Below are 101995 nucleotides of genomic sequence, written 5' to 3'. Positions count from 1 at the left end.
TCTGTACATCTCTGTGCAGATGGTCTCCTCACAAAACAGCTATTTCAGTACATTACCAGCTGTGGACAAATCTTGAGTAGAGATGTGAAATGAAAAAGAGGTCTCCTGTTACATCAGAAGCAGACCACAGATCCTTTCTTTTCCATCATGGGTTTGGGTCAGACCACATCTGCCACACCAACAACAAAGAATTGAATTCAGTCTTCAGCTGAATTTAAACTTTAGAGAAATTCACTCTCCACTGGGAAAAAATATATTGAAATTCTGAGATTGTAAAGGAATGTAACAATGAAAATGAAGGTGTTTAACAGTGTACTGAAAGGACCTGCCAGTTTGAAGAGATTATAATAAGTTGCCAAATAGACTGGGCAAGTGTAATGTGTTCAGCCTCAAAAACCATTACAGCAAGGCTAAAAAAAGGACGTTTATATCCTAATTAAGAGGAGCTTCTTGCGTGTGGTAACTCATATAATATCTGCACTGTTAAAACAAGGTTAATGCCTTGACAGAACTTCAAGGTACATTATTTATGGGTTTCTATAGTACCCATAAATATGCCCATTGTAGCATCTAACAAACATGAAAGAGCTTAACTTTACGTCATCACTGTAGGGCACAGCATGTTTATTAACCCTATTATACAAATGAGGAAAGAGGAAGGGTAGGTAACTTCCAGGCACTCATGCAGGAAGGTTTTCACAGCCTCCTGGCTTCCCATCCAGCAGTGGAAGCAAGGCAACAGTCCTTCTGCTCCACCCTCTTCCCCCTGTGCATGAAGGTGGTGGAGACCGGGGTCTTGTTGGACTTTTAATCTTTGTGGGAGTGATGCTGTGACCTGGTTGCATGGTGAAACTCTTTCATACCCACCTTTGCTGCCTGATAGTAGGAGGGACAGTGCCAACATCTCAGCTCTATCCTGAGACACTCCACTGCCTGCCCAGTCTCTTCCAGCGGCCTCATGGGCATCATGAGATCCTCTTCTATCAGGTCTCGCAGCACTGACCTACTTACTCTAGAGGAAACATGTCCCTATGACATCATTGCCCCATTTTCTCTGTGGGTAAATAGGGGAGTTGTGGTAAGGAGCCCCAGCACTGGAGCACTAACCATGACTATTTAAAGCAGGTAGCAGAAAGGAAGGTATCAACCACTGTGGGAAGCGATGTGACTGCATCTGCATAGGGGTGGCTTCCAAAGTGTGGCAAACTCACATCAGCCAGGCAAGCTATCCCCAAGACTGTTACAAACTTGGAGATTCTCAGCAGGCTTTGAACACTTTGCTTGGTGCCATTGATGAAACAGAAGGGTGTTGTGTGTGGTGAAGGAGCTAACACAAGTTAAACCACTGTCCAGATAACTTCTGTCCAGTTTCTCTGCCTGAAAAGGAGAAAGTGGGGAAAATGTCATGACCTTGGAGAAGGCTGGATGATTGCCCAGAGTGAAATGATGTGATTTATGGGATCTTTAAATGACTGTCAACATTTTTAGTGTCTTTCATCTGTGTCTATGAAGGTTTGCAATAAAGATCAGCCCTACTGCTCTTCAGTGACTCTGTTGCTTCCTATCTGAAGAAGCCTATCTTCCAGCCAGAACACCATACCTAGGTTGGAAACCTTTCGGGTCTGGTATTAAAAAGGAAAATAATTTCTGCAGAATTAGAAATTCCAGAGTCTATGGAAAAACCCACCTTCTCTCCCTTCCATCAACCCAGTTATCACCTTTAAGAGCTTGCTGTGGTCTTCCAAAACACCATTTGCCTTTCTTCTATCACTCTGAGTTAATACTGAACCTTATCATTATGAGGACCTCTTCTGTCCTCTGCCCAGCTCTCACCCAGTCTCTCATGTCCTCTGCTGGGCACAATCCTGGGAGGTGCTGAGCACCCTTGGTTTGACAGAGACAGGAAGGAGACAAGATAACTGTGGTTTGAGACCCGAGATTTGGGTCAGGGCTCTTGCTACCTTTCTTTGTACATAAGGGTTTGTGAACACCATGGCAGGGTTGCAGCCTGGTGAGCCCGCACCATGCACACAAGGCTAAGCACATTTGCCAATTCAGAAGCAGATCCCTCCTCAAAAGGGTTATGCTGTGAAAGGCAGCATCATGCAACTATGGCTGCACCACCCAAGATGGAGAGTTTCTGTTGGAGTCTAGTTACGCTTCTGAAGTCAGAACTCACTCAGATTCACTCTGGCTTTTCCTGCTCATGTGTGATGCCAGCATGGTGTCAGGAGAGCTCCCTCCCTTCCCAGGCCACATTAGTAGTTTGAATGGGAAATTTCATGAATCACGGAGCCTGATGTGCTTCCTCTGGCTCCTGCTGGACTTGGGGCAGATCGCACAGGTCCACAGTCTGTATGCTTTGCAAATAAAAAGTGGACACCAGAACACACCTTTGGGCACCAAAGCAAACAGCCTGAGCCTCAGAAATGCTGAGCAACCTCCCTCAGTGGAGAAGGCATGGTTTCAGCTGACTAACTGTAAGCACTCAGTTAGCCTTCGCTTCTCCTCATGTGTGCTCATCTTCGAAGTAGGGATCATTATATCTGACTCCCTCTCCAGGTATTTGGAAGTTAATTTAATTAATGCTTGTCAAGCACTTTAAGGTCTCCAGATGAAAGGAGCCGCAGATAGGCAAAGCATTGCTATTACTATTAATTATTTCCATTGTGCAAGTAGACATGAAAGCAGCAAGGGTGATGATTACTCACTTCCTTTACAAGTGGCAAGGCACAGTGCAAATACACAGACAGGGACCCTCCCTGCCCTGCAGTGCTCCTAATCTCACCAGCCAGATAAACCAAAGAGCGAGGAAAGGAACACAAACCCAGAGAAAAGAAGTACATGTAGTGATTTACCACACACAGGGCTTGTTTTTAATAACATCTGCCTTTTAAAAGAGCCCTGTTAGCCAAAACGAACAATATAGCTGTTCTGGGATACTTAAAAATCACAGGTCAGGCTCTCAAAAGGAAAAGGTTTGAGAAAAGATAGTAAATGTTAATTGTCCTTATTTGGCCTCTGATTTTGGGGCAGTTTTGAAGTTTTTTCCTGCAACCATCAGGACTGAAAACATTACAGTCACTTTAAAACAATAATTCTCAAAGAGCAGGTTGAGGCATTTGGATATGCAAGACAAATTCCTGCTGGTAGCATGTTGCTGTCAATCAGCTGCTTAGCAGGAAGGAGGTGAGTGTGGGCTTGGTTGCAGCTCATCCTTTGTTCCTCCCAGGCACCCGGTGAGTCTCTCAATTAGTTTTCATTTTACCAAGGTGCTAGGGGGTGGGTGTACATCACAGAGGACTTCACATGCAGTGATGAGATGCTCCACAGTAATTTTTTCCTTTATCTAACACCTGACTAGACAGACAGAGGATCAAAATAGGCAAGTGGATCCCAGCCAGATGCTGACACCTCTCACGTGTGGCTGCAAAAGGGCTGGTGCTGGCTCAGCGGAGGAATTGGGGAGCATGACCAAAGCCAGAGGTGTAGCAGGACTGGGATGCTCTGGGGTGTGATGCACTAATCTGAGCCATCCTACCCATCCATCAGGGTGTGAAGTTTGTGGAGGCTGATCCTGACCAGCGAGTATCAAGCTAGCCCAGCAGTGGGGCATCTGTACCCCTCAGCTCCTTCAAGGACAGTTCCAGCCCACCAGTGGAAGAAGGTTGTATTTGGAATGAATCCAAATGTTTTTCTTGTTTTATTTAATGTCAGCTGGTGAACAGGCTTGGGGCAGCAGCAGCTGCATTTCTTTGGTGAGCTTATTGTGGGATCAGGATGCCTGATGCAAGCTACCACCAGACACGTGCTGTTATAAAACTACTCTTAAAAGAATGCCAGCCTCTTTCAAAAGGTAATTCTTGCAAGGAAGGGTCAGCAGCGTTTCCTGCAGGTGATAGAGAAGCACATCCTTGTAATAGCCATATACAATATTGCTGACATCTTAAGGATATCAAAAATAAGTTTAAATCACTGAACCAGCTGTGCCCCAGGCACTGGTTCAGCTTTCGATGCTTCCCTGTGCTGCCTGTGGGGCAAGACACAGGCACAAAGTCCTGGCATTGCACAGGGTGAGATATGCCTACCAGAGAAGGCCCTCCAGGTTTTTATTTTTCTAATGTGGGTTCATCTCTCACCTAGCTCTTTTATGACCCTGCCTCCACCCACTGTCTTCCCTCTGAACACTTCTCTGGGTTCTTGTCTTTCTCCCCAGCTCCTGGACACCTGCCATCATCACAGAATTAATGCACATTCTGCCCTAGCCCAATTTAGGCCCACACCTTAATATAAAGAATGGATTACACCACCAAGGAATGACAGCAGCATATGCTGGACAGTTTTTTCATCTTTTTAAGTCTAGCTTTTTGATTTCCTCACACAGGCTGTGGACAAGCTGCAGACTCAAGCCAGCTCTGCTACAGGGATCAGGAACTAAACCCTGTGGAAGCACAGTGGCACTGCTGGTAACAAGACCATGGTGCTCACTGCAAAGGGCAGTGCAGCTCCCTGACCCACACCAGTGCTGCGCTGTTATCCCTCCCTGAGGTATCTCAGCCCTTCACACAGCCACATACTCACAGAGCAGCAGAGGCTGGCATGGACCTCTGGAGGTTATCTGGTCCAACCCTCCTGCTCAGGCAAGGCCACCTGGGGTAGTCTGACCAGGACCATGACCAGATGGGCTGTGAATATTTGATAACATATTTCTAAGTAGGGAGAGGTATATGGGTAAACAAAGACAGGCAGTTCACATGTTTTGAGAAAGAATCTTTAATTATGTCTCCTTCTGGTATCTATTTTCAGACAACAATAAACAATTCATATAGTGCACGTTCCTCAACATCCCGTGCCCTCAAAAAAGCCTTGAAACTGCCTTCCAGTGCACATAGGGCCAGGGAAGTATAAATAGTTTGAAAATGGAGATTGCTTCGTTTCTTGCAAAATTTCAAGATACGGTTCTGTGTGCAAGGAATCACTTCCAGAAACCCAGGCAGTGCTAAGAAATGTTGAAAGGCACTTCCCACTTTGGGAAAGGGCCACAGGCCATTCTGCTACAGGAGATGTGTGAAGATTTAAAATACTGTTCTGCCCTACAGTAGGGTCAGTAAAAGGATGGATTGTCCTTTCTTCAACTGGCCATCACCAGCTGTTAAAAAACAGACAGACCTCAGGATATGAGGACCAGCTGTATTTCCAGAGGCTTATCCAGTTTCCCCACATGTCTCAGTTTCTTCAATATACGCAAAGTAAGCAGTAAGTACTGCTTATTGACCTGGCAGTCAGCTGTAGTCCCTGGTGACTGGAAGAGAGGAAACATCATGGCCATTTTTAAAAAGGGTGGGAAGGAGGACCCTGGGAACTACTGCTCTGTCAGCCTCACCTCTGTGCCTGGAAAGATCATGGAATAGAACCTCCTAGAAGCTGTGCTGAGGCACAGGGAGGACAGGGAGGTGACTTGAGACAGACAGCATGGATTTACTAGGGGCAAGTCCTGCCTGACCAATCTAGTGGCTTTCTACAATGGAGTGACTGCATCAGTAGACAGGGGAAGAGCTGCGGATGTCATCTGTCTGGATTTCTGCAAGGCCTTTGACATGGTTCCCCACAACATCCTTCTCTCTAAGTTGGAGAGATACGGATTTGATGGGTGGACTGTTCAATAGATAAGGAATTGGCTAGATGGTCACATCCAGAGGGTGGTGGTCAATGGCTCCAAGTCCAGATGGGAGATGGTGAAGAACGATGTTCTTCAAGGTTCTGTATTGGGACCAGTGTTGTTGAATATTTTTCTTAATAATATTGACAGTGGGATTGAGTGCATCCTCAGCCAGTTTGCTGATGACACCAAGGTAACGTGCCTTGGTACCAAGGTACTGTTATCCATACAGGTTAGGAGATGACATGCTTGAAAGCAGCCCTGAAGAAAAGGATTTGGGACTACTCATGGATGAGAAGCTGGACATGAGCTACCAATGTGCATCTGCAGCCTAGAAGGTCAACCACATCCTGGGCTGCATCAAAAGAAGTGTGGCCAGCAGATAGAGAGGGGATTCTGCCCCTCTGCCTGCTCTGATGAGACCTCACCTGGAGTACTGTGTCCAGCTTTGGAGCCCGCAACACAAGAAGGACATGGACCTGTTGTAGTGTGTCCAGAGGAGGGCCACAAAAACACTCAAAGGGCTGGAGCACCTCTGCTATCAAGTCAGGCTGAGAGAGTTGGGGTTGCTCAGCCTGGAGAAGAGAAGGCTCCAGGAGGAGCGGCCTTCCAGTACTGGAAAGGTGCCTGTAAGAAAGCTGGGAAAGAACTGTTCATGAGAGCATGGAGCAGTAGGACAAGGAGTAATGGTTTTAAACTAGAAAAGGGAAGATTTAGGTTGGATATTAGGAAAAAGTTCTTCACTATGAGGGTCGTGGATCACTGGAACACCAGAGAACAGTTTGCTCAGAGACATAGTGGGGGCCCCATTGCTGAAGATATTCAAGGTCAGGCTTGATGGGGTGCTGAGCGACCTGATCTAGTGAAGATGTCCCTGCTTACTGCAGGGGGGTCGGACTAGATGACCATTAAAGCTCCCTTCCAACCTTACACATTCTCTGATTCTGTACGTACCTTTGCCAGCAACCATTACTTCTGGCCACAAACCTGGGCTTGCTTACATGTTTGAAACATTGCAGCTACTTTCATGCAACTACTATTGATTTGGTTTGGGTTTTTTGGGTTTTGTGTTGTTTATTTTTTTGGCACAAACCGGCCAGGTTAGTGACGGGGTGTTTCCCATGACACAAGAAATCACTTAACGATGGCTCCTAACCCCTCGGCTGTTGCCCTCCTCTCTCATTCTGGTTGGAGTTGCTGTTCCAGGTGCCTCAGCCTCACTGGGGAGTTTTTAATCTCACTCAGGTTACCCAGCTGAGCCACGAGTCTTTCAGTCTGACCAGGAACACCACCCTGGGCTGCAGAAACCTTCCCTCCTGACAAGGTCAAATGGCCCTAAAAAAATACAACGGATGGGTTTTTTTTTCCTAACAAACCCTGTATTTCTTCAGTATGTTCCCAATATTTACCTTTCATTACTGAAGACTTCCTGGGCAGTCCAGGGCAAGTTAGGAAGGGAAGAGAAGGATCATCAGAAGTTACATTTCTCCTTTTGGTCAGGAAAACAGGGGCATTTTCCAGTAGGTACAGCTTTTAGCTCCTAATGCACCTGCACCCTGAGCACATACTTGGACAAACCCCAGTGTCAAAACAGAGGGATGAGAAATGCCTTTCAGCCAAAACCAGAAATAAGTGTTGCACGAAACCAGCAAAATGAAAGCACAAACCTCTAATTATTTTAATATTGGATAGTGACAGTGTTGTTCTGTGTTAGGAGCACAAACAACCCTTGGCCACAGGTCATGGTTCATTGCCATTTTAGAAAACAGTGGGGCTGGCACAATGCTGTCCCTGGACAAAACACTCATGTAATTAAAAAAAAAAAAAAGAGCTTTGGGATAAATCAGCTGAACATGCATATACACAAGCAAGCAGTGGATAACACTTTACTGCGTGGGCAGAGCTCTGTAGATGTCATTTTGGCACCATGCCCCCCACACTGCAGAAGTGCTTTTTCAGAGCACTGGCTGTGCTAACCTGGGCTTCCCCAGGCTGACAGTGTCACTGATAACCATGGGGTTTATCCTAAAGGACTGTCTCTGGTGACACTAGTGTCTCCAGAATCAATGGTGTGTACAGCATCATCATCAGGAAAAAAGTGCTCAGCAAAGACTGGATGTCACCTCAGGGAGGAGAAAGAGCCTAAGTGTGTAGGAGATGGAGGTGTCCATACAAGGGAAAAGGAAGAAGGAAAAAAATCCCCAAAATAGGTAAAATAGAAGATAAGATCCGTTCATGTGATGTTTCAGCTCTCGTCCCTGTGAAGTGCACATCCAGAACAAGCAGTGTGTTAGGAACACACATGTGTGACAGCAGCGTGCAGTGAATATTCTCCCACAGCGTGCGGAGAGCCTGTTTCAGACTTGGTCCAGAACAATTTCCATTCCACCTTTCCAGACTCATACATATTCCATGTATAAGCCCTGTAACCTGCACCACTCAATTATTTGATATTATTTATTGTGGCTACCTCTGACCTAACTCAAGACTTGAGCTTTTTTGCACTGCCCTCTCCCTCATCTTGCTCAGTGCTCTTGCCATGCAATCAGCTCTTTATCTGCTGGCTCTATGTGAGCCTGGGATACTCGAGACAAAGGCAAATGTGAACAATGCCAGTGCTGTTTCTATCTTACCAGGTCACCCACACGCTCCTGGGTATAGGCAGGCACGCTGACTTGGGTACATGCTGCAAGAGCAGCAGAGACAGCTGTCTGGGACCCTGGGGCAAGTAATCTGCAATGCCCAAGCTCATGGACTTTCTCAGACCCAGCTCATCTTAGAAAAAGCCTCTTAACTGCAGTTTGCTTCTTGATACTTCTTTGGGAAAATCAAGCTCCCTTGCCCTCAGTTGAAGGAAACATTAACAACAAAGCATCACAGGAACCAGCAGCAAGACGTAATTTGCATCGTGGTGCCAATGTGGAGTGTCACTGTCCATCTGGAATAAAGCTTTGACTTCAGAGGAACCTCTTAAGATTTGTACTAGAAGAAATGAGAGCACGGCTGCCTGGCTCCTTTTTGCACAGGGTATCAACAGCAAAAAGGGCATTTTCTCGTTAGCACACTGCAGCTGCACTCCAAATGGGATAGATCTATTAATAGAGTAAGTGGCAGTCAGATATGCCCTTCAAAAACCTCCACAGGGCTGGAATTACTCGGTTTCTAGCTCACACATTGCAGCACTCAGGGAAATTGTAGGGCTGGAATTGTTTTCATTGCTGGTGTGATGAACAGGATTTTCACATCTTTACATTTCCTCTCGATACCCGTGCGACTACATGTAACTTAATAAAGCGTTTATGGCTAAAAGGATAGAAATAAAAGGAGGGCCAGAACTGATGTACAGTAAGTCAATATAATCAGGAAACATTGATCAGTGGAACACTAAATGCTTTCATTGCCTTCAAAGTCAATATTGTAGGGGGAAAAATAGATGTACAGAATCATATATGCTCAGCTCAATCACTAAACACAGACAAAACCCATTTTTTCTAAGTGTTTTAGAACTTGTTTTTTTAATTTCTTTAGGATGAGTCTATCACTTCAGCAAACCAGATAGGAGTCAGGCTCTCAGACGTTAATAGAGACTTTTATTATCCTCTTCTTTTTGGCTTTCCTTCTGAACCTCAAAATAAGCAGCATTTAGTTCAACTCTCATCAAAGACAGAATATAAATCCTACTCAGGAATAAGCAAATATAAAGATATTATTGAAGCAGTAAGAGAATCATGTTTAATATAGCTTTCCAGTATTTTTATTGTTGTGTAATGGGTAGAAGCACTAGGCTTCAGTTAAGCCCCCGAGCACAAAGTATTGTACAAATATGGATGAAAACACTGAACCTGTCCCTAAAAGTTTAAAATCTGTGTAGCAAAACCAAAGAAAACAGATTGCTGGAGGCAAACAGAAAAGCACAAAACTAATCCAAGATTGGTTCTGCTCATCGTGCGCTTGATTTAAAAACTAGGCATTCAGTGGAGAGTGGCACTGAGAGGCATTTGAAATTAACAGGCACAATCAAGTCTAGACACTAAGTGGTGATGAAGTGATAAATGACAAGATGAAGAATGATAGGATGGGATAGGCTCTGGAAGGTGAAGACCAGAAACTTAAAAAGGTTAGTAAAGGGATGTACAGCTCTGGAGACACAGAACAGATGAGATGCTATGGAAGTCAGTTTTGCACATCATCCTGGAGGGCTAAGCCAGGCAAAATCACAGAAAACCAGAATCAAAATCAAGGATGCTGAGCCCAAACAATCACTCTATGGGCATTGTTGAAGATTTTCAATAGCTGTCAATCAGTGATGAAGATGATCTTTCCTGTGTACTCTGATGCTGGTGGTGGTAAATACGCTACCTGCGGACTGAAGTCCCAGGCTTTGCCCCTGTGCTTTTGCAGCGGCCCTGGTAGTCCTCATGGATGGGGTTCATCTGATCACAGATGCCAATGCTTAGGTCTGAACAAGTGTTGAGATGCATTCACCATTAATTAATGAGTTATTGTAACCCTACAGTAGCTCCTTAAATAGATCTGGTGATTTTTTTATTTGAAAGTGTTTCTCTCACTAGGAATAAAGGTGGTGGAGGGTGACACCACCTCATGGGCACCTAAAGTCATGTGAGATTAATTTGACACTATACAACTAGTCTTTCATAGGGAGAATTTTTTTCCAGAGATAAGAATGAAAGACGAGAGACAGAAAGGTGGAGAGTGGAGTATTTTGTATCTTTGCTTTCTCTCATATGCCTCTTTCATTCATGTTTTTTGTGATCAAGTCATCCTTCCTTCTGGATGTTGAGAACAAGGTAATGGCAGGTGCCTGACAGCAGGGACATGTTTTCAGTCAGAGACAACTGAGCATATTCCCATCATGATGGGACAAGCCTAACCTACCAAGTAACATATGTATTTATGGCTACATCTCTCTTTCCCTAGTATGAGTCTTCTCCCAGTTTAATTTTAATATTTCTTCATATGTCTTGATGTGGTTTTCATTTCTTGGCCCATCCACGAACTGTGATTCTGTGAATCCCTACTGCCTCTTCTACCTTCCTCTTCTTTGCCAAAGTGCATCTTCAGTTTCCCTTCCATATTCCCACTCTCTCCTCCTTGGAACTGTGGTTTTCTTTCCTTGCTTAATCACTTGGTCATACATTTCCCTTCCCTCCAGCCTTTCTGCCCTTCTCCCTCTTTTTTTTCCCCTGTCTTATTGACAATTTTATTTCCTTTCCTTCACGTCCCCACTCTTCTCTACCAGCTTTTGCAGCAGCATGCTTTGGTGCATAAGATCATAGAATCACAGAATTGTAGGGATTGGAAGGGACCTCCAGAGATCATTGGGTTCTACCCCCCCCCCTCCCCCCCGCCAAAGCAGGTTCCTTTGGACAGGTTGCACATGTAGGTGTTCAGATGGGTCTTCAATATCTCCAGAGAAGAAGACTCCACAACCCCTTGGGCAGCCTCTCCCAGGGCTCTGTCACCCTCACTGTGAAAAAGTTCTTCTATATATTGGTGTGGAAATTCCTGTGCTCCGACTTGCAGCCATTGCCCCTTGTCCTGTCCCCACAGACAACTGAAAAGGGGATGGACATTTCCCCCTGTGTCCCACACTTCAGATATTTATAAACATTGATCAGATCCCCTCTCAGTCTTCTTTTCGTGAGGCTGAACAGCCCCAGTTCATTCAGCCTGTCCCCATAGACAGGCTGCTCCAGGCCCTTAATCATCTTTGCAGCCCTCCACTGGACTCTGCACCGATGGCCATCCTTTGCTCTGCCACCACCTCATGTTTCAATCACATTTTCTGCCACGCACCCTTTGCTTCTCTTCATGTGCTTGTGCTCCTGCCATCTTCTGCAAAACTCTGGACAGCCAAAACAGTTGTGGCAGTAAAAAGGTCTCTGCTGCTCCAATCTACATGTCCTGGGGAGCTGAGGCATTGACCACTGGAACACTGCCTTAAAATAATCAATAATGACGGGTGGCAGGCCAACCTCACACTAGCCAACCAGGGATAACTTGGGGTATTTCCTCATTCTCTGGAGAGAAACAGCTATTTGTTTAATAGAGGCCATTGCCCGAAAACATCGCTGTGCCTCCCTCAGACCGCCACGCTCCAGGAGAGAGGAGACGAAGAGCCCAAAGCCTGCTGCAGGGAACTCTGGAGCCTGGAGGCCATCTTAGCCTTGTGTAGAAGGTAAGCAGAGGTATTTACCTGCTTCCCTCAGCATTAAAAAGCCAAACTTTCTAAAACCCTAGTTAAAAATTAGAAGCTTGCTGTAGCTGCCTTGCTTAACAAAGCTGTAGAAAGTGCTTTTGTTGGCTGAATTAATAAGGTGTTTTGAGCGCTTCTGGCAATCTAGTGTTTTCTTAAGCTGTAATAACATGGTCAGATCCCTCTGATGTACACAGGTAGCAAAGCGGCATTGATTCTGGTGGTAGAGACTCTCGCCAGGTCTGGTGATTGATGTTTAGGTAAGTCGTCCTTGCAGTTTGAAGTGGTATTGAGATAGGTCAGAGAGAATGGGCTGTAAACCCCTGTTCTTCCAGCCAAAGCAGCGTCATGTTCTTTGACACTGGGAGAGAAATGGCCCCTCCAGCTATGTGTGAAAGATGCAGAAGAAAATTTATAACTTGCATACAAGACTTGGCTTTTATAGGAGGAGGCCAGGCTATGCCTGTGCTTGTTCTCTCTGGGAGCAGAGAAGAAGTGAGGTTGGGCAAAGGCATAGAAAATCAAAAGATGGAATAAGATGGGAAATCAAAAGTCAGTGTGAAAAGCCAGAAAATGCATTGGGCATTGAGAGAAAGATGGGTGAAATATCCAATATTCTTTCCATTTACCTTCACTCCCTCCCCACTTCATCTTTCATTTGCACATTGTCAGCCTGCTTAGATTTTTATCCCTTTGAGCTGGGGCTTTTTTCCAGAGGACTGAAAAATGCTCTTCCCAATGTTGAGAACTATGTAAGCAATAGATAATGACTGTAAATCAAGAAGTATCTCTGTTAATAATGTTTCCTTCTGGAATAGTTTAATGCCAGTTAACTTGTTTTAAAGATGGATTAAAAAGCATAATATGATTGCGAAGCTCTCAGAAGATCAGGGGTATAAGCATAGTGCTCTTAATAATCTTGTAGCAGCAGACAACAATGAAAAATTTTTGCTATAGAAATGCAAACTCAGAAGTCTCTGGCAGTCTCAGCAATATATAGCACCCCATAAAGTCTTTCTGTTACCCCTCTCAGTCACAGAGGTCTGAGGACATGGGTCTTTGTGCCTTACCTCACCTCCTTGCTGTCTTCATTCTGCCAATTAAGCCATTTTCAGCCTGTCTCTGGCTTTCTTAAATATCTTCATACTGTCTTACAGCTGGTCATTTTGCTTGGGAACCCAATCTTGACTGATTTTTGTACTCCTGGTCTGTTTAATACCTGGTCAACACCGACTTCTGTCACAAAACTTTCAGGATTAGCCAACACACATGACTACATTGAGGGACATTTCACCATTTACTGTCTCAATTACTGCAAAAGCTATTTGCACGTAGCAAGCATGGATGTGTGTGTGCATGTGTAACACAGGCGTGTGCACTGAAATGGGGTGTGTCCACATCCTGCTTTCAGCAGGGATAGAGTTGGTTTTCTTCCTAGCAGTTGGTGTAGTGTTGTGTTTGGGATTTAGGAGGAGACCAAATTGACAACACACTGATGTTTTAGTTGTTGCCAAGCAGTCAAGGACTTTCCAGCTTCTCAGACTGTCCTGCTAATGAGAAGGCTGGGGGCACCCCGGGCAGGTGACCCAAACCAGCCAAAGCTGGTATTCCATGCCAATGACATCATGTTCCGTTTCTAACTGAGGGCAGGCTGGGGGTCTGGTGAGGCAGCTGGGGGTCTTGCACAGCATTGTCTTCAGTGTGATGGCTGAACACCTGCCTGCTGATGGGAAGTGAGTGAGTGGCTGAGTGGTGCTTAATTGTTTGGCTGGGGCTAAACCATGACAGCCTGCATCACCTTTCTTTTCTTACATTTTGTAACTTGCTTGCAGGACAGCAAAGACATTTTTGTCATAAACTGTCAGCTCTCTCTGAGGACAGAAACCCACAGATGGATATTTTGTCTTGTTTTGCATTTGTAAGCCCTGAAATGGATGAAGCTGTGATTAAACATCATGAAGTTGTGATCAGTTTTTGCCATAAAGTTAACAACAGCCTGAAAGTTCCATAATTTCTGACCCCATAGTCTGAGATTACCAACCCAAAAAAGACAAATACTTTTGGATCCATTTTTGTTCTGATCAGCCCTCTCTCTTTGGCTGTAGATCACAGCATGGGTGTAGTAGGAGCTAGGGTTGTCCACTGTGGTGAAGAGGAATTTGATAGAAGCCTACAGCAAAGTTTGAAGGGAGAGACAGAGATGATGGAGTGGTAGAAGAGGGTATAATGAGGAGCAACAGCTTGGGAGATTCAGGTTGGACACGAGGAAGGACTGTTCACCATGAGGCAGGGGCAGCCTTGCAACATGTCACCCAGAGAGATGGTGGTAAATCCATCCTTGGGGGTTTTCAAAGCTCAGCTACACAAAGCCATGTCTGACACAGCAACCTTGTGTTGGTGGTAGACCTGCTTTCAGAGACCTGCAGAGATCCCTCTCAACCAGTGCTTCATTTGATGATTTTTTTACTTTAAAAGCACCTGACTGCTGGGAAATATCAGGCTGTTGGTTTACACATTATGGTAGATCTCTGAAAATGGTGTGGGATGGCTTTGTGACTTGCCCTTAGCAAATAGCATGGGATTAGATGTACTTCCATTTTTATATATATCTATATGTATTTTAGAGTGGGTGCCAAACAGCCCCATAGCCCACATTTATCTGTTATCTGCAGAATAAGCACATCACAGGAAACAGTAAGGAAAGTTCCTACAGTTCTTGCTGACAGCCTATTTTTGACTGCAATAGAGAAATGCAGTTGGTACGGGACCTAATGAGGCTCCCTCAGCTACTCCAGTGCCAAGGCAAGGTTGAAGGTTTCTGTGGCATTCCTGGAAGTCATTCCCTGCTATTCTACACATTCAGTGCAGGACATTTCAAATCAGCTTCCCAAGACAATGGTCCCAGACAACCGAGTGCAATCACCTTTCCTTCCACTGAAACCTTCCAGCCAGGGTAACCATTTGTGCTGCTACAGTTTTGTTACTGATGTTCCCAGTGGACCAACAATTTTCCACTGGTAATTAAAATTAAACTCTTCATTCATTTCACAGAAACACCTTTAGTCCTGGAAATTTTGAATAAATCCAATTAAACATTCCAGGTTTTAATAATTGCTTCTTAAATAAAGAAGAACAGGCTCTGCAGAAGTCTGTGTAAGTCTTAACTGCAACATTCCTTCCTGCAAATCTGATTCTTCTTTCATTAAAGAAGAAAACCGCTGAAGCCCCATGGTCCCTGCACTGCAATAACCCAAACCCCCCTGTGTCTTTCCTCAGCAGAGAGCTACCATGTGCTCCAGGAAGTGTTCTAAGTGCATTGGGATCACCCTGTTCCCACTGGCAGCATGTGCCATAGTCTCAAACATCCTCCTGTACTTCCCCAACGGACGAGTTTTGCAGCTCAGTGAGATAACCGATCTGGTCTGGTTTTTCCATGGCATTTTCGGAGCTGGGATACTGGTAAGAGAGAATTGTTGCTACTGTTTCTCATGGGTTTTGGTTTGTTTGAAATTCAAGGCTAAGAGAACCTCTTTTAACAAAAAAATGTTTGTTACAGAAATGCCTTTTGCATAAACATGTGAGGAGCTTAACTGGGCAGTTGGGTACTGGACCAAGAAAGTGCATTCAGGAATTGAAAAGTTCCTAATTACAGAAATACAAGGTATTCCTGAAATAGCTATCAAGGCTGCAAGTCAGAAGGAAGCTTAAATCCCAAATGCCCCCTGTGCTCCTACACACCCACCTACCTCCTTCTGGGTTTGATCTCATTTCTAGATGTGCTCTTCAATAACCAGGTCTCAGTTCCACACTGAGGAAAGATGGCTTTTATGTGAATGTCTGTAACTGTAAGGGAACATGTTTGAGAGTACTGATCTTTCCAGTTCATTGGAAAGCCTGCTCCCTTTACACTCTTCCAATTACCCACCTGAGTGCAGATAAAAACCCAAGTAAGTAACTTGCCTATGACAACTACTGGACATTGTGCAGCTTGGGCAGATGGTAAACTATCACAGAGCTGCTTACCTGTGCATCAGAATAAAGAATGTTCAAGAATAATTAACTTAGGAAAAAAGCAAATCTCATTCACAGTCAGGCTATGATGCAGCTACCACTTAATTCTGTGGAAAAGCTACAATGGATGTGGTTCAGACTCATATTTCCCAAAGCAGGAACATGGTGTAAGATCATTCAGTTAATTGTTCTCCACCAGCAGCTTGCCAGCTTCTTCTTCCAGCCACCACTTGGGCCTGTTACTCATGCTGAGCTTGAACGTAAGTATGAGTTTGTGGAAGGAAGCCTGAAGGAAGAAGTGGAACTACATGAGAGACCTGTGGAAAATTCGTATCACTGCAAGCCCAGGAGTCATTGGCGTTCAATGAAAGGAAAGGCAGATGTTAGGCATGAGAGCGTCACAGGCACAGTGAAAACGTGCCTTCTTTTAAGGCTTCCACAGAGGCTTGCCTGTGGCCAGCACCACCTACATCAAAAATGAGAACGGCAAGGCAGAGGGGAGGAAATTTGCATTGACCTTCAAAACGCAGCATTAGAAGCAATTATTGATCCACAAACAGTGCTGTTGAGTGTACATGTCTTCTAAAAAACAGCATGACAAATGCCCACAGGTGAGGAGAAGGAGAAAGAAAGCATTATCATCAGCTCCGTTTTCCAGGTGCTGGAAGCATGGAAAAGTGGAGACTGGCTTCTGGCCCTCCTAGGGAACTAAGCAAGGGGCAAGAGTGCCCCATGAACCATACCTGACTCCACAGTGAGGACAGAGCAGGCTGCACTGGTGTTCCCAGGTGGGTGCAACCAGCTTCTCCCCAAAGGAAACTCAGGAAAGTCACACCGACAGGTTGCCCAACTTTGGAGAATCTCCCTGTAACTATGACACAGCCCCCAGAGCCTGCAGGAAATAGCCTGGCCTGGCTCTGTGAGCCAGAAAACCTGACTCTACTTTGTAACTTCATCCACAGACTGATACCTAGGTCATCAGCACGCACTTTGGCTGAGCCCCACCCCTTCCTCCTCCTCTGCTGCTTCTCTAATGGAAATTTGTATGACGTGAAAACCTCTCCATTTCCTTATTTCAAAAGTTTAAGGCGTAAAGAGAGGGAGGCTGGCTTCATGTGTCATAGTAATGCTTTTCCTAATGGAAAACCTACGTGCAACGCTGGGAAATGCCCAATGGAGTTGTGGCTCACTCCCGGGCTTCATTTTACTGACAACAGCCAAATCTTGCAAATTCCTGGGTCAAAAGGCAGCTGTTTATAATCAGGCCCTGGGAATAAGAAAGCTGCCAAGCAAACCCTTCATCCTGAGCCAGGCTAATAAGGGACACAAAAGTGCTTGCAGCTTAGATGGGAAGCGTCCAAAGAAGAAAGACAGCCCCGGAGGAGTGCTGGTTTGATGGGCAGAGGTATTTGCTCTCCTTCTGAGCACCAGACAGCAGCACGCTGGGTTGAGACTGCCTTGGGGACCTCCTGTGAATATTTAAGAGATGACTTCCTTCCAGGAAGAGGAATGTCTTTTTAACCTTGATGATTTACATCCGCAGGCCTCCACAGCTGTTGGCCCAGTGACCACTGGAAGCACTGAGGTTACCTCTGGGCTGTGCATAAAAGGCAAATCCATTGGAAAATATTTAGGGGCCTGCAAATCTAAGCAGGTTTCATAACACTGTCTGACACAGGAACATTCACATTCCAGACATAAATTCCCCAGGCTTCATTGACCATAGACATTCTGCTCTCCCTTCCCTACATGGGACACCTCTCCAAAAATTAGTCAGGCTGTTTTTACAACTTTTACATTTTTTTATTTCTCTGGGGAGGGTGTGTGTCTCCTTCTTTCATAAACTTTACAGTGAGCATTTTCTACCTTGTCAAATGCTTCTTTTCATGTGTTGCCCTGTAAGATGCCTACACAAGCAGTGATGGGCAGAGGCAAGGCTGCACAGCTAGACCTGCAAGAGCTTTTTTGCCCTCTAGCTACGAAACTAAGCGCAGCTTTTCCTATCTCCAGACTGCCTTGATAAGGTGACATTATATCCTGAGACACAGATAGTTGCTGACTCCATTGTACCAACCCAGCTCCATCAGATTACCACTTAGAAAGCTGAGGGGAACTGGGAGTTCCCTGTTGAGTGAAGTCTATTTTATAGGTTTTCCAGAAGCTTAGTACAAAGAATAAAGCCAGATGTTTCAGGAGGTTTAGGACTGATTTCCCAACCCAGAGCAGGATGCTCAGAAGGTTTAAACTGACAGAATTCTTACTCCAGCAATCCATCTTTCCTGAGCAGAAGTTCTGTTTTCTCAAAAGTGACGTTTGTTCCTGAAAAAATACCCAACAAAGCCCTTCTGAAAAGATGCAGTACAGCTTCAGCAGCCAGAATTACTGTACCAGAAACTTGCCTGCCAGGCCTAGCTATAATCCCACACTTCTTCCTGAATTACTCCTTAGCAAGCCCCAATATCTAAGCAGGTGTAACTCACAGAGAAGAGGCAGATGGAGGTTTGCATTTGAGGAACGGGATGCCCCAGCTCCTATACTGCAGAAGGACTGCACACCAATACAGCTTGTGCTTTTCTCACAGGTTATTTTGCCAGCATTCATGATGCTGGGAGGAGGAGGAGCAGGATGTTGCGCTAACAGATGTGGGGTAAGTGGATATTTATGTGTTGAAATGGCACTATAGAGTTTGCACAATAGCTCTTAAATGGCTGCTCAGCAGGTGAAAATGTTCAGTGACAAACCATCACACTACCATCAACAGCCATGTCAGGGAAATGCAGAAGAGGAGCTTGATCTACAGCGTCCCTGGGCTGGGCTTGAGAGCTCAGTTAGCCAACAAGAATATTACAATATTGCAGCCACTGATATGAGGGGAATCTTATGCAGCCAGGGCAGGTGTTGGAGCACTTATGTACATCACTGAGGGCAGAAGAGTACAAAGCTGCTTTACTTCAACCCACATAGGGTAAAGCATGGCTCCCGCTTCCTCTTGCTCGAGGCAATGCTGAAGATTGAGAGAGCTGCCTGTTCCTTCCTGCTTTCACCTGGTCCTGTTTCCTCCAGACCCTTCCATGGCAATTTGCTTTTCCACAGGTTCATCCCTGCTTAGCAGGGGCAGACAGTTCCCCAACCTTTGCATGACCACACTAAAAACCTGAGATGTTATGGCTGACAATGAAGACCCAGCACTGCTTCCTGATGGAGGATCCCCATGGGAGGCTTTGATTTGTAGCACACATTTGTCCAAGCATTATGCACCCGAAAGACACAAATGCAATTTGGGCTCTCCCTCATCCTGAGAAAGGCCAGAGAGACTTTTTTCCCTTGATAATTAAGATTATTATAAAGCAACATGTTATACAGGCATCTCCATAAATCCTCAAGCCCTGGGCATGGACTTCTATATGGCTATCATTATTAACAAGAATAAACTGACTTAAAATGTATTTTCAGGCTGCATCCTTACCAGAAGTGGCCTGGAATGAGACTCCATACAATGAAGCATGTCTCTTCTGTACACTTCAACTAATTTTTAGTTTGAGCCATGAGAAGACCTTTACCTCTTCAGAATGTTTTACTTCATTATTCATTATTCATAATGCCAGGATAACATTTTTCGTTAGAATGTCAGCAAGTACATCCCGAGGGACGTGTCATTCCATTGATTTTCCCAACTGTCATGTGCACAGCAAGGAGGATTTGCTAATAATGGCCCAGTATGCCACTTGTGTGTGAGCCTAGACAACCTGAACTGAGTGCTTCTTCTGGTTTTGAGTGCTATAGAAAGCAGTGGTGAAAAACTGGGGATGTTCCCATACTCTGCTACACCTTCTTGTCCCAAATCTGGGGTTTGCTTACCCGCTGTGCAGTACACCAATATACACACACAGAGGCATTTTATTGCATATCTGGTCAGACACCTGTCCCCAGACAGCACCCCAGAGCTCCAAAGGAGTGGCTTAATATACACTTAATAATAACATAATCTTGTTTCTACTACATATGCATTATTTATCATTATATGATTGGTTAAAAAACCTTCATCTCCTATGTAAATCAGTGAGCATGCCTAATCGTTCTCTTGAGTCGGTGGTGTAATCAGGATGGGCAGTCCATGAGTCAGTGGTCATGATTTCCGTTGTTGGAAATGCCTTTCACCTAGTTTCCTTCTTCTTTGGCAGTCTTCAGCAGTTCTTCAAGGTTTGTTGGTCAGACTAACAATATTTCAGTTATGCTTCTACCTTTTTGACAGTCACATACATTGTTGAGATAAGCATTCATGGAACAGATCCTCCTGGATGACATGCTAGAGCACAAGAAGTATGAGCACTTGATCTGGGACAGCCAGCACGGCTTCACCAAGGGAAGGTCGTGCCTCACCAATCTGGTGACCTTCTGTGATGGAGTGACAGCATCGGTAGATAAAGGGAAGGCAACTGATGTCATCTACTTGGACTTGTGCAAGGCCTTTGACACAGTCCCCCATCACGTCCTTACCTCTAAATTGGAGACATGTGGATGTGATGGGTGGACCACCCAGTGGATAAGAAACTAGTTTAAAGGACACAAAGGGTGGTGGTCAATGGGTCTATGTCCAGGTGGAGGCCGGTGATAAGTGGTGTCCCCCAGGGGTCTGTCTTGGGACCGGTGCTCTTTAACATCTTTATCAATGACATCGATGATAGAATTGAGTGCACCCTCAGCAAACTGATTGGTGTGGTTGACACAATAGAAGGAAAGGAAGCCATCCAGAGGGATCTTGACAGGCTTGAAAGGTGGGCCTGGGTGAACCTAATGAGGTTCAACACAGCAAAGTGTAAGGTGTTGCACTTGGGCTGGAGGAATCTCAGGCATACGTACAGACTGGGAGAAGAGCTCCTTGAGAGTAGCCCTGCTGAGAAGGACCTGGGGGTGTCATGGTGGATGAGAAACTTAACATGAGCCAGCAGTGTGCTCTTGCAGCTCAGAAGGCCAATGGTATCCTGGGCTCCATCAGAAGAGGGATGGCCAGCAGGGACAGGGAGGTGATTGTCCCTCTCTACTTTGCCCTTGTGAGGCCCCAGCTGGAGTCCTGTGTCCAGATCTGGGGCCCGCAATACAAGAAGGATGTGGAACTGTTGGAGAGGGTTCAGAGGAGGCCACAAAGATGATTAGAGGGCTGGAGCACCTCCCCTACAAAGAGAAGCTGAGGGAGCTGGGCTTGTTCAGCCTAGAGAAGAGAAGGCTGCGGGGGGACCTCATTGCAGCCTTCCAGTACCTGAAGGGAACATACAAACAGGAGGGGAATCAACTTTTTAAAAGGGTAGATAATGGCTGGACAAGGGGGAATGGATTGAAGCTAAAGGAGGGAAGGTTTAGATTAGATATTAGGGGGAAGTTTTTTACAGAGAGAGTAGTGAGATGCTGGAATGGACTGCCCAGAGAGGTGGTCGATGCCCCGACCCTGTAAGTGTTCAAGGCCAGGTTGGATGGGGCCCTGGGCAACCTTGTATAGATCCAGGCCTGGAGGTTGGTGTCCCTGCCTGTGGCAGGGGGGTTAGAACCTTGGGGTCCCTTCCAACCCAGACCATTCTACAATTCCATGATTAACCAGCACAGGGGTAGGGCGCCTGTAGCAGCAATACTCTTTGTGTAAATTACGTGCTACATCTGATTTTGCTGTAGCAATGTGGTAAGTCACAAGGGCAAATCCAGCTGAACTGGGCTCAGTTCACATGGCATCTCAGGTCTCCCTTGTCCATCCTTCACTGCAGAAATAAATATTACAGATCCAAGAGTGAAATTTCCCCAGACTGGCTGGATTCACTCCCCAGCCCACAGATCCAAGTGGCAGCCCAGTGTCATCTGGCAGCTCATATCTGCAGGCCCCCTCCTCAACCCTTTCACTGTCTGAACCATTCCTAGCAGCGACACATGGATGGCAGGCATCCTCTCTGCACTTTCCCATTACTGATTGGTTACCTCCGAACTGTTCCTTCTGTTCCTCATTTGCTGTTATAGAGGAATACAACTGGCATTGTTGAGAAAGCAGTTTGAGTATGTGCTGTTTGATGATGGTCTGATGGACAGGTGACAAAGCTACTCAAACCAAAGTAGAGAAAAGGCTCAGTGAGAACAGTGTATCTTCAAGAATGTTGTTCCCTGGCACTGTGGGAATTGCCTGCCTCTTTGAGGTGAAAAAGAATGAAGCTCCACAAGTCTCTCTATGGTTTAAGCGTAGTGTGGCTAATGTAGAGATGAGATGGGGACATGAGCAAAGAGTGAGTGGCTATGAGTGGCAGTAAAATCAATTGTTTCTCCTGGAACAGCTCCTGGGGAAGAGTGATTTCCAAGCATGCAAAAGCAGGTATATGTGAAGGACAATGATGAATGGTGTGCTTCTTCAGGAGAAATGTCAGGGAAACTTTGCTTTGGGGATAGTGGGAGGAAATGCAAACACCCACAGCAGGGTTGCTCAGATGCCCTGACTGTATTCTTTGCATACCCAAGGCAGGGTATGGTGTGAATCACCAGGTACTGGAGAACAGAGGAGCCCTGTTACTGGTTCAAACATGTATAATGGCAATGACTTCCCAAGGTGCCGCTCTCCTTGCAAGGTGGGTCTGGGTGGACCTGGTGCAGGGTCCCCAGGTTTTGGTGGCTTGTCCCCTAACTTCTACCATAGATAGAGAAATAACCCCCACCAGAGCTACTTGGGAGCCTTGGTAGTCCAAAGGTTAGTTTGGCCACCTTTCTGCTTTGGTGATTTTAGGTATAAAATTATAATTTACTCTAAATACTCATCATTGCTTTTCATAGGGAAAAAAAAAAAAAGGAAGGCTAAAGAACTAAAACTGATCAAAATTATTATTCAACCATAACATAACCAATATCCTCAGGGTAGGGACTCTATCCCATTGTATTTCGTGCAGTCCCTGGTTTAATAGCTTCAGAGTTCACCACACTACTTCGTCACTTTACACACTGCTGAAGTATCAACAACAGTAATAATAACTTTCTCATCCTTTCATTCACCTTATTGAGTTCTCCAGTTGAATTCTCAAGTTCATGGTGATTATGTGCTGCATTGAGTAAGTTTTTTCATTAACCCACTTTAAATTCTTGCCTGCAAACATACCTAAATGACTTCTTGTCCTTGCTTTATGGAGTAATGATTTTGGAAAGTAGCTTCCGTGTCTTGCAGCTTAGTGTAGGCACATCTGAAAGCATTCACTGCACTGACACAATAAGGAAAAAAGACCCCCAAAATACATTTATGTCATTGTATCAGCAGACATACTCCAGTATTTCTCTCTAAGCCTTCCTTAACAATCATTAGTAGAACAAGAATAGCTATAACAACTTTCCAAACAAAGCTAGATAAGCAAAGATATCTGGATAACCAGACAGGATATTAATTCCACAAACACCTCCAGAGAAAGAAACAGAGAGGAAAGAAACATGCATGAAACAAGAACCAAGGTGATAAAGAGCAGCACAAGCTGGGACAGGAGGAACATGGTACCTTCACCAAAGCAGCTGATCCAAATGCTCACAGAACAAATGCTAACAGTCTCATCAGCTCAACTGAGACAATCCATGTGCTTGAAGGATAAAGCAGGGGAAACACTAAAAGAAAATCAGCAAAAAAATTATCAGCTAAACCTTTGCAAGAGGTAGAAAACAGGCCAAATGCCCTGGGAAACTAATTTCAACAAACTTACTCAAGCATGCCAGCTTAGACCTCATGTTGCAGCTGAAGGTGCAAATGAATAATTTGTTTTAAAGGGATAAATGAGGACAGTACAGATAGGGAAAATGCTGAGAGGTTGAGATGATGCAGCAGTTAATAGAACTGTTAGATTTCTATACAATACGGGACAAACCTCCAGAAAAGACTCCAGGAGAGTACACTAATGGAGAGGTACCACTGTGTGTCTAGAAAATGCCCAGGAGAATAAATTTAACAGCTGCAGCAACTTCAGGCTACCTTTTCAGAGACAAGTAGTCTTTGTCTATGTATACATGCACACAGTAAAGGAAATAGGTGAGATGAAGCTAGCCATGCAGCCAACAGATTTCAAATGAGAAAGTCATGTGTCAAAGCAGAGTCATCAAAGCAAGTGCTGAGTACTACTATGACTAATATTAGTTACTCTCATAAAACATAGAAGTGGCAAAAGATCATTTGACTTTTTCTATCGTATTTGTCTTTGGGACATCCATACAGTTGTGCTGCACTAAAACTGTTAGTATAATTAAAATCCTTCAACCAAGGCAGAGAATGCACAGTTGAAGTAAATGAGAAAATAGGTGGGGAGAAGTGGTTCAGCATTGCTAGGAGTTCCAGAGTACCAGTCTCTCACCTTCACTGGGAGGTGTGAATGGCTGGTGTTCTTATAATAAGAGACAGTGCATCAGCTACAACCTCACACTGCTTTGGTCTGGGACTACATACTAAATTGCTTACGTTTTGCTGATGGTGAAGCTCTGCTAAGAGGTAACTCAGCCAATGCGCAGATAAAGACAAAAAGGGTGTCCAGCTTTGCACAAAAAGACAGTTAGTAATCAGTTATGATGAAATAAATCTCATGAGAAATCCCAGCAACTTCTAACTCAAGGATTGCTTTAGAGGCAAAGGGACGCACAAAATGAGTCAATTCACATACTGGTAGCATGTGAGGTTGTACAGAAAGAGGTAATGTCATCATCTGGCAAGTTGGAAGCTGCATTCACCAGCTTGAACATGTTTGGATAGTGAATACTTTTCAAGAGTATGTCACAAATCTGCAACGTGGATGGTGGATATTTCCATCTGACTCTGCAACACAGTGCTCTGGAGCAGCTGGCATTAGGAGAAGGTTTCTACCTTCCTTGTGGGCTATTAGATGAAGGTATTTGCTGGCAACAGGGAAATGTTGCCAGAGGTATTTGGCTTCAAACCCAAGTCAGACAGGAGTGTTTGCCATGTGTCCCTCTGCCCCGGCCCTGAGGCAGTCTTTCTGCCTTCCCTCTAGTCCAAGGTCTTCCTCTAGTTCTGTTAGTCTGCTCCAGAGTTTCCTTTTCTCTTCTCCTTCTTGGCACAGTTGTGAACAACCACAGGCAGAAACTCAACAAGACTAGTGGAAGCCTGTCTCAGATACACCACTCAAGCTTCTTGTTTCTGTATACAAAGAGCAGCCAGGTACATTGCATCCATTAATAGAAAACTACCCCAAAACAGAGCAAAGGTAATATTTCTGTGGGAGTGGCCAATGTAAAGCGTACAGGTGCATTACATATAATTCAAAGTCACCACTGGTTCATTGCCACAACCAGATTTCTCAACATGAGCAGTGGTAACCACGTCATGCTGTTGCAAAACGAAGGAAAGGAGCAATAAGGAAGGCTCTTTTGCTTTCCTTGTAAATTAACACAAATAATTAATGCATCTTCTGCTGCTTTCATACCTGTTTTGGCAGTTGCTTGCTAGTTTCTGCTCGTACAAGGGCTGAGGGAAGTGTTCTTGGTGAAAAGATGGAAATGCCAAGGCACATGATGTGGAGCACATCAAGCCAGTACTGGTTTCATATTGGGTTTTTGAAAGAAGACCACCAGATTTTTGATGATTGGTCAAGTATGAAACTCTTAATAACAAAAGCTCTGGACTTATCCACTTTTAAAAGAAAAACAAATACCACCTGAAATCCTTTCCCATCTAGGCTAGCTGCACTCATCAGGAAAAGTCAAATATTTTTATTCCCACAAATATGCTATTATTATGAGTTTCAGCATATAGTAAGAAACAGATCAAGAAAGTTTCCTTTCCATTCAGTGTCAGCATCCCATGCTAATGACTCTGTGCATGAGATACTGAAGGTCTTTTCCCTTTCAGATGTTGCTGTCAGTAGTTCTGGCTCTGCTGGGATTCGCTGGAGGAGTGTATTGTGCGGTCATCTCCTCACTTGGGCTGATCGGGGGCCCTCTGTGTGACACAGGTGATGGAGAATACTTCTATCCTTTTAGGAATGGCACTCTGGAGTGAGTATGACTTACAGGCTCATCTAACTTTGCTTTCCCTAATACACCCACGTACATCTTTTTATACCAAATTTGAAATTTTCCACAGTGAACCGATGGTCCACCCAGTCTACACACAAATTCACATTTCTCTGAGCCAGCGTGTTCCAACTGGCCACCTCTTTGACCAGGGCAAACTGCCTTGTTGCCAGCCTGAGTTCATTCTGTTGTGCTCATCAGCAGTCCCTTCTGCAGGTTGCACTGCACTTTCACAAGGCAGCTGAGCTGTGACTCCCACTGGAGTCGGAAGGAAACGTTTGATAACTATGCCACAATAATCTGTTACGTCATCATGAATTGAGTCTACTCTACCTACTGAGCTTTTGAAAAGCAAATCAAAAATCTTCTCTGCATCTTTAAAGTTAACTGTGGCAACCATGCTCTTCAGGCCAGAGCTGGGTAGACTGGACCGAGATACCACAGCAGGAATAGAGAATATGGAAAGACATTTTTAAACCATCAGGGATATTTCCCTTCAATTATTAGCACTGCCATAGAACAAAAGGGAGTTTCTTGTGCATGCAGTAAAATACATATGTGGCACTCTAGCCATCAATTGCACCTCTGCAAATGCATTTCTGAAGACAATCACCAGGTTTTACCAACTGTAGTGGAATTTGAAACATGCATTACATTGTGCAAACTAGTTCAAAAAAGCAGAAAGCACTCCCAAATTGCTATTGTCTAGTATGTTGCAAATTATTTTTCTCTATCACAGAGACAATTATTTATTCAACCAGACAACATGGAGCATTTGCAAAGAGCCTGAAAACATCATCCTTTGGAATGTTGTCCTTTTCTCTATTCTCCTGGCCATTGGTGTGATCGAAGCTATTCTTTGTTTTATTCAAGTCATCAGTGGACTTACTGGTTTGATATGTGGCTCCTGTATGAGGAAAAGAAAGGTCGGTATGCAGTAAGGTATCAGAGTTCCCTATGTTCTTACCACTTTTATTTTGCAGGCTCTAGTAATGGTATATGACCAGAGAGATCTGCACAGCCCCAGATGAGATCCTCTGGGCAGCTGAGGCAGTAAAGAAGCATTTTCATGCTGTCTGTCTCCATCACATTGTAGTGAGGAAGAACTCCTTCCTCAGGTATTTCAAAACAGTGGAGCAATGTGATGTATTGACATACTCAGTTGCATGGTCGTGTTCCCATACAAGAAGCCTTTTTGATAAAGTAATGACCCCCCAGCATCTGTAAATGAGAGAAATTAGAAATGGTTTTAATTGGTGAACAGTAATGAAAAATGTCATTTTACAAAATGGAAGAAAACCTCTTTCAAATTTCATTTATCACCACTGCTTCCCATTCATCATTCATTTTCATTGTACAAGATGCTTGCCTTAAGTCTGATATCTCTCTGGAATATTAATTAATCAACTTTCATTCATTGCCTTTCAGGCAAATATTTCCGGAATGTGAATGACCTACAGGGGATGCCAAGACAAGCCCTGAACTGCCAACTCACACACTACAAGCATAGTGCACTGTGCTGTATTTATGGGGGCATGACAAAGAGAACCCAAAATGTTTAGGAGTTTCATGGGGCAAAAATATTTTTTATAAGGAAGTCATCATGGAGAAGGGCTGGATCATTTAGATCTGAGACTCCAGACCTCCATTTCTCTGAATAGTCCTGCTAAATCTCAGGTACTGGCAAAACCACTGATTTGTCTGGTCCTGACTGCTGTAGTTGTGCATAAAACACAAGGGACCCCAGATAAAAGCTCCCCACTCTCCCTCTTGTGTACATGGGAAACTGAACCACTGTTAATGCATACATTTATCTGCTGCAGGAAGCAGGAGCTCTGTCTGGATGTAAACACCTTCCTGTCACCTCCAAACCCCACCTTGAGCTCACCTGTTGGTTCCTATTAATTTGCTAACGGGGCACTTCCAGGTTTAAATTAGCATGTGCAGCGAATGCATTTGCAACACCACAGAGGCAATTGAAACGTGGTTTTCAGCCTCCCTGGAGTCAAATCCCCTTGTGCTCACTTGGTAGCTTGCTGTCATGCTTGACAAAGTCCAGTACACTTCTAACTCAGTTCTTCAGGAGTGTCTAAGGGACGTGGTAGCCCTTGAGGGGCTTTTGTGTCCATATAGACTGTAGAGTTTGGAGCATGAGCTTAGTAATGTCCAGTTTAACAAATAGGAGGAGAAACTCAGCATTGGAGTCTCACCAATTTCAACACAGGTCTGTAAGGCTGTGCTAGACTAGACAACATGGACAAAGAAACTAACCGCTAAAGATAAACATTAAATCAATAAACATAGTAATTATGTGCATCTTAGTATCAAATAAGAGATAGAATCTGAAAGGTAACAAATTGCATCAGTCTTCATGTTACAGCACCAGTAATCTCAACCAGGAACTGCGCAATTCCCCATCATCACTCAGGATCAAGCCCTTCATGCAAAGTCCATGACCAGCAAATTTCATAAAGCCTGTTGTTTCCATGACTTCCTCAAAGGCTAGTTCTTGGACATGCCACTGACTTCCCTGAGCCAGACACACTGTAAAACAATCTTTATCCATCCTGAAGAGATGCACACAGTTACGAAAAATCTGAATATATTTAAAGCACTTGGATTCCGTTTTTCAAAGAGAAGCATTTATGTCTTCTCAGTCAAAACCTGTTCATATTTCTTCATTGTAGCTTGGGAGCAACTTATTTGCATGAGCACAGTTATTTCAGGCACATGGCTGTTTGTGTTGTCCTCTAATACAACACACAAACTCCTTTACACAAAAACAGGGAAGAAAATGTCAGGTGTGCCAAGACTGGGAGCACATGAACATTCCCCTTCACCCTGAGAAGCAGGAAAGCTGCCCCAGAAAACCTACAGTACTTCTGTAAACAAAAAAAAAAGACTTGTTAAAGTTCACAGCCATGACTAGGTGCATTCAAACTTGACAGGTAGCTTAAAAAATCATGTTCATTGTCAGCAATGAAGCCTGGACAGTGCTACCACATAAAAGCAGGCATCAAAAAAAAGTCATGGCAGCAGCTAGAAGTAAGGATATTCAACATGTAGGCAGACAGTGTGAGACTCCTTCGTCAGCAGAGGGGCTCTATGAGCTCTGCATGGTCCCTAAATATGCACCATGACCTCATCCTTTAGTTTTGCCTCCCTGGCTCTAATTTCTATCATAAAGATGATTTGGGCTGTGCCAGCACTGGGAGAGGGAGAGTACCCACTGGCACACACCAGCTCCAGCACAGGAAAGTAACTGTACTGTACTGCTGCCACCTGCTTGTTCCAAGTTGTCCCACCCTGGGGACGTTTAGTGTCATGTCTGTGTGCTTACAGGGACACTCTGTCCTGCCAGCTGTGAGATTATTGGCCTCACCGATACATGTAAACATTAAATATTGTTATTCTGAAGTTATTCTCTGGATTAATTTGTGTGACCTAAAGGACTTGCAACTTCAAACTAGCTGTGGTAGGAAGAATCACAGAATCACTAGGTTGGAAAAGACCTTTGAGATCATCGAGTCTGACCATGCCTGTCCTCTGCTAACCCATATCCCTGAGCACCTCACCTACCCGTCTTTTAAATACATCTAGGATTGGTGACTCAACCCCCTCCCTGGGTAGCCTGTTCCAGGCCCTGACAGCCCTTGTGGTGAAGAACTTTTTCCTAATGTCTAATCTGAACCTGCCCTTGTGCAGCTTGAGTCCATAAGACACATAGAGTAAGACAGAGGGTGGGGTTAAATTCTTGTTTAACTTGAACAACCAAAACCAAGTCCTTTCTGGAGTAGGCATCAAGCCACATGGTCCATGGAGAGACACAGTGTTACCCCAGGCCATACTGAAAGAGATGTCTAAAGCAGGAAGAAGGAATCAGGCAATATTCAGTTGTCTACCCTAGAGAGGAGCATCTGGTGTAATTTAAGTACAGAAAAGCATCCTGCTCAGCCTTCAGATGTCACTGGAGGTGGCAGGGGTCTCCAACATGTCCTGTGTCACACCTGAGAGCCACTCACAAATCTACAGAGACCCAAGTATCTTAGGTGGAAGACTCCACAGTGGAACAGGTGGAGACAGCTGAAGGAGGCTGTGACCCTGTGGGAAGCCCACACTAGAGCAAGCTCCTGGCAGGACCTGCAGCCCATGGAGAGAGTAGCCCACACCGGAGCAGGTTTGCTGGTACCTTGTGACCCCATGGAGGACCATGCTGGAGTAGTCTGGTCCTGGAGGCTTGCATCTCATGAAAGTCATACTGGAGTAGTTCGTGAAGAACTGAAGCCCCCATGGGAAGGACTCACATTGGAGAAGCTGGTGGAGGACTGTCTCCTGTGAGAGGGACACTGGGCTGAAGCAAGACCAAAGTGTGCTGAGTCCTCACCCTGGGGAGGAAGGAGTGGCAGAGACAACATGTGGTGAATTGACCTGAACCTCAACTCCCTGTCCCCCTGTGCTGCTCGAGGAGGGGAGGGAGAGAAATCAGGAATAAAGTTGAGCCCGGGAAGAAGGGAGGGGTGGAGGGAGGTGGTATGAGATTTGGTTTTATTGGGTAATAAATTAGATATATTTGATTCTGCATTGAGTCTGTTTTGCCCATGACATTAATTGCTGAATGATCTCTCCTTGTCCTTATCTCAACCCATAAGCCCTTCATTATATATTTTCTCCCATGTCTAGCTGGGAAGGAGAGTGATAGAGCAGCTTTTGTGGGCATCTGGCCTCCAGCCAGGGTCAAGCCACCACACTGACAGCCTTCTATAATGGCATGACTGGCTGGGTGGAATTGGGGAAAGCAGTGAATGTTGTCTACCTTGACTTCTGCAAGGCTTTCAACACCTTGTAAACAAACTTGGGAAGTGTGGGTTGGATCAAGGGACAGTGAGATGGATTGAGAACTACCTGAAAGGTAGAGCCCAGAGGGTTGTTAAAAGCACCACGGAGTCTAATTGGAGGCCTGTGGCCAGTGGTATGCCCCAAGGGTCAGTGCTTGGTCCACTCTTATTCAACATACTCACAAAGCCCTGGAGAAGGGGACAGAGCATGTCTTCACCTAATTTGCTGATGATACAAAACCAGAAGGAGAGCCTGACACACCAGAACACTGCACTGACATTCAGCAAGATCTGGACAGACTAGACCAGTGGGTGAAAAGGAATCAAACGAAATTCAGTAAGGGCAACCATAGTGTCCTGCAACTGGGGAGGAATAACCCCAAGCAGGTTAGGGGTTGACCTGCTGGGAAGCAGCTCCTCAGAGAAGGACCTGGGAATCCTGGTGGACAAGCAGCTCCCCATGAGCCAGCAATGTGCCCTCATGGCCAAGAAAGCCAATGGTACCTGGGGTGCATTAAGAGCGTGGCCAGCAGGTTAAAGGAGGTTCTCCTCCCCCTCTACTTTGCTCTAGTGAGGCCACATCTGCAGAACTGTGTCCAGTTCTAGGCTGCCCAGTTCAAGAAAGACAGGGAACTACTGGAGAGAGTCCAGCAAAGGGCTGCAAAGATGATGAGGGGACTGGAGCATCTCATAAGAGGAAAGGCTGAGAGAGCTGGGGCTGTTTAGCCTGGAGAAGAGAACACTGAGTGGGGATCTCATCAGGGCTTATAAATATCTAAATGGTGGATGTCAGGAGGAAGGGGCCAGACTCTGCTCAGTGGTGCCCAGTGACAGGACATGGGGCAATGGGCACAAATTGGAACACAGGAAGTTCCATCTCCATATAGGAAAAAACTTCCCTAGTCTGAGGGTGACAGAGCCCTGGGACAGGCTGCCCAGAGAGACTGTGCATTCTCTTTGTCTGGAGATATTCGAGACTTGTCTGGACACAATCCATTGCAACCTGCTCTAGGTGATGCTGCTTTAGTTGGGGGATAGAACTAGATTATCTCCAGAGGTCACTTCCAACCCCGACCCTTCTGTGATACTGTGAATCTGTAATTTTCCCCCTTCTGCATTTGGAACTCATGCAGATGAGCCACTTGCAAATCTGCTTTGGCTGGAAGACACAATACTTCCAACACCCGAGGAAAAGGTGTTTCTGGGATTGACTTGTAGGATAAAACTTCAGACCAAGCACACCATGTGAAAAACTGTAAATGTTTCCATGTTTCAGCTTCCAGGATCCAGGACATGATTCAAAAGCCTGGGTTGGAAACCACAGACTCATTCACACCGTCTCATTTCAAGAGGAACTCTCAGATCATTTTGATGTAAATTGCTCAGATGCCTCAGGCTCCAGTGCTCCTTTTTTCTTGTCCACAGAGCACAGCAAACCAGTGAGAGTTTGGTCCCAACAGGCATCCCTGTGTCGTGGCCTCTGCTCTACTGCCCCATCCACAGCCCTGTGTCTCTTCTCCCAATGAGCTCCTCACAGGCAACCATTTCTTTGAAAAGAAACTTCAAAAAAATCCCAAAGAAAATAATAATTAAGGAAAAAAAATACCTTTCCAGATTATCTGAGTAATTTATTTTGTTTCCTACAGAGCGCCAGTTCACTTCTCCCTTTTCAGAGGAGTGACAGGGAACAGCCACTCTTTGGAATTGCCCTTCCTTGTAGACCCTCTCTGATCTCATAGCACATCTTTCCTCTTGAGCCTATGGGCCACAAAGGGCCATCTAAAACTTGTCATCAAAATGTAGCACATTTTACAGAATTGTAGGGTCAGAAGGGACCTCTGGAGATCATTTAGTCCAACCCCCTTCTAAAACAGGATAACCTAAAGCAGATTGCATATGATCATGTCCAGACGTGTCTCGAATCTCCCCAGAGGAGACTCCACAGCCTCTCTGGGCAGCCTGTCCCAGGGTACTGTTACCCTCAGAGAAAAAATGTTTTCCATATATTGAGATAGAACTTCCTGTGTTCCAGTTTATGCCTATTGCTCCTTGTCCTGTCACTGGGCACCATTGAGAAGACTCTGACCCCTTCCTCTAGACATTCAGCCTTTACATATTTATAAGCATTCATAGAATCAGAATCATGGAATGCGTTAGCTTGGAAGGGACCTTTAAAGATCATCTAGTCCAACCCCCCTGCAGCAAGCAGGGACATCTTCACTAGATCATGTGACTCAGAGCCCCATCAAGCCTGATCTTGAATGTCTCCAGGGATGGGGCCTCCACTATCTCTTTGGGCAACTGATGCCAGTGATCCACCATCCTCATATTGAAGAAGTTTTTCCTAATACCCAACCTAAATCTCCCCTTTTTGAGTTTAAAACCATTACCCCTCATCCTATTGCTTCACGTCCTTACAAACAGACCTTACTGAGCTTTCATGTAGGACCCCTTCAGGTACTGGAAGGCTACTGTGAGGTCTCCCCTGAGCCTTCTCTTCTCCAGGCTGAACAAGCCCAACTGTCTCAGCCTGTCTTCATAGGAGAGGTGCTCCAGCCCCCTCATTATCCTTGTGGCCCTCCTCTGGACCTGCTCCAAGAGTTCCATGTCCTTCTTGTGTTAAGGGCTCCAGAGCTGGACACAGTACTCCAAGTGGGTTCCCACTAGAGCAGAGGGGCCCACCTTCAGCCACAGACACCTTCAACCTCATTCTGTTCCTACCTAGGAAATATGCTGCAAAACACTTGTTCATAGCAAAAAGCTGAGTGCGTGGCTGTGTGTAAGCAGCATTTTAAGTTTTCCAAGCACCTCATTTTGAGCAAGGACGGCAACACAGACAGATCAGTGGCTCCGTTGCCACTGACAACTGCAGTTTCTGCAACTATGTAGTAGGTACAAGTAAGGTAAAAGGGCGTGTTTCTAATTACTGCCCAGAAAATGTGCCTTTAAAATGCAGTGTCCCTTTTTGTACATAAATAATAGGGTCAAAGTTCAAAACCCTGTCCTGGGTTTGGCAGGGATTGAGTTAGTTTTCTTCCTAGCAGCTGGTGCAGGGCCGTGCTTGGGATTTAGGAGGAGAGCAGTGCTGATAACACACTGATGTTTTAGTTGGTGCTAAGCAGTCAAGGACTTTTCAGCTTCTCACACTGCCCTGCTAGTGAGAAGGCTGGGGAAGGGGGGCATCCAGGAAGCTGGGAGGGGACACAGCCAGGACAGGTTACCTAAACTGGCCAAAGGGATACCTCATACCAATGATGTCACGCTCAGCATAAAGGAGGGCACACTACAAAATAAAAGGAGGGGGGGAGGACTGAAGAAAGAAGGGAAAACACAGGCAAACCTCATGGGTTGGGATTAGAATAGTTTCACAGAATCAGAGAATCATAGGGGTTGGAAGGGACCTCCAGAGATCATCGGGTCCAACCTCCCTGCCAAAGCAGGCTGCCTAGCACAGATGGGCATCCAGACCTGTCTTGAATATCTCCAGAGAAGGAGACTCCACCACCTCCCTGGGCAGCCTGTCCCAGGGCTCTGTCGCCCTCACTGTGTAAAAGTTCTTCTGCATATTGGTGTGGAACTTCCTGTGCTCCAACTTGCAGCCATTGCCCCTTGTCCTGTCTCCACAGACCACTGAAAAGAGGCTGGACATTTCCCCCTGCATCCCATACTTAAGATATTAAAGGTTTGTCTTCACTTTCCCTTTACTTTTCCTTTCCCCCCTCTTTTTTTTTCTTTTGTTTTTTTTTTTTTTTTTCTCTCCTCCCCACTCCCCACCCCACATCTGCATGGAGGGGAGAGGTCTCCCCTGAGCCTTCTCTTCTCCAGGCTGAACAACTCCAACTGTCTCAACCTGTCTTCGTAGAGACGTTGCTCCAGCCTGTCTTCACAGGAGAGGTGCTCCAGCCATTTGATCCCTTTTGTGGCCCTCCTCTGGACCTGCTCCAAGAGTTCTATGCCCTTCTTGTGTTGAGGGCTCCAGAGCTGGACACAGTTCTCCAGGTGGGTTCTCACTAAAGCAGAGTAGAGAGGCAGAATCACCTCTCTTGATATTCTGGCCACACTCCTTCTGATGCAGCCCAGGACGTGACTGGCTTTCTGGGCTGCGAGTGCACATTGTTGGACCATGTCCAGCTTTTTGTTGATCAGTACCCCCAAGTCCTTTTCCACAGGCTGCACATCATCCCCCATGGTAGTGAGAATGGTCCCGACCCAAGTGCAGGACCTTGCACTTGTCCTTGTCGAATGTCATGAGGTTTGCACAGGCCCATAACTCTAGCTGGTCCAGGTTCCTCTGGATGACATCCCATCTATCTGGCTTGTTGATCACACCACTCAGCTTGGTGTCATTTGCAAATCTGCTGAGGTTGCACTCAATCACACTATGTCATTGATAAAGATATTAATCAACACTGGCCCCAGTATGGAACCCTGAGGGACACCACTTGTCACCCCTCTCCATCTGGACATCGAGCCATTGACCACCACCCTCTGGATGTGACCATCCAGCCAATTCCTTATCCACTGAACAGTCCACCCATTAAATCTGTATACCTTCAACTTAGAGAGAAGGAAGTTGTGGGGGACAGTGTCAAAGGCCTTGCAGAAATCAAGATAGATGACATCCAGTGCACTTCCCTTGTTCACTGATGTAGTCACTCCATTGTAGAAAGCCATGTGCAGACACTTCTGGCTATCTGTAGGAGATGGCACATTGCAGAAAACCTTCCTAAAGATTTGGGGTTTCAAACCTCTGCTCAGAATGCATTTGTGAAGAAGAAATCTGTGATTACCATGTGGAAAGGAGCTACACACTCCACAGATGAACATGAGCATCCAGGAAAGCCAAACAGGTGCCCTGCATAGGGCAGGGTCTACATGGAATTGGTTATGAAGAATCATACTTGGACAGATGAAAAAGATTCACAGGACAACTAACAAGATATGATAACTCTATAATAAATGCAACTGACTTAATTTCTTAACACATGTATGAGTTTTTCTCACAATTATCTGTTTAAAGGGAGCTTCACACTGTAGTTTTAAAAAAAGTCTGTCTTTCCTGTAGTTTTACTGCAGTGTCTAAAACCACTTTGCTTTCCTGTCTGCTTTCAGCAGTGAAATGATAAAGCCCTTGGTTAGCATGTCAGTGTGCAGCTCCTTTGGTTCTTTCGCTGTTTCCTAGGTTTATTTTGATTATTATTGTGGGTCTAGTTCAGTCAACTTTAAACAGACAAATTCTTAGCCTTATCTTCTGTGTTAGCCTTGTGTCTAGAACCTAGAGAAATGCATATTATTTTCATACCACTACATACCAGACAAAATACAACATTTCCCCTGCTTTAAGCCAGGCTAATATCACCCCTCACATCAGTGCTCCATTGCTCTTACCAACACTAATTCCTACCCTCTTATTCTCTGCTCCCCAGAAAAACAAGATCAAGTATCTCCTGAAGAAAGGGGAAGACAGAAGAATTGCTAGTAGTGATTTTTTTTCCCTATTTTATTCTGATTGTGGACTGATTTTCATCACGCCATTATTCTTCTTTGGGATCTAAATTAAGCAGTAGAAAAATGGCTCTAAGTGTACCAGGCTTAGTATCTTTGAGTGTGTTTTTCATGTTAACTTTAGCTACTGGAATCTGGGCTTCTTGGAAAAGCAAAAAGGACCAGCAGAACAGAAACCCAACTGAAATGGCCATAGTTGGAGGCAGGAATATAAATGTTTTCATTGGATTGTTCACTGCAACAGGTAAGTTTTCTTAAAGGACTTTTAAAAATTCATCTTAAGGCACATGCATTACCTAGATCTGGGGGACTTTCCTTTCAAAGCAAGTGAACTCCTTTAATGTCAAGGCAGATTTCACCTAAGTGTGGCTTTAAAGGAGTATGGTTTCATGAATCATTTTGGGATGGATTCTTCAAAACCTCTTCACACTGAGCAGAACCTAATGTTTATGTAGATTCTTTTAAATTAAAGAGATTAATTTAAGAGTTTAGTTAAGAGTTAAAGAGTTTAATTTAAGAGTCACTGAAGAACACAACACTTTTTATTAAGGAAGACTGTGCTCTTAATCTTGAACCAGTTTCTGTTATCCAGCATAACAGAAGAATTTTACTCCTGGAACAATCCAGTTTTGTATGGAATAAATTGTTACTCATGGCAAGCATTGGGCTCTCTTCTAAAGAGAAAATGTTTCCCCACTAACTGCTGCCCTCTGCTTCCCTTTTCCCTCCTTGCTGCCTGGCATCATCTGAAATTTGTTTCTCTGACTCATTTTTTTGTAAAAGCTTCCCCAAGTGGCGTTTGCTGTAGGTGTGTATCCTGGCTGCAGTGTCTGCTTGCTTTTTTTTCTCCTAGACTGTGTAAGTGATGTTCATGAAGGTCTATAGTAGCAGCAGAATAGCAAAGCCAATTGTATTTGCTCTAGAAAAAATCTTCCACTGAGAAAAACAAAATTAAACCCAGGTCTATTCAAATAGCTTCAGCAGCTGTTTGAATTCCATCCCACTACTGAAGAGAACTTTGTAAAGAGAATACAGGTGTGGTTAAATATTTGTATGAGAACAAGGTTTACAAGCTCTTGGAGTGTTCTACAGGACTAGTTGGGAATATATATTGCAATTTTTCCCTTTCCATCTTCCATTTTACAGCCACCTGGGTTGGAGGAGCATATATCAATGGCACAGCTGAAATTGTCTACCTGCCTTCAAAAGGGCTATTGTGGGTCCAAGCGCCTGTGGGATTTGCCTTGTCCCTTGTTATCGGTAAATAATTCACATACCAAGAACATATAAGCTTTAAAAAAATAAATCATGAGTTTATTAAGATGTGTAACAGAGTATACAGTACATTTTAAAGGTGATTTTGTTTCTTCTGTCTCCCACAGATGCAGAATAAGCTTTTACAATTATATCCTCTAAACTGAAACATAAGAAATTGAAGTAGCTTGGAGCTAGTGTAGAGTTTCCCTGCCTGGGGAAATTTGCAAAACAGAAATCTTCTCTGAGAACTGTAGCAGCATATAGCTATGGGCATGCTGCTTTTTTATCATGCTCTTTTATTCACAGGCTATTGAGACTATTGGTATAATTTTGATTTTTTTTTTCTTCAAAATTTACGTGTAATAAAATAATATTATCACACTTTTTTTCCACTAAAGTGCATTCTTCTGAGAAATCTTATCTCAGTATGAATTTGTAGGGCATTCATTGTATCCCACTTTATAGCTGGTCACGATTTTGTGGAAGCTAAGCTAAGTTTGCAGTGTCCTATACCTAAGCTGCCATTTCCATCTCCAAGAGTTCTTGGATTCATGCTGAGGTTCAGCTGTCTTGCCAAGACCAAAGTTTCTTCCAGTCCACACTGAGTTATGCCATAACTCTCTAGGGACACAGGATGATTAAAGCAAGGAGACCTGTGCAGACCTTGCTCAGGAATTCTGTAAGAACAATAACCTTTATTCGCAAGTCAGAGAAAAGAGTCCGACTGACGTGAATGTGAATCAGGCTTGGAAATATATTGCCAGCATTTCTTATGTGAGTAATTCTTACTAATGAAATTGAGGAGTGCAGGTCTGATCCTGCAATCTTTACTCAGGTCAGTAGTGCCCAGACAAGCAGTCCTGTTGGCTTCAGGGTTAGGCACAATAAGTATTCTTTGGTTTTAATGAGACAGCTGTACGTCTGAAGTCTAATATTTAGATGAGGGTGGGTGGGACTCAACTCAATGCAGAGATTAAAACAATATAGTTTTGGGAAGAGACAATGAAGCCACCTAAATAAAAATGTAACCAGAAAAGGAGCATAGACATGTTGCATCACATGGTCAAGGACAAAAGTTTGTCTCTTTTTAGTCAAATATGAGTCTTCAATGCCTCCCTCTGCTGACTGACTTTTTCCACAGCAAGTCTTTCAGAAAGCTTTGTGTCTCAGGGTGGTAGGTCATTGGAGATGGAGAGGACACTATATGTGAGTGTTCTCTGGCTACATTCCTGTTACAGTCACATAGGTATCTTATTCCTTAGAAGAAGGGCAACAACGATGGTGAAGGGTCTGGAGGGGAGTCTTATGAGGAGAGGCTGAAGTCCCTGGGTTTGTTCAGCCTGGAGAAGAGGAGGCTGAGGGGAGACCTCATCACGGTCTGTGGCTTCCTGACACAGGAAGGGGCAGGTGCAGATCTCCTCTCTTTGGTGACCAGGGATAGAACCTGAGGGACTGGTGTGAAGCTGTGGCAGGGGAGATTTAGATTGGATATTGGGAAGAGGTTCTGTACTGAGAAGGTGACCAGGCACTGGAACAGGCTCCCTAGGGCAGTGGTCACAGCACCGAGCTTGGCTGACATCAAGAAGTGTCTGGACAATGCTCTTAGTCCCATGCTCTGACTTGACTGGCCTTGTGTGGAGTCAGGAGCTGGAATTGATGACCTTTAGGGGTCATTTCCAACTCAGGATATTCTATGATTCTGTGATTTATGCCATTTGTGGTGGTTTGGGGCATCCTACCTTGTCTCTAGGAGCTGCTCCGGAAATACATTTGTCTGCCAAAAGTGGAGGGTCCTATCTTTCAGCTATAAGCAGACATCTTCTGTAGCCTGGGACCATTCAGATGGCTGAAACCCTGCATTTAGGCAAGTGAATGGAGGGCCCTATGTGTGATTGTCTGCATCATTCTCTAGGGTTCATTATGTACAAATTCCACACTCGCTGTACAGGTCTGATACCCAAATAACATAACATTCTTACTTTTTCCCCCCCCCCCCCGGAATATAATACATACAAAACTCTACCAAAATATCATCAATTTCAATAGGTGGCTTCTTCTTTGTAAATCCAATGAGATCCAAGAATTACGTGACAGTGATGGATCCCATTCAAGCAACATATGGGAATGTGATGGGAAGCTTACTCTTCATTCCACCACTGCTTGGAGAGGTGTTCTGGTTTGCAGCTATCCTGGCATCCCTGGGTAAATATTTACTTTGCTGCTATATTTGTTAAAGATCATGTGGCACAATTGCTAGAGTATAATACACACTTGGGAATTACATTGGACTAAGCTGTGGAAAGTTGTGCATGTCTTCTTTTGTAACAGGAATGCAAGCATTGCTCATTTCTGGAAAATATGATTTAGGTTTAAAACAAATGACAGTGGTATGGGTTTGTGATATAACAGAGAACAATGTGAAATAGAACCTTTCTCTTGCCTGTGTGAGAGCAGATATAAAACAGCAAAGTGTCTTGGCAAAGGCCTCAGTCCTCACTCTGCCCACTCTCTGGAGACAGAGTGCTTCACATACAGTGTGGTGTGCTGGCATCAAGGGAATAACACTTGTTTTTTCTGTATTCTGTACCTATGAAATCTGTCTTAAAATATTTGACAGCTTGTCCTTGTTGGCAGGAGCAACAATGAGGGTCATCTTGGATATTGGAGGCTCTTTGGCTATCATCATCTCAGCATGCACTGTCATCCTCTACACTCTACTGGGAGGTCTCTACTCTGTTGCATACACAGATGTCATCCAGCTGGTCTTCATTACCCTCAGCCTGGCAAGTCCTGTGCATTTCTTTGTTACCAGTTTCCTAACTATGGGAAAAGTCCTGCTCTTCTTTTCAGTATGTCACATACCAAAAATATGTCCACCAATACCTTGCCCTCTTCAGGAGAACAGGTCTCCTGAAACATCTTACAGTTCTTACGCAGCTCAGACGCTGCTCACACAAGCTATTGGCTTTGCTGGGTGAATGCAGCTGCTCACAAGTAAGGTCTGCAGAACCTGTCCGGAATAATCTTGTCTGGAAAGGAAAGAGCTGTCTACTGAAGGCAACAACTGACCTGAACTACACACTCATATTCATGATGATGCCATGAACCAGAAACATGTAGATTTAGATTAAGGAAGTGGAAGAAATTAAGACTCTTAGTCTGGGTTTAATCTGATGTAACTTTGTGTTCTACATCTACCTGAATTTCAACATCTGAATGCATTCTCCCTGGGGACCCTGGGCAAATAGTTAACTATTTCTGTTTCTATCCTAGTGGATCTGTATTCCCTTTGTCATGGTGAACTCTGCAACAGAAAGTATTTATTACACTGCAACTCATCAATATTACCAAGACCCTTGGATTGGAAAAATAGAAAAACAGTATCTTGGAAGGTGGCTGGATGACTTCTTTTACCTGGTATGGAGTATTTCTTGGACAGGTGGTTGGGAGAATAGATTGTGTGAGGACTTTCTGTCTCGAAAACTTGTGGGGTTTTCTATCAAGAAGCCCTACATTGCACAGTTGCCCAGGGTAGGATGATGTGTAAATCCTTCTTTCAGCCACTCTGCAACACACTGGATAGAGATCCAGGACTGAGCTATGGGAAGGAAAGAAGCAGTAGGGACACTCATAGAATCATAGAATATCCTGAGTTGGAAAAGACCCGTAAGGATCATCAAGTCCAACTCCTGGCTCCACACAGGGCCAGCCAGGTCAGAGCATGGGACTGAGAGCATTGTCCACAAACTTCTTGACCTCAGCCAGGCTCTGTGTTGTGACCCTTTCCCTGGGAAGCCTGTTCCAGTGCCCAGCCACCCTCCTAGTAAAGAACATCTTCCCAGTATCCAACCTAAACCTCCCCTGTTGCAGCTTCATGACATTCCCTTGGGTTCCATCACTGGCCGCCAAAGAAAGGAGATCAGTGCCTGTCCCTTTGCTCCCCCTCATCAGGAAGCCATAGTCTGCAATGAGGTCTCCCCTCAGTCTCCTTATACCTACTGAGTAAGAGCATCCAGGCAACTACTTTCCCTTCTGAACCTAAATGTGGCATTTCCCATCTTTTGAGAGGTTGGTCTTCCAGCCTCAGTAGTGTGCTTTTAACATAATTACATAAAATTACCTCTATTTGGAAAGAAAGTAAAATAAAATGATGCAACTAAAAGTCATTGGCAAGCATGGTGCCACTGGCACAGCTGCACAACTCAACTCCTGAGCTGTAGCCAAGACTACAGGGGGTCAGTATGGTCTTGTTAGAGTGGTAATAGGGACACACAGAAGCTTGAGCTTGTTTGATGAGGACCAATTCTTCAGGTTTTATCTGATCAAATTTCTCTGCTAAGGAAGTGAAAAAAATTTTTTTTTAAAATTTCAGATCATATTTTAGATAAGTTTGGGTAGATTTTTTACAAATTTGCATTCCTGAAAAAAAATCTCTTCTGGGTTTTTTTTCCTCTCTGCCTGTTTCACTATGTCAAGAAGCTTATTTTTCAGCCTTCTCAGCGTGCTAAACTCTTCTGTGAGGAGTGCTGTGTGCCAGGGGACTTTCTATCTATGGTGGAAATTATCTGCACTGTTGTGAGAACTTACAGCTACTTTGAAGCAGCCAGCTGGAAGAAATAAATACCACAGTGGCCTTGGTGTCTTTGATAAAGCCCTTGCCATGCCTTTCTGGGGTAAGAGAGACTCTCTTTCAATAGAGAGTCCGGTGGATGGTTACAAAGGTGATTGGGGGTTAGAGCATCTCTCATATAAGAAAAGGCTGAGAGAGAGCTGGGGCTGTTTAGCTTGGAGAAGAGAACACTGAGTGGGGATCTCATCAGGGCTTATAAATATCTTATGGGTGGATGTCAGCAGGATGGGTCCAGGCTCTTTCTAGTGGTGTCCAGTGACAGGACAAGGGGCAATGGGCACAAACTGTAACACAGGAAGTTCCATTTGAACATGAGGAAAAATGGTTTTAGTGTGAGGGTGTTTAGGTGACAGAGCACTGGGACAGGCTGCCCAGAGAGGTTGTGGAGCCTTCTTCTCTGGAGATACACAAAACCCACCTGGATGCAATCCTATACAGCCTGCCCTAGATGATGTTTCAGCAGAGGAATAAGACTAGATGATCTCCAGAGGTCCCTTCCAACCCCTACCCTTCTGTGATTCTGTGAATCTGTGAAAACAAAAGAAATATCCATCAGAAATATCATCCTCAATAGTTAAAGCTGGGCAGTATTTATACATTTGAATTGAGACTTTTATAACAGTAAGGATTATCATTCTTCTGAATGGACAGATGATGCTCTAGAGTAGCCCAGAGATGGGTGGGTACCACTGATAACATCTGAATGTTTCAGGTGCTTGGAAGCATCCCATGGCAAACTTACTTCCAAAGAGTGCTCTCCACTGCCTCACCAAGTCAGGCAAGGCTCATCTCCTACCTCTCTGGACTTGGGTGCTTTACAATGGCTATACCCTCTGTGCTCATTGGTGCAGTTGCAGCATCAACAGGTAAAACTAATTGTCTCTGAATAAGGAATGTGTCTTTGTCAAAGGTGATTAAGCAGGATCCAAAGAAGTCCTGATTTAGACTTCAAATTACCTAGTCCTATGTACCTAAAATCATAGCCCTGGCCACCAAGCTAGGTGGTCTGTACCAGAAATGTGGACCCCTCTGATATTCACTGCACAACTACCTAGAGACATCTAAACAGTCCCAAGGCCTGTCAGAAATACGATGAAATGACTTTTCATGGACCTTGTGCTGAGCAAAGATGACCCTGTAAAACCCTGTATAACTCTATTTTCCAAGAAAACTGCTTGCTTCTGTTAATGTCTTCTGCATGTAAGACCTTGAAATGTTACTACAAATTCTTAATGAGGTTCTGAAGCAAACCTGCTGTAAACTCACAGTCCTGTAAACTCAAAGCCCCTGCCCAGGGGATCAGTCATGTGTTGGTTGTGAGCAAGGGTTAAAGAGCAGTTAGATCACTAAACATTTAAGGGAATCAGTTGAACTCATTAATTAATTTGTCACTACAGGCATCAGAGCACAACTCTCATCAACTCATGAGCAGGGTCTAGAAGGTTGACCTGTGACTGTCCCAGTTCTGGAAATGTGAATTACAGCTATTTCTGCAGATGCTACTACTGGGGAAAAGGAAAATCTTTGATCTAGTGAGAGCTGCAGCATGCTAAGGGGAACCACAAGACATCATAAGAAAATTTACAAAAGAATTAATCCAAGTCCTAAAATACTGAGTCAGTGTCAGCCCTTAGCTCTGCTGTGACTGGTCCCTGTGGAAAGGGTCCCTGCGACTGGTCCCTGTTCAAAGGCAGTAGACATGCCACTGAAGGATTTGTTGTGATTTTTCCTTATTCTGTTTTAGACTGGAACCAGACAAGCTATGGTCTCCCGAGCCCATTCGAGAGAGGGGAATCAGCAATGATACTGCCACTTGTTTTGCACTACCTCTGCCCACCATACATCTCCATCGCTGGTTTGGGAGCCGTTGCTGCTGCCGCAATGTCTTCTGCAGATTCCGCTCTTCTCTCTGCTGGTTCCATGTTTGCTCACAATATTTACAGGAAAATCTTGAGGAAAAAGGTACTTGCTTATGGTTTTCAGTAGTGTGGTGCCAGGAAAGCTGGTGTGTTCTGTGACTAGAGGTGTCTGCACTTCAGCTGCTGAACAGAGTTCAGAGCTTCAAACATAGGTCAGAGGTGTTCATATGCTTCGCAGGGATACAAATACCCACAACAGTGAGCTTTTGTCTTTGTAAAATGACTCTTATAAATTTTGGAGCAGGATATTAATGGAAGCAGCATAAGACCATGACCCTTAAAATTACAGAGGGCAGCTCCATCTCAGGGGTGCTTCCTTGGGCAGCTGCTGTTAGCAAGTGTGGCTTGAAAGCAGTGAGGACTTGGTAAGAACCAGCCTAGGGCAGTGCTGGTATGTCACCAGTAAACACCATGTCTGTTAAGTTACAATCTCTGTTTTACAGGCTACGGAGATGGAGATTTTATGGGCCATGAGGACATCCATGCTGGTGTTTGGGGCCGGGGCGGCTGGTCTGGCTTTTTACTCCAGCTCTGTCTATGACCTCTGGTTCCTCAGCGGTGAGCTGGTGTATGCCCTGCTCTTCCCCCAGCTCTGTTGTGCCCTCTTCGCTCCCAGCACCAACACTTATGGATCAGCTGCTGGTTTCTTGTTTGGGCTCCTCCTGAGGCTGCTGGCCGGGGAGCCAGCCCTGAATATCCCCCCCATCATCTGTTACCCAGCCTGCTCCGTGGTGAATGGGACCTACAGTCAACTGTTCCCCTTTAAAACATTCACCATGCTTCTCACTTTGGGGACAATCATTGCAGTTTCATACCTGGCTGCAGTTTTGTTTCAAAGAAACCTCCTTCCCCGCAGGTGGGATGTTTGCAATGTCACGGGGGGAACTGGCACCCTCCTCCCCCTGCAGCAGATGGAGAAGCAGATGGCTTCATCAACAGATGCAACAAGAGAATCATGATTAAACATGGGGCCTTGTTTGAAAGGTCACGGTGCATTCAGCAATTAGAGTATGGCACAAACAGCATCACTTCTCCCTTTGCTTTCTCCAGTAATGAATTATTTAAAGTCCTCACAGAGTAATAAAGACGCATTCTGTTCATCCAAGGAGAATGTGTGAGCTCGAAGTCTGCAGTGATTAAAGGCATGTGGTGATTGAGAATGATCTTGTGGTGGTGACCACGGGGCACCTCAGGCCCCAGTAGTGTTTGCTTTGGGGTGCTCCTGGTACCCCACCCAAAAGCAAGACTACAAATCACGCTCCAACATTTATGGCATTCTTAAGTCACATACTTTCCTCACCACAAAGGAGACAAATTAATGTTTAATAGATTGGATACTCTTGATTAAATTTAAAAAAGGTGAGCAAACCTGTTCCCTTTATAGCAGGTAGAGTTCTGCCATAATCATGCCTGAGCAGCGCATCAAACCTATACAAACGCAGATTACTGAACACTGTGCAACCATCCCAGCAGTAATATCAGCTTAGCATCATTCTTTGTGTGCTTTACAAAGCTTCCTTGACACTGCAACACTGTACTTGAGACCTGGGTGCAGCTTTGAGTGCCACAGTACAAGAGGGACACAAAACTATTGGAGAGGGTCCAGAGGAGGGAAACGAGGGTGGGGAAGGTTCTGGAGGAGAGGTCTTACAAGGAGAGGCTGAAGTCCCTGGGTTTGTCCAGCCTGGAGAAGAGGAGGCTGAGGGGAGACCTCATCGCAGTCTGTGGCTTCCTGATGAGAGGGAGCGAACAGGCAGGCACCAATCTCCTGTGGTGACCACGGACAGAACCCAAGGAAATGGCATAAAGCTGTGACAGGGGAGGTTTAGGCTGGATATCAGGAAGAGGTTCTTTACTGAGGGGGTGGTCGGGCACTGGAAGAGGGTCCCCAGGGAAGGGGTCACAGCACTGAGCTTGGCTGAGTTCAAGAAGCATCTGGATGATGCCCTCAGTCCCATGCTCTGACCTGGCTGAGCCTGTGTGGAGCCACACAGGAGTTGGACTTGATGATTCTTAGGAGTCCCTTCCAATCCAGGAGATTCTGTGGTTCTATGAACTTTTGCATACACCTCTCCCCAGCTGCAGTGTCAGGCCACAGAGACAGTCTGCTGCCACATGGCTGATGTCATCCTCTCTCATAGGATTTGGTAGGGCAGAAGCAGATGAGAAAGATGAAGCAACAGCCCTTCATTACTGGATAAGAGAGTTTTACATAGCCAGTATTTTCAAAAAGTCAACCAGCTGGAAAAATGCAGGAGGCATAAGGGCTCTTGAATGGGTCTTCTTTAAAACACCTGGTCAAATCACTCCTGCGAAAGTGTTACCCAAGAACAGTGATGAGATGGTGTGGGACACATAACAAATCAGTGTGTGAGAACTCAGCAAACTGTGATGACAGCAAGGTGCTGGAAACCAATACCAAACCTTCCTGCAGGGACATGGAATCTTGAGGGGAAAAATCCCAAAGCTTTCAGGCCACCAGGTCTGTACAGAAAAGCCTGTGATACCTTGTTTGCATAACTTTGCAATGGGTCAAAAGAAAAGCAGCCCAGCTAACCAGTGAGTTTGGCCTCTAGCCTGAAGTCTAATGGTCTGATGACAGCATCCCTCAGTGGGGTGAGTCGTTAAGATGGGAGCTGAAATAAAGATTCATGAGGATCCTGCAGTGATGGCTCATGGATTCCTGTCATATTTCCCTTGGGAGCTGTGCAGTGGCTCACCAGGGGTCAGTCGCAATCCCCCCCCATCAGTCAGTTGGAACCGCACTCTGGGCAGCCCCTCACCACGAAACCCTTACAAAGAGCTTGTGGGAGCTGCTGTGCGTGGAAACACCTGCCACTGTTGGAGGGAAGGCATCTACTGACATATCCAAAATACTCCACACTGGAGCAACCCAGACAGTCAACTGAGCTGCTGAGGGTGAAAATAATATGCTGCCTACTGAATTCCTTCCAGCAAGTGCTGCACAGCCCACCGTGTATGCACAAGGTGGGCAACACTGCTGATGCCATCATGCACAGCTGCAGCAAGCTCAGCAAGGAGCCACGTGTCACTCTGAACTGTACCAAGGCAAGTGCTGTGGCTTGGGAGGGGGTCTGGCAGCCCTAAGCTCTATATATGGTTTACATGACTCTGCTCCCCACAGAGAGCATCCACCTCCTTTGAAATACCCATCCTCGGCAAGGTGGAGATTCTGCTCCACATCAGAATAATATCACAGCACTTTGTGCTTTGTCCCAGTGTTAGTAAACACCTGGACACACTTAACTTCCCGTGCCCAGCTAGTCCTGTTGATATGCTTAGTTAAACGAAGACCAGAAATTCGTTCCTGTATCTCTAGAGACTGTTATGAAATATTAATTACATGTCTAGAAAAGGCAAAATAACCTGCTTTGGAAATTAAAAGCATTACCATTAACTATGGCTGTAGGTGGTCACCCAGTGAAGTCTCTCACACCCCAGGGATTTGAGCGGGAGCATGTAAGGTTGTGCTTAGCTACGGGAGGCACCAAAGCTATCATTACTGTAGCGCCAGAACAACTGGGCTCTTGTTAAATCAGCTCTTGCTGATTCAAGCATACTCCCCTGCAAGATTTAGGGGTGACCTAGTTTGGGGACCTGAGTGGCCCTCTGTGTGGTGCACACCAAAGCTGACATACTGCATTTGCACAAGGTCACAGACCTGCTTCATGTCCCAGATAAGACTGAAACTCCAGTTCCACAGAATCACAGAATCACAAGGTTGGAAAAGACCTTTAAGATCGCCAAGTCCAACCGTTCCTGTCCTATACTAAACCATATTCCTAAGTGCCTCATTTACCATTTTTTTAAACACATCCAGGGTCGGTGACTCCACCCCCTTCCCTGGGCAGCCTGTTCCAGGACCTGATGACTCTTTCAGTAATTTTTTTTTTTCCTAACATCTAATCTGAACCTACCCTGGTGCAGCTTCATCCCATTTCCCTTTGTCCTATCTCTCCTGTCACTTGGGTGAAGAGACCATCACCCACCTCTCTACAACCTCCTTTCAGGTAGTTGTAGGTGGTGACAAGGTCTCCCCTCAGCCTCCTCTTCTATGGGCTAATACGATTGTATCAAGGCTTGATACAGTGTCCTCGTATCAAGGTCAGCATCCCACTCACCAACCTTCCCGCCCAGCAGCTCTGAAAGGCGAATGACTGCATCTGGAGAGACATTTTCTCTACGTGCCCAACTTATCCTGCTTTCCCCTGCAGAGTCCCAAAGTATGACATTAAAGCCTTTCCGTGCTCCTGCGCTCGGCCTGGCGGGCAACAGGCCCACGGCTTGCAGGAACAGTGTCCAAGGGAAGTGCTCTGGGGTAGGACTTTGCTGAAGAGCGTTGCTGCTCACAGCTCCCAGCGACTTCCAATAGGAAAGTCCTAGCGCTGAAAGGGGTATCTGGCATACTCAGCAGAGACACTTTGCCTTTACAAAGCTTCTCTGGCTTTCATGCCACTAAAACACGCTCTGCTTCACGTGGAGAGATGAAAATGGCAAAGACACAATTACTGTAACTCTCCCAAATGTTTACTCTCTTCCATCCTTATATGACTCCCTCCTCAGAACATCCCCCAGCAAGCTCAAAAAGAACACATTCATCAAGGTCAGACAAAGTTTTGAAAGCAATTAGCTGCAAGTAAAACAAATATAAAAGCAATTCTAGTGTATACTTAATGACAAAATGCCTAGTTGTTCCAGCCCAGCACACCCAGAGTCCTTGAGGTGCTGCCAGCGCAGGGGATAATGATCCAGCTCCCTTGAAATTGTTCCTCTCACAGGTTATTGCCTCCAGTTTGGTATTCCTTTTTCTTCTCCCCATTTTCTCCCACTCTGTAATAAATTTGCTTGGCCACTGGAGGTGCCCTGTTTACCCTTCCACGTGTGGATTTACCTCCTTTACCCCCTATATTTGTTCATCACAATGACTCTGTGCTCTTTTGATTAACTTTTTGCAGCCTAGTCAGCTGTTGCCTGTTTCTGGCATTTTTGAGGTTAATAATACCCTATCTGTCATGTCTAATTACAAACAAAGCAAAACAAAACAACCCACAAACCCAAACAACCTGCAATTTAGTTTGCAATGAGTTGTCAGCATCTTATCAGTTCCTCACCAGGCATCTTTGGATGTCCAATTTACATAGATGAGAAAATTCAGAACACTGCACTTCTGAAGGGGAATCTGCACCTCTTCCTCTTCTCACTTATAGTCAGTTTTAAGATTTCCTAAATGTGTCCTCACTGGGGTTACAGCTGGCTTCCAGCACGAAAGCAAGGAAACACTCCAGGTTTGCCAGACATTCTTAGCACTGTCAGGGCCATACTTCCACGTGAGCGATGAGCTGCGTGGGTCCAGGATGATCCTCTCATCATTTCTACATGAATTTTGGGCTTTGTAGTTCTCAAACTTTATTTCACTCTCTGCTGGAGAATACATCTCAGCTAGTAGAGCTTTTTGATCTTCTAACAACTTCTCCTGCTCTAGATCACCACTGACTTCTGTGCTCCTGTAACAAGGGAAGAATTCAAAGGCATTAATCCCCCACACCAGGAAAACCCAGGAAAAAAGACAGCTTGTTTTGCTGGTCCTTAAAACTTCAAGGTAATCCATTCCCAGGGATAGAAATACTGCTGCAGCAAGTCATGGCTTTCTCTCCCTCCCAAGGTAGGGGCTGGGATCATCTTTGTGACTGGAATTCAAGATGTCTGGAATAATCAAAAGGAGGAGAAAAAATGTAAACTGGAGTTAAGGTTTCCATTATGAGACACAAAAGCATAAACATCCCAAATGATGTATAGCTAAAGTTTTCCTTAAGTGTGCTGGGAAATGTCAATCTTCATTACTAAACAGCCTCAAGAACAGACAGTATTTTCTTTCAGTTCTTTGGTCAAGTGGTTGGTTCGTGGTTGGTTTTGGTTTTTTAAGTCTTTTGTCATGTCTCTGGAAGTAATACCTTGGCAGAGGTGTCCATGTTCCTAATCCTCAATTTTCCCCTACTAGCTATCTTATCTGACCCTGGAGATATCGCTGCATGAATTAGGCTTTGGAAATCTACCTCAGACAACTCACTTGACTCACTCATGCTTTACTTCCCCAGTCTCTTGAAGAAGACTTTGAAGGATTCAACTGGCTGTTATTAGCAATGGCAAAAGTGAGAACATGTCTGAAAGGAGTCCAGCCCACCAAAGAGATGCTGCTGCTGAAGCAGTCCAGAGCCAATGGTTGTGCCATCAGACTGGCACTGCACTCCTTCAGGGTCACAAGTCCCAGTGCAGCTGAGGTGGGAAGGCATCTCTGGAAACTGTTTAGTCCTTCACAGTTTTCATTTCAAAGCTGTCATAAAACTATGCACTTTCTTATTGCTGTACAGTGGTCTGGACCCAAAATTGTCCAAGATAACAGAAGTCCAGCTTAGCTGGCTGCATGCAATTGTTCATGAAAACTAACAAAATCTGGGACAAAACAGGAAGAATGATCTGGATCATTTATGTGAATATGGATGTGATAAAGAGTCTTCAAGGTTCCTGGTGTGAATGCAGTTTGTGCATGAGAATGAGCAGAAACATTCCAAAAACGTGAAAAAGGGCTTTCAGATTAAAAGAGTGGCTGGACTGGATTTTGGTCCTCAAAAGAGATGAAGAACCTCCCTGGACACTGCTTGTTCTGAGTCACTCCATGGGGCAGGGGTAGTACACGGGGAACTCAGAGGTTGTGTCTACATGACTAGATGCTTCTGCAGGGTGCAGCAGTCCAGGGCCCCTGGTAAGACTGTAGAGGGAATGCAAGCAGACTCTGGGAATGTTCAAGGGTGCAGAGCCTGATGGATTATAAATGGGAGACAGCAGAAGTTGGAGGAGACAAATATACATAGCTCAGTCTCAGTCCTCCAGAGTGATCTGGAGGGAATTTTTCCAGAACAGCACCTGAGTCTTGGTTTTGAAGAAACCAGTTGGTTCACTCAAAAAAAGACCCAGGGAATGCACTAACATTCCCATGAAGCGGACAGTCAATGGCCTGGGACTTGGTTCTGAACTGAGAGGATGAAATATCTGCAGTAGACAGACTTAAAACAGCAAATGCCAGTATCTTGGCAGCACTCTACTGTTGTCTGTGCTGGCAGGATGCACTGAGATACCCTGAGGCTTCCACTGTCATGGTTTTCCTTGACATTTTTAGACTCCATCTCCTGTGGAACATCTGAGTAGGTATCAGACAGTAATTTGATTAAGAAACAAGAACAATACAAAATCAATGCCATGTACATTAGGTGGATTAACAACCAGCTAACTGACAAGTCTTGAAATGTAATTACAAGAAGGAAATTATCATCCAGTATCTGAATCTCTAAAGAGGCTGATTCTTGGCACCATGCTTACCACTAACTGGGTAGGCAGTGAGGAGCAGTCCACATCATGTGCTCAGTTGGTCAAACAAACAAGATACAATTTTGAGCTAATGGACAAGCTAACATGGATGTCTACAGAGAGATCAGGTGAATCATAGTCTAAAACTGACTACTTTGTGTGCTGCCCTCAAAGGAATCTCAGAATCACAGAGCATTAGGAGTTGGAAGGGACCTCAAAAGATCATCTAGTCCAACCCCCCTGCCAGAGCAGGATCACACAGGAACACATCTAAGCGGGGTTTGAATGTCTCCAGAGGAGACTCCACAATCTCTCTAGGCAGCCTGTCCCAGGGCTCTGTCACCCTCACAGTGAAAAAGTTTTTCCTTATGTTCACATGGAACTTCCTATGCTCCAGCTTGCACCCATTGCCCCTTGTCCTGTCGCTGGCCATCACTGAGAAGAGCCTGGAGCTGTCCTCCCAACCCTCACCCTTTATGTATTTATAGACATTAATGAGGCCACCTCTCAGTCTTCTCCAGGCTAAAGAGACTCAGCACCCTCAGCCTGTCCTCATAAGGAAGATGTTCCACTTCTTTAATCATCTTAAGATGGACATCTGTGCTGGACTCTTCAAGGAGTTCTATGTCCCTCTTGAACTGAGGGGCCCAGAACTGGACACAATATTCAGGTGTGGCCTCACCAGGGTAGAGTAGAGGGGGAGAAGGACCTCTCTTGACCTACTAACCACCCCCCTTCTAATACACCCCAAGGTGCCATTGGCCTTCTTGGTCATGAGGGCAGATTGCTGGCTTATGGGCATCCTGCTGCCCACCAAGACGTCCAGGTCCCTCCCCCCTACACTGCTCTCCAATAGGCCAGTCCTCAACCTATACTTGTACCTGGGGTTGCTCTTCCCCAAATGCAAGATTCTACCCTTGTCCTTGTTATATTTCATTAAATTCCTCCCCGTCCAGCTCTCCAGCCTGTCCAGATCTCACTGGATGGCAACAGAGCCCTCTGGTGTGTCAGCCACTCCTCCCAGCTTTGTGTCATTGGTAAACTTGCTGATGTTGCACTCTCTTCCCTCATCAGGTCCCTGATGAATATACTGCATAGTACCGGTCCCAGTACCAACCCCTGAGGGACTACACTAGACACAGGCCTCCAGCCAGACTCTGTCCCATTGAATACAACTCTCTGACTTCTTTCCTTCAACCAGTTCACAACCCATCTCACTACCTGATCCTCCAGACCACACTTCCTCACTTTAGCCATGAGGATGCCATGGGAGATGGTGTCAAATGCTTTACTGAAATCAAGGTAGACCACATCCACTGCCCTACCATCATCTATCCACCTGGTTATGTTTTCATAGAAGGCTATCAGGTTGGTCAAACATGACTGCCCCTTGGTAAAACCATGCTGACTGCTCCTAATGACCCTCTTATCCTTGAGACACTGAGGAAAAGTCATTCCATCACCTTTCCAGGGATGGAGGTGAGGCTAACCAGTCTGTAGTTACCTGGGTCATCCTTCTTGTCCTTTTTGAAGACTGGAGTGACATTTGCATTCCTCCAGTCCTCAGGCACCTCTCCTGTTTCCCACGACTTACCAAAATTGATGTAGAGTGGCCTAGAGATGACTTCTCCCAGCTCCCTCAGCACCCGCGGGTGCATCCCATCAGGACTCATGGATTTATGGATGTCCAGATTGCTTAACTGATCCCTAACCCAGTTCCCATCAACCAAGGCAAGCTCCTTGTTTATGCTGAATTGCCCTGGGGCCTCAGGGCTCCTGAGAACAGTCTCCAGCAGTATAAACAGAGACAAAGACGCCCTGAGGATGCTATGCACTGTAACATTGAAATTTAGATGAGATGAATCATACCCAGAGCATGTTCCTGCTACTTTGATAATGTCTCTTCTCTGTCACAGGCAGGGATTATGACAAGATCCAATGTCTGGAAGTTAAAACTAGACAAATTTGACTACAAACACAGCTAAGCTTTTTAAATGTAAGGTCCATTAAATGTTAGAAGAATTTACCAACAACTGAGGTTGGTACAGTATATGATGCCCATATACTGTATATGGTGTCCATATACGGTATGGATGTCCAACCCAGAGTTCAGACTGGCAAAGCCCAGTGATGTCACCTGATTACTTCTCCCAGCCCTGCCAATCAGGTACCATTCACACAACCACTACCACATTTATCTTAACACTCAGAGCCCTGCTTGTTTGTTACCCTTGAGCTCCAACAACAGAGAAGTCAAGAGCATAGTGTGTCTTGGGTTTCTAAACCTAAACTGGGTCCAACACCAGCAGACTCTCTGTATACTGGACCTCAGGTTGCTTGTGTGAAGGCAAAGGAAGACAATGTATAGTAAAGAAGAATAAAACAGAATCAAAACATGAAGAATATTTACAGCTCCAGAATTCCTGATCTGCAATTCCCAGTTGTGACACTTGCTTTGTATGGCACCAAGGGCAGGACAGGGTTCTCTTTGTTGCAAACATGGGATTTTTTTTTCTCCCAGAGCTCAGCTATGCTCTTAATGCAGGAATAACAGTTAGAATCACAGAATAACAGAATTTTAGAGTTGGAAGGTACCTCTGGAGATCATCTAGTCCAACCCCCTGCTAAAGCAGCATCACCTAGAGCAGGTTGCAAAGGATCATGTCCAGGCGCATCTCGAATCTCTCCAGAGAAGGAGACTCCACAGCCTCTCTGGGCAGCCTGTCCCAGGGTACTGTTACCCTCAGAGAAAAAATACTTTTCCTTATATTGAGATGGAACTTCCTGTGTTCCAGTCTGCACCTGTTGCCCCCTGTCCTGTCACTGGGCACCACTGAGAAGGTCAGGCCCCACCACTGGCCTCTTAGAAAAGTAAAACCTGCAGAAAAAAATTAAATGCTATTTGAAAGTTGGTCAAACTTTTCAAGAGCCCTAGATGAACTGCCCATGCTCACTGTGCCTAGGACCACCCATTTCTCATAATTCCATGTGCAACTCGATTTGTTGGAATAACCCCATTCACTTCATTGTGACAATTCAAACCTAGGAAACGCTACACATAGGTGAAGCTTTTAGCTTTGCAGTGGAGATAACATCTGTCAGATTGGTGCACTACTACTAAAACCAACAGCAAAACTTAAAACTGGCTATTTGGACAGGAAACTTGGAATTTCTAGCTGTACTTCCACTGTGGAGACCAGTATCATCATTCACTGGTCCTTCCACTATGAAGGACCATTCTACACTTTTTCTTGTAAAGCAAGCACTATGTCTGAGAGCCCTTATCCAACCATGGTGTGCACCAGGGCTACAGAAGACCCAAGGTGGAAAGGATGTTTACCTCCAGCAGGTGAATGTGACATTAAAACCCACCCAGGCGCCAAATTCCTGCAGGCACATTCAACACAGGTGAAGCCCTGCCGTGCTCTGCCAAAGATGACAATCACCCTCCCTAGTGCTCCTCTCTCCTGCATGACTTGCAGGGCAATGCAACCCTCCGGTGCCAATCCAGTTTTGCGTGGCAAGAAAGGAGAACAGGGTTTCTTGGGAAACTGGAAGAAATAGGACCAGCAGGAGATGTAGGATAGGGGCTTCTCTTGCTGCTCCCTCAGCTGTGCTCTTGTGGGCAAGAGAATGTACAAGCCAGTGTTCAGGCTGTGAATTTTTACTTGGACTGTATCACACTAAACATCCCTCTGGTGGGAATGTCAGGCAAGAGTTTTGTCACTGGATAAAACTGGAGGCTCTCCTGCTCCTCAAATCAAGTTTTGAGAAAGTATTAAAATGCTAAGACAAATCAAGTTTCCTTTTCCTTAAACTTTGCAGCCCTGGCATGTCCTGTGAGATGGGCCTTACCGGGCAGCATTGAGTCCACCCAATCACCATTCTCCACAAGATGTTTTAGGGACAAATGTCACTGAACTCCCCATCCAAACACCCAAATTGAGGAGAGATTTTAAATGTCTACTCTTTAATAGAAACTAAGCACAGCCCCAAGTAACACAAACCAGCTCTTCCCTTTCAGAGCACGTCTTTCACCATACCCTGAGTATGGCTCTCCCAGTGTCACCGGAAGTGTCCTCGCCAAGAGATGCTGTCTGCCACTAAGCACCACTGCCAGTCACATATGCACCTTCCCAAGTCACCAGGGGCCATTGGGCCCTGGCAAGGCAATCACAGCCCCTCCCAGCTGCCTGTGCACCAGGTATGTCTGTGAAGGTCTTCCTCTGCATGACTTCCTCCACCAGTCACTTACCCACACTGCACTCCTGCAAATTAGAGGCAAAAAAATAAATGCAGTTTCCATCTCTGATAATTTTGGGGCAGTTCCTACACACACACAGGCTGAGGTGGGGAGTACAGCCAAGGCTATGATTGACATGTGATGTCTGTGGTGCTCCAGGAGGAAACCACCCACAATGCAGGAGCAAGGGTCGGATCTGTGAGTGCCCTGAGTTATCCATACTTGCTTCCCTAGGAGACTCCATAATTACACCATGATTGCTCAATCACTGTCATTATTTGAAAGGCAACATGCCTGACATGCTTCAACAATCACTCTGCAGAGCCAGATGGGCTTGACCTGATTTGCTTCAGTGCTGCATATTCTCAGCTGCCCTGCAGGCATCATGTCCAGACATGGAAGCCAACACGGGCAGTGAGGATCATCAAGTCTGGCTCTCTGGAGAGGTCCTCCTCAGCCCTTCTGCAAATGCAGAGTGAGCCTAAATCAGCAGTAGAGAAGGAGTTTTCTGGTTTTGGCAGCTCAGTTAGACCACATGAGGACATGGCTGTGTTGACAGGGCAGGTCAAAGTAAATTCTTTGCACCAAATTTACACCAAATGAAAAGGAGAAGTGTTCTGGTGATCCACATAAAAAGAGCTGTTGAGACTAAAGTGCAGTATTTAAATGGTCCTTTTCAACTAGGCCAGCTTAATCATGCTTAATTATTGCTTTACTTAATTATTACTCATGCTTAATTCTATTTAAGTTCTCACCCAATCTGTACATATCGCTATTCCTGCATTTTAGGACAGTGACCGAATTGGAGACAGGCTTGAGTGCCTGGGGCAACCAGAGATTTGAGAAGGCCAAAGTTTGTGTTGTTCTGGTAATGGAGAGAATCGAAACTCTCAGGGTCCCTTTTGTATTTGCCCCCTTTTGAGACTGTTTTTGTTCTGCACACAGCAGATAACGTGCCTTTTGCTTTGCTGAATTCTCCTGCTGCTAATGATCAATAGCAAGAAGTACCATGGGTCAGTAAAGTAGAACTAGAATAGCTTGGAAAAGGGTCAGATGATTCTTGCATGAGATAAAAGCTCTGCTATTTTCTTTGTATGGTATAACACTAACAGAGCCCCTTTGTAAACAATAACTTCAGCCATTGATGTGAGGTGAAGGGTTATAGGAATGACTAACCTTCTGGTGCCTGGCTAAACTTGAACATAAATATTTTCATTTAATCAGAAATACATTGTTATTTTGATATTGTTTTTGGCATATCACATATTCCAAGGGCAACCAAAAGAGAGTTCAGAGCCTTGGGACAGTTGGAGCACAGAGAAAGTGGAGCACAAGTTAGTTTTTCCTCTTTCCTTCCAGTTGCTGGCAGAGACATTGGGCAGCCCATTCTGCTAATGGATGGCTCTGTGACTGGTGACACCATCACAGTTTTGGGGTTTTCAGCACTGGAATGGTCTACGTGGCACCAGGCCTGCTGGCATCAGATGAGAATTCACCTTTCTCAAAGATGAAAGACAGTCTTTGCTCATGAACTAGTGGGGCTTAATGACAGAGCTTCAAACAAGGCTTTAAGGGGAAGGGGGATAGTGTCAGGCTCACCCATGACAACCTGTGGGATCACACGCCAAGGTTAGAGGGAAGGGTTGCTAGTGAGGGCCCTCAGCATGTTGTTCTGAGACATAGCTACACTGCAGCACACCTGAAGTCTTACAGAGATGATCTGGGGGCTCCTGAGGTAATAGGAGACAACAGAGAAACACTGGTGAAATACCCCAAAGTAATGTCGGGCTGTTTATCTAAGAAGATGACATGACTGACAGCTCAGCTGAATTGCCTCTACACCAATATGTGCAGCATGGGCAACAAACAGAAGGAGCTGGAAGCCCCTGTGCTGTTAGAAAGCTAAAACCTAGTTGTTGTTAGTGAAACTTGGTGGGACATACTCCATGACTGCTGTGTGGATATCAATAGCAACAGGCTCTTCAGAATGGGAAGGTGAGGAAGGAGGGGTGGAGGGTTTTCTCTGTACATCAAGAAATAGACTGTGAAGAGTCTTCTCTGAGAGCTGGGCCTGTGTGAACCACATGAAGGTCAACAGGGCCAAGTGCAACATCCTGCACATGGGGCGAGGCAATCCCAAGCACAACTACAGGCTGGGCAGAGAATGGATTGAGAGCAGCCCTGAGGAGGTCTTGGGGTGTTGGTGAATGAGAAGCTCAACATGACCCACCAATGTGATTTGCAGCCAGAAAGCCAACTGTGTACTGGGTTGCACTAAAACCAGTGTGATCAGCAGGTCAAGGGAGGTGACTCTCACCCTCCACTCTGCCCTCATAAGACCCCACCTGGAGTACTGCGTCAACCTCTGAGGGTCTACAGGAAAGACATGAAGCTGTTGGAGAGATTCCAGAAGAGGACACAAAAATGATAGAAGGCTGGAGGACCTCTCCTGTTAGGACAGGCTGGGAGAGTTGGGTTTGTTCAGCCTGGAGAAGATAAGGCTCCAGAGAGACCTTACAGCAGCCTTCCAGTACTTGAAGGGGCCTACAAGAAAGTGGAAGAGGGGCTGTTTACAAGGGCATGGAGTGATGGGACAAGAGGTAGTGGCCTTAAGCTGAAGGAGAGGAGATTTAGATGACATATAAGGAAGAAATTCTTCCCTGTCAGGGCGGAGAGGCCCTGGCACAGGTTGCCCAGAGAAGCTGTGGCTGCCCCTCGACCCCTGGCAGTGTTCAAGACCAGGTTGGATGGGGTTTTGGGCATCCTGGGCTAGTGGAGGGTGTCCCCTGCCCACAGCAGGGGGTTGGAACTAGATGGGCTTTGAGTTCCATGCCAACACAAACCCTTCAATGATTCCAAGAGAATCAATGCCCCAATGACTTAGGTATCATCCACAGGCAGGTGCATTGAGCGTGATGAACTGGACAAAGAAGAAGGAAGATAGAAAGAGAAAAACGCTCCATGAATTGCAGTGGCCTTATAATATGTCCTGCTACTGTAGTGCAAGCCTGCTGCCACTGTCCCTGTTCTGACTGTGCCCTGTGCTCCTGCCGTACCATCTGGAAGGGATAAAGGCCACCTTGGAGACTTAGGAGACCAAGGATTTTTCCTAGAAAAAAAACCCATCTTCATGCTTTGCTTTCCTGTTTAAAGAAATCAGAGGTACTGTGATGTCAGTATATAGAGAAGGGTGTAGAGGGCTGATGATGTAACATCTTGGAAGAGTTTTAATGGCACACAGCAAAACCCTGTTTTATTCCTGACACTGAACAGTTCCTCATGGATGAACGCAATCACCCAGCCATGCCTGTTCAGAGGTTTGCTTTGAGTGCCTCCCATTTGATAAAAGCTGTTCCCAAGTGTCTCCCCTTCTACTAAGCATCTGTGCACCCTCAGAGATACACTTCTGCATCCCTCAAGGTTGAGTTTCACTTCATTTCATTTTTTTCCTCTATTTTCCCAACCTCCAAAACCACAGACCAAAGCTATGAGGAGACTCAGGCAGTCTAGGTAGCTTTAAAAGTGGCGGAATGCTGACAGAGCAGGACTGCCCATGGTCTCTCCTCTTACAGCTATTGATTGAATTAGGGTAAGAGAAGGGCTTTTTGTACTGTGCTTCTGCCAAAAAAAAAAAAAAAAGGCAAAAAGAAACCTCTGACAAAGTGCAGATTTGGCCACGTTCTACATCAGATGCTGAAGGAGACTTTTTCCCCTTATATGATCGAAAGAAATGGTTTTACACACTAAGACCTCCCAACAAATGTTCTTTTCACTTCCAGAAGACCAGAAAAAGTGAGCCAGGACCACCAACTTCACATGAAAGAGGAGGCCCCAGCAGGAGGTTACCTATTTTTCTCCTATACCTGTGTCTGATATAGATATATAGATATATCTAGTATATATGTAGAGAGAGATGTAGGTATAGATATTTACCTGTGTCTGCCATTTCTGTTGCCAGTTCAGCAACCTCCAGTTCTCTCCTGCTCTCTGCCAGCTGTTTCCCAGGTCACTGCATTGACCAAGAGCATCTCAAGGCAGCGGTGAGCCCTCTGACCCCGCAGCTGCAATGCCCTGCAGCTCCTGCTAACATCTCTTTGCTGCATCCTTTCCCGTGCTTTCTCACGGGGTGGAATTACCTCTAAAGTGCTATCACAGGTCTGGAATCTATGTGAATTTTTAACTCTGGTGGTTTTTATCTTCTCTTCAGCAGAAGATGAGGTCAAGTGTTTTATTGAGTCCAAAATGACATCAAAGGAAAAGGGTGAGAAAGAAAAACAGCCAGCTCTCTGTATAAAGCGTTTCAGAGTACTCATGCAGCGTGTTGGAGAGCAAAAGGAGCTTTCTGGCTCCTATCTGGCTGTTGTTGCAATTGCTAATGTGGTTTTGTTCCATTATTAATGACACCAGGAAGAGAAATCAGGCCTTCCAGACAAACTTTAGAGACTCTCAGACGGCAAAGAGAAGGAAGGGAAAAGAACCCTTAAAATAATGGAAATAAGCGAAGGGAAGGGAAAGAGAAGCTTAAAATGCTGAGCATGTAGCAGTGCAAACCCACAGGTGCCTGTAGCAGTGTAGGGATGATAAGCCAGATCTTTTACAAAATCATTCCCAGAGCCCGATGGTTTAAGGGCACTTTGTAAGGGAACAAGGAACCATTGATTTCTCCCAGCCTGTGCTATATTCTTGATACACTTCTGTTTCCTAGACCTGCTCGTTGACAGGCAGAGAGAAATAAAAGCAGAAGAACAGCATTAACAGATGAAATGTCTCTATTCAGAAGGGGCATGTCATTACCCTCATCTGAATGGGGTTGGATGGGATTTCAATAATAAGCTTCGTTAGGAAAATACCTCATGAATATGCCAAGGTAAGGAATCTCAGGATTCACACTGTGATCCGGCTTTCCTGTGAAGTTATCCTGAGTTAGCCACCAAATCAGCATCCCACAGAAGAGCCAGGCAGGGCACAGCCCCTTGCTCCCACCCGGTGCAGACAGCCCCACTGCTGGAGCCTTGCACCACTGCTGCCCAGGTGCCAAAGCCCAGGACCCACCATCAGTTCAACTGCAGCATCCTCTTCAAACCTCATCCCAAGAGCAGGAGATGTCTGCTGAAGCTCATCCCCCAGTATTTGGGGGCTGGGAGGAAGGCAAGTGCTGGGGAGACTCCCAGGGGCAGAGCACCAAGGTTACAGTTGGCTGGACTGGCCTCTAACACAGTTATCAGTGGCATTCCCTGAAGTCAAAGTGATTTGCTCTGTGGTCACTTGTTGATGGGGTTGCTTCCAGTGGTCCCCCACACCACCCCTACAGCACTGCTCACCACAACCACACTCCTCCTCAGGCTGTCCCGAAAATCCTCCCTGCCCCCAGCTGCTTGGCTGCCCTGCAGAAGGGCTCCCACCCTGCCCAAAGCATGCACCCATTGCTGCTGTTTCACACCCAGCTGCATTTCTGCTGAGGAGAGGGGATGTCTGCAGCGCAGCAGGAGAAGGCATCGCTTGCAGTGGGGCTCTTGGGGAGAGAGGAGTCAGTCACTTTCAGATAAATGGGGTTTATAAAAACCTGATACAATGTTTTCCGAATACTTTTGGGCATTTTGTCATACATGCCACCCTATTTCTTGAGGTGCAGCTTCTATTTTAAAAATACCAAACCAACCTCTAGACATTTTATGATTTTCCCTTTACAAAGAAAGAATCTGAATGCTCTTTGCTGGTAATTATCCATGCTGAAAACAAGCACCCCTTTCTCATCCCAGGACTGAACATTTGACCTGTACTGCAAAGCCAAAAGAGCCAATATTTGGGAAGAACTGACCTGGTTTTCAGTTTCACAACTAGCATCTGTCCTTCCAATAGAGTGGGTTAAATCAATGCAACCAGTGTGATACATTTTAAATTACTCAAAGTTCAATTCATTCCATATGAGCATATTCCCCATAAGTTGTGCTGCCAAAATAGGTCACTGGGCCAAGAGCTCAAATATAATTTAAATAAACATTTAATGGAATTAAAAAGGGGAAATTACATACATTTACATTATAGTGAGACCTTCTTTGATGCTTTAAGGAACAAAACTGCCATGAAACAATGGGGTCAGGAAGAAATTTTGCCAGTGGGGATCTCATTTTCCACAGAGACACCCAGACACAATGTTGGCCTGACGCAGCAGAGCGGATCTGGCAAAGCACAGGAGCAGCTCGGACAGGTGGGGTGGAGGGGGAGAACTTTGTAGGCTGCCTTTGCAGATGAAGTGCAACCACACTTTCAGGCACTCCCAGCACCACTGCAGGCTGCAAAACCTACATGAGATCAAATGATCGGGCAGTATGTCTTCACTGACCTCTCCTCCTGCTGCCCACTCACCCGCCTCCCATTGCTGAAGCCTCAAGAGATGCAGCAGAAATCAGGGAATCTGGAGATCGTACTGCACCCTGAATAAAAGATGGACCAGGGGGTCCATGCAGATTGCACTTTCTTGCCGAGGCCCAACCTAAGTTCCACGAAGTCCCCCCTAAGGTGCAAGTAGGAAACCCTAATCTCATACAGAGGCTTTCACCTGGCTGCACACGACAGCATTGCGCTTGTTGGAAAGCCCCAGTGGGAGCAGGTGTCTGTAGCTGAGCCCCAAGCAAGCCTAGCCCTTCTCCTGCTAGGTCCCCTGCCCAGGGCTGTGCTTAAGCCACTCAGACCACCACCCCCCACTCCCCCCCATCCCCCACCTGCCCCCTTCCCCACCTCCCAGGGCTCACTTTTCCTCCTCACAGACAAGCAGTATGTAGGGAAACTGCACTGTATGGACTGGTGCAGGTAAGAGACATAGCTGCCCAGCACAGAGGGCTGTGGCAGGCCCTGGATGTCTCTTCTCACACGCTGAGTTGCCCTTGCCTCCCACCCACCCTGAGAAGTCCACACTGACGAGCAGACAGGTGCCTCTTTTTTATCCACACCCTACTAAAGAAGACTTGAGGAGACAGAAACCTGTGGAAGAGAGGGATGGAAGATCTGCATCTGGCTATCCTGATGTACAACCCTTTTGCTGGTCAGAGGGGTGGCTCCCCTGGGCACAGTCTCTGCCAGCATCCACCCCTAACCGAGGGTGAATTTTCAGGATTGGGGTACTCCCATGTTTTCTAATCATGTTTCTCCCTGAACTCACACTGTCCCACACTTTCTGAAAGAAGGACAAGCACTTTGTGGCCGAAGAAAGGAGACAGCTCCCAGTGCTTGTCCTGGTACGGCGGGATGAGATCCGGCCTTATTTTCCAGCGTGGTCACCTGAGATGAGCCCAGGGGATAAGAGATGCTGAGATGCTGCCGCCCATCCCCGTCACCTCACCCGCAGCATCACCACACTCCTGTGGACAACAAAGTCACTTTTAACACCCCGAGGGGAAATTTCCCTTGCGGGCACATGTTCCCTTAGCGATCACCAAAAGAAAAAAGAACCCCACCGCCCTCCCCCGGGTGTCCCGGTCCCTGGGCTCGGCTCCTGCGCTCCGGCGGGGCGCTCCCGGGGAAGCGGCAGGGCCGGGCCGGGCTGCGCGGCCCCCGCGGCCGCCCATTAACGCTCATTTCCTGGCTGGGGCCATGGCAGGCGGCCGGGCAGCACTTTCCCTGCCACAGCCAATTGCATCTTCAATCCGTATCGGAGGATCGCGGGGTGTGAGGCGTGGGAGAGAGCCCGGGGGCCGGTGAGGCGGGAGCCGCGGGGAGGTGGAGGGGGGGTTGTTGAGGGAGGGTGGGAGCTGCGATCAGCCCCGGCGCCGCGGCAAGAGGGGGAGAAAGAGGAGGGAGAGAAGCGAGGAAGAAGCCTGGGGCAGGGAGCCCCCGGGGTCGGACCGCGCTGGCCGGCCCAGCCGCTTAAATGCAAGCCCTGGGGCACCGGCTTCTCTCTGATGAGACCGCTACAGGGCTGCCGGGGCGTCGTCGTGGGCACCGTCACCCTCTGTCTGGCTGCCGGGTGGGCTCTGCAGAGTAAGTGTCCCTTTCCCCCTCCGCTTCCTACCTCGGCCCTTTCCTCCTCCTTTCCTCTTCCTGCTTCTCGCCGAGCGGACCCCGCGCTCCCCCCGGCTCAGCTCCAGCCCCAGGTCTGCGCGGAGCGGTGCGGGGAGCCCGGCCGCTCCCCCGGGGCTCCGGCCCCGGATGACCCTGCTGGGCTGCCGGCAAGCGGCGAGAGCGCTTCCGAGAGCTGCCGGGGGCGGTGGGACGGGACTTACGGGGGCTCAGGCAGGCATCGCCGCTCTCTGCAGGCTGGAGGTGGTCCGAGAAGCCGTGTCCCCGCTCCCGCTGTTCGGAGAAAGAAGGGGAGGCCGAGTGGTGCCAGCCCCGGGCTGCAGCCCGGCCGTCGGGGCGGGGAGCCGGGGCCGCGGAGGGACGAGCCCCAGGCCCGCTACCGACGGAGGCGGCCCCCCCAGTATTGCGCCCCCACTCCCTTTCCCAACAACAGCGGGGGGCTGGCAGGGAGAAGGAAGCAAATCGCTTCCTACCCCGAAGGGTGTCGGGTCACGCTGGGAAACGCAGCGGTGAAGAGGGGGAGGTGGATTTCATCCCAGCACCCCGCGGGGAGCGAGTGGGGACGGGGCAGCAAGCAGGAAGCCGGGTGGTCCTCTCCTAGGGAAGGCTAGAGGAGGCTGCAGCCAGCCCCCACACCTGGGAACTGGGGTGGGTAGTGACACCAGCAGGTTTGGTTTGGACACGTTACGCCATCCCCTTCATCATCAAGGTGACATGCAAGCAGAACACCAAAGGCCAGAGGAACTGTCCCCGGAGATTGAGAGGCCTATTTTAGAGCTGTTTCCCCATTTTAGAGCTCCTGTGTTGAGGCCTCTCACTACCAGCCTTTCCCACCTGCTCCCCACCATGCTGCAGACCCGGCGGCATTGCGAGGGCCAGCTCAGATACACAGAGCCAGCCGCGCTTCCAACTTGACTCTGGGCCAGGTGAATACTTCAGAGTGCAGCGGCAGTGCCTGGGTCAGCAAACTCACCCGTGCCCTCTTCACTGGGCGTGAAGGGTCTGGTTCTGCAGGCAGCAGAGCGCGGTGGCCTTGCACAGGGCAGGGGTGATGTTTGCTCTCCAGGCTGCCTGCTTGCAGCTCTGTTTGGATTAGACCGGTTCAGGTGATCTCGGGGATGGTGTATTAAAAACGTTTTTGAATAGTTATTGCATGGCCTTTTTGGCTTTGTGTGCTGGGCAGGGACAGAACATATTTGCAAAGAATTTAATGGATGATTTTATTTTTTTTTTAACATTTACCTTGCAACTACATATTCAAAACAAAGCCTTGCCTTCATCAAAATATAGAAGGGTCACCCTTGCGAGAGGCTCAGCCCCTGTCTAATCAGAAGCAGAGCAAAAGGCCTTTAAATAAACACACGAACCAACAAACAATTAGAACAATTTGCAGCGATTACCGGAGGTTCCCGTCTGTTCTGTTTCTGTAGCTGGCACAAGCCCCGTGTTCGCAGCTCTGGTTAGTCCCTCCTCCACACAGGCTGAGGGCAGAGCAGCTTAGCCGAGGATGCACCGGGCTACCTGGGAAAATATCGTGCCCCTGCAAGGGGACAGGCCAGCGTGAGCGTGATGATGCCCACAAAGGGAGAGTCCCAGGAGTGGTCTCTCGGATCCTATCTGGTTAAAACGAATACAGAGCTTTCTCTGGCACTGGTCACATAGGTGAGGACCTGGGAGTCAAACTGGCTTCTGGAGCTTCCCTGCCTTACCTTGAGCAGCAGTTTCTGAAGTCTGTTAGCGATCCCAAAGAGAGCAAAGTCACCTTTTAGTTCATTTACCCATCTCTCCCCATTCGTGGTTGCTTTGGGGTTTTGACCATGGGGCACTTACTTTTTAATATAAGATTAAAAAAAAAATAATCTTTCCCTTGGAGATTTTTTCCCTTTTCCTTTTTTAACCATTGTTTTCCCTGAAGACTCTGTAGAACCTCCAGGATCACCCCCAAGGGTGCTGCTTTGCACTCCTTCAGCACGGCGGAGTCCCTCCCTGCTGGGCAGGACACTTGCAGCTCAGCATTACTCTTTCAGCTCTGCTCTTGCAGTCAGGCAGTTACACCACGTTAGGAGAGCAGGTGGGCTGGTCCACGCCAAACCAGGAAAAGGCATCCAGCAGTGAGGTCTACCCCGTGCTTTATCTGCCTTTTTCTGGTTCGATTTTTGCGGGTAGATAACAGGATTTCAGTTTCTAGCCAAGTGTCTCAAACACACCATTAATTACAGGCACAAAAAATAAAAGGTAAGCCAACTGCAATCTGATGTTCATCCAAATCTTCATGCAGAAATACCCCCCACAAGCAGAAATTATTGCAGTTACACATTAAACTAAACGGTCGGTTCGGTTTCACAGTATAATGAACAGCTCCATAATCACATCAGCAGGAACTAGGTGGGAATTAAATATTCCTACACGTGTATTTTTCCCTGGAAATCATCAGAACACCAAGTCCCTGACTTCCCATGAAACCTTTGATGACATGTGATTTATCTGCACTGGCATGTAACTGGCTGCCTTTACGAGGCTGTTATTTCAAATGTTGATTACGTATCCTGAAAATATGGTGAAGTCCTTGCCAAGTCTTCACATACTTAAGCCTGCTATGGTACTTGCTTTTGGGGGATGGTAGTTAATGAAAATAATAGATTACCTTGTCCGTGGTGATTAGACTTTCCATTTAAATGCAAGATTTTAAGGAAAAGCCAGTTACTGCCAGATACAAAAGCACTGCACAGTTGTCAGAAAATGTTATGCTCCCTCACCCAAAAAGACTCTTCCAGGAAAAGTCTCCTCTTGGGTAATGAAACACACTTGTCCTGTATGGTGGAAACATTTCTTCTATCTATCAGCAATGAAAAATGGGTATTTAGTCTTTAATTCAAGTATGTATGGACTTTATGGACTAAAGCTAAAGGAGGGAAGGTTTAGATTAGATATTAGGGGGAAGTTTTTTACAGAAAGAGTGGTGAGGTGCTGGAACAGGCTGCCCAGAGAGGTAGTGGATTCCCTGTCCCTGGAGGTGTTCAAGGCCAGGTTGGATGGGGCTCTGGGCAGCCTTGTGTAGATCCAGGCCTGGAGGTTGGTGTCCCTGCCTGTGGCAGGGGGGTTGGAGCTCTATGATCCTTGGGGTCCCTTCCAACCCAGACCATTCTATGATTCTATGATTCTATGATTCTATGTATGTTCTTTTTATAGTCAGCAGAAAGAAAGAGAAACCACAAACCATATTCCCCCCTCTTTCAAAACAGACCACTGAGATAGGTAGGGTGAATCACACTGCAGAGGTCCTATCCTGCCCTGGCTGGCTGGTGCAGCATCACCTCCACATTCATCACCCTCCTTTGTCTTTCAGCTCCCCAGGGAGTATCCTTAGTGGTTCCACAACCCAACATCAATGCAACAGTGGCACAAAACATCCTCCTCTCAGTTGAATACTCTTGCAGAGGCGTCGCCACCATTGAGTGGAAGCATGTGTCAAGCTGGGGCACCACCAAAATTGTTGAGTGGAAGAGTGGGAATTATGTCAACATATCCACAGTCTACAAAAACAGAGTGACTACTTTTGAGAATGGTTCTATACAGCTTCTGAACGTGGGCATGAGAGATGCTGGCTACTATTTTATCACTGTAACGGAGGAGTATGGAACCAACACCTATGGCACCATCATAGTCAACGTTTATGGTACAAACCAGATGAGAGCTCTTGGCTTTACCCTGTGTTTAAACATGAATCTACTCATAATCAATTTTGTAATTTTTGTTTCTGTTCTCCCTGCAGAGGTTATTTACGAAGATTTACATTTTGTAGCAGTTCTCTTTGCATTTCTTGCTGCAGTATCTGCCATTCTGATCTGCTTCATGTGGCTGTGTAATAAATCTCTGCACCTATTCCAGAAGAAGACAACACACAAACTAACAGGTATCTCTCTAAGAATGCAGCCAAGGTATAGGGTTTTCAAGTCTGGGTTTTGAGCTTAAATTCACTTGTGATTTGAGTCATAAAGGGGCTAAGGAAGGACCGAGAAACAAGACTGGAAGGGCTCAGTTTAGCTATCCTGTTGAAATCCTCACTAGCTGAGGCAATGGAGCAGTAGTTGTGTAGTTACACAGTGATCCACAGGACATCTACCTTATACATTTTATATCAGAAACCACAAAACTCTTCCCAACATTGCTAACTGCAAAACTGAAGGAGAAAAGGCCAGAGCTTCAATATCCCCCCGTCAGAGGGCAGGAGACAAAGTCAAGAACATCAGCGATACTATCAGGGTCAGCACCAGAGGGGCATTTCCTAGGGGAAAATACTCAGGTGTCCCTTGGGAGCAGCCCCCACCTCACTTCATGCAGGACTGTACCCCTCCCTCTCATCTCCCCCTTTCATCTGCCCTCAGGTTTGATCCAGTTGCAGACTCCGATACACACTAATACCAAAACCACACTCCTAACACATGCCAAAGACACCAGGCATGAAAAGCAGATGAAGGGAACACAAAGGCTGCACAAAAGAGAACAGTCACATATTAGAGAAGACATTTCCAAGCCACAGCCAGGGATATGCGGCCTAGGCAGCAAGCCAAGTTGCCACGCTGTAGGCCTGGGCTCAAGCTCTGGGCACATCCTTGGAACAGGTTTCTTCTACCACTTCAAAACATCTTGGGTGTTTGCCTCCCTTCTTTGTAAGCACAGATCCACTAGTTGTTTCTTGCCCTGTAGGTAAAAGGTCTGTGTTTTTTCTCTAATAAGTGCTGCTTAAGCTGTTACATTACAACAAGCAGCCTAAGTATCAGTATTTTACTAGATTAACACAGGTACTCAAAAATCCCAAGGGTCATGGCCCAGACTTTGTCTCAACTCTGCAAAACCTGATATGAGAAGAGAACAAAATTGGCTTGAGTTGTATCTTCCTTTCTGCTGCTCAACTGCAGCTCTAAGAGTCACTGCTATTTCCACAGTGCACACACTGCTCACGAGCAGTAGCTGCTGCAGATGTTCCTATCAAGCCAGAAGATACAGGCTTTTGTTTGGATAAAGCTACATCTTCCTCTAGTTAAAGCCAGTCTCCCCACAGAATCGAAGGCAGTTACTTGGCAGAGTTCAGGAAAACCACAGTTCTGGAGACTCACTCTGTCATACCCCAGAATGTGGTCTGAAGCAGAGACCTAACTTCTGCCCCTGTGCCACCTCGGAGGAGTCCTCCTCTCAGAGGTCCATGGTATAAGGATGGGCCCTATGGACTTCGGTTTTCATGGTGTGTTGTCTTGTATTGGAGGAAACCAGTGTCACTTTAAAGATTGTGAGGGACTCTTGATGCAGCTAAATATTACAACAAGATCCATTTAAAACCTAATTGTAGGTGAGTAAGCTTGAGCTAATATTAAAAAGTTCAAAACGTCTCAGCTATTAACACAGCATTGTTAATTTTGGAACTCCAGCCTTCCAATCCGTTTCCCAATCAATAATAATGTCCTTTTCTTTGCAGCAAGTACAACTGAAGAGATTGAATTGGAAACCATTGAGTGTTAGCCAAGGACTGTCTCGTAACAAAAATAACAATTCTACCTCAGGAGAAAGTATTGGCAAAGGAAGGGAGAAGAAACCCAAAAGGTAAAATGTTTGTGATTACTCTAGAAACCTCCCAACTTGCGAACTAATTAGACATTAAAACAACAGTGTCTGATGGACCTGTTTTGACCTGTTAATTTTTTTTGCTCTGCTAACCAAGGTCAAAGTAAAAAAAAGATGCTTTCATGCTGAGCACGAACACATTTTTGTGGCTAATTAATAAAATCGACAGCCTCTACTGCGCTTAAAAACAACCAACCAACCCTCAGATCAACCCATAAAGGAAATGATCATGGTCTTGAAGGACACCTGTACTTTGGCTACAGCAAGTCTCCTATTACAGACAGAGCAGCCATTAGCATCCTTCAACATAATAAATTTAATGTCTAATTACAGTATTACATTAAAAAATTAATTGCAAGGATTGAATCTTGTTTATTGCACCTCTGCTGCTACTTTTGGGTGTAAGGAATTTCCTGAAGCTCTGAAGACAAACTGTAATTCTTCATGAGACAAAACTGACTTTGAAACAACGTCGGGCTGGTCAAAGTTCTCCCACTTACGTTTCCAATTGTTTACACTGCCCCAGGGATATTAACACACATTTTATGACATTACTGGAGAAGGCTGTTAAACAAGGAACCTGGCACAGGGACCAAACAGAACGCTGCCTATAATGATCAGAGGGTCAGATAAAATACCGACACACCACACCAGGGGGGGTTGCTCAATACTAAGCAGTTTCATTGGGAAAGATTTCGAGTCCTTTGCAAACTGAGCCCACTAACAAATCACAGAATCACAGAACTGTCAGGGTTGGAAGGGACCTCAAGAGATCATCGAGTCCAACCCTGACTGGGAAGAAAAGTTAAACTCTGAAGCTTAGTGTTTACAAAGATAGTTCTGAAATTGCTCTAGTTGAGAAGCCACCTTTGCTTTCCTAAGTTGTAAGAACATGTGATCTAACCAATGTTTTCTTGAGCCTGTGTATTGCACTTTCATTTCCACCTGCAGATCTGCTGGGTGGAATAGCATTTGGTTTTGTGAGAAAGCACTGGAATGACCGAGCTGCAGAGTATCCCCTTTTGCTTTTGTAATGAGAGGAATTTTGCAGTATGAAATAAACTCTGAAAATACAAGAGATCATGGACTAGTCTGTGCCTCAGGTTGCCACGTGGCTTTTTGAGCCAAACTGCTGCTGCCTCTCATGCTTCAGCTCACTTCACAAAAACCTTTTATGGGCCAGGCTGAGGGAGCTTTCCCCCGGCTGGGGACGATGATGCTCAGACACTCAGGTGCAGAGGTCCTATGGGTTAGATCTGAGAAAACAGAACTTCTTGCCAAGTGTGTAATGATGCTGGGAGGTGTAATCAGGCTCGTGCCAAGGCACCCTGTACACTTTACTCATAAAAAGTCATCCTGGGATTGAACTGACCTTTCGCCCGCTCAGAGCTTTGGGTACCACACTCAGGTGGTTGCTCCTTCCTGCACCTAGAACAGGTCCAAAGAGGTGAGAAATTAAAAAAATAATGCTTCCAGCTACAGCTCACCTTGGCAAAGCAACAGCCAGATCTCACTCTTCACTTTAAGTATGTATTATCAGCCTTCTGTGTCTGTGAGTGACTAAGCTTTGATGGGGTGGGAGGTCCTGTTTATCCATCTCAGATTTGTTTTAATTCCTCAATTTTAGAACTTGAATGTGAGGATTTTCATTAGGCTGAGCGGAGTGTGTGGGTGTATATGCATGTATATATCAGGTGCTCTGCTTGTTTGTGTGCTTGTTTAGCGTAGCACCATTATAATCTGCTAACATGCACCTGGCTACTGTAACTGCCGAAGGGAAAGTCAGGAAAAGGATACACACGTGTGCATTGCTGTTCATTGTAGAGATCATTTACACTTTTAAACTACAGCATTTGAAAGCCGGGATGAAAGGAGGAAATGACCACTTAAAATTCTGTTTAAGATGTGCTGTAACAGCAGGAAGGAGTTTCCAGCTAGCATGGTTGTTCTCCCAGCTTGGCTAAAGATACAACGACTTCAGGGACCCACCCTTGGTATTGATGCTGGTGCCCATCTCGCTTTTAGGTAGTGATATCCAAGACGAAGGACGGAGATTAACAAAGTAAGTTAGCCTGTGTGACAATTCCTCACCCACAAAATATACCTGGAATTTAACATGCTTACTCCACAGAGTTAGGGTCACTTACAAAATACTCACACTTTGTGAAACTGATGTTTGTCAACACGTGTCACTGATGTTGGTAACATTCAATACACAGAACAGGAGGCCAAGGTGCCTGTGGCAGTTTCTCACTGTGCTGGAGGTGCCCAAACTACCTGAGGTCCTAAGGGAAGCTGCTGAAGTGAAAGTTTAGAAACGGCCAAGTCATTCTTACTCCAGTTGTAAATTCTATGCAGAACAGCAGCAAATTTAATATTGAGAGCATTCCAAGTATCAAAGGGCTTGAGCCATTTTGCATTTTCATTTTAATTAAAGAGATGTCCAAGTTCACAAGACTGCTTGGACAATCAATTGTAAAGGTCTTTATTGGCCACTAATGCCTTCATTTCATCTCCAGAGATGCATGACCAAGAATTTCAAGACTGCCCCTCGGTTAGAAGTCTCATCAGATGTTTCCCATTACTATTAGGAATCCCTGTGCACTCAACAGTAAAACCCAGGCTCACCAGGGCCCTAACCATTCTTTTTCAGCTAGGCCTGGAAGTCTTGACAAACATCTTCATTGCTTCTGTGTGGTGCTCACGTTTCTGCAGCACAAGAGGTGTCCTCTTGCACTTGTTTCTTTTCAGAACAGGTCAAATCCTGCAACTGAGAAACCCTCCCCATCATGGGCAGGGACAGCTTTCGCTAGCCCAGAGTGCCCCAAAGCCCCATCCACCCTGGCCTTGAGCACTGCCAGAGACCCAGTGGCAGCCACAACCTCTCTGGGAAACCTGCGCCTGTGCCTTACCACCCTCACAGGGAAGAATTTCTTCCTATTATCTGATCTAAACGTCCCCTCTTAATTTAAGCCCATTGCCTCTCATCCTATCACTACTCTCCTTGCTAAACAGTCCCTGTCCCTCTTTCCTTCAGGTACTGGAATGCCCCTGTAAGGTCTCTCTGGAGCCTTCTCTTCTCCAGGCTGAACAACCCCAACTCTCTCAGCCTGGCTTCAGGCTCCAGCCCTCAGATCATCTTTGTGGCTTCCTCTGGACAATAATGAAGAGCTGATTTGATGAGAAGACTATCACTGCATGCAAACTCATTCATTTAGGTTGAGAACACTGAAGTGTAAAGTTATGTTTAAGTTTCATAGGGTCACTTACTAATTATTAGTATGAGGGGGTTTTTTGCAAGAGTCAAAGCAGTCACATAGAATCAGACGCACAAGGCTTTTGGCTCAACTCTTCACCAAGGAACAAAACCCCTCCCTGCCTGTAATAACACAGAGCCTGCTAGCCAAGCAACAGGGAACCTGGCATCACTTTCACCAATCTTTCAAGAAGATCAAGAGACTATTTTCAACTAGTAGTTTTCATTTTCCTAGGTTGTGTTGGGTAACATATCAGCACCTGAAAAGCAAACCCTTTCTCTGTCACAGTTAAGTTGTACAGAAGCAAGCACTCAAGAAAATGAGATAAGATGTTCCTTTGCTGTCAAACACCAACAGAAGTACAACAGCTGCTTTGGATACACACTGAGCAGCAGCTTCCCACAAGCAGTTAACTGTAACTCTTTGTTATTGCTCAAGAATGCAGCGAAGTCACAACTGTCACCATATATGCACAATGTGCTACTCAAACACGTTCTGTGTGCAAGAATTTCTCATGTATAAATGCACACAGACTCCATTAACACACAATATGGACAAATTTATATACAAAAGTTTCATAAAGACCCTTAATCATAAAACAAAAGCTTTATGCAACATCTTGCTCAAAGACTCAATAAATCTACAATTACAACCAAGGAAGACAAAACCAGTTATTTTTATTTTACAAGAACTCAAAAGAGATGATCTTTGGGAGGACATTATTGTCTCCCTGGATGACAATCAGAGACAGTACAGAAAAAACCCCAAACAGCGTAAGTGTGGAGATGCAGGGTTTACTGCATGAGTTGTTTGCCTCTATTCAGGCAGGAATTTACACAAGTCACCCACAAACTTGAAATTCTGTGAGTAACACCTTTTCTTCTATGTATTTGAAGGAAAAAAATCCCAAGGACAGAAAACACAAAGTAATCAACACCAGATAGGCTCATCCACAGCTGTCAGAGAAGGTTTACCACAAGCTGTGACTTTGTAACTCTCAGCAAGTTGCTCAATAAATCTCAAAAATAAATGGGTCAGGTAGAAGACAGGTCAATATACAGACTCCAAGTCAAGAATGTCATGCAGTGAAGACCATTCTGTGGTTCTTGAACTTTTGTCTAGCCTTAATTCTTGATAAGGAAGCTCTGCTTCTCCTCTGTTGTTCTAGTTCTCATCAGGAGTCCACTGGCTTCCACAGGGATAGCCATTCCCTGTGGTATGAGCCACTAAAAGGTTTATCGACAGCACAGTTCAATTCTAATAATCTTTCAGAAATACTTGCAAACATGTATTGAGAAAGGGGAGGGGCATGAGAGGAAAGGGAACGGCTCTGAGCTTTTATATACCAAAGGGCCTCTACATTTAATTGCAGAAAAGAAAACATTCATCAATTACTCAGCTATGTTACTCCAGAGAGAGCAATCTGCAGAGATAGAGCTAGGAGGAACTTTTCCCCCAAAGTCCTATGTTATATGTAACTGAAAAAGGTTTTATTACAAATGCTACAATGGACGTATCTAAGCAGGAAATAAATTCTGCTTTGCTCTCCTGTGTGGCCCCACAGGTTCCATTTCTGTTTGCTGCAAGGGCAGTGGGCGTTGGCAGCACAGATTCAGAGCCCCCAGGGCGAGGCCGGTGGCTTCTCAGCAGGGAGTTAAGGCAGCCATGAGGAGCTCCATTTTATACACAAAGTTACGGCCTTCCATCTTGTTCCACTGGACTTCCTTGAAGGGCCCTCGGAGGTGGTTCCACTTGTTGTCCTGCAGTACGTCGCCCTTGGGGAGATCCTTGCACTGACTCCGTGGAAACTGAACCATGACCTTGCTGCCGCTTTCCGGGCCGTTACGTACTGCCACGAACAGAGATTTTTATGAGCGTTTATACACTGCAGGAATTTCTCCTCTTAAATACCCTCCTAGTGTATACACATCACTCATACTCGATTTCAAACATGCTGACAGCAGCCACGGAAAATATCTGTCTTACTCATATGTTTTTCTCTTAATTTTCTCTCTCTAGTCTCCCACTTCTTTTTGTTGCTTTAGTGCTGCGTGATCTTGGTTACAGCAAACCAGAGAAACATTTGACAACCCCCCACGCCCCACCCCTTACAAACACATTTATTTTTCCTCTAACAACCACAGGAAGTGCAAAGGTTTCCTTGAAGATTTGTACCTTGGATGTGTTCCCCACCATTCTGTTGAAAACGTGATAAACGAGGTACTTTTTCTAGTGGATTTATCTCAAATGGCCAGGAATGAAGTCACTTAGGATAGCTGTTGCTTTTGATCACACCATTCTGTGAGACTGGTGGAGGGGTGGTGGTATTCTAACAGATAAGACTGGGGTTTGTGTTTTGATGTTCAAATATTTTGCCATAAATTGACATTATTCTATAAAAGTCTAGAAACTGTCCCAGAAAATACTTAAAAAGCCTGTAGAATTCTCTTAAGAATGTTAAGATTCTCCATACATTTGCAATATAAAACACTACCTGAAATGGCATAGTCTCCATTTGGTGATGCTACAGTTATAGCTGATGCGTTGCCAATGCTTTCCACCGGCCCCAGACCAACATGATTACTGAAACTCAGCACATGCCATCCCATAACTTTTGCAAGCTGCTGAACTGCATGTACTTGGTGCTGTGACATCTGAAAGACAACAAGACATTCGTCCTCTGTTCAGTATTTGCACACCACACAAAGAATTGCTTACTGGTTTTACAAAAAGCTTTTTTCCTTCTGCTCTCCAGTGGTTATGTGCAAAAGTGACTTTGTCTCCAAAGTTGTCTAGTTTCAGGAGTTTAAATGCTGATGTTTTTCTGTATCGTGACTTAACACTTGTAACAAGGAAGTATTTAGTACTCTTCAGCAGTTCTTCATGAACAAGCCTGGAAACACTTGACCCAAAAGAAAAACCCTCAGCAGAATCTGTTTCAACTTGTTTTCTGTGTCCTGAAGTTTTGTGCAGCTGCAACAAGGCAGTAGCTGTCATTAAGAGACCTGTGTTTTGCCTATTTATAATGCATAGTAGGGAGACTGTTGCTTCTGAATAAAACCAGCAGCTTGCTCTGAGCAATTAAGAAAACACAGTTCATTCAAGTATCAGCCGATTTAGTAATGGCTGATGCATAGAGAACATTAACAAGACAATGCTGAAATAACAGTCATTGTGAGCTCGTTAAGATCTCCACTACAGACAGGACTTGGTTACAGTAAGTTTCATACACTGAGCACCTTGCTGTCTGCTTTGACTCTTGATGACTTGTTCTGAAGTAAGCAAAAATCTAAGTGCTCCCATAATGAGTAGCATAAACAAATATATTTTAAATAGGAGAGGAAAAACATTATTGCTACTGCCCTTAGTAAAAACTGGTGTTACACACTGAAAAATACACTCATCCACATTCCTATTTCCACTGTATTTACTTGAAGATTTCTAACACATTTTCTACATAGATATAAAGGCAAGATTCTAACAGCTTCTGTTTTTCAAACACTACCAGAAAGGGAATAAGGTATATGAGTCTACCTGAGATAAAAGGAAATCCTGCAGTTCTTGCTCTTGATGGGACAACGTAATAACTCTTCCATCTCTGTGCACAACTCTGATCTGTTCAATCCCGATGTTCAGCTGGAGTTGAATGGACCTTTGAAGGCAAGATGCATATTTAATCAAAATGCATTACAAAACTTCAGAAGATAGGAAATAACATAGAACCAACAAGAACTCTAAGATGAGGATGGTACAAAGCTTATGAAATACAACAGCAACTCCGAACACTTCAGTTTTATCACTCACCCCAAAAGTTGCATCTCTACCTCAGGAGATATTCCATGGCATGTTCCCAGACCTGGTCCACTGTTTCTCCAGGTCAAGGAACCTCCAGAGGTGCCTCACAGCTCCCTGCCTGCCACTCTGCACAAGTTTCCTTCCAGAGGTAAAGGGCAAAAAGGTGCGTGGACAGGGCCCGTTCTATCCTGCAACCAAGACTTGGGCAGCATATGCATTCTGGAACTGAGACTGCAACCTGCACCAGTAACTACACTCTGCCCCACACTGTGGGCACAGCCTGACAGGACTGCTCAAAATGGGAAAACAAGTGGGTCATCCATTGTCAGTGCATTAATTAAGGCATTAATTCACTGCTGGTCAGCACACAGTCATTCACTTCTGGAACATGAAGTCTCTTTCGATGTGCATAACTACTGGCACGAATGGCATGACTTCCACACTGCAGTGTCTATGTAACCAAGCCAGGACAGCGCTTCCCAGCTCTCTGGGACCAACTGCAAGTTTAGAATCCAGCACCTACAGAGATAGCTTATATTCAGCTATCTCTATCCAAAGGAATCCTAAGCGGTTAGGCAGCTGCTTTCACCTTCAATTCCTTCTTTAAATGGCAACTGCTAGTTAACTGCTTACTAAATTTCTTCATTGAGTGTAAAGCGAGTGAAGACTTTTCTCAGGGTGGTTGTTTCAGCTCAACTCAGAAAAACAAATCCTCACACACAAATAACAGGCTCCTGCTTGTCCATCTGAAGAGAATCTAAACCTGTACTTCACAACTTGAATACACTCTGCCGTTGTTGCATTCTGCTACAACCAGAAAGGTACATGCCTCTTCATACTTACTTGCATATCTGTTCATATCCTTGAGAAGTTATTAGAACTTTAACACTGGATTCATAAACATCGTTTATGTTGGACCAGTGGGCCTGGATCTGAGGATCCTCAATCCGACTAGCCAGACTGTCAATGGTTCGAGCAGTTCTAGAAGGCAAAGACACACTCTACACAGTGATCTAGAGGGTTTGTGCTGTTATCTTGTTTAAAGGAAATTAATAGGTTATCAGTGTGTGTGAGGGGGGATATTTTTAATAACAAATTATATCAAATAATACAATACTACTATTGTTACAAGACAGAATTATGAAGGGCAGAAATTTGGTGTCATCAAAGTTCTATTTCAGCACCATTCGTGGGCTGAGATAAAAGCAGTTTAAGAGAACAGCAAAGGAAGAGAAAGAAGAAAAAAGACAGACAAACCAAGTGATGCACAATGCAATTGCTCAGCACCCACTGACTGATGCCCACCCCATTCCCAAGCAGCGATCAAAGCCCTGCAGCCAACTCCCCTGGTTACATACTCAGCGTGATGACATGTGGTATTGAACATCCCTTTGGACAGTTTGGGTCACCTGTTCTGCCTCTGCTCCCTCCCAGCTTCTTACACATCTCCTCACTGGCAGAGCTTGGGAAGCTGAGAAGTCCTTGACTCTGTATAAGCTTTACTTAGCAAGAACTGAAGACATCACTGTATTAGCAACATTATTCTCATCCTAAACCCAAAATACAAGACTATGCCAGCTACTGGGAAGGAAACGAACTATATCCCAGCTGAAACCAGGACAAGAGTGAAGGAAGAAGCACCTAGCTTTAATAAGACTGAAAAAAGATAAATTGTATTCTATATAATGGTGCAATTTATTGTTCATGTAACTTGTGAATAGCTTGTGACCTACCTGCGTCTCAAAAAGATGTGTTTTGCCTGCTTTATTATCTTCTCCAGAAGTCCTTCATTTGACTGCAAAGAGCTGATATCATTCTTGTCAAAAGCCTGGGGTCCTGCAAGTCTCATTCTCTTATGGCCAAAAGGTGCACTAGCTGGATGGGGCATCACTGTCGAGCTCAGGGTTTGTTTATGACACTGCAACAACAGATGGCAGAAAAGGAAGTTACCAAATAATGTATCTCCAAGAAATAACATATATACTACAACATGCTGCTTCACATTGAGTTTTTTAAGCATGTGTACTTACAAACTAAAGAAGCTGCACTTTTTAAAAACCTGGCAGCACTTTAAAGGCAGCTTAACACCCAGCTGTGCCTCCCCTGTCCATGCAGATCTTTCAAACCTCATGGAAAGTGGTGGGGTTTTTTTTTTTAATAAAAAAGGGGCTAGGGGGTAACAAAAATTTGGTAGTATGGCAGCAGCTCCTACTAAGAAGTCTGCATTGAATATCTCTCTGGGTAGAGACAGAACAGTCAAACAAAAATAAAGGAAGAAAGAAACTGAGGTTAAAGAAAGAAAAGATTTAGCAACCTGTTCCAAGTCAAGAAAGGAAATTCAGGATGGAGCTGGGCACTGAGCCAAAGCTTCATGAAACCTGGTTCAGTGCTCTACGGAGATAGACACATGAACACTGTGTCTCTGGAACATGGTTTCACAGCTGCTTGAGTACAGTTTTAAGTGTCTCTTTCCGGAACAGATGCAACCTCAACCTTCTACCCCAGGTTCTTCTACTAGGTTATATGAGAACCTAAAACACTGAAGCAGAGAAGTGGAACTCCAAAGAAGTGAACTTATTATGGTAACTGATTGTTCTTTCTTCATGGGACCACAGTCTGAACAGATGCTTGACTTAGCACTAGTTAGACACAAAGGAAAAAGGGAGCCTGATGAGCTGTACTGAAAAAACTTGCACAGCTTTTCTGAAGCGAGCAGCGAGGCCCGAGGTTAAGTAAAGAACCAGCGTTCCATGAAAGCATTAACTGGGACTCCCTAACCGCCTGCACACGCTAAAACTCAGCTGGAGGTTGCCTTGCACACATGGGAAGTGACTGGCCTCTAGTGGCACTCTGTTGTTACAACAGCACCAAACAGAAGGCTGAACAAAAGCCCCAAAACTCTCCAGTACTTGACCAGCAACGTGTTACCTCTCTGATAAGTTGATGCAAATTGTGTTCCAGAACATAGAGATGATCCTCTGGGTTCTGTTTTTCAGAGGCCGACTTCTGTGATTTTTTGTCGTTGGAAGAGTGACACAGAGAAATAGACAACTGCAAACCTGTAAAAAGCAGATAAAGGAAAGAGGAGAAAGAGGACATTGACAGCTTTCCAGCAGGATACTGGGAACTGCTTTTTCTCTCACATTTTATAGTCCATAGTTTTACAACCAGTACTCACCGTATCACAGAAAAATTAAAGAATGATGTTGGAGACCATAGCACCAAAGGCAAGAAGTGTAGACAGATTATTAAATCACTAGGTGCATTTCACACCAATTTCCATGATTCAATTCCCTCCCAAAAAGAAGAGTCCCCAGGACTTCATTCCTTCCCCAGAGGAGGAATGATTTACCATCATATAGAATCACAGAACCTGAGTTGGAAGGGACCCATAAGGATATAAATTCTAAGGGATCCAGAAACATAATTCTTTGCATGATTTCATCAGTTAGATGTGTGCCCACTGTAAGAACAGAGGATTCACCAGCCAGCTCTGAGCCACCTTGGTGCCGTTTAACTATCCTCACTGAGGAATATTCACCTCTGTTCTGCTGAAGACCCATTAACTCATGCCTTGGATTTCACCTGCATGCAATCCAGGAGCAACCATTTGTGCACAGCTGCAAACTGCCACGTGCACATGGACTTACATTAAAGTTCAGAGCTTTAAGTGCTACTGACAAAAAACCCACAATCACAAAGAACAGTCACCCAAGACCCACACAGTAAATTAGAAGCTAAAGGACATTAGTTAAATTTTTCCTCAAATTAGCAAGCAAAATTCAAATTCTGGAAAATTCTGTTTTTCAAAGCCTTTGAAAAACTAATTACTTCTTTTTTTAAAAGGTGTTTATAAAGGTCAGATCAATCAGAATTTCAGTTTGTGTTTAAGCAAATCACAATAGGTTAAGAAGTCTTTAAGTTTCCTACCTGGGAAAGGCTGGGAGATTATCTGATTTTTCACAACAATGTGAGGAATTTGTGATTTAATTTGGACAGCTTCTCGTGACAACTGGGCAAAAATTTCCTTACAAAGAAGAACATTCTGTGCTGTTTCCAACTTCGTCTGCCAGTGTGGAGAACCTGAGAAACAGAAATCAACGTTTGCAGTAGGAAAGAGTAAAGAGAAGCTACAAAGGTAGCTTAAAATACCAGATAGTAATTAATTGCTAAGATAATGTGGTCAGTATCCCAGCTGAGTATTTCACAGATTCACAGCACAGTTGGGGTTGGAAGGGACCTCTGGAGATCATCTAATCCATGCACTCCTGCTCAAGCAGCATCACCTAGAGCAGGTTGCACAGGATTCTGCCCACACAGGGTTTGAATGTCTCCAGAGAAGGAGACTCCACAGCCTCTCTGGGCAGCCTGTCCCAGACCTCTGACGACCTCAGAGTCTTTCCTCATGTTCAGATGGAACTTCCTGTGTTCCAGTTTGTGCCCATTGCCCCTCATCCTGTCATTGGGCACCAATGAGAAAAACCTGGCCCCATCCTGCTGGCATCCACCCTTTGGATATTTATAAGTATTGAGGAAGTCCCCTCTCAGTCTTCTCTTCTCCAGGATAAAGAGCCCCAGCTCTCAGCCTTTTCTCATATGAGATGCTCCAGTCCCCTCATCATCTTTGCAGCCCTTTGCTGGACTCTCTGCAGTAGTTCCCAGTCTGTCTTGAACTGGGGAGCCCAAAACTGGATGGAGAATTCCAGATGTGGCCTCACCAGTGCAGAGCGGAGGGGGAGGAGAACCCCCCAGAGTTGCAACTGCCTATTACATTCCCAGGCCTTTTGTGAACTCCACTTATGAACTTTCTCAGCTGCAGTTTGGTTTCAGTGATGCTTCCAGCTTTGTTAAATTAACTGTACAACAAGCCACCAAATGACATGAAATCCACATACGAGCTTTCAAGAGGATTTACAGGCCCAAGAGTCCGGTCTGAGGAAGTACCCGAGGTCACTCCTGTACACTGCATGAAACATCTACTTAATACAACACCCCATGTGCAAGACAACACAAACATCTGTGTCTCAGATCACTGTGAAATAAAATCCTGACGGCTCTTTTTGTCCATTTAAAAATTAAGGATGAATTTTTTAATCCCAAAGATTTATTTCCTTCACATAGTGCTGTATGTAAGATGAACCAAGCTACTACCTGTCAGGGCAGCTGCTAGTACTTAATGCACATGCTGCCAGCACATTTTCAGATTCAGGCAAAATGTACGAGAGGCAGAAACAACTGATGCATTTTGGGTGAAGTAAACGGACATTCAGTGCACCACAACACCTTGTTTTGCTTTTGGTTATGTGCTCAAACCCTTCAATGACTAATGGAAGGTGCTCCAGAGCACTTCTAAAATAAAATCCCAGTAATTTTGTTTAAGAAACTGAGTAAACACACGTGAGGAACTCCGAAAGCATCATCTTCCCAAAGCCCAAGCAGCACCCACACCAAAAACTCCAGTTTAAATAAGAATATTTTTGTTCATTCTTCTCAAGCTAGAATTTTTAAATAAACTTTAGATGCAAACCCACTTCTTGAGCACGTGCTCAGAAAACAATGTAGAGCTACCTATACCTGGTTTTGCTTTTGGCATGGGTCTTTTAAAAAGATTTACTGTCCCAAGGTCACCGATGTCTGGAGCTTGTTTCTGAATAGAAACCTAGGTCAAAAAAAAGAGAGAACACTCTTTGATGTGTGTTCTTTGTTGCAAGCATTCAAAGAACTAAAGCAAACCCACGCTGTATTATTCAAAATTTCTCTGGCAAACCTTTATATAGGCTGATCCTTCTAAGTCACTTGGAATTTGAACATCCAAAGGACAGTAATCCTCAGATATCTTTTTATCCAGGTCAATGTCAGTGTTCTTTATCACTTCAAATGTGCCATGATGAAGAAAAAGGGAACCTAAGAAGGGAAGAATAAAGACATACATACTAGAAAGCATCTCGTGCAAATAATGAAGCTCCTATCTCCATTTTTGAAGAATATTCATTTCTAAGTCTCCAAACCTCCATAGTTGCACTTAAGTTTCTTAATGAATTCTTAAGAAAACAGGTACATTAGAAAGTTCACTTCATCTTCTCAGTCCTCCAGTGTGTCATGCACAGCGTTTTACTCTAAGTCAGCCAGTAGTACTCAATAGTCATGGCAGAAAACTACGTCAGCAGAAGTTGGGAAGGAGAAAGAAGGTATTTGGTTAAAACAAGACAAAAAATAAACTGCCCAAAGGTTTGCAACCAAGTAGCTGAAGGTGCAACACCCCTACTGATTTGAAGGAACACTGCTGATGCCTGGCTTGCAGTCTTAAAACTATGAGTGTTCACTCTACAAAACCAGCCACACAGCGAGGCATTCAGGCGGGACTGGCAACGGCAGATGCCCACATCTGTCCTAGGTGTGTCCCTTCTACATTCAGAGCACAATTCACCTGGTTTAGGATAAATCACAGTAAGAGACATATCCACAGCTGCTTCATCAACCCAAGAACACTGAATTTTATAACAACTGGAGCCCAACATAATGAGTTTGGATGCCTGCTTTCTATCCACATCTTAAGCTTGGAGAGACTCTGTATTCATTTCTTCACTCCATAATTGGCTCTAGAACTCTGGGCTGGCTACCCTCTCTTACTGCAATCCATGACATGACACACGTTCTCAGCATCCTCTCTCACAAAATTAACAGGTACAATAAATGTGTCTTCACTCAGAGAAAAACACAAGATCCTCCTCAATCTTTTAAAAATGCTTTACAGACTACATATAGAGAAAAGCCAAAGATTTACAAGGCCAATCTGTCAAGTGATCACTACACTTCTCAATGCAGAATTGCTTCTATAAAGAGCTCTTCATTATAATCTCTCACAATCAGCTTTTAAAATCACTGTCTAGGAAGGGGGTGACAGAATATTTTCTCTGATAATACATTAAACTTCCTCCTTTTATAATTCTGTCTCATAACAGTATTTTATTATTTGATATTATTTGTTATTAAAAACATCCCATCTGTTTTTCCCCAGTTACAATTATGATTAATAAAACATAAATATCAGTTCTTGAGAAAAACAAAAGGCCCCACTGTATACCTGCACTTCTGTAGCTCAGATCACCAAGAATTTTGTCGCCCACTTTCCTCAGCTTCCAGTGTTGTCTCAGTCTCAGCAGCTCAGAGTTGAAGTCTCTTTGTCGCTTATTTTCCTGGTTTTCTGCAACTGATTTGGATAATCTTTCTGCACCTTTCAACAGGATTTGTGCTGCTCCAGCTAATGACTTCTTTTTTGAAATCAACTGCAGAAACTGAGGATTCTAGTAACAAATACAGAGAAAAGCTTCTTTTATCTTAATTCTTCAAGTATTAGTGGAACTGACAGTGACTGACAGCTTGCTGAGCACACTATGACACTTAGCTACCTAGAGCTTCCTGACAACGTTACACAGCCACAAGCAGTGTTTTGACCTACAGCTTCAGCTGAGAGGCCTTTGAAATCAGCCTCACCACCCATTCTCAGACTTCCACAGACCCATAAAGCACTGTACCATCATGGCCCAAGTAACACTCTACTATATCTTGTATATACCATATGTGAAAACCACCAGGGAATTAAAGTTTCAGTACCACATCATAAAGACTACCTAACTGGGTACAATATACCTGTTTTGGTGGAAGGGGGTCCTGCACAACGGGGTCCAGAGTCATGAACTTCTTATCCTTCACAATGCTGAGAACATCGTACAACACACACATCTCAGTCAAGGCGCTTCTTAAGTTGTTCCTCACTGAATCCCAAGGCCAGAGGGATGGCTGAAACTTTACCAACCCTAAAAAAAACCCAACCAAAAAGGAAAGCAAAACCGAGGATTGTTAAAAGGTATGACAGAATCAAAGGGATCGAGCCATTTTGCATTTTCAATTTAATTAAAAGAGATGTCCAAGTTCACAAGACTGCTTGGACAATCAATTGTAAAGGTCTTTATTGGCCACTAATGCCTTCATTTCATCTCCAGAGATGCATGACCAAGAGTTTCAAGGCTGCCCCTTGGTTAGAAGTCTCATCAGATGTTTCCCATTACTATTAGGAATCCCTGTATATTCATGACTAAAACCCAGGCTCACCAGGGCCCTAACCATTCTTTTATGGCAGCTAGGCCTGGAGGTCTTGACAAACATCTTCACTGCTTCTGTGCAGTGCTCACGTTTCTGCAGCACAAGAGGTGTCCTCTTGCACTTGTTTCTTTTCAGAAGGGATCAAATCCTGCAACTGAGAGACCCAACTAGCTGCACAATGATCTTATTATACGGTAACCACAGAACCACTGAATGGTTTGGGCTGGAAGGGACCTCAAAGACCATTTCATTCCACCACCACCCTCCCCACCATGGGCAGGGACACCCTTCACTTCAGCCTTGTGTAGATCCAGGCTTGGAGGTTGGTGTCCCTGCCTGTGGCAGGGGGGTTGGAGCTCTATGATCCTTGGGGTCCCTTCCAACCCAGACCATTCTATGATTCTATGATTCACTAGCCCAGAGTGCCCCAAAGCCCCATCCAACCTGGCCTTGAGCACTGCCAGGGATCCAGGGACAGCCACAGCTCCTCTGGCATAAAGGATGTTAAAACATAACCCCGCTGTAACGGCACGAAACACAACGTATCGGCATAAAATCCCGACTGTTCCTTTCCACCGCGCCGCCGCGACGCGCGCGGGGCTCACTCGCGCCGATCCTGACCCGGCCCCCGGCCCACTGCGGGAGCCGCGGCCCGGGGCGGGGCGGGCCGGGCCCAGGCGCCGTGGGGCTGCGGGCCGGGCACCGCCGCAGCGCCGGCTGCAGCCCCGCAAAAGAACTCAGGCTCCGGCCGCGGGACGACCGAGCGGGAGCCGCGGGCCCGCCGGGCCTCACCTTCCTCATCCTCAGCCTCGCCCGGCTCGGCCCAGGCGCGGCTCGCTGAACCCGGCTCGTCCTCCTCGGAGCCGGAGCCCTGGCTGAAGTCGATGCGCTGCGCCAGACGCGCCAGGTTCTGGGACATGGAGAGCGGCTGCAGGTAGGTCTCGCTGCCATCCAGCCCCACCTCCTGCACCTGCTTCTCGCACGCCGACTCGATGCTGATGCGCACCGCCGGCACGCCCGCCATCTTGGGGCGACCTCCGACCGCGGGGCGTGCGTACGGACTCCCCCACCGCCGACTACGGGTGCCGGGAGGAGGCCGGGCCGGGCGGGCTCGGCTCTCTTCGGAGGGTGCTCGGGAGGGGGCGGGGCCGTACCGCGGGCGGCGCGCACAGCGCTGCCGGCCTTGGCTGCGGCGCCACCGCCAGGCGCCGTGACGACAGGCAGCTGCTTCCGCTTCGCGTCCCACCGCGCGAGCGAGCAGGGCGGGTGCTCTCTTGGCGTGACTTGCGGACAGGAGCTGGTTAACTGCCAGCTGGGAACGCTGCTTCCCTGCAGGAGGGACTGGAAGCTGCTGGAGAGTGTCCAGAGGAGGGCAGCGAGGGTGGGGAGGGGTCTGGAAGGGAAGCCTTGTGAGGAGAGACCCTGGGTTTGTCCAGCCTGGAGAAGAGGAGGCTGAGGGGAGACCTCACCACGGTCCGTGGCTTCCTGAGGAAGGGGAGCCAAGGGTCAGGCAGCGATCTCCTCTCTGTGGTGACCAGGGATGGAACCCGAGGGAACAGCATGAAGCTGTGACAGGGGAGGTTTAGGTTGGATATGAGGAAGAGGTTCTGTACTGAGAGGGAGTTGGGCACTGGAACAGGCTCCCCAGGGAAGGGGTCCCAGCACTGAGCTGGACTGAGTTGAAGCGTCTGGACGATGCCCTCAGTGCCATGCTTGGCTGGGTCTGACTGGAGCCAGGAGTTGTACTAGGTCATCCTTAGGGGTCCCAGCTCAGGAGATTTTGTGACTCAGCTACAGCCACGCAGGAAGCTCAACCGAAGAGCAGAAGAACACACAATAACATTGCAACGCCATTTCCATTTGAATTCACTCTTAGCAGCTTCAGTTACACACACACTCAGAATTTCTCCCTTTAACAAAATTAAAAAGCTGGCAGCTCACTGCTTCCATATCAATTCTTGGCTCCAAGCAGTGTGCATAATTAACAGCATTATAAAAATCAGCATCTGCATTTCAGGAAGATGAAACTGCTATGCCTTCCAGCGCAGGCTGCCTGCTTCAGTCTCTGCCGACCAGGTGCGTCTCCTGGGGCCGGTCGATGCGGAAGAGCAGCTCGGCGGGCAGGAGGTAGCCCAGGTACTGCACACTGTCGGGGCTGGTGTCCTGGTGGTAGTGCCCTCCTTCCCCGTGGTGGCTGAAACAGTGGGTGTGCTCCAGGCGCAGGTCGAAGCCCTGTCACCGGAGAAAGGCCGGTGAAAACGGGTTTGGGTGAGCACACATCTCGGACCCCACTCCAACAACCAAGCACTGAAAACTTGAAAGATGCTTGTGAAAGTAGTAGGACAAAAGAAGAGGGGCTGTACGAGGCTTTACCGTAGGACATCAGAGAGAAAGGAATTTAGAAAACATGACAACCCCCAACTTTTGCTGTCAATCTACCAGAGATTTCCCCTTTCCCTTCCTTTCCCTTTTCCTGCCATTCTATCTTTCTCCCTTCCCCCGTCCCTTTCCATCTCTTTCCCTTTCTGTTCCTTTCCCTTTCTATCCCTCTTTCCCTTTCTACCCCTTTCCCTTTCTATCTCTTTCTATCCCTTTCTCTTTCCCTTTCCATCCCTTTCTTTCCCTTTCCCTTTCCATCCCTTTCTCTTTCTCTTTCTATCCCTTTCTACCCATTTCTCTTTCCCTTTCCATCCCTTTTCCTTTCTCTTTTCCTTTCTATCCCTTTCACTTTCCAACCCTTCCCCTTTCTATCCCTTTCCCTTTCCATCTCTTTCTCTTTCCCTTTCCATCCCTTTCTCTTTCTCTTTCTATCCCTTTCTACCCATTTCTCTTTCCCTTTCCATCCCTTTCCCTTTCTCTTTCCCTTTCTATCCCTTTTGCTTTCCAACCCTTCCCCTTTCCATCTCTTTCTCTTTCCCTTTCCACCCCTTTCCCTTTCTACCCCTTTCCCTTTCTCTTTTTATCCCTTTCTCTTTCCTGTTCTACTCCTTTCCCTTGCTATCCCATTCCCTTTCTTTCTCTTGCTAACCCTTTCCCTTTTGTCCCCCTTTCCCTTTCTGTCCCCTTCTTTTTCTTCTTTCCTTTCCCTACCTTTCTTTCTGCCTCTATCTTTCCACTGGAATTAAATAAAGCAGTCACACCATCAGAACCCCTTTGCACTGAATGCCACGGACCAGTGTGATAAAGGGACAATTTCTGCTCCAATTGAGGCAGCTGTACATGAAAATGGGAAGAATAGCAAATAAAATTTTCAAGCAGCATACTAAACTTTGAGATCACCCCCACTAATGCAATGTGTTATAGAATCAGAGGCTGGTTTGGGTTGGAAGGGACCTCAAAGCCCATCTAGTCCCACTCCCTGCCATGAGCAGGGACACCCTCCCCTAGCCCAGGCTGCCCAAAGCCCCATCCAACCTGGCCTTGAACACTGCCAGGGATCCAGGGACAGTCACAGCTTCTCTGAGCACCCTGTGCCAGGGAAGGATTTCTTCCTTATATATGATCTAAAGCTACTCTCTTTAAATTTAAAACCGTGGCGCCCTCTCCTGTCACTACTTGGCAAAAAGTCTCTCTCCGTCTCTTTTATAACAAAACTTTTCATATTGGGAGGCTTCAGTAAGATTTCCTTGGAGCCTTCTCTTCTCCAGGCTGAACAAGCCCAGCTCTCTCAGCCTGTCTTCACAGGACAGGTCCTCCAGCCCTCTGATTATCTTTGCAGCCTCCTCTGGACTCACTCCAACAGCCCCATGTCTTCCTTGTGCGGGATAACAGCTGGGGGTAGCTTAGAAGTTAAATTTATGTTCACATTTTGAAAGGTTCAGCATTCACAAAACATTCCAGGGTGATGAGCAACTGAGATGCCAGGTGCTCACTGAGCCATAAAGTTCCTAAACATCCTTCACAGTAAGTTCTGAGGCAATCTTAAAGGTTAGTAACATCAGGGGAGCTTGATGCTTTGACCCTGAGACAGCTACACAGAGGATGCAGCGAAGTGGAGACATCGTGGCCAAACTCTGATACTATTGGAACTTGAAGGTTAAGAATTGATAAGCTGCATTCTTATTGCCCCTGGGAACACAACCTGTCCTGTATTTGACAAAATGCTGTCCTTTTAGTGAACGACGCTCATTATCATGTCATTATAATATGCAAACACACCTCCATCTCAAAGGCTACCCACCTCCAAGGTATGACCACTCCCCACTGAGCCTGCACTTTGAATTTTGCTAATCTGTCCCTTTAAACATGAGGTGAGAGAATTTCACACATGTCCTGCTTTTGGTCAGGATGGAGTTAGCTTCTTTTGTAGCAGCGGATGGAATGCTGTGTTTGGGAGTTAAAATGGGAGTAGTGCTGATAACACCCTGATGGTTTTAGTTGCTGTCAGACAGTCAAGGACTTTCTCAGCTCTTCGTATTTCTCTACTCATGAGAAAGGAGGGGCGAAGGCAGGACAGGTGACCCAAACTGGCCAAAGAGAGTATTCCATGCCAATTACATCCTGCTCAGTACAACGGGGGGCTGATGGGAGGAGGAGCAGGGGCGGCTCCGGGACACGTGGTTCTTGGGGGACAGTCGGGTTCCGGGACGGCTCTGGGTGGCACGGCCTGAGTTGTGGGTTCGGTGAGAAACTGCATTGGGTATCAACAGCTTCATATATTTTTTTTGCTCTAAAGTCCTGTTAGCATTGTTATATTTTATCTTTCTGCTTTCTGCCCCTTCCTTTTCCCTTCCCTTGCCTCTCACCCCCCCGCCTTCCCTCTTCCCCTGCTCTCTTCCTTTAAGGAGCAGACAGCTGCGTGGATAGAGCCGGGGTAAAACCACGACAACACATCACAAGAAAGGTGTGTATGACTAGAGGCACTCAAGATCCCCCTCAGAGACAAGAAATGACATAAAAATAGCCCAGACTCTGAGATGTGTTAGGGAAGGTAGCATCACATAGGAAAGATACCATCCCATACTATCCCGACCTCTGGGACCAGCCGACAGGCTGAGCCCCTCTTCCCCCACATTGGGACACCTTTGGGTACGATTGAAACATTTAGTCAGGCCAAGTGTCTCCCCAGGAAACTCAGACATCTCTATAGAGTCACTTTATATCTTTTAACACTTGAGTAGTTAAGACCCTTGGTATTTACAAGCACTTTGCAGACAACAAATTTATCACTAGCTAGCCAAGGAATCTTGTATGTCTGTTGGTTAAAGAAACTACGCTTCCATTTAAGCCAGCCATGTTAGTTCTCATTGAACACGACCAAATTCCTTTAAGGTGGCTGTGGTAGTTCAAGGAACATGACCAGGCTGAAGTTTCATCATTTGTGAATCTGAATTGTGATAGTTCAGTGTGTGGAAGGTGACTGGATTCATAACGATGTATCATAGAGTCACAGAATCGTAGGGGTTGGAAGGGACCTTGAGAGATCATTGGGTCCAACCCCTCTGCCAAAGCAGCTCCCTAGCTCATATTGCACAGGTAGACATCCAGATAGGTCTTGAATATCTCCAGTGAAGGAGACTCCACCATCTCCCTGGGTAGCCTATTCTAGTGCTCTGTCACCCTCACTGTGAAAAAGTTCTCCCATTGGGCATATCGCTGCCCTTAACGCAACAGAAACATTGGTGTAGTCGGCAGGATTGCCATGGATAAACTGCTGCATAAACATAACTGTGCCCCTTCCCAGGATGAGAAGGAGTGGGCTCAAAAATTTTGGAAAGGTGAAGAGAAAGTGGCAGAAAGCATTGAGCAGTGTCAGGCTGTGCAAAAGATTGCAGCAAAAAATGGAATATGACCAGACTTATAACGATAAATTGGGCATACTGCTACCTGTAACACAACACCTTGAGACTCCAGAGCTGAGCTCCAGGTGGGGTCTCACAAGCAAAGAACCACTTCCCTTAACCTGCTAGCTAACACTTCTCTTTATGCTGCTGCTGATAGGACTGTTTCTCTGGGCTGGAAGAGGATACAGATGAGAAATGCTATGGTATTTGAATGCCAACTACTGCTGTCTCTGTAGTGACAGTCAAACACAAAACCATGGGCTTAGCTGGGTTCTGCTGAACCTGTAGTGGACACAGATGGGAACAACCCAGCTGCATCCCCTAGGCAAGCTGCCCTGGCTCTGGACAGAGCAGCTGTTGATGGCTGCTTTCTGAGGACTCAGGACTTGATTCTAAGAAGATGCACACAATTTAGCCTTAGGCCAAAGGCTGCCACATGAAGACACAACAGTCACACCCCTGAACATACCTAAGCCTGCAGCAAGTCTCATTTAACTTTGGGAAAATATTTTTACATTATGTGTAACTGCATTGTTATTTATAAGTAACAGTCATTTTCATCTATGATTTAATGGTTACTTTTAAACACATAGTCTTCATCATGATAAAAATCTTTTTTGAAAGCAGATCTTTTTATCCTGAATTGCTTGCTGTTGAATTTAGTGCTTGTGAAAGATGCTAGGTAACTTGCCAGCAAGAGGCTTTGCAGGCTTCAATTTGCATCAGCAATTACGAGACACAGGCTTCACCTATTTCAACACAGCTTTAGCAGAGACAGCTCTCATCAGGGTGAGCTACATGAACACATGGCTGAACAAACTTCCATGCTCTGACATTTCTCCTGGTCCAGCCAACAGTGAAGCCAAGCTATGCTGTTGGGTTTGGGACACAAACGCTTCCACTCTTGCAATTCAAACCAAAGCATTAATTTCAATTAACTGTGAACAGCCACCAGGTTTCAAAACAGACCGACCTAGCTTCAATCCAAACCAGTGACAGCAGCTTCTATTTCACTACATTCTCTCTGGAAGAGTTTAACAACACACACACACACACACACACAAACACACACACTCCCATTCTTGAAAGGAAAATCACATCCCACATAAAATTCATTATAAGTCTCAGTTTACACACAGACAGGATAAAGACACTCACTGGGTCTCTGGAAACTATTACTGGCTGGCAAATCAGCGGAGCCTTCATTTCAAAGAATTTGAGCCAGTTATTCACATCCTCATCCGTATTCAGAGGGCAGGCAGAAAATTCTGGAGGCTACAGCAAAAGTAAAAGCTTTGTAAGTGAAAGGAAGACACTTGTATTAAGACACGTTTTCTCTAGCAACTTTAATTCACTTTTCCCCTCCCCACTATTCTGTTCACGTTCCTTCTTGCCTAAAAGCAGCTCACCAGTGCCCATTACTGTGTTTCTGCCAGAAATTCAAACAACCAGAATATCAGTTCTTTCAGTGCACAGTTACTGGGAGAAATACTGCAGTGAAGATTCTCTGCCTGGTACATTTTAGAAGTTCAATTATTTTTAAAAAGTCTATTGCTTCTTGTAAGTATCATCTCAGTTCATGTATTTCATTTCAACTCATTTTGCAATAGTTACACAGTTCTTTAGCTGCCTATGGGTTTCAAAAGAAAAGATGAAGGTATTAAGGCCAAGTAATACAGCATCACTAGTTTTGTAACCTCAACTTCTTATGTTAATACACTGCTTATCCTAACAGTTTATGCAGACATTGAAAACCACAAAACAAACTCAAGGCACTAAGATGCCTCACCCTGATTTATAACGCTGTTTAAAGAGGATCAAAAAAAGTTGTATGAATTGAGAACTTACCATAACGTGAATCTTTGCTTTCCCCTTCTGAATGATAAATGTACCACCCATCCCAACTGGCTTTTCTCCATAGTGTTTCTCTAAACTTTGTCTCAGACAAGACACAAAGTTAAGTTCTCCAGTCCTTCCGTTGGCTTTCACTTCAATGACCTGGAGAATAAAATCAATTGGTTGCTGCTGTCTCCTGCTGTAACAAGTCTGCAAAGGTCTGAGAGCGCTGCTCTGAAATTCTCTCAAGCTTATAACCTAAGATTACTATTGCTTTTTGAAACCTTGAGTTTCCCTGCAAGCACCACTCCACTTGCATCCTTCCAGTACCTGACCAACTGTCTCCTGACTTCTGTTAGATGCCAGCTTTGCCTGTGAAGGCTGATGGGCAGCAAGTCATTCACTCACACATGAGACAGACAAGCAACCATTTCTGTCCACCAGCTGGTGGACACCCCGTCATACACAAACTCTTGAAAACAGAGAAGTTAGCTGATTTTCCATGCAGCACTCAGAGTTCTGACTGAGAGAATGCAGCAATGGACTGTTCCTTCTTTTCCTGTGAGTGGCCATGATTTAATTAAAATGGGTGTGTCTTCTGGCAAAGAAATTGGAACAGCATTACAGCAGTTAAGGGAGGAATGGAAGAAGAGAGGATACCACATGGATAAAGAGCTGTTGAGTTGCATGAAGTTGTAAAATTGAATTATAGTAGAGAGAACAGGGCATAAAGTGAGATACCAGTAAATAATTTGTCATTGTACTCACAAAATAAATAAAAATAAAATAAAATAAAAAAGAAAGACAATCACATCCTGGGGTGCATTGAGCCAGCCAGTCCAGGGAGGGGATTGTCCTGCTCTACACTGCGCTGGTGTGGCCCCATCTCAAGTCCTCTGTGCGGTTTTGGGAGCCACAGTACAAGAGGGACACAAAACTGTATTGGACAGTGTCCAGAGGAGGGCAACAAGAATGGTGAAGGGTCTGGAGGGGAAGCCTTATGAGAGGCTGAAATCCCTTGGTTTGTTCAGCCTGGAGAAGAGGAGGCTGAGGGGAGACCTCATCGCAGTCTGTGGCTTCCTGACAAGGGGGAGCAAAGGGGCAGGTGCCGATCTCCTCTCTTTGGTGACCAGGGTAGAACCTGAGGGAACAGCGTGAAGCTGCGACAGGGGAGGTTTAGGTTGGATATTAGGAAGAGGTTCTTTACTGAGAGGGTGGTCGGGCACTGGAACAGGCTCCCTAGGGAAGGGGTCACAGCACCGAGCTGGGCTGAGTTCAAGAAGCATCTGGACGATGCCCTCAGTCCCATGTTCTGACCTGGCTGGGCCTGTGTGGTGCCAGGAGTTGGACTTGACTCTTATGGGTCCCTTCCAACTCAGGAGATTCTGTGATTCTGATTCTATGCTCTGCCCACACCTCGGTGCTACCTGTGTTGGGGGAAGCATTTCTACAAAAAAATTGACAAGTGCCCACACCTGATTTACACAAGAACCTTAAATCACTGCTAGTTTGGACTGAATTTGTATGGATGACTAATACTTACCCCTCAAAAATTCAAATAGGTCGGTCTTCACCAATTCTTCCCCTCCTTCACTAGCATTAGTTCCTGATACTTGGGTATCTTTTCATGGATTTACTCCTTTACTATTAGCATAGAAGACTGATAGGAGAACAGTGAAATGTGTTTCCCTTCAGCCAGAAAGCTCGATAAGCAAAGTCACCTTTGATCCAAGTACATACCTTACCAGGTTGGCCCTCGCTGGCATAAAGGTTGGCCAACAGCCCAAACTCACAGTCAGTGTATTTACTGCTGTACTTCTCAAGCAGGCACCCTTTATCTGCAGGATTAATCTGGGCAATGTAGCTCCCATTTACAGCAGGCTTTTTTTCACTCTTAGTTTGAACAATAGGGATAAGCTGAGAAAAAGAACACTTGAGACTAAGTCAAGTAAGTCAATACAAATATGTAAGAGTCAGTCAAATGAATGGAACTCATGTAAATGCAATTTAAACTTTGGACAATGATCCCAAGAAACAATCCCCTTTGTGACACAGAAAACAGTTTTACTTTTTCTGGACAGTTAAATTTAATGTTAGGTGAAGATGAATGTTAGTGTTATGAAAAAAACCCACTTTGTATGTGGCATCTTTAAAACTGACAATGGTAAAACAAAGCCATCTAAGAGAGTAAAAGACAACATTCCAAAGACGTTTACCAGTAACTCTGGCAAGTGACTCTACATGTGTCACTAAAATCTCTGCCAATCAGTTTCCCAAAAAATCATGTTTGTTAGGTGCTCCAAAGCAATCCCACACTTCCTGGAGAATTAGAAGTTAAAAATTCATCTTTATTATCTGGATAGGGCACACCTCATTGGATGGCCCTCATCCAAATTCCTTTGAATGTGCTTGATGTGCTTTTGTCATGAATGGTGTTTGCTAAATGTCTTCTTGTAAATTGGAAATACCCAGCATGATATTGCTCTGCTATTACACTTCCATGAATTCACTGAGAACCATCACTTACTCACTGACCTCAGCATTTACTCCAAGAATCTTAGACGAAGCAGCTCCAGCTCCAAGAATGAAAGCTCCAGGCAGCTCTATATCTTTTGCAACTGTATTTAGATCATAAACCTACAAAAGAGAAACAACCCTTCGATTTTGGTGTGATTCAGAGTTGTCATTCTATTCAGTATAATCTCTGGATGCTTTTAATTCACACTGCCCTCATTAGTATTTTGGATAATTAGGTTGAACACAGTTGAACAAGGAGATATTTGGAAGTAATAAACTGGGCACATATCCATTTGTTTTCTGAAAGGCAGAGTCTGTCTGTATGTTCCCCTGGCATTTTACACAAAAACTGAATTGTTGTTCTTATTTGTGTAAAATAAAAAATGGAAGGAAATATCATATAGACACAGGTGGTAGTAGAAAGAAGCCATGATATTTCTGTAAAAAAAGTCCAGTAGTGTGAATCCAGTGTTGGCCTGAAAATGCAAATAGAGCCAGCTTTTACAAAGAAGTGTGGCTGTGACCTGAAATCCCAGGCATGCAGCAAGCCACATATAAACATGCAGATAAGCCCCTTGATTAGCAGCTCCTTCCATGGCTCCTGTCACAGCTGGATGTTTCCAAAACTATCTTGTATTTGTAGGCAGGAGAAGATGAACCATCAATGACAATATGCTATCTTTGCTATGATGTGTAAGAGTTCCTGATGCAGTCTATGTTTAACACGTATCAGAACCAATCTCATAAAGCACTGAAAAGTAATTCTTTTTCACAAGTGGAATCTTAGAGTATGTGTTACTCCTTTGTTTTTGTTTATATTTCAGCAAGGCATTGCTTTTCTTTTGACAAATGTATTAAACCCCCCAGCTAAAGGAAAAACTCACTTTTTCTTTCTGCACAACAGGTATGAGATAAGGAACACCTCCCACATCTGCTATCCTAGGCTTTCCACAGATTCCTGGAAGAGTACAGCCAGTTAGTTTGGTAAAATATATTCTTCCTAATAATCAAAATGGCATTTCCCAAATGAGCATGCAGTTGAACCCACCAAAGAACTGGTTCCTCAAACTTCTAAACCCCTTTGAAAACACTATTTCCCTATGTTAAATGCTTAAATAAAGTGTGGCACTATTAAGAAATCCAAGAGCAGTAAGCCCTAAAATGATTCACAGTGGGATTTAATGGTAGGCAACCTGCTGCAAAATTAAGAGTCTTTAAGGAAAAAAAATATATATATATATATACAGTGGGCAACAACTGCCATTTATCAGTTCTCTAGTAAGATGCCCTCATCCTCACAGTGGGTACCCACACAGGGACTCCACTTGGACATCCAGCTTTGCTGAAATTTTGCAAGTCTCAGGACAATTCCTCCCACCTATTTGAAAATCTATTTTAAGAAGGGATAAATCACCTTCTGGAGGGGTTTCGTTCACTGTGTTGATGACAGAGGGAACTCAGATGAGTGACGGGGGTGACAGGTCTGTCTTGCAGACAGCTGATGTCAAAGAAGATGGATCTCAGAATAAGAAGTGAAGTTTCATTTCACTGACATACATGAATAGCAGGAATTTAAAAATGAATGGAAACACGACTCCTTAGGTTTGGATCATGATTGGCATGGATCTAAAAAGCTTCTCCATGTGGAAGATAACAACTTCATTTTAAAACCTTCTCAGTACACGAAATAAAGCTTATGAAACAAGTGAGTACTGCAGTCACAGATTGTGAAAAAATAATAAGACAAGTGCTTGACAATGACTTGTCCCTGTTCATACATCAACTAAGAAGCAAATCCAGGAATAACATGTCATTTTCTTCTCATGCATATTCTTTACCTGAAAAAACAATTTAAGCTCTCCCAACACCTTTAGAAGATCAAAACCAAGTAGGACCAGGTAGAAAGAACTGGAGAAGTCTCAGTGGAAGGCAAGAATGATCAGTTACCTTTGGCAGGAAAGTTGAAGGGTTCCTGAGTCAAATCAGGACAGTCTACAACAGAGACTTGAGCATCAGCAAAGTTTTCTTTAAGCCCTTTCTGCAAAACTATAGTAAAAAACAATGGCAAAGTTACTGACATTGAAAAATTACCAAGATTATGACAAGTTACTAACAGTAACAAATACATCTGCTGAGGCTCGATTTCAGCAAGATACATTAAAGTTACTTACAGTTACCCTAAGTAACTCCACTGATTTAAATGTTACTGTCTGTAGGCACTTGGTTCCCAAGTCAAAACTTTGGAGAGGAGCAAAAGCTTGTCCAGCTACCACATTAATTAATGTTAAAAATGTTAAACACCTTTTAACTGAAATACAATAACTGATTGCTCCTAGTAGCACTAGGGGCAGCACAATGTGAAGTCATGTTGGGTAAACTTAAGCCACATTCAGAAGTGGGTTTGCTTCACAAGTACAGACAATGACTGCAGTCAAATATCATGTGAGAGCAAAGGAGGAAGTAAGTTTTAGCTGAAGTAAGAATCGGTTCTTTAAATAAATTAACTAGATTGTTTACAATTTTGTGATTCTAACCTCAAAATGGCTCTGCTGTCTGGAAACTTCTACTGTCACAGGATAACCTGTCATGTCTACATTCGTGTGGAGATTTTCTGGGAAGTGCCCTTGTCAGTATGAGACAGATAATGAATGGTGGTGATTCTAATGAACAACCCTAAATCTAAACCTTTGGGTTTGCTTCACAACAATGTTTTTAAGCTCAAAACCTTCAAAATCTTTCAAACAACATGAAGGATTCTGACTTGGACAAGGTCGCTGTTTGGAAACAACTTTAACAAACCTTAATATAGTGTGTGATCACATCCTGTGTTAAGAGCTCAAAGTTCTTTCATGCCTAGGGATCTGCTTTGACAGATGTCTCAAAGTGAAGAACAGAAAATCCAGTCTGCCATCTCAAATCAGATCCTTTTTTATTCAAGAGGGCTTTCCTGTAACTTTGTTTCCTCCAGCCAGGGTTTTGGCCATACCCCACTTCTCAGGAGAACATCTAACAAGATGTTGACCACAAAGGTCAACAGAATGTACTTGGTAGGTTTATGAATATATCTCAGATCCTTCCAGTAACAGGAAAAGGACAAGAAAAAGGCACTCCTCAAATGATACTCCAGAGCTGAACAGCAGCAAAATTCACAGCTTACAGGAGATCCTCAGGACAGAGAGGAGAAAAAAGAAAATTCTGGTTCATAATCCATCTTTTCTGAACTTGAGGACCTCTCTGAAAGAAAAAACACCCACTTGAATACATCTGCTGCAGGAGACAGACTACCAGAAGGAATGATACCTTTCTACAAGGAAAGAAGCTCATGAGTGGGTGGGTTGGACCAAATCACCTCCAGAGGTCCAACCTCAGCCATTCTGTTACACTGAGCACCTTTTGTGAAAGCTTTGGAAAGAAACAAACTAAATAACATGTTTCCTGCAGCCTGATTCTAACACAATCACCAGAAGAGCAGCCAATTAGGTTCAAACCTGGGTCCCCTCACTACAAAATAGATATTGAGGTGCTGGAGGTTGTCCATCAAAAGGCAACAAAACTGGTGAAGGGTTGAGAGCCCAAGTCTCATGAAGAGTGGCTGAGGGAACTGGGGTTGTTTATCCTGGAAAATAGGAGACTGAGGGGGGCCTTTATTGCCCTCTACAACTACCTGACAGGAGGTTGTAACCGGGTGGGTGTTGGGTCTTTTCTCACAGGTAACAAGCAATAGAACAACAGGAAATGGCCTCAAGTTGCACCAGGGAAGGTTTAAATTGGATGTTAGGAAAAACTTCTTCACTTAAGGGGTTATCAATCATTGCAATAGGCTGCCCAGGGAAACGGTTCAGTCTCCTTCCCTGGAAGTATTTAAAAGACATGTAGATGTGGTGCTTAGGGACATGGGTTAGTGGTGGACTTTGCAGTGCTGGGTTAATGGTTGGACTTGGTGATCTTAAAGGTCTTAGTTCTAACATTGATGATTCTAAGTCTGTAATTGCCAAGTTTTGACAACCTCTGCACAAATCTGCAGATGTAGCAGATTGTTTCAAAGGGTTCAACAGCTTGCTTATATTCTTAAACAAAGCTTGGGGTTTGTGTGAGGAGTCATTGTTTGTTTTAAAGAAATAATAGCATATAGAAAAAGTGCTTTCCTTAACCTGTCAGTGTGTTAGGAGCAGGAACTTTCTGCACGTACTAACTGTAGAAGAGTTTTGATAAGAGCCTTAAGATAAGTTTACAATGTAAGTTTGCAAAAAGTTACACTCTGCAAGACTTACCCCCAGCAAGTTCCTCCAAACTTGGAACGTGAAAAGCAAACCTTTCTACTTTGGCCATTTCCCAATTGGTGCTGATTTCTTCAGGTCAGAAATTACAAGGTACAACGCTGTAGAAACAACTGATCTGCCAAGAAGGATAATAGCTTAATGAGTAAAACAAACTGTTCTTAATATGTTACTTATTTTTCAATTTCACTGAAGAATACTTAGACAACAGTAGAACTGTAGCTCTGCCATCTAAGACTAACAGCTTCAATATTAACCTTAATTTTCTTACATGCTTTGGAAGAAGATGTGTGTATCAGCCATGTAGCTAGTTCACAGCATTACACATGCTAGTCCTCAAGCATACAACTGGGTGTAGGTAAAACACACCCTACGCTGAATCCAGTTCAAGGGACATGTCAGGAGATTCATCAGTCCTTTCCTAAGCCTGGAGTCATAATTTGGTTTTGAAAGAAAAGCGTGCTTTTCTGATCATATTAGCTGCCTCCTCAGATCTTCCCTGCCTTAATGTTTACTTTTCCAGCATTGGCTATGGTGGACTTTCAACCTCAACTGCACCATGGTCTCCAATTGATTCTGGGCACATGTTTCCTCTCCCAGAGGGGAACAGGATAGCAATGAAATAAAAAAGAATAGCAGCAGGTTGTGCAGTATAAGGGTCTGCGTGCATACAAAGCCCATAAACTTACATGCAGACAAAACCTTTTAAGAACCCCTTGACAAATGCACTGTATCTCAGTCAGCCTTGCAACAGCAAACTCAGCTACTAGGGCAAACAACTAGCTCAGGGCAGAAAGGGCTGATTATATGCTGCCTCTAAACCAGCCACAGCAATCATTAACCCCTTAGGCACCTGCTTGCTGCACACACACAAAAAAGAAAATGGGTCCCACATCCAGATTTCAGGCCTTGGAGGAAAAAGCCAAAAACTGAATTACATTCCCAGGCCTGAGAGAGCTTTTGCTAGGAAGGACTATGATGTGAGCTAGCTGTTTATTTATACTTTTAGCTCCTATTTTAAAAATATGCTGAACTGTCAAAAATCATAACTGTTCTTACACCACAGGTCTCTTGAGTCTGCTTAAAGGTTAAAAAATCCCAGCAGGAAAAAAAAGAATAAAAAGAGTTGGGAGATCACACCAGTCCCCTAACTGACACCTTAAAGCTCAGCTACCCCAAATTACTGCTGTAGCAAGCAGTAGAGAAAGGAAGAAAGACAGCTACCTGTGTAATAAATTGTAATTCTCATCTTAGTAGCTCTTATCTATCTCTACTGGTGACCTCCTCCCTCCTCTGGCTGTGGAGGAGAAAGTAACAGGCTGGATTTGGTGTCTCTGGTACAAATCTACTGTCAGATGGAGTGAATCAGACTCAAAGACTGTAAGCGTGCACCAAACACAATAAGGGAGTAATTCAATCAGAGAAAGAGAGAAGATGGCCGTGGCAGCATTGTTTTAGATGACACTCAACCCCCTGAAGAACCCCTTGCCATGTCCAGAAGGCAGCTGTGTCAGCACCAAAGATTGAAAATGTCCTGAACCAGTAAGAAGACAGGCTACAACTGCTGTTCTCTGCAACAGGCAGAGGCAGGACTTTGACACAGTTCAGTAAGTAGTCTCCAGTACAGCACCTAGACCATCACCTGCTGTTTAAAGGACACTAGTCAGCTCCCCATAATGAAAAGGAGGGAAAGACTGTGGGAAAATCTGGATGTACCACAATAAACCCATGCTGACTGATAGACAGTAATCCTTACCGGGAAAGGCACAAAAGGACTGCAAGGAGAGCATTCACAGGAGAGTTTGTGTGGTGTGAGAACCTGTAAGGAGACAACAACAGACAATTAAATCCATCCTGGTGGGATGGGGTGATGTCGAATACTACAGAGGCTTTCAAAGAGCAAACACAAATGCTGAAAGGTTGATAAGATTATTAGATCTGAAGTGGTACAAGAATGGAGAGGACAGACATCTAAAAAGACTCCAGAAATCTACCTTTTTGAAGCAAGAAGAAAACATCAGAGAGAGTAGTCAAGGGCCATGAGAACGCAGATGAATTTGGAATCATGATATTAACGGGGTGGTGGTGGGGTTTGTCCCATTTCAAAACCTGGATGAAAACTAGTTTGGAGGGTAGAAGCGGGAAAGGAGATATAATAGGCGGGCTGGAGATGAGTCATGGAGGCAGGGGGAGAGAAAGAGGAGGGAAAAACTGACGATGTCAGTCAGTGAGGGAACAGAGGTTCAGCCGTGACACCAGGAAGAGCAAAATATCTACAGATGGGTCCGCAGAGGTTGAGGAAAGCTGCAGGACAGCAGAGGCACCTGCTTCAGCGGCTGGGATTTGGGGAAGGGATGGTCACAGCAGCGCCGGGAGGGCCCGGGGTGCTGAGGGTGAGCTGAGGGTGAGCTGAGGGTGAGCGTCCAGGCAGTCCGGGGCAGCAAGGAACGCCGGGGCGACGGAACTCTACAGCTGGCGCCGCGCTCGGCACTGCTGCGAGCGCACAGAAGGGGTTTATTCAGCCTCGGTGGAGGGTGGGCGGCAGAGGGAGAGAGACAGGGCAGCAGTAGCAGAGGCCGATCTGTGCAACGAGTCTCGGAGCTTCGCAACCGAGCGGGAAGCACGGGGACCGCGCCCTGCGGGGAGCGGCCGGTCACTGCCCGAGCCTGGGGGGAAGATCCCCGGCCCCGCACTCGGCCGTTTGACCGCACGTACCTGCCCCGCCGTCCGCACCGCGCGGCAGAGCGGTCCGACCCCGCCGTGGGCCGGCCCCGGGGACGGGACGGAAAGAGACAGGAGGGGCGGAGAGAGTGGCGTCGGCTCCAGCGCAGCCCAACCCACCTCGCCGCCCCCAGTATGGCGGCGGCGCCGGGACGCGGCCCCCGCTCCCTCCCTCCCGTCAGCCACCGTGCTTCTCGCGAGCGCCTGGCGGTATTTAAGCTCTCGGGCGGCCATTTCCCGCCCTTTGCAGCGGCGAGACGTGAGGTGGGTGTGGGGGAGTTCGCTATCCGCCGTCATCCGCGGCGCTGGCGCGGCTGGATTGAGCGCGGGGGTGAAGGGGGAGAGTCGCGCCAGCGTTGGGTTGTGTCCGCTGGTCGAGCGCGTTCGCCGCTGAG

The 101995-nt window shown here is 45.4% G+C and overlaps 5 protein-coding genes across 5 annotated transcripts; 3 read left to right on the top strand and 2 right to left on the bottom strand.

Annotated features, from left to right (window-relative positions):
- Positions 1-15164: 15164 nt before the first annotated feature.
- On the top strand, positions 15165-26845 carry LOC311188599 (transmembrane 4 L6 family member 1-like; the record flags this gene model as incomplete). Its single annotated transcript, XM_084260060.1, has 4 exons — positions 15165-15335; positions 18469-18534; positions 25741-25886; positions 26644-26845. 4 exons carry the CDS (start codon positions 15165-15167, stop codon positions 26843-26845), a joined length of 585 nt encoding a protein of 194 aa, XP_084116186.1.
- Positions 26846-36430: 9585 nt separating this feature from the next.
- On the top strand, positions 36431-45009 carry LOC311188589 (high affinity choline transporter 1-like; the record flags this gene model as incomplete). The annotated part of the gene is made up of 8 exons (XM_084260049.1): positions 36431-36488; positions 37391-37504; positions 39548-39703; positions 40136-40284; positions 40775-40918; positions 42844-42997; positions 43876-44093; positions 44494-45009. The coding sequence occupies 8 exons, from the start codon at positions 36431-36433 to the stop codon at positions 45007-45009; spliced, it is 1509 nt and encodes a 502-aa protein (XP_084116175.1).
- Positions 45010-63574: 18565 nt separating this feature from the next.
- On the top strand, positions 63575-69790 carry VSTM5 (V-set and transmembrane domain containing 5; the record flags this gene model as incomplete). Its single annotated transcript, XM_084263823.1, has 4 exons — positions 63575-63653; positions 67039-67368; positions 67465-67605; positions 69166-69790. The coding sequence occupies 4 exons, from the start codon at positions 63575-63577 to the stop codon at positions 69207-69209; spliced, it is 594 nt and encodes a 197-aa protein (XP_084119949.1). The 3' UTR covers positions 69210-69790.
- A 3435-nt stretch (positions 69791-73225) lies between these two features.
- On the bottom strand, positions 73226-85505 carry MED17 (mediator complex subunit 17). The gene is made up of 12 exons (XM_084273281.1): positions 85259-85505; positions 84014-84180; positions 83448-83667; positions 82131-82267; positions 81938-82022; positions 80294-80446; positions 79292-79422; positions 78097-78281; positions 77207-77344; positions 76103-76220; positions 75063-75222; positions 73226-74417 (listed from the first exon to the last, which is right to left on the bottom strand). The coding sequence occupies exons 1-12, from the start codon at positions 85488-85490 to the stop codon at positions 74212-74214; spliced, it is 1932 nt and encodes a 643-aa protein (XP_084129407.1). The 5' UTR covers positions 85491-85505; the 3' UTR covers positions 73226-74211.
- Positions 85506-86319: 814 nt separating this feature from the next.
- LOC311189708 (ester hydrolase C11orf54 homolog) lies at positions 86320-98969 on the bottom strand. Its single transcript, XM_084261424.1, has 8 exons — positions 98874-98969; positions 96550-96648; positions 95487-95560; positions 94621-94722; positions 93826-94002; positions 92098-92247; positions 91408-91524; positions 86320-86698 (listed from the first exon to the last, which is right to left on the bottom strand). Exons 1-8 carry the CDS (start codon positions 98929-98931, stop codon positions 86525-86527), a joined length of 951 nt encoding a protein of 316 aa, XP_084117550.1. The 5' UTR covers positions 98932-98969; the 3' UTR covers positions 86320-86524.
- Positions 98970-101995: the final 3026 nt, after the last annotated feature.

This window comes from Gallinula chloropus (assembly GCF_964237585.1).
Source record: "Gallinula chloropus genome assembly, chromosome: 1".
Lineage (NCBI taxonomy): Eukaryota > Metazoa > Chordata > Aves > Gruiformes > Rallidae > Gallinula > Gallinula chloropus.
Note: the sequence above shows the minus strand (reverse complement) of the source record. Positions and strands in the feature narration are given on the sequence as shown.

What these genes read in the sequence shown, in the direction of transcription:
- MED17 (XM_084273281.1), bottom strand. Translation starts at nt 85,490, where the DNA reads ATGGCGGGCGTGCCGGCGGTGCGCATCAGCATCGAGTCGGCGTGCGAG. An exon ending in CGAGGCTGAGGATGAGGAAG is followed by an intron (nt 84,181 to 85,258) that starts GTGAGGCCCGGC and finishes GGTTTTTTTTAG; the next exon opens with GGTTGGTAAAGTTTCAGCCA. An exon ending in CACATCTTTTTGAGACGCAG is followed by an intron (nt 77,345 to 78,096) that starts GTAGGTCACAAG and finishes TTTGCCTTCTAG; the next exon opens with AACTGCTCGAACCATTGACA.
- LOC311189708 (XM_084261424.1), bottom strand. Translation starts at nt 98,931, where the DNA reads ATGGCCAAAGTAGAAAGGTTTGCTTTTCACGTTCCAAGTTTGGAGGAA. An exon ending in CTTCAACTTTCCTGCCAAAG is followed by an intron (nt 95,561 to 96,549) that starts GTAACTGATCAT and finishes GTACTCTTCCAG; the next exon opens with GAATCTGTGGAAAGCCTAGG. An exon ending in CTGTTGTGCAGAAAGAAAAA is followed by an intron (nt 94,723 to 95,486) that starts GTGAGTTTTTCC and finishes TCTCTTTTGTAG; the next exon opens with GTTTATGATCTAAATACAGT.